This window comes from Stenella coeruleoalba (genome assembly GCF_951394435.1).
Source record: "Stenella coeruleoalba genome assembly, chromosome: 1".
In the NCBI taxonomy this organism is placed as follows: Eukaryota; Metazoa; Chordata; class Mammalia; order Artiodactyla; family Delphinidae; genus Stenella; species Stenella coeruleoalba.
This window is the reverse complement of record NC_137169.1, coordinates 7,307,203-7,443,047: the sequence shown is the minus strand read 5'-3', so window position 1 is coordinate 7,443,047 and position 135,845 is coordinate 7,307,203. Positions and strand designations below refer to the sequence as shown.

General features: G+C 48.7%; 2 protein-coding genes across 8 annotated transcripts; one reads left to right on the top strand and one right to left on the bottom strand.

The window, feature by feature from the left end:
- Positions 1-19,009: 19,009 nt before the first annotated feature.
- CLSTN1 (calsyntenin 1) lies at positions 19,010-95,888 on the top strand. 3 transcript variants are annotated; one of them, XM_079916742.1, is made up of 19 exons: positions 19,010-19,341; positions 58,854-58,976; positions 70,910-70,939; positions 72,110-72,305; positions 73,650-73,858; positions 76,988-77,137; positions 77,252-77,437; positions 80,292-80,540; positions 80,880-81,001; positions 84,168-84,330; positions 87,950-88,006; positions 89,302-89,459; positions 90,523-90,671; positions 90,960-91,186; positions 91,672-91,842; positions 92,182-92,327; positions 93,369-93,504; positions 93,798-93,982; positions 94,315-95,888. In XM_079916742.1, exons 1-19 carry the CDS (start codon positions 19,251-19,253, stop codon positions 94,510-94,512), a joined length of 2,946 nt encoding a protein of 981 aa, XP_079772868.1. In that variant the 5' UTR covers positions 19,010-19,250; the 3' UTR covers positions 94,513-95,888. The 3 variants fall into 3 exon arrangements, with proteins under 3 accessions (XP_079772868.1, XP_079772869.1, XP_079772870.1); XM_079916743.1 differs by lacking the exon at positions 70,910-70,939 and having other exon boundaries at positions 94,315-95,887; XM_079916744.1 differs by lacking the exon at positions 87,950-88,006 and having other exon boundaries at positions 19,011-19,341; positions 94,315-95,886.
- Positions 95,889-96,049: 161 nt separating this feature from the next.
- PIK3CD (phosphatidylinositol-4,5-bisphosphate 3-kinase catalytic subunit delta) lies at positions 96,050-123,777 on the bottom strand. 5 transcript variants are annotated; one of them, XM_079916707.1, is made up of 23 exons: positions 123,588-123,777; positions 110,186-110,358; positions 107,325-107,553; positions 106,995-107,224; positions 106,397-106,576; positions 105,932-106,081; positions 105,380-105,469; positions 104,158-104,379; positions 103,356-103,452; positions 103,122-103,252; positions 102,580-102,630; positions 102,331-102,498; positions 102,118-102,239; positions 101,777-101,920; positions 101,507-101,606; positions 101,182-101,360; positions 100,975-101,087; positions 100,671-100,749; positions 99,959-100,126; positions 99,250-99,373; positions 98,907-99,052; positions 98,603-98,735; positions 96,050-97,952 (listed from the first exon to the last, which is right to left on the bottom strand). In XM_079916707.1, exons 2-23 carry the CDS (start codon positions 110,324-110,326, stop codon positions 97,815-97,817), a joined length of 3,135 nt encoding a protein of 1,044 aa, XP_079772833.1. In that variant the 5' UTR covers positions 110,327-110,358; positions 123,588-123,777; the 3' UTR covers positions 96,050-97,814. The 5 variants fall into 5 exon arrangements, with proteins under 5 accessions (XP_079772833.1, XP_079772836.1, XP_079772832.1 ...); XM_079916710.1 differs by having other exon boundaries at positions 105,932-105,994; XM_079916706.1 differs by having other exon boundaries at positions 102,331-102,630.
- Positions 123,778-135,845: the final 12,068 nt, after the last annotated feature.

Here is a 135,845-nt window from a genome sequence, read left to right as displayed (position 1 = left end):
GGGACTGCTGAGGCCTGAGACAGCTGGGGGCCAGGCTGAGCCTGGGGGAGGCCAGGGTGGGCTGAGGAGGGAGGCAGGGCACCTGCACTTGCTGGTGTTTCCCAGGCCTGGGGGGAGGGTGGTGGAGAATGAATGAAGCCTTCTCCCTGGCCCCGCAGTGAATAGCACCTGTGAGTGCTATCCAGGCTGCTCCTGCCTTTGAACAGGGCCCCTTGTGACGGGGAAAACGATCCCTCCTGGGCACCTGGTTCAGTGGTGGCGGCTTCCGGAGCAGGGGAGCTCGCTGGGCCCCAGGGGACCGCCCCCCCATCACCCACCGGCCCCGCCCTCGCAGTCTCTTTCCCTCCCCCCCTCCTCCTCTCTCTGTCTCTCTGGCTCGCTCGCTCTCTCCTGGCTGCCCACTCCTGTTTTGGAGGATGAGCTACGCCTAGACTATCCTGAGGCCGTGGTTAGAAAACACTCCTGGCAGTTACCCGGTGGCCTAGTGGTTAGGATTTCAGGCTTTCACTGCTGTGGCCCGGGTTCAATCCCTGCTTCGGGACTGAGATCCTGCCAACCACCCCCCCCCAACAACAAAAAAAACAAAACCAAAAACACTTCTCCATCCAATGAAGCGACTTTCTCTTCCGGGGCAATGAGTGGTGTTTACAAGACTTGGGGGCTTGGGGCACCATGACTGCTAGTCCTAATTTAAAGAAAGTCCTCATCAAAGGACAAGGGCAGTAAAATGCCTTTTGAATACAGCCAGTGCATCGCTTTGGCTTGGAACTGAGCCTCACGGACGGTTTCCGAGCGGCGGGGGCGGAGAAGTCAGGGAAGGAGGAGAGTGTGCAGCAGGTGGCCGCCTTGTTGGCACACCTGTGGGAGCCCCGCCGCACCTGCACAGCCCCAGAGCCTCTGAGAGTTTCCTCCTCTGGGCCCTCGGCCTTGGCCATGGAAGGAGGTGGGTTTTCGCAAACATCTTTTATGCAGGTGACACCCGCATAAAGGATTGTTTTTTTTAATCTTTTGGCCGCACGGTGTGTGGGATCCTAGTTCCCCGACCAGGGATCGAACCTGCGCCCCCTGCATTGGCAGCATGGAGGCTTAACCACTGCACCGCCGGGAAGTCCTGGTGTCCCAGTCTTAATAACACAGTGAATGTGTCTTGGGTGGGTGTTATGTGTGTACAGGTGCATAGTACTTTATGTACACCATCTTCAGTCATGTGTGAGCTAAGTATGTTATTATCCCCATTTTACAGATGAGGAAGTGGGGGTTACCTAGTTTGCTAAAGGTCGGCATGGTACAGCCGGAACTTGGACCCAGGTTGTCTGACCCCAGACTCCATGCGTATAGCCACTACTTCCAGGAGGGGGCGGGTTGGGACTGGGGTAAATCCTGTGTCGCCAGGCAGCCCAGTACCTTTTCCCCAGGGCCATTCTGGTGCTTGCCCTTGTTCTCCAAGCCCTGTTGTGTGCGACTCTAGTAGGTTGTTAACAGGTATTTGTCAGGCAGGTTAACCCATTGCTGGGTCCTCGGTTCAGCCCTCATCTCCAGGATGAAGCTGCTGTCCCAACTTGTCCATTCTGACGCGTGCTTCTCGCCTTTCACCCATTCTGAGGCCTCCTCGTGCGGACCTGGCAGTTCTCCAGGCTAAGCTGGTTTCTCTAGCATAAGTTCCTCTTCCACTTTGCCCTAACTCTTCCTGTTCACAGCCCCCCGCCAGCACCTGGCAGTCCAACCTTGAAGCACACCCGTGTCCAAGTGAGGGCAGCGGGAGAGCTCTGAATCTGGGGACAATGGGCCGGGTTTGTGACCCTCTGTACCTTTGGGCAGGTCTCAGCCTGATTTTTCTCATCTATAAAATGGCAATAATAATAGAAACTAGTGGACCTTTGACAAACTACATGAAAATGCTTTGAACCCAATAAAGCCCTGGACAAACATGGTTCTCTCCTGACCTCATTTTATGCTGTTTACTCCCATAGTATAAATCGTTACGTCTTTATGTCTTTGGGGGCTGGGGAGACATTAAGTGTCCACAGCAAGAATTCTGAAGGCCACCTGGTGGGATTGAAGCAGCTGTGTGACTTGGGCCAAATTACCCACCACTGGAAAGACAGAATACAGCAGAGCATCGATTCTATAAGGCTGTTGCTGAGAATGAACGAGATAATGCACGTGACAAGCTTGGCCGCGTGAGCCGCCCACAGTGGGTGGTCAGCATATGCGGTCATCATTCAGTCACCGTGACGGTGTCCTCCACCCCCACATTCCCTGCGTATAAGTCACGCAGAGCAAGGCCTTGTCTGCAGCTCCCGGCCGTGCGTGGGGGGAACAAGCCTCAGGTCCGATCAGGTGCTTGTTGAATGCTTTTCTGATGAGGATGAAAGAGCTGAGAGGCTCCCTTGTTGAGGCCAGAGCTGCCTCCTGCTTCCGCCCCCCAGGGCCTCTCCCTCTGCTAAGCAGCTTTGCACGCAGGAAGAGCTGTAATTGGAGCAGAGTCCCTCAGCCTTCCGGAGCCCACAGAGCTGAGGGGGGTCCCCCAGATGGACCTTGTCGTGGCTGGACAGGCAGGGAGAGGCCTCTCGGAGCCTGGGGGTGGGCCATTCTGCCAGGGTTCCAAGGACCCTCCCGCTCACTGGCTCGTGCTTCAACTCCAAATAGAATCCGAGGCAGCCAGGGAAGGGGATAAAATTAAACCCTTGATCATGATCAAGTGGTTAAAGAAAAGCCTATCCCAGCCGGAGATTCCTTCCCACAGCGGCTGGCTCCGCCTGAGAGCAGACTGAAGATGGAGCCGCTGGCTACTAGCGCCCAGCCCCCTCTGCCCCTCCTCCCTCATCAGAGATCCCCCCACGCCCCACCCCCCAGGCCTGAGGTCCCCCAGCCAGAGCTGTGGAGTGGAGCAAAGCCCCCGTCAGTCCCCGGGGTGGCCGCTGGCAGGGGAGGCCCTCCCGGACGCTGGACTCGGGAGCTGCACAGACCCGGGTTCAAACCCAGGCTCTGCCAGTTACCAGCTGCGTGACCCAGACGAGTCACTGAAGGGCGCCAAGCCTCTGCTTCCTACTCTGGAACGTGCCTCCTGGGCTGTGGTCTGGATGCAGTGCGTGGACACCAGCAGTGGCGGGCCCAGGGTGGGCCACCCGTGGGAGCAGCCTGCCTGGGGTCGGGCACGTGTTTGTTCACTAGAGGGAATTTCAAAACAGTAAAACTGGCTAAAGTTCTGGTCCACTTTTTTTTTTTCTTTTTGTCTCCACGCACCAGCAACTTGACCTCCCCTCAGGCGGCCTCTTCTGAGCAGGCTGCACTCAAGACTCTGGCTGAGATGCCGCCGAGGTGATGGGCCTCCCAGGCCCGGCTCCGGGGCCCTCCGTGCACTTCCCCGGCCTCAGGGCCACCGTGGGCAGCGCAGGGACAGCCTCCTGTCCTCACTGCAGCCCGGCCTGCTGAAGGCAGCTGCAATGGCCTCAGGGCCACCGTGGGCAGCGCAGGGACAGCCTCCTGTCCTCACTGCAGCCCGGCCTGTTGAAGGCAGCGGCAAGCAAGAGGTGATGGCTGAGCCGCTGGCACCTGGCAGCCTAGCCCGTGAGAGGAGGAGGCCTGAGCTGTACCTTGGCCGGGAGCTGGGACGCTGGGAGAGGAAACAGTGAGGCAGTAAAACTAGCCCTTGTTTCCCAAAGCCTGCGCTCCCTCCCGTGTCCTGGCTCACAAGAGAAACACCCACCGCCCCAGGGAGCCAGAGGCCCAGGCCCGGGCATGGGGAAGGGGCCCGGATGAGGGGGCGGCCGACAGTGGCACCAGCCTCACCCTCAGCTGTTTCCACAGACCCTCCCAACGCTCTGACGGTGCCCAAGGCAGCCTCTGCCAGGCCTCCCTGGCCTGGCGTGGCCCCTCCTGGCCAGGCCTGCTGTGCAGTCCCTGCTGTGCGCCCTCAGAAACACTCTGCGCCCCTCACCCCCAGACTCCAGCCCAGAGGAGGCCGGGGGAGGCCGGAGGCGGGGGGCTGGCTGCCCCTGCCCACCCACCCCCTTCTCAGCCAGACTGCCCCTGCCCGCTTGCCCCCCTGGGAAACTGGTCCAGCATCCCAGGGGAAGGTGGTCTGTGGGCTTTCCTCTGGCTGAGTCACCCGCCCATAGCACGTCCGAAACTGCTGAGGCCGCAGGGAGGCCATGCCCTGGGAGTGGCAGCCTGGATTCTGGCCCCTCAAGGTTTCTGTCTAGAACCTTCCTTGGTGGCTCCCACAGGTCCCCCTAGCTCAGGTGGCCAGCTGCAGAGGGGAGCCCTGAGACCTCTGGCTGGCCCCCCCAGACCTCTCCAGACTTCCAGGGAGTTAACCTGGCCCAGCTGCCCCAGCTGGGCCCCTGAAACACCGGCTGAGGACCTCCTGCGCGTGAGCTGGAAGGTGGCGGGTGATGAGAGGGATCCAGCCGTGCGCTGTGGAGACGGAGGAGGCCCCCCGGGCAGACTGATCTGGAGACACGCCACAGTGTCCTGGGAGGGAGCAAAACCCTTGTCACGGAGGAGGTGGACTCAGGCCTGTTGCCAGGAGCCCAGGCAGTCAGAAGGGTCCCTCGGAGCTCCGACACCTGCCCGTGGGGCTGTCCTCCTTGCCTGTTGTGTGGCCCAGGGGGCGGGGCGGGGTATCAGGGCAGGGCAGTGGCAGAAGCCTGCGGGTCCCCTGGGGTCGCTGGTCCCTGGCTTCTCTCCGGCAGCCAGACCCAGAGGGGGCAGCTGGAGGAGCCCGGGAAACTGCTTCTGAAGGAGAAAGCGTCTGGGGGGCGATGCGCCGGGGCAAGCCCGGGAGTTCAGGCTGGAGCCGGGCATTTGCCGGAGAGCTGGCAACACACCCTCACCGCCTGGCCCGCCTGGCGGATTCCTGCTGCCGCTGCTGGATGGGCAGCTGCCAGCACTAGCTCGGGCCTGCTCTGGCCGCCCCCTCTCCAGGCTGTGTGATCTATTCAGGGCCCGAGCATTTGTCCTGGGGGGCTAGGAGGGTGAGAGGGGGTGTCCTAGTGCCCTGTCCCTCCTCTGAGACGTTGGGAGGACGAGCTCATGCTTGTATGTGGAGGGCACCAGCAGCTTATGAGATTAAGCTCTTAAAGGTCATTAGGCAGAAGAGGAGGCTGGGGCAGGGTGGGGAGGGGGTGGGGCATCGCCGAGAGCACTGGACCGTGCCCAGGGTCTGGGCGCTGTACCTCCCTCCGCCACTAACCTGGAGTGATTCCATCCCATGTGTCTGAGCCTCAGTTTCCCACCTGTGAAGCAGGGGCTTGTAGGAGTCATTGGTGCCGCTCCCCAAACACTCCCGAGCGCTCCCTTCCAGGCACACAAAAGGATTGTGTCCCCCTCCCCCTCTTTTTTCAGTTAAGCGTGGCCCTGACTTGCTTTGGCCAATGCAACGTGGGCAGAAGTGCTGGGCCATTTCAGGGGGAGGCTTTAAGAGCTGCTTGGTAATGTTCCAGAGGTGTCTGGCCTATGAGCCTGGGCCCTGGCAGAGCCCTTGTGCCAGTCTACCAACGAGGAAAGAAGTGTGTTGTTGTTTTGTGCCCTGAGGGTCTTGGGCCTGTTTGTTTCGGCAGCATCACCTGGCCTCTCCTGACCGCTAGATAGCACTGGTGATCTCGGGCCTTTGAGGCTCAGTGGCATTCTGACTCTTGCTGTATCAGAGAAGGCTCTGTTCTGCTCACCGCCCAAGGGCTCCCCTGAAACCGTGTGTCTGGGAGCTGCTTGCCTTTCTGGTACCCGAGAAAGCACAAGTAAGGCTGCCTGCATTCCCACCCTGTACCCTGCAAGGCCGTGGCTGCCCTTTGCACGCAGGATAAAAATCTCCCCTCCCTTGGGTAGGCAGCCCAAGGCCCTGGTGACCTGGCTCCTGCTAACCTCTGACCTCATCTCCTGCCACGCTTCCCTGCCCTCCACACCCAGCCCCTTGTCTCCTCTCATCACCCAGACACGCTGAGCCTGCCCCCACCTCAGGGCTCGTGTGCTGGCTCTTCTCTCTACCTGCAGTTCTTCTCCACATGGCTGAATCCTCAGTTTTCAGATGTCAGCTCAAGTGTCACTCCCTGTCTTAGTCTGTTCAGGCTGCTACAACAAAATATCACAGTCTGGGTGGCTTATAAGCACCAGAAATTTATTTCTCACAGTTCTGGAGGCTGCAAGTCCAAGATCAGGGTGCCAGCATGGTCAGGTTCTGGTCTCACCAGCCCTCATGGTGTCCTCACGAGGTGGAAGGGAGGAGGGAGCTCTGTGGGGTCTCTTTTTTTTTTTTTTTTTTTTTTGCTTTTTTTTTGCCTCTCACTGTCGTGGCCTCTCCCGTTGCGGAGCACAGGCTCCGGACGCGCAGGCTCAGCGGCCATGGCTCACGGGCCTAGTTGCTCCGCAGCATGTGGGATCTTCCCGGACTGGGGCACGAACCCATGTCCCCTGCATCGGCAGGTGGACTCTCAACCACTGCGCCACCAGGGAAGCCCTGTGGGGTCTCTTTTATAAAAGCACTAATCCCATTCATGAGGCCTCCACCCTCGTGACCTAATCACCTCCCAAAAGCCCCACCTCCTAACACCATCACATTGGGTGTTAGGATTGCAACATATGAATTTTGGGGGGGGGGGGGGCACAAACATTCAGACCATAGCACCCCCTTGAAGGGGCTTCACTGACCACCCTATATTGCTTTCTCCTCCCTGACATGCTCTATCCCATTTTTCTTTTATTTTCTTTATCTGAAAAAGCCTTATTCATGAATTTCTTCCTTTGCTTGTTTATCTCTCATTCCTCCCACTAGAAGGTAAGCTCGTGGGAACAGGAACCTCATCTGACTTCTGCACTGCTGTGTCTCCAGTACCTGACATATTGCAGCCTCTCAATAAAGATTTGTTAAATGAATGAATAACCTTGACCTTGAAATAGCTTCCTCTGCTGGGCCCTCTGTGACCCACAGATACAGTGACTCTATTTTCTGAACAAAAACAAAGAAACTTGGGACCTACAGAGAGAAGGACATGGTCTGTTTCTCTGGCTGAGGCCTCAGGGCACGTTTCAGGGGGGCTGGGCCCTGACACCTGTGTGGCAACCCATACCCACAGCCCTGTTGGGCCTGTCTTGGCTGGTAAAGCAACCCCAGGTTCAGGGACGTGCAGTGGTCACAACCTTCTGACTTGAAGGCAGCAGAAACCCATCTCCAACTGGATCCCGTCGCTGGGGAGGCTCTGGGGGTAAGTTTGTAGGATGAACGCAGTTGCTGCAGGAACCGGGGCCTCAGGGACTGGAACTGGAGACTCACTGCTTTTGAGGGGATTCTCCTCTTCTAGGTCCATCGCTGCTTGTTTCTGCTTCACCATTTGGTCTTATCATCACCTTTCAGACTGACCTCCTCCTACAGCAGCCTCAGTGCCCCAAACAATCCCAGGGCAGTGTCTGATTGGCCCTGCTTGGGTAATGTGCCACCTTGGGACCAATCACAGTTGCTGGGGCCTTAGCCACATCCCCTTCCTGTGACCGGGGTGGGACAGGCTCTTGAGCGCATCATCGCCACCAGGGCCACATGCAGAACAGCAGTGGTGCCTAAAGGGAATGATGCTGTGTGATCGGGGACAAGCCGTCCACCACTGGGCTCTGGTGCTGGCTGAACCCCAGATGGTGAGAAATCCCACGGTGACATCAATCCTGGGTGCTCAGCTAACCTGCCACGGGGGTAGGAAGAGGACCTGCCCCTTGAGATCAGGGTTTTCTTCTTCCACATGTAGACCTGGTTTTGCCATCCTAGAGCAGCACTGTGGTGTCATGTAGCCCCTACCTAGGATGGCAGGTGTCCCACAAGAGTAAAAGAAGGCCGGAAAATGCTACATGCTGTACACATTCTTTTGGAGAGTCGCAGTATACTAAAGGTTCTGAGAAGTCCTGCAATAAAGACATCCATTTCATTTAGCTTTTCATCTAGCTTTTCCCTCCCCTATTGGAACACAGAACTCAAGTCCTGAGCCCTGCTGCTTATGGGTTGTGTGTGATTTCTCCAAGCTTCAGTTTCCCCACCTGTGAACTGAGTGATAATACCAACCCCCATAGGGTGGTTTCAAGTGTGGAATGGAAACAGGTCTTTGGTAAGTATCTTGTGAGCCTGAAAGCCCTGTGCAGACACCTGACTATTTTCCGGTTTAACCCGGGAAATAACACATACTCTGTTTACCTTACAAGGTAAGTAATCCTGAGTCATTAAGATTAGGGGATGACAAAGGGAAAGGAGGTGACGCATCCAGGATTGGCCAGACAGGTGACTAATCAGAGGTGGGTGCAGAGGAATTCCAACAGCAGTGCTGTGGAGACTAAAGGCTTGGGGGCCAGGAGAACAGAGGCCACAGTGATGGGAAACCCTGGGAAGAGGTGCTGGGCAGGAGGGAGGTGCTGGCTATCACTGCTGAGTCTTTCTCAAGCCTTCTAATCAGACAGCATCACTGGTGTCCACTCCCGAGCCTTCCTTGTCTCCCATGGGGAACTCTGCATAGGATAGAGGTGGGTCTATGAGTTTGCTTGGGCTGCCTTGACAAACACCATAAGTGACTTAAGAGAAATTCATTTTCTAGGGAAGTCCCTGGTGGTCCAGAGGTTAGGACTCCATGCTTCCACTGCAGGGGGCACGGGTTTGATCCTTGGTCGGGAACTAAGATCCTGCAAGCCATGCGGTGCAGCCAAAAAAGAAAGAATGAAATTCATTTTCTCACAGTTCTGGAGGCTGGATGAAGGTGTTGGCAGTGTTGGTCCTGCTGCGGACTGTGAAGGAGAAATTTGCTCCAGGCCTCTCTCCTTGGCTTGTAGATGGCTGTCTTCTCCCATGTCTCTTCACATCATCCATCTTCCCTCTACGCGGCTACATTTCCCCTTTGTATGAGGATAGCAGTCATATTGGATTAGGGCCCACCCACAGTGACATCATTTTAACTTGGTTACTTCTGTCGAGACCCACCCCCTCCACATAAGGTCACATTCTGAGTTACTAAGAGTTAAGACTTAAACATAACGAACTTTGGAGAGACACATTCTACCCATAATGGTGGGCATTCTCCCGAGTGGGAGTCTCCCTCCATCTCACCAGCCCAACTCCTTGGCCAAAAGCATGTGGACTGTGGCCTCCTGGCAGAGAGATGGAGCCCGTAATTGTGTTAATTGCCACAATACCAAATCTGCAATTAATATGCCGTGGGAACACTGAGCAAATGGACTAATAGCACATAATTGGACCTAAACTACACCCTCAGCAGGGCCGTGCGGCTGCGCTCCGCTGTTTATGCTCCTTTTCAAATTAGCAAAGACGAGCAAATTAACATCCGTTTCCCCTTCACCCTGCTCCGAGGGGAGCTGGGGGGGAAACGCGGGGAGGGGGGATGCTTGGCGGGCACCCTAGTTGGAGCCCGTCCAGAGCCGGGCACCAGGCTGGCCTTTGGAGCTGTGGGCAGGATGAGGGTGTTGAAGGAGTGAGGAATCCAGAGCTTTCCACAAGTCCTGACACGGGGGCTTTGGCTGACCCCCCCCCACCCCCACTAGGATGGCAGAGAGTCTGGTGACCAGGGCATGACTCACATGCAAGTGGCAGCTGTTTGGGGCCTGGGGCAGGATGGGTTCGGCTTTGGAAACTTGAGGCCTGGTGCTGGGATCTCTCGTCCTTATTCCTGAGGTGGTGGTCAAGTCCGGGGGCAGATGGCAACCCTCCTCAGAAGGGCAGATACAAGCTCCTCTGCCCTTTCCGCACGCAGGCGGCCTTGTGTTTCCTCAGCCCCAGGGACAGCTTTCTGGAGCCTCCTCTGCCCGTGCTTGCCTCCTTCAGCGGCAAGGTGCCCTGCTCGGGCCTGCTGGCAGCCAGCCGGAGCTTCTATCCTAACACGTGGCACCCCCGGCCCAGCCAGCGCCCCGCAGAGCCTCCACCTCCCCCACCCACTGCCGCGCGTCTGGGGCTCCCTGTGCTCATACTTGGCCACCGGTCTGCTTCTTCCTTCTTTCCAGCTCCCAGGTCTTGCCCCAGGGACACAGGAATGGACTGAGCCTGTGGCCTGCGGTTCAGGTAGTGTTTCCTCGCCCATCTATCTGGGCTCCTAGCTGGGCTTGTGGGGGACCAGGGTGGGAGTCGGATTAACAGACTCCTCAGCTGGCCCCCTTCCCTCCCCTCCAGGCCACTAGGGTGCCCCTGCCCCCCAGGGCCTGGGCGGAGGGCGAGGGAGGCCCTTCTCGCTCCAGCGCCTTCCTGAAATTTGCTTGTCTGCCTTTCCCAGGCTGTGCTGGGCCTCCTGCCTGGCTCCTGCTAAGCCAGCCACAGCAGGGCTCATTGAGAATTCTTGGGTCCTCTCTGCGGTTGGTCCATGCATTGGTGTCGGGGAGACTGTCTGCTTCTGACAGTCAGCTTCCTCATTTGCATCCCCTAAATCAATGCCTTCAGATGCTGGAAGCCCAGCGCAGCAACTGAGGCCAGCAGGGGAGAGGAGAAAGGGCTTCCTGCTGCCCCTTGAGGCCCAGGGGTGACTGGAAACAAGAGCCCCTAAGGGAGGGCACAAAGGGGCGGCAGCAGAAGCCCCTCCCTAGGCCTCCCCTGGTCCCTCCCGCCTGCCGAACAGGGAAGGGGGCAGCACCTGCCCTGTGGCTTTGCTGTGATCTTCTGGGCCCTGAAGATGCCTAGGGCTCTGACCCAGTGCCAATCCTGACCATGCATCCACCATACCAGGAGCTCCCAGAGCTGGAAGAGGTATTGGACAGGATGGAGGTCAGCCAAGCAGTTTTCCCGTCTGGACGCCCCTCTGACTTTTCCCGGTGTTGCAGAAACTTTCACCATCAGAGCAGTTTCTGGGAGCTAGTGATGTCGGTAAGAGCTTAAGCTTTATGGCCAGACAGATACAGGTTTGAATCCTGGCTCTACCACTGAGCTTTGTGACCTTGGGGCAAATTACTTGACTTTTCTCAGCCCCAGCGTCCTACTCTGTAAAAGCATGATAATCATGGTATTCACTGCGTGTGATCGCTGCCAGCGTTGAAATCAGATAATGCACAGAATGCTTCTTGCGCAGCAAACACTCGCCATGTGAGTCATGCTCGTTATTTCTTGATTTCTGGGGGTGATTAATCCCTGCTACACAGATGAGGAAGGAGGGGAAAAAGGTATCCCTGAGCAATTAAACGAACGGGAGGCTTGAAAGAGCCAGAGTTTCTGAAATCTGGCTCTTGATTTTTACTGTCATTTGCTGGTCCAGGAAAAAACACAAAAAGGCCAGAGGAACCTCTGCTAATTCTATGCTGCACGGTCTTGGCAAGTCACTCAACCTCTCTGAACTCCTGCTTCCCATCAGTTAAATAAAAACCCCTATGAGGGAGGTTGTTGTGAGTCCCAAACGCATCAGATGCCCTTGAGAAAGGAAGTATGCTAAACAGATGCAAAATCTAAAGGGCTGCATGAAAGTAGTTATTATAACCATCATCAACTCCTTAGACATCTCAAGTACATTCATATATATCATCAGCACCATCGTCATCATCGTGGGAGCAGTTACCACTAACTGAGCATCTAATATGTGTCTCAGACTGAGCTAAACTCTTTATATGCATTCTCTCACTTGATCCGCACAATAATCTAAAGGAGGTATGGGACTTCCTTGGCGGTCCAGTGGTTAAGACTCCGAGCTTCCATTGCAGGGGGCACAGGTTTGATCCCTGGTCGGGGAACTAAGATCCTGCATGCTGCATGTCGTGGCCAAAAAAAAAAAAAAAATCTGAAGGAGGTTGATGATGAAGACGATGGTGATGATGACCATTTTACAGATGAGGAAACTGAAGCTCAGAGTATCTAGGTTGTCTGGTCTTTTCTGCTAGTAATCGGAACCCAGGTATATCTGAAGTAAGACCGTGTGAGTAAGACAACCTTCCCATTTTTTTTAACCACTTATTCTACAACCTCCCCCGTAATTCTAGGAAATATGATGGAGCTACGGATAGAACCCAAGTTTGGTGCTGTTTCCACTGTGCCCAAACAGTGGCCGTGTTTCCTCTGGGCAGTTTCTGCCCTCGCCTTTCCCTCCTCCCTGGAAACCCAGTCTAGTCCTTTCCATCAGCGTGTTGTATGCAGACAGGGCACATCATATTTGGCTTGTGTGCCCTCAGAGGGACCACGTTTGCCCATATGTGGTGTGTGTGTATAGCGTATTGGGTGTATGATTGGTGCTGCAGAATAAAATAGCCACCCTTCCTCTCGGGCTTCCCTGGTGGCGCAGTGGTTGAGAGTCCGCCTGCCGATGCAGGGGACACGGGTTCGTGCCCCGGTCCGGGAGGATCCCACATGCAGCGGAGAGGCTGGGCCTGTGAGCCGTGGCTGCTGGGTCTGCGCGTCCGGTACCTGTGCTCCGCAACGGGAGAGGCCATGGCGGTGAAAGGCCCTCGTACCGCCAAAAAAAAAAAAAAAAAAAGCCACCCCTCCTCTCCATGGCGCAGAAGTGAGTGGCACGCGTGCATCCCCTGGCAGCCCATCCAAAGAGAGGAGAAAAGGCTGTGTGTTAACTTTGGGAGTGAGGATAAGCAGGAAAGCTCAATCTCTGTCACTTTTGGGGGTGCAAAAGTGAGCTGCGTGGCTTCTGTGTCAAGGTGAGTTTTCCTTTCCTGGAAAATTTCACCAGCCAGAGATAGCCGATGCTTCATGTGTGGGAATTCCTGGTTCCTTTGCAAGTGGAGAGCTATAGAAAGCTTTGGAGAGAGTCTAACCCAAACCCATGCACCCCAAGCCGAGTCTCTGGAGACCACAGGAATGCCCCTTCCTAAGTCAGGGTTTCTGCCACTTCCAGAGAGACGTAAAGCCCCGAGCCATGGACAGAAATGATAATGATAACAGCTGATGTCGTGCGTGGGTTCCTCTATCCCTCACATCCACCCAGGGAGGTGGGCACTGACTTATCTCCATGTTACAGATGGAGATACAGAGATTGGAGAGGTGGAGAACCTTACCCAAGGCCACAGAGGGAGAAACCAGTACAACTGGCAAAAATACAAAAAGGCTCACTGCCTCACTCTTTGTAAAAGCAAAAGACTTGAAACAACACATCATTAGGGAACTGATGAAATAAACTCCAGTGTGTCCGCAGGAAGGAAAACTCTTTCTCTACTCACAACACCTCTTTTTTTAAAAATTTTACTTTTGGCTGCATTGGGTCTTTGCTGCTGTGCGCAGGCTTTCTCTAGTTGCAGCGAGCGGGGGCTACTTTTCGTTGCGGTGCGCGGGCTTCTCATCATGGTGGCTTCTCTTGTTGCAGAGCATGGGCTCTAGGCTTAGTGGGCTTCAGTAGTTGTGGCTCACGGGCTCAGCAGCCATGGCTCACGGGCCTAGCCGCTCTGCGGCACGTGGGATCTTCCCAGACCGGGGCATGAACCCGTGTCCCCTGCATCGGCAGGCGGACTCTCAACCACTGTGCCACCAGGGAAGTCCCCTCTACTCACAACACTTCTGACACCAAATGTGTGGGTCTTCCACACCAAAAATTCTCTGATTCTCTGTGGACATCAACTGGGTGTCCTACAAATGAACTTAATCTACTAATTACCTAGAGTTAGTGCAGACCCCACGAGTTAGGGCTCAGCCCCACCTGCCTCTACTTCTTTTGCAAATCGCAGGTAGTGGGTCCCCAGGTTACCCACACTTGTCTGATCTGGCTGTGACCCCCCCTTCAGTTTCAATAATTTGATATAATGACCCACAGAACTCGAGGAAACACCCGACTTCCCTTTCCCAGTTTATTATAAAGGATATTATAAAGGATCCAAATGAACAGCTAGATGGAAACGTCCCTAGATCAAGATCTGGAAAGGTCCCGAGTACAGGAGCTGCTTTCTGTCCCTGTGCAGTTGGGGTGCATCACTCTCTCAGCAAGTGGGTATGTTCACTGGCCCAGAAGTTCGCCGAATCCTGTAGTTCAGGGATTTTTATGGAGACTCCATTATGTAGGCATGATTGATTATTAACTCAATCTCCAGCCCCCTTCCTCTCCCTGAGGTTGGGGCAGAGTGGGGCTGAAATTTCCAAGCTTCTAATCATGGCTTGGTCTTTCTGGTGACTGGCCCTCATCCTGAAACTATCCAGGAGCCCACCAAGAATCACCTCATTAGAACAAAAGATGCTCCTGTCACCCAGGAAATTCCAAGGGATTTAGGAGCTCTGTGCTAGGATCTGGGGACAAAGGCCAAATATGGATTTCTTATTATATTACAATATTATGCCACACGAGGGAGTACTATGCATCTGTGAAAAGGAATGAAGACTCTGTTTGTATACTGAGATGCAACCATCTCCAGGATATTTTACTAAGTGAAAAAAATCAAGATGCAGAACACCTGGTGCGATATGCTGCTTCCCCCCCCACCCCCCGCCGCACTGCATGGTATGGGGGATATCAGTTCACTGACCAGGGATCGAACCCGTGCCCCCTGCAGTGGAAGTGCAGAGTCTTAATCGCTGGGCTGCCGGGGAAGTCCCGTGATAGGCTGCTTTTTATCTAGGAAAGGGAGAGACATATCTAAATATTCACTTGCATTAAAAAAAATTCCCACAATAGAAGGATAAGCCAAAAAAGACAAAATGGTCATCTTCAAGGGGAGGAGGGGACAGGAAGGAAGAGGCAGGAATGGAACGAGACTTCTCTGAGCATCTTGCTTTCTAGATTTGACTTTGGACCCATGCCAATATTTAATATAATCCTATAAGATTAAATGGAGGGACTTCCCTGGTGGCGCAATGCAGGGGACATGGGTTTGAGCCCTGGTCCGGGAAGATCCCACAGGCCGTGGAGCAACTAAGCCCGTGAGCCACAACTACTGAGCCCACGTGATACAACTACTAGAGTGCCACGCGCCTAGAGCCCGTGCTCCGCGACAAGAGAAGCCACCACACTAAGAAGCCCGCGCAATGCAACGAAGAGTAGCCCCCGCTCGCTGCAACTAGAGAGAGCCCGTGCGCAGCAACGAAGACCCAGGGTAGCCAAAAATAAATAAATTAAAAAAAAAGATTAAATGGAAATATTATAAAAGGGAAGGAAGCGGATAGATATGGGTTTGTCCCACCAGAGTTCCTGCTCTTAAGCACACGTCGTCTCGTCCCTCATTAATTATCCCTTCTAACGGCAATGGAGTGACCTGGCCAGGCGATTAGAAGGCAGCGATGGGGCCAGACCTCCTGGCTTCCAGGGCCTCGGGGAACCCTGGTGGTGGTGCTGGGGCTGTGGTTTTAGTCCTATCTGTCACTCTCATCAAGATTCTCACAACCTTCTCCCACGCAGCCCTGAAGTGGGTTTTCCCCCAAGAACATCATTAGGAGAGCGGCCACAACGATGGCTTGCTTGCCTCCAGCTTCGGTTCCACAAACACTGGCCGAGCAGCACATGCTGTGTTAATAGTAATAACCCGCCCACCAGAGAAGGACTCGGCCTTCTGGCAAAGAGCCTTCCTGCATAAGCCTTCATTTCAGCCGTTTCTACTCTGGACTTGGGAATGAACAATCCAGTGAGGAACCCCAGCCTGGATGAGGAATGCCTCCCAGGACCTCGGACAGCTGGAGGGGCTGACGTGGAGGGGCAGGCTGGCTCCAAGTTGTGGGATCCCGTGCAGGGCTTTTTTTTTTTTGCATCTTGGGCGTAATTTCCTGTAGGGAGAAGGCATCGTTTGGGCTCAGACATGAAATTGAATCCCAGGTGTCCTTCTTTCGAGCAATGAGCTGAGCAAATTTTACATTTGCTCATCTGGAACCATAAAAGTACCTTCTGGAAAGAGTTGCTGGAGGCATAAGTAATATGTCACTTCCAGGTAGAAAGCTTAGGCTATTGTTATTAGCAAAAGCCATTTCAAAAGATGCGGCACCATGGAAATTCTGTGTCCTCTCTACTTACTGCACAGATGGGCTGACTATACGTTCAAAAGATCAAGTCTTCCTTGCCTGGCTGACAAAGCCACCGGCTCAACCTCCCAGTCAGTCGCCGCCTAAGGATGGGCCTGGGTGGTGCCTCATTTCCCCCACTCCAGGGCTCCCAGAGCTGCTGCTGAGTCAGCAGCTGGCTTGGCTCAGGCAAGGACCCTCTCTGCTACCCATAGCCTCAGCTTGGATCGATCCCCATCTCAGGGCCATTTTGAGGCCATCCATCACGTGGAGACCTCTGAAAAGTGCCAATATGGCTGAGGCTATCGTCAGGCCAACCAGAGACTGAGTTCACTGGTTTCCCTGGCTTCCAACACGCTCAAGCTGAGCCTTGCAGCTGGACTAACTGTCCTATGGGCACTATCTCAGCGTGTGCAGGTTGCACTGAGCTCTGGGGCCGCCTGCCTGCCCACCTGCCGCTGGACCTGCTTAGATCTATGTCTCTGTTTCTCTAAGGGACAGAGTGGGTAAGAAGATAAAGGGATCAGGATTGCAGACACCAAAGAGCTTCAGTTTGTGTTGCTTATAGAACTGAATACATTTTCCCTCTTGGCATCAGCCTATTGACTCAAAACATAGTTCTGAGATTATGCCTTTCTGATTTTATGTTTTGTAAATCTCCAAGGTCCCTGGAAACCTACAGGCTATGTTTTTTACTCTCTGAGATGTGATCTGCATGATAATAATAAAAAACTAACTCAGCAATTCATTTCGTTCATCACCGAGTGTTTATTGAGGACCTACTGTATGTTCAGCAGTACGCTAGGAGCTCGAAGGAAAAGAACAAACTACCATAGGTTTAGACCTATTGTATATTAGTCTCTAGGAGGCACTTTAATTGCATCATCTCATTTAATTCTCACAACTCTAGGAAATAGGTATCATTATCCCATTTCACAGGTGAGGAAAGAGATTCAGAAGGTTCTGTAACTTGTCCAAGGTCATTCGTAGTAGCAGAAGCCAGAATTCCTATCCAGTGCTGTCTGACTGTACCATCTGGGTCCTTCCCACTAGAATAGTGTGGAGAAGAAGAGGACACATGTGGAGTAGTCAATCAACAGCACAAAGTAGCAGATTACGAAGCCTGGATTGTTGGGTTAAGAGCATGTGGGTTTGGGGAGCGAGGGCCTGATAGTCCAGAGGACTTCCTGGAGGAGGCAGCCCAGAAAGTGCACTGGTAGGACCTGAGGCTCAGGGCAAAGGTTGGGGATGGTGTACTATGTCATGCTGCCCCTGGGAAGGAATGAACTTGAACTCAGAGAGTGGTGAGACAGTGGGCCCTGAGGTCAGCTGGGTGGGGCCCAGGCATGAGGGGTGGGAAGCCCAGCAGAGCTGTCTGGGCCTGATGAGGTGGCAGCAGGGAGCCACTGGGAACCAGGAAGGCCCGGAAGCAACAGCAACACCCGGAGAGGATGACTCTGCAGTGCTGGAGAGAAGGAGTGGGGGGCATGGCTTGGAGATGGCAAATGGGGGGCCAGGCAGGTGCCTGGGGGAGGGGTCTATCCAAGGGAGTCTAGTCCTCTTGGACTCAGGGGCGGGATGGGCAGGGGGATGAGATGTGGAGTCTTCAGGCTTTGGTGGAGGATGATTTTGAGGGACAAAGGACAGGGAAGAGCATATTCCATCGCAGACTGCTTTGAAACTCCCTCCAAGGTCACATCACACCTCTGTTCACTGCTGTCCAAGGTCTTCCTGTGGCCTGTAGGATTAGGTCCAAATCCCTCATCCTGACATTTAAGGCACCTCACAATGGCTTCGATCTACCTTTCTGGGCTCTTCACCCACTACTCTCCTAAATAAGTCCTCTGCTCTCCACAAACTGAGTGACTCATTCTCCTCCCAGCCTCCCAGGCTGCCCGCCCACCCTCCCTCACCCCATCCCAAGCTGGTCTCGACAAAGCGTCTCCACAAAGCCCACCAGCCGGTTAGACCCTCTCAGCAAACAGGGCCAAGCGCAATCACTGTGCGGTGAATCACCTTTGATAGCTCTTCCAGCAGAGTCTTGAATAATTAACATTTTATCGTTTAACCTTTGCTGTGGGTGTCTCCTTAATGCCAGCCCTGTCCTTGAGGGCTGATCTTTTTACAGTATTTGTTTCAACTAGGGAAGTCATTTCGCCTGAGTTTCCTTCTCTGCAAAATGAAGCCAATAAAGTCGGCTCATAGGGCACAGTGCCTGGCACTCAGGAGACCATCCATGACTGTCCTGGTCCTTTCCTCTAGTGTGAGGCGCCCCCAGGGGTCGGGGGGAGGTAGGGACCCCAGGACAGGAAGAAAAGAGGAGGACCCAAGAGCCCTGAAGGGACCCTTCTTCATCCATTTGGATTTCTGCATTTCTAAGGGACCGTTAGCATCACACTAAGATCTAGAAAGGGTCACCTGCACAACCCGCCTTTAAAAAGCCACAGACGGATTTCTTCAGCAAATGGAGGAATCCTGAGTTACAAATTCAGGACGGACTTGGAACAAGCAAGCTCCCTCCCAGCGCTGGAACCGCTGCAGCACGTGCTGCGCAGCCCTTGATTGTTTACAAAGCGCGTTTCGCTGACCTCGTCTCCTTGAATACCTTTCACGACCCCGCAAGCTCCCTCTCATCACCGCCACTTGGCAGAAGAGGGCACCGACGTTCTGGGAGGCGACGTGACTTGCTCCAAGTGGCGCAGGGTGTTGGCGCTCAGCGGCCCTGGGCTGCACCCTCCAGCGGGGTCCGCACTCCTTGGGGTGGGGTTGGGAAGGGGAGAAAGGGGAGGCACGGGCCCCAGGGTAGCTCTCGCTCGGCTCCGGGGCCTGTGAGCGCGCGTGGGGATGAGGAGTTGATGGCCTCGGCTGCGGCAGCTGACAGGGGGGTGCAGCCCCCGGATCCTCTCCCAGCCTCTCTCTCGGGCCCAAATCCCCGGCGCGGCCCCGCGGGCGCGCGCTCCAGGACCCGCCGGCGGGTTCGTAGGCCCGCGCGCCCCGCCCCCACCCCACGCCCCGCGCGCTCCCCGGGGCGCCGCGCGCGCGCCTCGCCGTCGCTCCCCTCCCCACCCCGCCGTCGCTCCCCTCCCCGCCCCTCCCGCCGCCACCCCGCCCCCGGCCGGGTACCCTCGCCGGACCCGAGGGAGAGCGCCGCCGCCATCTTAGTTGCTGCCTCTGCCTCCAGCGAAGCGCTGCCTGCGCCGAGGGGAGGGCGCCCGCGGCCCGAGCGCGCGGCCCAGCGTCACGGCGGCGGCGCCTCCTCGGACCCCGGTGCTCGCCGCAGCGCCAAGCAGCCGGCCTCGGGCCACGAGAGCCCCGCTCGGCGCCCCGCGCGCGTCCCTGCCGCTCCCGCCTCGGGCGGGCCGCGGCGCCGGGAGCCGGAGCGATGCTGCGCCGCCCTGCTCCCGCGCTGGCCCCGGCCGCCTGGCTGCTGCTGGCCGGGCTGCTGTGCGGCGGCGGGGTCTGGGCCGCGCGAGGTAAGCGTCGGGGCCGGGTAGGGACGCGGGGGCTGAGCGCCGGGAGCCGGGTCGGGACGCGGGGTTCGGGGCCCGGCGCGCGGCTCTGGGTCGCGGTGCAAGAGGCTGTGGACGCGCGCTGCAGGCGCCGGGGGGAAGCTGGCCGCCCCCATCGCACCCGCGCCGGGTTGGTGGCTGCGCGGATCTGGGGGGACGTGCAGAAGGGCCGAAGTGTCGGTCAGTCTTCCTCGGCAGCGCCCGCAGGCTGGGGAGGCATCCCTGGGGTGAGATACTGGGTACGTGTGTTGTGTGCCGAGATGTGCATCAGGCCGGGTTTGCACGCACAATTTTTGGTGTGTGCTTACATAAGAGCCCACTTCTCCGCATCCTTTCCCCAGATCCCGATTATCTGCTGCTGCTCTACCGCGGACGCGGCGTCTGCGCCCTTTTCCGCCTCCTTCCAGGGTCTTTTAAACGTGTTTTCGAACGAGCCGAGGCTGAAACTTCTGGCTCCCCTCCCACCTTTTCACCCAAAGGTGAAATTGTGATGAGGTTTACGACCGTTGTCTCACCCGGTGTCAGAAATCTTCCTCTCCTCCACCCCCGACGCCTTGGTGCAGTTTTTCTGACAGTAATTTAGGTCGTGCAAAAACGAGAAACCGCTCTTTGATTCCTTAGGGCCGAAATTATTTTATGGTTACTTGGCCAAAACATATTACTTAGTGAATCGATTGTTTTGTTGTTGTTTTAACCTTCAACCGCTTAATCTTTTCAGCGTTACACGCTCTCTGATATTGACTGATCTTGCCAACGAAAAGCTTACGCATTGCAGATATATGCTTCCGAGTGGATCTTGGAATCATAAACATTTTCCTCGGCCTCGGAGCAAAGTAATCTAGGTGTAGTCTATAGAGTGCTTGGATCTATCCTTCTGATTTTTTAAATCAGAAATTTTGAGAGAGGGAGGGTTGATGGAAGGCCGAATGAAATGGTCATATTTCAATTTAGCAAAGCTTTTAAAATAATTATCATTTTCTCTTTCTGGGCATGACATATCAAGAGAGTATGGTGTTCCCAAATTAAAGGGCAGGAGAGGCAAGTGCATGTTTTGTTGTATGTTCCTTTCTTCACATCCAGGATGATAAACTTTGAATACTTCTTTCATTTATTTCATTTCTAACATTCTTTTGACTCTGTCAAATTCAGGTCTCAGTCACTAAGTAGCTAATTGTTCTCAGTTTGATTTTACATCAAGGTAAGTTTGAAATGTTCTTTCCAGATGTGGGATGGAGGTCTCTAAGTCTAATAGATCCAAGAAAAAATGTCAAAGTTTGCTTCTCTTGGGGAAAACCCACACAGCTTAAAAATATGTGCTTGGATTGGGTATTTTGGGAACAGTTCAAGTATATTTAGTTTAGTCAGTGATAATATTTCTTGTTAAAATCCACATTTTCTTAAGTTTGTCCATTCACCTGCATTTGGTGTTCATTATTGAATTAGCAAATGGGCTAATTAATTAGTCCATTAGCATTAATGAAGATTTCAGCTATCAAATGTCTTCATTATGGCGGACTAACAGAAATCTTATGTGAAAGACGTGTTGAGGGCTTGAGTCCTTTGTAATTTGCTAACTTTCTCTAAGCTTTTCTTGGTGCATTTATAATGCTTAAGAATCTTAGTCTTCCAAATAAAAACACATTTTAAACATCAGTTATTCTATTGCATTTGTTGTTTTTTTTCCAGCTTGCAGGTTAGAAAAACGTCTCATGAATGTTCCATGAAATGCTAATAAAACGATTTCATTTTGAGATGTTACAAATAAATTTTGTATTTAAATAGGCAGTTTGTGGGGACACTTTCTGTGGGCTAATTGTAAAAGATGATCATTTCAACTAATACCTGAATTTTTAATCCTGCAAAACAGTGTGACATTAGTAACTGCTGTTCATTCATACTGTAGCTACCTCTAAAAATAATGGGGGAAAGATAACGTATAAACAAGGAGAGAATGTGAGGTTTTGTAATATAAATTCCATTGTGACTATTAATTCGTTGTTTTATGGAGAACCCTAAATTTCACTTTAATTGTAGCTGTAGTTCTCAAAAAAACTCAAGTAAACCAAAACATTAGGAGAAATTTCCTTGGCATGCCCTATACTGCCTTCCTTCTCTCCAGTCCATCAGTGATCGGGAAATAGAAAACTGAAATAGAGAAAATAGAAAGCTTATATGAATATTAAATAAAAATAAATGCAATCTTGTAATGCGTTTCAAAACCAATAGATAACATTCACTGTTACTTTTCTGTTTGCGCACAAACTTCTCAGTGGAGCCTCTCCTCACCATCCTGGTTGAAATTTCATCTCTTGGAACCCCTGAGTCCTCCCTCCCCTGCTTCACTTTTTCTTTTCTCCATAGCACTTACCCCATTCTAACACGCTCTGTTATTTACTTATTCTGTTTATTGCCTGTCTCCCCTCACTGGAACATATGCCCCAAAGTGGAAGGGTATTTTGGTCTGTGTTGTTCACATATGTATCCGCACACAGTAGGCACTCAGTGTTTTGTGAATGAATGTATAACTCTGTTCCAGTTTAGGCAGCGTAGTGTCTTTACATCCTAATTTTTACCTGACAGATAAGTGTTACGTACTGAGAAAAGCATTACAGACAGAGTATAAAGGAACTTGAATTCTACAACACGGATATAAGACTTCATTAGTAGGTAATTTTTCAAGGATTCATTATGTTGATTGCAGCATTGGAGTATTAGATCATAAAAGTCTGTATCAGCCTTTGACGGCTATAGCTCTGTGGCTACCACTTCGAGTTCATTTTTCAAAAAAACTGTAATTCTCAGCTTTTTGGGAAAGCTTAATTTTTTACCTTGTTTTTCACAAGCAACTTTGAGGAAAAATAATTTTATTATAGACCTAAATATTACACTTAATTTAACATTTTTATTGCTGAAAGTAAATTTATTTCACGAGACCTATAACGAAAGAAATAATAAAATGTTAATAATAAAATGTTAATAATCCTGAATGTATTCCGATTTAAGAGCCGTGACTCGATTAACTGGAACCCTCAGTTAACTGGAGTCCAGCTTTTGGCTGCATCCTACTCTCAGGGAAAAAACCATAAAACCAAACAGTTTCCTAGAAATTCTTTTTAAAAAGGAAGTTTTAGGCATTCATATCATACATTATCTGGGTCAGTACTATTTGATTTTTGAGCCAAAAAAAGCAGTTAATTAAGTTTTAGGTATGAGGAATATGACCAATAAATGAATTTTTAATGAAATGTGATAACATTTTTTTATTGGAATTAGAAAATGCTATAATTCCATGATACTAGTTTTAGGACTTGGTTAAGCTTACTCAGCCAATTCTTAACATTTAAGATGAGGAACCTGAGGGATATTAAATATTTAAGACATGAAAGAAAAGGATTGAATTTTTTTCGTTACTGCTTTCTAAGATAGGAAAATGTAATTTTTTGGATAGAGTTTTCGCTTATAAGAGTTGAAACAAAATGGGAGATTTGGTTATTCTGAAAATCATTGAGTCTTATTTCTCACCCCTTCTGATTAATTGAGGTTTTAGATCATTACGTTCTTAAAAATATACTTTGGTCATGATTTGGTAAGAGCAGAGGTACTTAAGAAATTTATCTTTTATAATTGAAATTTAAGGTATTGATTTGTGATATTAGATTTTTAGTAGAGCTGTTCTATCTCCAGAATGTAGATTCAAAGTTGGTGGAAATGATTTATGCAGTGTCATGTTCTTGCACTGTTTAAAAAACCCCAAACCCTCACAAGTGACATTTTGACACCAGTAGAGGCTATGCAAAGGCCAGAGTTAGGAACCTTCAGACTATGACAGTCCTGCCCTGCCCGCATGTCAGCCTGATGCAAGGTGCCCGTTTTTCCATAGAGTCACCACCACCTAGGAGTTGGGGCACAGCATCCAGTTGTCCCCTATTTGATAGATCCTTTCTTCCCTATGTTTTAGAGAGATTTTTCTTCATTTTCTCATTCAGCTGTAGGATGATATTAGATTAAAAACTTCCACAAGATATGTTGCTAAGGCTTTTTTATTTTTAAAGTTCTAGGCAAAGATTCAATTACTTCAAAGTCATGGAATTTAGAACTTCTTAAAAACCAATAAGATACATCTGAAAGTTAACTTCCTTCTATTCCAGAACCCCATTGAGAAGTATGCAGTGGCATGGTAGAAGAAGAACCGTGTGTTTCTTTTTTACCTTTGGTCGGGCATGAATTTTTTTTTCCTGGAATTTTTCTTTGCAGCAGTTATGTCTGAATTTTATTTTATTTTTTATTATTTTGGCTGCGTTGGGTCTTCATTGCTGTGCGCGGGCTTTCTCTAGTTGCGGGGGGGGGGCCACTCTTCGTTGTGGTGCGCGGGCTTCTCATTGTGGTGGCTTCTCTTGTTGCAGAGCACGGGCTCTAGGCACGCGGGCTTCAGTAGTTGTGGCTCGCGAGCTCTAGAGCGCAGGCTTAGTAGTTGTGGTGCACAGGCTTGGTTGCTCTGCAGCATGTGGGATCTTCCCGGACCAGGGTTCGAACCTGTGTCCCCTGCATTGGCAGGTGGTTTCTTAATCACTGTGCCACCAGGGAAGCCCATGAATATGTTTTGAACCAGTCTCATTCTCTCGTGACAAGAACTGTTCTATCAAGTCTGCTACTCTTCAAGTCTACCTTGATCTGTACTTTCTGGAACTTATTGTTTTAGGGCAAAAGAAGACTTTCCTGCATCCAGTCTTTTTTAATTTGAAAAACAGGTTTATTGAAATATAATTCACATACCATAAAATTCACCCTTTTAAAGTATGCAGTTCGGTGATTTTAGTATATTCACAGTTGTGCACCCATCACCAATGTCTAACTGCAGCACATTTTCATCACCCCCAAAAGAAACCCCGTATCCCTTAGCAATCACTCCAAATTCCCCTTCTTCCCATTCCCCCCTGGCAACCATTAATCTACTTTCTGTCTCTATGGATTTGCCTGTTTTGGACATTTCATATCAGTGGAATCATTATAATATGTGGCCTTTGTGACTAGCTGCTTTCAATTAGCATGGTGTTTTCAGGATTTATCCATGTTGTAGTGGGTATCAGTGCCTCATTCCGTCTTATAGCTGAATAATATTTGCTATAGACTGAATGTTTGTGTCCCTCCAGAATTCATATGTTGAAACCTAATCCCCAATGTGATGGTATTTTGAGGTGGGGGCTTTGGGGAGGTGATTAGGTCATGAGGGTGGAGCCCTCACGAATGGGATCAGTGCCCCTGTGCAAGAGACCCCAGAGAGCTCCCTTGCCTCTTCTGCCACCGGCGGATACAATGGGAAGATGGCTATGAACCAGGAAAAGGGCACTCACCAGACACTGCATCTGCTGGCACCTTGATCTTGGGTTTCCCAGCCTCCAGGACTGTGAGAAATACATTTCTGTTGTTTATAAGCCACCCAGTCTATGGTATTTTGTTATAGAGCCCAGAGAGACTAAGACAATATTCCATACTATGTGGATAGACCACGTTTTATATATCCATGCATCAGTTGATGGACATTTGGGTTGTTTTCCACTTCGTGGCTACTATGAATAATGCTGCTGTGAACATGCATGTTCAGTTCTCTTGGACATATATTTGTGTGGACATACATTTTCAGTTCTCTTGGGTGTATAACTGGAGTGGAATTGCTGAGTCTTATAACTGTATGTTTAACATTTTGAGGAGGTACCAAACTGTTTTCCAGAGTAGCTGCACCATTCTACATTCACTCTTGACCTCCATAATCACTCCCAGGAGCATCTTTTTAATTAGATACATATATCACAGTTGTCTAAGTGTTTTCTTATGACATTTCTAAGCTGCTGATTTTTTTTCCTGCTCTCGGGATAAATTGGCATTTCATCCAACCAACTCCTTCCTTCACCCCTATCTCCCATATCATTTCTACCCAGGACATTAGACTTTGAGTTGAAAGGAGCTTTGAAAGGTCTGTCCTCTGCACTAAAGTAGCCTTCCCTGTAAAAGAGACGTTTCTTCACACGTCCCTGACAATTGATCATTCAGCCTGGGCACTTGCTAGCTCACAAAGAAACCGTTTTCTTCCAAACATTGTTTGGGACTTCAGTCAGCTTTCCTTAGGACTAAATCTTATCAATCCCTCAAACCTTTGCAGGCACCCAGCCATGCAGCTCTTTGTTTTTGTCACCTCTCACTTGAAGAAAGGCTGAGAGCATCTGTGGCCAAGCGTCCATCCCCCAGGCCCTGATTTCTGCCTGTGGTCTGAGGGATGAGCTAGTACAATGCTGCAGACCCAGTGATTGGGGGACACCCTAGTCACAGCAGAGTAAATATCTAGGGCTTAACTGTATGAAAGGAATTGTAAGAAACACTAGAATTCTTAAACTATGACTAGTTTAGAAAATGACATTTCTTCATTCATTACAGTTTTGTTAATACTAATTGGCTAAAAAGTACTTTGTTAAAGTAAATTGGTTTGTCTGGTCCTTTGATTTATTCTTTAATTAAACCATTTGTTATTTACCCAATCTTCAATTCATAGTATAAAACACTTAGAAATGTCTTTAGATTGAAAGTGAATTTTAAAACAGTAAAAATGAATGTCATCTTTAATACCTGCTTAAAGTATAGTGAAGACATATTTATTCTGAGCGCTTCCTAAATCTTAAAAGTATTAATACAGTACTTCCATTTTAAGGACCACCAAGAAAAAAAAAATTGAAGGTCATAAACTCAAATTGTAGATAGTGTAAAACTTGAGTGATTTGTATGAGGTTGTCTAATAAGTGACTTTTAAGGAGCAAAATTTATTCCATCTGAAATGCAGAATCCAGTCACATTTCATTTTGTGTATCTCAGACGTAGTTAATGATGAATATTGATAGGACCAGCTGCGTAGTCAAAGTGTGGGGCTCCTTTGTTCAAAAATTATTAGGAATTTCAAGATGGCAGCAGAGCATTAAACCAGGCATGGGGCCCGGCACACCCAGGAAACTGGTCCTGAGTCTTGATAGACTTAATGTGGCCAGAGTATTAATAGAATGTGGGCCTGACTCTGAGATTTTAGCCAGAGCCCTGGGTCCTCTGGGCACCTCTCAGATGAAGCAGCTGAGGCCCAGCCCTCCTCAGGGGCACCTCCCCACTGATGCACCCCCCTCCCGCCACTGCAAGACTTATTCACTGGTGGCCTCGGGGTGGAGACTGCACACTCTGCTCTGTCCCCCAGCACCTGGCGAAGGACAGAGCATACTCAGTTCACAATAGACAATGCGAGCACATGGGAGGTAGAGGCTAACTGAGGAACAGGGTAGCTTTTGACTTGGGGGATTAAAGCCTTTCCGTCAAGCAGATTATATTTACCTTTAAAGAGCCTTGACTAATTCATGCCAGTTTCCTATTACTCGTGGAATTAGTAACAAGGATAACAGAAATAATTAAAATTCTTGGGTAATCCCTAATCTTTCTTTTTGCCATGCGTTTCACGTGTTTATCAGAGTAGCTAGTAAGTAGCAAAATGCACTGGCCTGAATTTAATTTTCTCCCCAGGCCGCTCTCACTTTGGGCCACAGTCATGGAGAAAGGTGGGAGGACGGTAAGGTAGGCAGCAGCCGTTCTCAGCCTTTGAGCGCCTCATCTGCTAGTGCTGTGTTAATGGTTGGGTCCCTTGATAATCCCTCAGCCTGAATTATAAAGCCCCAAGTTGGCAACGTTTCTGATCTTGCTTCTGAGTTGTTTGTAAATATCCATAATATCTGCACATGATTCCTGAATACAGCACTTTCATTTGGCAGGGGTTTTAAAAAGTCCATGCCCGGGCTTCCCTGGTGGCAAAGTGGTTGAGAGTCCGCCTGCAGGGGACGCGGGTTCGTGCCCCGGTCCGGGAAGATCCCACATGCCGCAAAGCGGCTGGGCCCGTGAGCCATGGCCGCTGAGCCTGCGCGTCCGGAGCCTGTGCTCCGCAACAGGAGAGGCCACAACAGTGAGAGGCCCGCGTACTGCAAAAAAACAAACAAACAAAAAGTCCATGCCCAAGTGTACGAAGCCTTCTCTTGCTTAATTAAGGGAAGCCATTTGTATCTTAGAAACATTCAAAGCCTAGAATGGAATATGAATTAAATGCTTTTTTATATGAAATCTGACATTTTAAAACCTTTTCTAATCGGAGGAAGATGTAGCAGTGGGATAATTTAGTAACATAGCCTCTCCCCCAATTGTGACTTCAATTAATAATAACTGCAACATTAATACTTGTTTGATGAAGTGTTTAGAAAGGTCATAAGTGCCAGTAATTAATATATTTGCTTATTCAGTTAATAAAGTTTGCTGACCCTATTTTTTTCTAGAATTAGTCCTTTCTGAGTATTGAAAGGTTTGATATATTTATCACTACTTTTAAAAAGTAATGCATAAGGCAAGTATGTCTTCACTGCACTTTTTTCTTTTCTATGAAAATGGTGTATGCTTATGTGGTTTTCAGTACTGATGGACAGAGTGAACCAGGGGCAATGAGAAAGCAAACATGGGCCACTCAGGCCAGGCTTCGGTTGTTTAAGCCTGAAGGGAGAAGGCTAAAAGGGTTTCCTGAAGTTTCTGTTTTATCTAGAAACTCAGGGGTATAGGAGAGCCGGTGGGGATTTGGAGCAGAAGCTTTGCCTTGGAATAGAGCAGTCCTGACTGTACCTGCTTATCTTTTGGAAAACCCAAGTACAGACAGGTAAACTGAGGCAGGCTGGTGCAGTGGGCGGTGGTGGAACCCTGGCGCCTGAGGAAACCCCCAGTGGTGGCTAACAAAAGTCAGTCCGTGTCTAGTTCTGGTCAGATTGAAATCTTGTCTCCTGAAATGCTCAGGCACATTTTATTTCTCTGAGCTCAGGTTGCCTGGGTCAGGGGAACTCAGCCCAGGTGAGACTACCCCAGCTCTGTGCTGTCTTCAGCTGCCGTAACCTGGCTTTGTCTTGATGTATTGTTTCCTGGGACCCATTTCTGATTCCCAGATGACCTGAAAAGGCAATTCATATCACTCTATTAGGAATTCAGATTGGAACTCAAGTTATGTTTTCCCCTGGAAACATTGTTACAAACTGCTTAAAGCTCCAAAAGTGATGGTCAGAAACCAGTTTACCCATTACGAGTTGAAAATCAGGCAAATACGCAGTAAAACACAGCCCACACACAGCATTATAATATTAATCATTATATAAACCAACGAAAGGCTGGTTCCCATTTTGTGGTAAGTAGGTCTTGGAGTAGTAGAGCAGCTTCAAAGAACGTGTGAGGCATGCTGGCTTAGGCGTGGAATGAAGACGAGCCTCCAGGAAGAGAAAGGTCGAGGGACTACGAGCCCGATGACCTGAGTGACCCAGCCTGTGCGAGGAAACCGAGGGAGTGAGGCCTGTTCATGGCGACCCCAAAAACGAAAGAGAGGCAGCGGAAGAGAGGAGACCCGGGCCAGCAAGCCCCCTGGCACCCAGGTGGCAGCACTGCCTGGGGTGGCCGGGGTGGAGGAGAGGCAGGGGTGTAGGAGGCCCTCAGCAGGCAGAGTGTCAGCCACGCCAGGAACTGCCTGTATGTGCAGGTGGCCCCTTCAAGAGAATACTCACTGATGTGCATCGTTTAAACGAATGACTTACGGTCCGATGTACTGAATGTTTTTCATCAAAGAAAATTTTACTTAAGAATTGCTATTTAAAACCTTTCCGGGGCTTCCCTGGTGGCGCAGTGGTTAAGAATCCGCCTGCCAATGCAGGGGACACGGGTTCGAGCCCCGGTCCGGGAAGATCCCACATGCTGCGGAGCAACTAAGCCCCTGCGCCACAACTACTGAGCCTGCGCTGTAGAGCCTGCAAGCCACAACTGCTGAGCCCGCCTGCTACAACTACTGAAGCCCGCATGCCTAGAGCCTGTGCTCTGCAACAAGAGAAGCCACTGCAGTGAGCAGCTAGTGCACTGCAACAAAGAGTAGCCCCTGCTCGTCGCAACTAGAGAAAGCTTGCACGCAGCAGTGAAGACCCAGTGCAGCCATAAATGAATGAATGAATGAATGGAATTGTAATGGTAGGGTTCGTTTGAAAAAATAAAACCTTTCCTTGGGGGACTTCCCTGGTGGTCCAGTGGTTAAGACTCCACACTCCCAGTGCAGGGGGCTCATAGTTCGATCCCTGGTCAGGGAACTAGATCCCACATGCATGCTGCAGCTAAGACCCGCTGCAGCCAAATACATAAGTATTTTTAAAAAGTAAATAAAACCTTTCCTTGGGACTTTCCTGGCAGTCCAGTGGTTAGGACCCCGTGCTTCCACTGCAGGGGGTGCAGGTTCAATCCCTGGTTGGGGAATTAAGATCCCGCGTACTATGCAGTGTGGCCAAAATAAATAAATAAATAATAAAACCTTTCCTTGAATTTTTCAAGTCCCTGAATCTATATGAATTAAATTTATACCTTTGTAGAATTATTTTACTAAAGCAAATGTAAAAAAATGTATTTGACATAACCCCCCAAATTCTCAATTGGATTTGTAGGTGTCATTTACTAGAGGTCATCCTTTCTAGATAATGGTGACATGGTGATTTCTAACAGTAACGATAAAGGATCAGTTGTAGGCTTCCTCTTCAAACTGTTACATAGGATACGTTGATTGCTAAGGCAGTGCTTCCCTAAGGATGTTACATGGATAGGTGTTACTTGGTAAAAGGTGTCTGTTGGTCACCTAAGTTTGGGAAATGCTGTTAAACAGGTTTCGTTACTGTAGGACTTCTCAGGACGTTTAGCGCAGTCGTGCATGTTGAAGAATCGCTGCGCAGGGGTATAATCCGCATTTATCCAGGTGGTTGACCATGGGCCCTTCCTGGAGCGCGTTGTGGCACTCGTGTTCCATAGGACACACTTTGGGAGACGCTGCTCCAGACTGTCCCCCCACCCACCGTAATGCAATTTAGTACAAAAAAGAAAAAGTTAAAATGACCGAAAATACTGCCTTTGAGATCCTTAGTCTTAACACTTTTGTACATATCTCTAGTTTTTTTTCCCCATTGTAAAAATTTACCTACGTAGCCAAAGCTTTAAACAAAATGAGTTTATTTTATTCAGAGTGTTTCCTAACTCTCTCAGTGTCATTCATTAAACATTTGTCCTGGGTATGGTGGGTATAGTAATCCATTAGAGGGATATAGTGCGATCTATTTAGCTAGTCCTTTAGGATTTCCAGACTGTTTAGACTCAGGATCCCCATGCTCTCAGAAATTACTGAGGACCTCAAAGAGCTTGTGTTTATGTGGGTTTTATCTATCAGTATTACTCTATTAGAAATTAAACTGAGAACCTATTAAAATAGTTAATTATTAATTTAAAGTAGCAGTAATAACTCATTAGATGGTAACAACATATTTTTGATTAAAAATAACAACATATTCCAAAACAAAAAACAATTTAGTAAGAAGATTGGCATTGCTTTACATTTTTGTTATCTCTTAATGTGGGCTTAAGAGAAGGCAGTGGGATTCTTTTTATTTTTTTTTGGTGGGGGCTGTGTTGGGTCTGCGTTGCTGCGCACGGGCTTTTCTGTAACTGTGGCGAGCGGGGGCTACTCTTCATTGTGGTGCACGGGCTTCTCATTGCGGTGGCTTCTCTTGTTGCAGAGCACCTGATCTAGGCGCCCGGGCTTCAGTAGTTGCAGCACGTGGGCTCAGTAGTTGTGGCTCGCGGGCTCTAGAGCGCAGGCTCAGTAGTTGTGGCGCACGGGCTTAGTTGTTCCGCGGCATGTGGGATCTTCTTGGACCAGGGATTGAACCCGTGTCCCCTGCATTGGCAGGCGGATTCTTAACCACAGGCAGTGGGATTGTGCATTCAACCTGTTGCTGCCTGATGATTGGTTGAAGTAGGTGAAGAAAATCTGGCCTCACAAAGACATGTAGCTGGAAAAGGGAGGCTTGGGGACCGCCCCCCCCCCACCTCCCCGCAAGAGTCTTCAGACCACATTCTGATAACTGCTGCTCTAGGGCAGTGGTTGATGGCAATGTCAAAATACAGTTGGGGGATATGTCAACAGTATTTTCCTTCTAAATCATACTTGAAGCAGCAAAGCAAAGCTTGCAAATGATGTACTTAAAAAAAGAGAGTAATGAGAGTTAATTCACTTATTCCTATAATCCTGTCTCTTATTTACGTTGTCACTTGCTTTCTTGAGTGTGGAAGATGGGATTGGAGTTACAGCCGTCATTATAGACCTGGATTTGCCTATTGTGTGCAGCACATTCCACAGCCAGTGAGGGACTCTTATAAGTGGGCAGTCGGTATTGAATCAGCATCTTGTGTGCCTGTGGATTATTATGTTGGTTTTCTTTTTAATTTCACTGTAGGACACGTTTTTAATGAGGGAGGAGGCAAGAATAGGTGACAAAGTATAAGTAGATGTTAAAATCAGATTCATTTGGGCTTTTTCTTTGGTAGTGTACAATTACTCATTAGTATTTTCTGTAGGATGAGATCTGGGGAAAAATTGTCTTTTAAAAGAAAATTCAATACTTAAAAAAAGAGATTGCTATCTTTGCTTTTCCTCACATTATGGCCCTTTTGAGACCTTTAAGTGGCTGATTTTATGGTAAAAATGTTTTTTATAACTACCACAATAGAAGAAGTCTGATTTATTTTCCTGAAAAATCTTTTGGTGTTTTCTCAGAATCTGGAGTAAGTTGTGCATGGGCACGTACGTGTCCTGTTTGTCTTGGTGGGGAATGGTTGGTTGTTTTTGCATTTCCCTTGGTGACCAGGGAGCTAGTTCTCAGCTAGACTACATTCCATAAATTCGGTTTCCTCTCGAGAGGTCGCCTCCCCTTTTATGATAAAGTCCTTTACTTTGAATATCTGGCAGTTTGCCTTCCCACTTAAATAATGTCTGGTTACTTGAATATCATTGCATTAGAACGTTCAGTACTTTTAAACCACTAAATTTAAAAAAAAATCTCCTAATCTATCTTAAAAAATCAGTTTCTGCATTAATATGGCTAGAATTCTAGAAAGGAAGGTATTTTAGAAATCTAATTTCATTTCGTTTAATCAGCCCATTTTACCATAGAGGAAACAAGTGAAGTTGTTATTGTTATTGTCAGTATGATATTTTTATAGCTCAGAATGTGAAAAGTAGGAAACATAGTGGAGACCAGCCAAGAGTATCTTTAACCCTGTTTCTTTCTATAATAAATAATATTCAGAAAGCATAAATTTGGGTGATTTGTTATGAACCTTTCATGTGCAGTTGAGTCAGGGTAGATGATAAAGTTGGAGTAGAGTTTTAAAAATTCTGAAGAAAGGGTACATTGTATTGACAAAATTACATTTTTAAATTTTGTATCACTTTTTTATGCAAATGTCTCAGAAATCTGCACACTGTGCTGGAATCAGTTTTGGATTTGACAAGAGCTTTAGAAATGATCTCGTGCAGCTTTGGATGTGATCCTCTCTGTCTGAGCACTGACATCAGTTGACCAGTCCCCGCTGGAACTCGTCTAATCGGGGAACTCCTTCCATTTTGGAGGGCAGCCTTCATTGTCAGAAAGACCTTGGTGTTCTGTCTCTGGATCCCCACAGAATAAGCGCTGGCACCCTAGGAGTGTCGTGGAATGGCGAAGAACGTGGATTCTCTAGCCAACTCTGGTTCACATCCCAGCTCTGCTATTCCCTTATTTGCCTTTTACAGAGAAAGAAACTCAGGCACACAGAGATTAAGGAGCCTGTTGGTGTTTATATGTTTAACCCTTATATGTTTAACCCTATAAGATTAAACAGATTTTGTCAGTGTTTAGAACACTAGAGTATACCTTATGCGTTTGCTGTTTTATTAACTCAAATCCATAGAACTCTCCCCTCCCTTTTTAAAACTTGAGGTGAAATTCCCATAGGATAAAATGAACATAGCATTTTTAAAAATGAATAAACATTTTTGGTTATATTTTAATGGACGCAAAGAGAATGTATAACAAGTGTGCCATGTGGAGAGTTAACAGTGGCCTTGCAGATAAGCCTAGAGGTTTCTGTCACCCTGAACTCCAACCTGAATAGCATTTGATATAAAATAAATGAAGTCGGGCTTCCCTGGTGGCGCAGTGGTTGAGAGTCCACCTGCTGATGCAGGGGACACGGGTTCGTGCCCTGGTCCAGGAAGATCCCACATGCCTCAGAGCGGCTAGGCCCATAAGCCATGGCCGCTGAGCCAGCATGTCCGGAGCCTGTGCTCCGCAACGAGAGAGGCCACGACAGTGAGAGGCCCACATAACGCAAAAAAAAAAAAAAAAAAAAAAAAAAAAAATGAAGTCAGCCTTCTTCAGTATTGACCCAACCTAAGTGATTATTATTACTGCATCTCATTAGCCTTCAGTTGAGCCAGAAAGTCTCTTCTGCCTGAATGTTTGAGTCTGGAACCCTTCCCTTGTAGCCTTAACTCACAACCTGAATATCTCTATTCATTGTCTGCTCCAGAGCTTCTTGAGCTTTCTTTGTTCACAGTACCTTGGGTACATCAGTAACCTTTTCACAGAGCCTTCAAGCTAAAAAGAAATGCCAAGCAATTCTGTTTAATTAACTCCTTAGGTCCAAACAGCTTAATATTTATATCCTAACATCTTAAGATTTATATCCTAATAACTTAGTAGCTGTTTAAAAAACACAAAGAAATTGAAAGAAAAAATAATATAATAATACTTTTAATTCATCTTAAAATAATCACAGGAACTTACTCATGGGATATGAGCTCCTGTTGAGCACAGCAACGACTTCTCAAAGCTTGAAGTCAGGTCGGACATGGATGCCCTCTTTTCTATTCCGTGTTGATTTTCACAGGCCACTTCCTTGGGTCCCAGCAACTGCTAAAAACTCAGCCTTGCAAAGCTGTGACACCATAAAAAGGAATGCATTGCAGTCTAATGTTGAGCTGTGAACTACCTCGAACTAGCAGTTTGTCTGGTACCTGACAGACTCAAAGTATCACTTGTTGCCTTCAAATTTAAAATAACCTATGTCTCCCCTGTACGTTTGCAGGGACGCCTTGGTGCGTAAGTTTAGGGAACATGGATCTACTTAGAAGCACAGAATTAATTAAATTCTAAGATGCTTCGAGAATCCACTGTGTTCAAAAAAATAATAAAAATTAATAAACTGTATATTTTAGAACAGTTTTAGGTTCATAGAAAAATTGAATGGAAAGTACAGAGAGTTTCCTTATACCCCAGTCGCCATACATGTACAGCCTCCCCCATTATTAATATCCTGCACCATAGGGTATGTTTATTTTAATTGAGGAACATTGACACAGTGTCAGTGTCCATAGTTTAAGGTTCACTGTTAGTGTTGTGCATTCTGTGATTTTTGACAAATGTATAATGACGTGTATCTACCATTGTAGTATCACACAAAGTAATTTCAGAGGTGGCCGGTTGGTGTGGCTCATGAACAACCTCTTCAGTACAACTTGATTGAAGGTCAAGTTGGTTCGTCTGGCCAGAAACCTGTACAGCTTGAACAGCAGCTTTAAGTAGGTGTCCTGGCTCTTGGGCTCCTTGCGTCGAACGTTTCGGTCCTTGTGGCGGATCAACTCCCGTGATGGCGCCTCCTCCTTAGCCAGGTCCGGAAAGCATCCCTTTACTTTTAATCTATATGTGTCTTTATATGTAAAGTGGGTTTCTTGTAGAAAACACATAGTTGGGTCTTATTTTTTTTTTTTCCCCCCTAATCTGACAATCTCTTTTAATTGGTCTATTTAGACCTTTGATGTTTAAGGCGATTGTTGATACAGTTGGTTTAATATCTATCATACTTGTTACTGTTTGCTGTTTGTTGCGCTTGCTCTTTGTTCCTCTTTATGTTTTCCATGTTTTTTTGCCTTTTTTGTGGTGGTAATGAGTATTTTATATGACTCCATTTTCTCTCTCTTCTTAGCATATCAATTATACTTCTTTTTCGTACTTTTTTTCATGGTTGCCCTAGAGTTTCCACTGGATATTTACAACTAATCCAAGTCCACTTTCAGATAACACTATTACTGCTTCACAGGTACGGCAAGTACGTTTTAATGACAAAATATTCCTGATTCTTCCCTCCTATCCCTTGTATCATTGTTGTCATTGAGTCAGTTATATACATAAGCCTTCAAGAACATATATATGCACATAAGTATACAGTATCAAGTACATTGTTGCTGTTATTATCTTTAACAAACTTATCTGTTAGATCAATTAAGAATAAGAAAAAATAAAAATGAGAAAAATATTTTATCCTCACTTATTCATATTCCAGTGCTCTTCTTTATGTAGATCTGAGTTTCTGACATGATTTTCCTTCTTACTCGCAACGGATTCCCTCAATTTTTGTTTGTCTGAGAAAGTCTTTAATTCTTCCTCAATTTTGAAGGATAATTTTGCAGGGTACAGAATTCTAGGCTGGCTTTTTTTTTTTTCCTCAACACTTTAAATATTTCACTTTGTTCTCTTCTTGCTTGTATGGGTTCTGAGAAGTCAGATGTAATTCTTATATTTGCTTCTTGGTAGGTAAGGTATTTTTCCCCACTCTGGCTTCTTTCAAGATTTTTTCTTTAACTTTGATATTCTGCAGTTTGAATATGATATGCCTAGGTGTAGTTTTTGTTTGTTTGTTTTGCATTTATACTGGTAGGTGTTCTCTGAGCTTCTTAGATCTGTGGTTTGGTGTCTGACATTCCTTTGAGGGCATTTCTTTCATTGTTGCTTCACTCTGTTCCTTCCTTCTTCACGTATTCCCATTTATGCATATGTTATACCTCTTGTAGTTGTACAAGTTCCCACAGTTCTTGGATTTTCTGTTCTGGGTTTTTTGTTTTGTTTTGTTTTTCAGTCTCTTCTCTCTTTGCTTTTCAGTTTTGGTAGTTTCTGTTGTCATATCCTCAGGCTCAAAGAGCGTTTCCTCAGCTGTGTTCAGTCTCCTAATGAGCCCATCAGAGGCATTCTTCATTTCTGTTAGAGTTCTTGATCTCTAGCGTTTCTTTTTTATTTTTTCTTAGAACTTTCATCTGTTTACATTATCCCTCTGTTCTTGCATGTTTTTCCATTAAAGCTCTTACCATATTAATCATAGTTTTGTTTTGTTTTTTAATTCCTGGTCTGATAATTCCTGCTTTCCTACCATATGTGATTCTGGTTCTGATGCTTGTTCAGTCTCTTAAAAGTGTGTTTTTGCTTTTTGGTATGCCTTGTAATTTTTTTGTTTGTTTGTTTTTCCTTGTGGCTTGTGGGATATTAGTTCCCCAACCAGGGCTTGAACCCAGGCCATGGCAATGAAAGCACTGAGTCCTAACCACTGGACTGCCAGGGATCCCCTGCCTTGTAATTTTTTGTTGCAAAGGTGGACATGATGTACTGGGTGGAAGGAACTGTGGTAAAGCAGCCTTCAGTGATACAGCAGTAAAGCTGTGGGAGAGTCAGTGTTCTAGAGTCCTGTGATTAGGTTCTGGTCTTTCAGTGAACCTGTGCCCTTGGGTTCTGTGAACTTCACCAGGGCTTCTCAGGCCCCCTCCCATCCTTAAGTGGGACAGGATAGCTAGAGTGGGCTGGATTTGTGTATTTCCCTTCCCCCAAGTAGGTTAGGCTCTGATACAACCCCAGCAGGTTAGTTAGGCTCTGGTTAAATAGCTAACCTGTTGAGAAGAACAGAATGCTCTGGCTTATTTCAGAATGGTTTCTTTTCCCCTCCCCCTGCTGGAGGCACAAGGGGACTTTTCCCCTGATATTCACTGTAAGGACCTGGCAGGGCTCCTGGAGGTAAAACAAAAGTGTGGGGGACCCGGGATGACTGGGTCCCCCTGGAGGTTTTAGCCCTCAGAGTTGTCCATGGTAGCCTCCAGCAATTCATCAGTTTACAGTTTGCATTTTCCTCCCCTGGCACTGGTTTCCTGGAGGATTCTGACCATGGGTTTCTGCTCTGGTAAGTTGTGATTCTCTGTGTAGTTCTGCTCTCTGTCTCTGCCATTTTGGCGGCAGCAGTTTGCCCTGGGACCTCACTTCTCTGATGGATCTAAGAAGAGTTGTTGATGTTTCAGTTCAGCTTTTCCCTCGTTAGCATGGAGTGATAACTTTTTTTTCTTAATATATTAAACATTTTAAAATTGTTATTTATTTTTGGCTGCATTGGGTCTTTGTTGCTGCGCATGGGCTTTCTCTAGTTGCGGCGAGCGGGGGCTACTCTTTGTTGCGGTGCGTGGGCTTCTCGTTGCGGTGCCTTCTCTTGTTGCAGAGCACGGGCTCTAGGTGCGTGGGCTTCAGTAGTTGTGGCACATGGGCTCAGTAGTTGTGGCACATGGGCTCTAGAGCACAGGCTCAGTAGTTGTGGCGTACGGGCTTAGTTGCTCCGCGGCATGTGGGATCTTCCCGGACCAGGGATCGAACCCGTGTCCCCTGCATTGGCAGGCAGATTCTTAACCACTGCGCCACCAGGGAAGCCCCAGAGTGGTGACTTCTAAGCTCCTTACATGCTGGACCAGAAACTGCGAATTCTCAACATAACATTTTAAAGTGTGTAGGTAATTCAGTGGCATATAGTATATTCACAGTGTTGTGTAGCCACCACCTCTGGGTAGTTCCAAAACATTTCATCACCCCAAAGAAAACCTTATATCCTTTAAACAGTCACTCCCCATTCACCTCTCCCCACAGTCCCTGGCAGGCACTCCTCTGCTTTCTGTCTCTATGGATTTAATTATTGTGAATATTTCATGTAAGTGGATTTAATTATTCTGAATATTTCATGAGACCTTTTATGTATGACTTCTTACACTTAACGTAATGTTTTTGAGGTTCATCCCCATTGCAGCATGTATCAGTACTTCATTCCTTTTTATGGGTGAATAATATTCCATCATATGTATGTACCACATTTTGTTTATCCATTCATCTGCTGATGGACATTTTGGATTGTTTCCACCTATTAGCTGTCATGAATAGCACTGTTATGAATATGCACACGTGGGTAATTGTTTGAGTACCTGTTTTAAATTCTTAGGGGTTTATACCTAGCAGTGGGATTATTGGGTCATATGGTAATTTTGTTTAATTTATTGAGGGACCACCAAACAGTGGCTGAACCGTTTTGCATCCCCGCCCACAAGGGGAGTTACCATCCCCTCCCCTCCCGACACCAACTTTTTATATACCAACTTGTTCTTCATGTGATGTATTTCCAAAATCTCTCTGCCAGCCTGCCTGGTTTCTTTGCCCTTGGGTGCTCCATGGTGTAGACACCACCTTTCAGACAGGGCAGAAGGCTTAATAGAGTTCCACACACAGGAGCAGAGTTGGGGTGGCATGTAGCTAGTACCCCTTGTCCAAGCTTCTCAGCTGCCCCCTCACACCGATTTTATTAACCTGACCCCCAGGACCCCCCACTTTGGTGCTGAACCCTAACCGGATGCTCTGCACTGGTGCAGGTGTTCACATTCGTCTTCATTACACTTCTTCTTGCTGCATGTGACCCGCCTCTCCATGCTGTCAGGTAATTTTGAATCCTGACTCCACAGTTTCTATCTGTCCATTCTAGCTTGTGATTTTCAACTTTGATATAAAGGATGAAGAGCACCACCCAAGAATGGGCCTTTGAAAGATGACCAGAGTCTGGTCCAGGTTTCCTGGGTGCATTATTCAGTGACCGTTTGGGATGGCCATTGTAAATCCACCCACTTTTATTTCCATTCAGTTTCCATCTTGCCACTCAAAAGGAAATGAAGAGAGGCCTCCTCAAATGCCTTTTCAAGGTTTAATACACTATTGCTAGAGTTTCAAATGGGTCTTGGTAAGGAAAGTTTTTATCAAGGCACTTTGGAAATAGAAGCCGATGTTATTTCTCCAGCTTTCCTGTGACTTTCCTAATAACCCTCTCAAAAGAGAAAATGTTTAATAATACCTTGTTCTTGTGAATAAGGTCACCAGCTCTTTGTGATTTTTCTTTCCTTCTCTAAAGGCACAGAAACCAGTCTAGAATTTTTTCCATGGTCAATGCCAAACTCATTGAAGTATAGCTAAAAATGTCCATCTTCTTCCCATTCTTGAACCAGGTTATCATCTTTCACAGACTCCTTAAATATCAACCATAGTATGGGAATTCCCTGGCGGCCCAGTGGTTAGGACTCTGTGTTTCCACTGCAGGGGGCCTGGGTTTGATCCCTGGTTGGGGAACTAGGATCCCACAGGCCGTGTGGCACGGCCAAAAATTTAAAAAAAAAAAAAAAGGTCAGCCACAGTGTAGGTTTGACATTCTTCCCCGCCCCCGCCACCCCTGCAATTCTATCTATAAGTTTTCTCAATGTCCTGGGGTTTGAAACACCCAGAATAACTTAGGGGAATTATGTCCTTGTCGTCTTCCTTCATGTCTCATCATTATATTGATTCTGCTCTTCTTTTTTAAAAAAATATTTATTTATTTTATTTATTCATTACGCTGCGCCAGGTCTTAGCCGTGGCACTCGGGATCTTTTAGTTGTGGCACGTGGGATCTAGTTCCCTGACCAGGGCTCAAACCTGGGCCCCCTGCGCTGGGAGCGCAGGGTCTAAACCGCTGGACCTCCAGGGAAGTCCCGATTCTGCTCTTCTTCGTGTAAATGTGCTACTTGAGAGACTCGGTGGAAAAATAAGATTGAGCTGTTTCATTTTCTGTGTTGATCACAAAACCTTTACATTTATTTTAAATAGGGTAAGAATTCTATGGAAAAGCATTTATCTTGTTATCGTTGGTATTGTAGGAACGTAAGTTAATAAAGGAGCAAAAAATCGGGGAGCAAGGACAGGATTTTTATATTTTTGCGGTCAGCTGTTGTGTTTTTTAGGCAATTGTAGTCAACTTATGACAGTACTTTGGGTAACAGCTGTTAAGAATGTTGTATTGATAGTGAATGTCAGAAGGTCTTGAACACTGTGTGGCCTTTTCTGAACTATATATGATAAAGTTTTCCATTGTATATGAAGGTCAAGAGACTAAAAAAACACAACAGAACTTGGAAATTGCCACCGGACTATTATGTTACGATTCAGGACAGCGCCCTGTCCTATTTTAATTCAAGACAAATGTGATAACGATAAGAAGAAAGAAAAGGGCAAACCCGGCCTGTATTTTCTGGTAACATAGCAAAAAAAGGAAATTTAAGGAAATCATGACAGGTACTTTTTTGCATAACTAGATTTCTGATTGACTTGCGTTGTAAGCGTTAATTGAAAAATGGATGTGTACAAATCACCGACTTGAAATGCTCTAACAGTGGTTTGGCAGTAGATTTGTTCCTGTCATGCTGTATATTTAATTCTGTAGGAAACTGCATAAAAATATATGTCCTCTGAATAACTTCCATGCACTTAAGATATGAACTGAGAGGTGTTAAAGGGCTCTGTTCCAAAAATATTTTCCTCCACCAGCTGGCAGGGTGCCTGCGTTTCTTACCTTAGTTTCTACTTTTGTATTAAATCATTGAAATCCTTGGCACAGTGCAAGTGTGGCTATCTTGTCATTATCCTTCATTTGCACCCAACTCAAATTAGTTTCTCAGACTAGCAGGCCAGTCCTAGCAGGATTGTGAGGAAGTGGAAAGTTGGAGCAGGTGAGTTTAGATTTGGTACAAATGAAGAGGTCAGGAAAATCTGGAAGCACACACTGACGGGGGTGGCTGCGGGGTGGGGAGCGAGGCAGGTGTGTACGTTGGTAACCCTGCGTGTGCAGAAAGGCAGTGGAGTGACCTGAAGATAAAGTTCACAATTTTGCATGGCATTGCCTGTGAAAAGTGCTGTATATTACGTCTCAGCGAATTAAGTCATGCACGAGATGCTTTTGCTTAAGGAGGACTCTTGCGCTAAGACAAAACCAGTGGCCATAGGTGGTACCAGTTGTAAGTATCCTAGAAGAGCGAATCCAAAGACAGCTGCCTCCCAAAATAGCTCTCTGGGGGTGGGGATCAGGTGGGGTAGGGGTGCGTACAGAGGGCAGGAAAGCATTTAAGAGAGCAAAAGTGGAAATTGCCCAGTTTCTCTTAAAGAGAACTCTCCGAATGCCTCTATTCATGAGCTCACATGATTCGTTCGTTCATTGTTGGGGAGTGCCGCAGAATCTCCTGGAGAACGTCCCGTTCCAAACCTGCCCAGCCCCAGGTCAGTCTGACTGGCTCAGATTCCAGGGTGCAGCCCAGGAGACAAGGTCTGGAAGATGCGGCCCGCACCCTGGTTATGGAGCACTGCTGTGGTGCATGAAGTCAGTGTATTCCTTGCCCTCTGTGGTTTGAGCTCCCCTCATCTGTTAGGATACAAATTTTAAGAAGTCCCTCCAGTTTCCCACCTCTTCTTCCTGTCACAAAGCCACATTCTGAGATATCTCAATAAACATGCACGAATAGTCACCACCAGAGGGAGCAGAGCATGAGAAAAGCTCATAGGGGGTCCCCTGGTGGCACAGTGGTTGAGAGTCCGCCTGCCTGCCGATGCAGGGGACATGGGTTCGTGCCCCGGTCCGGGAAGATCCCACATGCCGTGGAGCGGCTGGGCCCGTGAGCCATGGCCGCTGAGCCTGCGCGTCCAGAGCCCGTGCTCCGCAACGGGAGAGGCCACGACAGTGAGAGGCCTGCGTACCGCGAAAAAAAAAAAAAAAAAAAGAAAAGCTCATAGGGCCCCCTGAACCTAACCCGAGCACCCACCACGCTGGTCAGAGAAGATCCCCAGGTTCCCTGGGGATGTCACCCTGCAGACTGCCCACCTGTGGGGTATTGTGGGACTCGGGCCAGGTGCCTCCTCCGTTCCCAGGGATGCTGCAGCTGAAGGCAGGGCTCCCCGCACAAGGGGCTGCAGAGTATTCATGACCAGGACCCTGGAGGAATCCTGTGAGCCCAGAGCACTTCCGCCTGGACCCCTCCCAGTGCAAACACTGAGGGAGATCCCTGACCTCCCAGAAGTTTGAGGACTGTCTGCCCTGTGCATCTCGCCCATCACCTGGAACTTCTGGAGGAGTCGGGCAAGAGCTTTTGCTGTTGGAAATTGTGTTGCAGCTGAACACAAGGCTCCCACGCTGGAGTGGCTGTTGCGTCACGTTTGTGACATTCAAGAGAGGCTCTCAGCATGTGGGATAGTTGTCCATGAAGCTCAGGAGACAGCAATGGAATACAGGCATTATTATAGTTAGACCTGCGGGTTATGTTTTAGGTTGGTACCTGGCCTGTTCATGTGATGGGGTAAATCTCAATATTGAGTAAAACAGAATTTGGTTAGAAAAGTAATTGATTTCACTTCTTGTTACGGAAGTGTTTCCATTTGCTTACTAGAAAATCTGTGAATGTGATATTGTTACTTTGGAGAGTTAAATCCAACTTACTTTGAAAATCAGAGTGCTAGAAAAATGAGATAATGGGCAGCTGAAGGGTAGGTAGCCTCATATTTATTTATTTATTTATTCATTCATTCATTTATTTATTTGGCCATGCTGTGCGGCATGTGGGATCTTATTAGCTCCCTGACCAGGGATCGAACCTGTGCTCCCTGCATTGGAAGCGCGGAGTCTTAACCACTGGACCACCAGGGAAGTCCCTAGGTAGCCTATTTAAATGTTAAAAAAATATTTGTTGGAGGCTGCTTTAAAATATTCACATTTTCCTGATAATTGTGAGTAAAATATGCTAAATACCTCCCTTAATGGCTTCGGATCGGTTATTATACCGTGTTGTGGATGGTACATGTAGATCTTCATGGACCCATCTAGAGAGCAGACCTGGAACTTGTTTAAAGAAGGATATCCTTATTCTATTGCCTATCCATCCATCTGCCCATCTGCCCACCCACCCACCCAGTTTCCTTTTCATCTTTCTCATAACAGTGAAGTAAGAATGTTTAATTATGTAACCTCCTGACTAGTGTAACAAAGATGCTTCTCTGTAAAATTAATTAGGGGAACAAGATGGAAGCAGCCCTCTTGGAAGTTATTTTTTTTTATTATTCTCAATAAAAGCGTAAGGCTTCTGTCTTTATCACTTGGGCTTTTCACCATTATTCAAAGCATACTCTATCATTTCAGCTTCAGATTAACTTCTTTAGTACTTTCAGCCTCTCTGTGTCACTAGCCTTTACTTTCTTTAAAAATGCGGCAAGTGTCTTTCCTAATTTGTATTTCTTCCTTGGCTCTCTCCTGGGGTCATGTGGGGAAGTCTCCATGAACTCCCCCCCCCCGCCCCCGGACGCGCAGGCTCAGCGGCCATGGCTCACGGGCCCAGCTGCCCCGCGACATGTGGGATCTTCCCGGACCGGGGCACGACCCCGTGTCCCCTGCATCGGCAGGCGGACTCACAAAGTTCGTTTTTTTTTTTTTTTTTGCGGTTCGCGGGCCTCTCACAGCCGCGGCCCCTCCCGTTGCGGAGCACAGGCTCTGGACGCGCAGGCTCAGCGGCCATGGCTCACGGGCCCAGCCGCTCCGCGGCATGTGGGATCCTCCCGGACCGGGGCACGAACCCGCGTCCCCTGCATCGGCAGGCGGACTCTCAACCACTGCGCCACCAGGGAAGCCCTCCATGAACTATTAAGATATTGCTGCTGAAGACTGTGAAATACAAGTACAATTTGAGAACCACAAGCATAAAAGAAATGTAGTTTTACACTTTGATTTCCAGTTACATCAAGGTGCTAGGTGAAGACGCCAGGTTTCTGAGGGTCAGCTGATAGAGATTTCACTGTGTTTGGGAACAGTGATTCTTACCTGGACTGGTGTCAGCAGTCGTATGAAGCCCCTAAAACCTCCCGCCATGTGCCACATGTGTTTTCGCATTTTTACCTTGGGAGGAGGTTCGTGGCTTTCATTAGATTCTCAAAAGAGTCCATGATGTGAAAAGGTCCTGAACGTTGTTTTAGGAGGACCTGCCTCTTTACTAACAGACCTTCAGTTATTTGTCTCTTAGGTGTGTGGGGATGCTATGTTTAAGCCAGATTTAATATCAGAAATTCCACTTGGCTTTTTTTTAATCCTAATTTTTTAAAAGCACATTTGAGATCATCACACCCTGATTGCTCAAAACCAGCATCGTGACTGTTGCTGTCTCCTGCCCCATTGTGTAGCTACATCTTTTAGGAAATCAGTCTCAGTGGAGAGTAAAATTGAGCATATACAGTGCCTGGCACATAGTCAGTGCTCAGGAAATAAGTGTTGTATTTGCTGTTGAATCTACAGAACTAGATATATTCAAGCCAGTAGAATTTTCAGGTCAGAACAGAAGCAAATTGAAATATATTGAGGAAAAAATTTTTAATGACAGTCTCAATAAACAAATACAAAGTAAAATTCCTCTGTACAACATCAGGAAATCAAATCCAACAGTATATCAATACAAAAAAAAATTATACACCATGACCAAATGGGATTTATTCTATGTGCACAAGGCTGTTTCAGCATTAAAAAATCAGTAATCCACCATATCAACAGGTTAAAAAAAATCATGATCATATAAATCAATGCAGAAATAGCATTTGACAAAATCCAACACTCGTTCATGGTAAAAACTCCAGCAAGTTAGGAATAGAGGGGAACTCTCTCAACCTGATAACATCTACAAAAAAACCTACTTAAATGAACATACTTAATGGTGAAACAAAAATTGGGAGGTTGTGGAAACCATGAAAGCTTTATTGTTTAAGGGTGATCAATGGTTTAAAGTTTTTTTCTTTCATAGCAGTCAAATTCATGATGAAACATCACAGACAGAGAGATGTATTGAGTTAAATTATTTGATATACCAAAACAGATTAGTATGAATCCTGACTGGGTATTTGATGATATTAAGTAATTACTGTGAATTTTTAGGTGATAGTCCCATTATGGTTGGTTTCCAAAAGAGTCATCTTTTAGAGATGTATGTTGAAGTATTGAGGGGTGAAGTTATATGATGTCTGGGATATGTGTCAAAATATTTGAAATTGGTGATAGGAATGGGGGTGTATAAATCAAACAAGATTGGCCCTTTGTTGATAATTGTAGTGGTTGAATCATGGTTCCATGGGGTTCGTTATTCTAGTCTGTACTTTTATATCTTACATAATATAAAAAGATAAAATTACATGATATAGAACTTGTTTCGTCTCACCCATTAGGATGGCTGCTATCAAAACCCAGAAAGTAACAAGTGTTGGTGAGTATGCGGAGAAATTGGAACCTGTGCACTGCTGGTGGGAATGTAAAATGATGCAGCCACTATGGAAAACAGGATGGCAGTTCCTCAAAAAATTAAAAATAGAATTACTGTATGATCCGTCAATCCCACTTCCGTGTATGTAGCCAAAAGAATTGAAAGCAGGGTCTCGATACATGTACACACATGTTCATGACAGCATTATTCATAGTAGCCAAAAGATGGCAGCAACCCAAGTGCCCATTGATGGATGAATGGATAAACAAAATGTGGTATATACATACAGTGGAATATTATTCAGCCTTAAAAAGGAAGGGAATTCTGACACATGCTATAACATCAGTGAACCTCAAGGACATTATGCTGATTGAAACAAATCAGTCATAAAAGGACAAATATCCGATTATGTGAGATCCCTAGAGTAGTCAAATTCATAAGAGACAGAAAGTAGACTGGTATTTGCTGGGGGCTGGAATGACGAGGGTGCAGAATCATTGTTCAATGGGGACAGAGTTCCAGTTTTGCAGGATGAAAACAGTTCTGGAGATGAATGTACTTAATGCCATCGAGCGGTACACTTAAAAAGGTTAAGATGGTAAATTTTAAGTTGTGTATTTTACAACAATTTAAAAAATTTGGAATTTGGAGGAATAAATAGAAGGCTTCCTTTAAGCTTGGAAAAGTTGGAATTGTAGAAAATGTAATTTTGCTCCCTATGAATGAATTCTTCTGCAGCATGTACTTAAAACTTGTCAACCATCACATAAGATGTACGGGGGGCAGGGAGTGTTCTCTTCGCGATTATTTCCTCAGCACTTAGAATCCTACCTGGGGCTCAATAAAGATGGGTGGATGGGATGATGGATGGATGGATGGACGGTGCATAGCTGGATGATGGATGGATGGACGGTGGATGGATGGATGTTGGATGGACTGTGGATGGATGGATGATGGATGGGTGGACAGTGGACAGATGGGTGATGGATAGATGGACGGTGGATGGGTGGGTGATGGATGGATGGACGATGGATGGATGGATGGTGAATGGATGGACGATGGATGGATGATGGATGGATGGACGGTGGATGGATGGACTATGGATGGATGGACAGTGGATGGATGGATGATGGATGGGTGGACAGTGGACAGATGGGTGATGGATGGATGGATGGTGGATGGGTGGGTGATGGATGGATGGACGATGGTTGATGGATGGATGGACTGTGGATAGAAGGAAGGGAAAAGAAAGAAGCGCCTTTTGCTGGATTCTCCCCATGCTGTCGTCTCCTTAACTGTCAGTCCAGGATGGGAACAGCTGTCCCATCAGCCATGTGCTATGGAAGCCTAGACACCAAACCACAGTCTTGGGTCAGCCCCTTCAGCCATTTACTGTTTCTTATCTTGTCCTGACGTCTTTTACTGATTTCTCTGATTCCATTCTTGCCCCTTCCTGTCACCTCCAGCCTGAGGCAGGCGGTCTTCCCTCAGGCGCCCCATCAGGTCTCTCCTTTGCTTCCATCTGCATTGGCTCCCCCCCATTCACATTGATGTAACACACATAAATTATAGAATTATAAAATACACAAACTATAAAAAATAATTCAGATTATTTTTGAAGTCCTCAAATGATTTTAATGTGGAAGACCTTGGTTTTCCTTAAGGTGGTGGATCTAAGTCAGTGGCTCTAGGGCAGCTGGGGAGGGCGGTTGCATTTTGAACGTGGGAGAAGGGCACCCAGGCTCCTCCCTGTTCCGCTCTTCCTTACTCTTTGGTCTCACCCAGTGACACGCATCCTGTTCCCTGACACATGGAACTACGGGTAGCACGGGCAGGCCACCAGCCTCCTCTCGTAAAGTGGCACGGCTTAACGTGTAGGGCTGCATGTTCACGGCAGGTGAAATGTGAATAAACACAAGCAACGTTTCACTGTACCATTAAAAAGGTTGTTCGTTTGCTTAATTTAAGGATTTATTTTATTTTAATTTAAGGATTTATTTTACACTGAAATGTGATTTTATTTTAAAAACGAACTTCATATTGATGTAATACACAAATTATAAAAAATAATTCAAATTCTTTTTGAAGTCCTCAAATGATTTTAATGTGGAAAAGCCTTGGTTTTCCTTAAGGTGGTGGATCTAAGTCAATGGCTCTAGGGCAGCTGGGGAGGGTGTTTGCCCCCAGTGGAGTCTTGGCAGAGTCTGGAGACATTTTTGGTTGTCAGAGCTGGGGAGGTGCTACTGGCATCTAATGGATCGAGGCCAGGGATTCTGCTAACCATCCTGCAGTGCACAGAATGGGCCACACCTGAAAAGTATCTGGTTCAGAATATGAGCGGTGCTGCAGTTGAGAAACCCTGATCTAAACAATATCTAATGCATATAGATTTTTCCAACACTTTGACATTAAATTTATTTGGGATTGCGATGAAGAGGCCCTTAGGCCTGCTTACAGAATTTGTCTAGAGATTCTTTGGACATGTTCAGTTTTAATTATTTATTTATTTAAAAAATATTTTATTGGAGTGTAGTTGATTTACACTGTTGTGTATCTGTTGTACAGCAAAGTAAATCAGTTATACATATATCCACTCTTTTTAAAATTCTTTTCCCACATAGGTCATTACAGAATATTGAGTAGAGTTCCCTGTGCTATACAGTAGGTCCTTATTAGTTATCTATTTTATATATAGTAGTATGCATATGTCAATCCCAATCTTCCAATTTATTCCCCTCCCCCATTTTACCCTGGTAACCATGTTTGTTTTTACATCTGTGACTCTATTTCTGTTTTGTAAATAAGTTCATTTGTACCATTTTTTTAGATTCCACATATAAGTACATGTCAAAGACATGTCAAATATCATGTCAAAGACATGGCAAATATCATGTCAAAGACATGATATTTCATGTCAAAGACATGATATTTGTCTTTGACTTACTTCACTCAGTATGACAGTCTCTGGGTCCATCCATGTTGCTGTAAATGGCATTATTTCGTTCTTTTTTTTATGGCTGAGTAATATTGCATTGTATATATACACTGCATCTTCTTTATTCATTCTTCTGTCAGTGGACATTTAGGTTGCTTCCATGTCCTGGCTATTGTAAATAGTGCTGCAGTGAACATTGGGGTGCATGTATCTTTTCAAATTATGGTTTTCTCCAGGAAAGTATTCAGTTTTAGAAAAAAATTAAGAGTAATACAAAATATATTTTACAAAGTCAGAGGAAACTAATGCTGTATTAGCTAAGACCATTACCAGGAATAACCTCAGCTGAAAAGGAGAGCTGTGTATAAATTTCATGCAGTGTAACTTTGGTTGATTAAAAAGTTTCCTTTTTTGGTTAAAAAAAAAAGTGCCAGGTGTTTTTGGTTTGCTTTTTGTTTTATACTTAACAGTATCACTCTGTATAATGCTACTTCTCTCTTTTCTTTTGCCAAATAAAGAGGATAAAATGAGGCCAATGCAGGGTCTGAGGCTGTAGGGAATCTCCTTTTGCTGTGGGTTATATTCAGAAAGATGATGATAGGGAGGTTGTCATGGAAACACCGCCTGAATCTCCTAAACTCTGGTCTTTCTGCCCTCGCAGTTATTTCTAAAACATAGCTATTGCTTTTGATTAACTTATCAGCAAGTATTTGTTGAACGCCCGTGTGTCAGGCATAGAGTGGGCCCTTCAATTACCTCATTTATAATCCTCCAAACAAGGTTATGGAAGGTGGTCTCATCCCCCACTTAGGATGAAGAAGTAGGCACAGGATGGTTAAATAATCTGCCCCTAGTTACAGCGGGAGCGAGAAACAGAATTTATTCGTTAACTAAGTTCTGTCTGATCCCAAAGTTCTTGCCTTTTCTACCAGACCACATTGTTTATAGCTTTTAACAGCTTCTTACTGTCTAAAGAATTGAGAGAGCTCATTGGTGTAGCACAGAAGAGGGATGCTCCCCACGTTACCCTAAAATCACAGACCAAGCCCCCGTCCAGCTGTACCTCCTTATACGCTTAGAGCCATGCGTTCATCACAGTCTTGCTAGTCCCAGAATGAGCCACATCTTTCTCTACCTTTCTACCTTGTATGTATTTTTTATAACTATTTTTAAATCGAAGTATAATTTACAATGTTGTGTTAGTTTCAGGTATACAGCAAAGTGATTCAGTTATATATATGTGTGTGTATATATATATATATATATATGTTCTTTTTCAGATTCTTTTCCATTATAAGTCATTACAAGATATTGAATATAGTTCCCTGTGCTATATAGTAGGCCCTTGTTGTTTATCTATTTTATATATAGTAGTGTGTATCTGTTAATCCCAAGCTCCTGATTTATCCCTCCCCTCTTTCCCCTTTGGTGTAACCATAAGTTTGTTTTCTATGTCTGTGAATCTATTTCTGTTTTATAAATAAGTTCATTTGTATAATTTTTTAAGATTCCACATATAAGCGATAGCATATGATACTTGTCTTTGTCTGACTTACTTCACTTAATATGATAATCTCTAGGTTCATCTATGTTGCTGCAAATGGCATGATTTCATTCTTTTTTATGGCCGAGTAATATTCCATTGTATGTATACACCACATCTTCTTAATCCATTCACGTATCCATGGACATGTAGGTTGCTTCCATGTCTTGGCTATTGTAAATAGTGGCCCTGTGAACATTGATATGCCTGTATCTTTTCGAATTAGAGTTTTCTCCGGATATATGCCCAGGAGTGGGATTGCCGGATCATACGGCAACTCTCTTTTTAGCTTTTTAAGAAACGCTTATATGTATTCGTATTCTGTTTAAAATGCTCCCTCGCAGCTGAGAAACCTCGCTTACCCTTTTAGGGGTGTCCCTGGGGCTGTCTCCACTTGTGCTTCTGGCAGTCCCTAGAGTTGACCTCAGATATTTCCAGCTCTCTTTCCAGACACGTAGAATGGCACTCCCCCACCCTGGGGAATTTGGGTGAGGCTGTGTGACTAGTTCTGGCCATGAATTAGGAGCAAAAGTGACTTGGGTCCCTTTTGGGTGGAAGGTTCGGCTCCCACCGGGAGACCCTCCAGAGCTCTCTCTTTCCCTCTGGCAAGGGGCGTGGCCACATTTGGGATGGTGGCTCCTTGGTCATCTTGGTCCCTGCTGATTGATGAAGTTCCTGGCACACCTCATAACCCCTTAGTTGTAGCCACATCATTTAGAATGTAGATGGTCTTTGACATGTTTGTGTTCTCCAGAGATTGTGCCACGATTCCCCGAGAGCCCAGCACCTTGCCGTGTGCTTACGCATAGCAGGTGTTCAGGGAAGATCTCTTGGAACAAACTCCAGGTCAGTGGTGATGTGAAGCTGAAAGGACCTCTGATGTTAAGCTGCTTTGAAGAATCAGGGATGGTCAGCTCTAAATAAGAGTATTCAACCGGGACAGTACTGAGAGAGTCCCAGAGAATGTATGCCTTTTTATATTTTGCTTTGGGCCCTGTGAATATTTTATTATAGTTTTCGAGAAAAAAATCGGCTGGAGATTTTATACGCATATAATTTAAGACACTTTTCTATACATATCATCTTTAACAAAGGGCCTGCTGACTCAGATTACATTCTGCTCCTTTGGTAAGTAAAGAGCTAGATTTTTAATCGAAACCCGGTGATTTGCAGCATGGAATCGGAGGCACCTGTCGCCACCTAGTGTCAGTGTTCCTTAATTGCAGATTGAGGTTAAACACTGAATCTGCAAACAAAACATGGAACAGCATCTAAGATATACCAGCAAAATGCCTATAATCCCTTAAAACTAAGTCACCTGTCATTATTTATTATGATATCAATATTGGCCCGATATGACCAAGCTAAGTGTTCTGGAATGCGGAGGGGCAAACTGGATTGATGTCAAGGCCACTGCACACAGGCTTTGGATCCACCCTGCCTGAGTCTGTGATTTGTGTGTCCTGGGTAAGGGGCCGTCCTCTCTTTAGTCCAGAGAGTTGGGATTTACTTAGGGAGATGAAAGTTTTATGTTTCAAGTTAATCCTGAAATTGACTCTTATATTCTTTTCATTTTGATTTTTAAATTGGTGGCCGTTTCTAATGATTAAAGTCTACCACAGCCACCGAAACTAGCCGTGTCCTAAAATGATAGGTGTGTTCCCCAGGTATAGCCTACATTTATAGGGTTGATTGCTAGCTTTGTTAATTTGATAGGGATGCATTGAATCTGTAGACTGCCTTGGATAGTAGAGTCATTTTGTCAATATTGAATCCTCCAATCCAAGAACATGGTATGTCTCTCCATCTTGTTTGTGTCATCTTCAATTTCTTTCATCAGTGTCTTTTAGTTTTCTGAGTACAGGTCTTTTGCCTCCTTAGGTAGGTTTATTCCTAGGTATTTTATTCTTTTTGATGCAATGGTAGATGGGAGTGTTTCCTTAATTTCTCTTTCTGTTCTTTTGTTGTTAGTGTATAGAAATGCAACAGATTTCTGTGTATTAATTTTGTATCCAGCAACTTTACCAAATTCATTGATGAGCTCTAGTAGTTTTCTGGTAGCATCTTCAGGATTTTCTATGTATAGTATCATGTCATCTGCAAACAGTGACAGTGTTACTTCTTTTCCAATTTGGATTCCTTTTATTTATTTTTCTTCTCTGATTGCCGTGGCTAGGACTTCCAATACAATAAGAGTGATGAGAGTGGACATCCTTGTCTTGTTCCTGATCTTAGTGGAAATGCTTTCAGTTTTTCACCATTGAGTATGATGTTTGCTGTGGGTTTGTCATATATGGCCTTTATTATGTGGCGGTAGGTTCCCTCTGTGCCCACTTTCTGGAGAGGTGTTTTTTTTTAAATTTATTTTTATTTTTATTTATTTTTGGCTGTGTTGGGTCTTCACTGCTGTGCGTGGGCTTTCTCTAGTTGTGGCGAGTGGGGGCTACTCTTTGTTGCGGTGCACAGGCTTCATTGTGGTGGCTTCTTTTGTTGCAGAGCACGGGCTCTAGGCGTGCGGGCTTCAGTAGTTGTGGCACGCAGGATCAGTAGTTGTGGCTCACAGGCTCTAGAGCGCAGGCTCAGTAGTTGTGGCACATGGGCTTCGTTGCTCCGCGGCATATGGGATCTTCCCGGACCAGGGCTTGAACCCGTGTCCCGTGCATTGGCAGGCGGATTCTTAACCACTGCACCACCAGGGAAGCCCTCTGGAGAGTTTTTATCATAAATGGGTGTTGAATTTTATCAAAAGCTTTGTCTGCATCTACTGAGATGATCATATGGTTTAGCCTTGCTATTCTGTGATTTTGGTTAATGCTATGCCATTCAAAATTTCGTTGGCTTTTTTATGATCTAGAATGTAATGAAATGAATTGGGTAAAGACTCTGAACATGGGTGACCTGCTCCTAGACTTATGGCCTGTAGTCTCATGTCTTGATGACTTTTTTTGGATGATTACAGGAACGTCAGTCATTTGTTTCCATAAATGTTTTATAATGCCAATTGAATGTGATGAAAAATATCATTTATTAAATATTTAAAAGCTCAGTCAATGGAACTGGCCACATCTCTTCATTCTACTGTCAGCTCAAGGAGCAATTTAGAAATTTTGAGTTATAAAATTAGAATAGTGGGGAAAAATAAAAGAACGGGGACCAGCTATTCAATTATTATTCACCTTGAACCATTAGCCATTTTCAGCTGCAGGCCTTTCCATTAGGGTAGGCAGAAATGCATCACAGGTTTTCTGCAATTCGCTTTGCCTAGTATTTTTACTTTCCTACTAGGCTAAATAAATCCACTTAGTTTAAGTCTCAGGGGTTTTATGGACTCACATATTGGAATAGTCTTCTTCAGTTTTATTTGATGTGCTTATAATTTTATTAATAAAATCTTAAACATGAAAATAAATTGGAATTGAATATTGCTGTTAATAGTACATTATCAATAGTGAATTGAACTAATAGCCTCTCTGTTTCAAAATTAGTGACAAACAATGGAGGTTTTGGAGTTTTCTTTGATGGTCTCTTTTTTTTTCACAACTCACACACACACACTGTATTTTATTTTTACGAGAGATAAATAAACTGACACCAAGCATTGTAAATGGATGACCGCAACAGAATCAACAATGATTGCAATTACCAAACACGAAACACGCTCATACTATGTCATAATATTGACCTTCAGTCCAGGAATCCTCCACTGTAACAGCTCCTTTACTTTTGGAGTACTTTCTTTAAAATGGCCTGTTTATCTGTATTAGGTCTGTAACTCCAGGCAGTGTTCCAGCCTCTCTCGTAGGATAGTTTAACAAGGCCTGGAGAGGACGGGACTTTCAGCAGTTAGGGAAAACATTCAACCTGATTGCAAAGCGAGGCTCTTTTCTGTGCTCACTGGAGCCCTCTCAGCTCAAAGGCTGCAGCCAGCTGTGCGGCCCGTGCAGAGCACTGTGCCAGTTAACTTACCACTGTCCTGGGCGGTATTTCAGAAGGAGAAGGGCAGGTGTACCACAACCAGCTGAACTCTCTCCACCAAACCTCTTGTCCCGGGAGCAGCTCTTGTGAGGGGAGATGTTTTCCAGAGGCACTCTAAACGTTTGGCCCTTGTGACCTGGATTTGGGCTCAGCTTACTTTCCGGGCAGACCCTCGGTATTTTGATGTATGCGATGCCTCCGGATTCTTGTCTCCTTTGCTTAGAACATCCACCTTCCAGAAACAAAAAATAAAAAAAATCTTCCCAATGTCTAAAACACCAAATCGTACTTTTTTTTTTTTTTTTTAAATCCTCAGCACCAAAACTTTCTTCTCTGTGAGAGAATTTATAAACCAGGGCACTGATTGTATTTGTACTCTACATGGGGTTCCTTATATGCTCACTTACCAGCTAGTTCCTGAGGAGTGAGATGCTACTGTGGCCCGAGGTACTGGGAATTAGCAGAGAACAAAGGTCACACCCTCCTGGAATCTCTGGTTTTGTACCGGTATGTGTGCAGGAGAAGTAACAACACAACCCCTTTGTGGCATCTACTGAGCACCCGACACTGTCCTGAGCATTTTACACATGACTGGTTTGATCACACAGGAACCTACCAGGTGGGTACTGTTGCTGTCCCCAGTTTACGGGTGAGGAAACTGAGGCCAAGGGAAGCCACGTAATCTGTCCCACGTCCCAGGCTGACTGCCTGTGGTCGGGAGGAGTAGCAGAGAAAAGAAGAAGGAAGTGGGGGGCTCGAGAGCAGAGCAGCAGATGCAGTTATAATTGGAGGAGGAAACATTTGAAGAGGCCTGAAGCGAGGGACCTTGTCAGGGCATTTGAGAGGTCAAAGCTATTTTATTTTATTATTATTATTTTTTTGCGGTACGCGGGCCTCTCACTGTTGTGGCCTCTCCCGCCGTGGAGCGCAGGCTCAGCGGCCACGGCTCACGGGCCTAGCCGCTCCGTGGCATGTGGGATCTTCCCGGACTGGGGCACGAACCCGTGTCCCCTGCATCGGCAGGCGGACTCCCAACCACTGCGCCACCAGGGGAGCCCTCAAAGCTACTTTAATTATTTTAAGATATGACTTGCCTTTTCCTCATTTTCTCATGAGTGTGCAGCGGAGTTCTCTAGAGGCTGCATGACGTGTCATAAGCAGCATATTGGCTGCAGGAGTGGCGGTGAGAACCCAGCTGTCTTCTACTAAGCCAGAAGGTGAAAGGGTTTGCAAAAGTGTAAAACATTGCCAGTCTTCTTAGTAAACTCTGTTTTAAAAAATATAGTTATTTTCATTAAAATATTATGATAACTTACAATGGGTTTTTTTTAATGACTTAATAAATACTAACATTTTTCTTAGTTTTAACTTCCAGCACAGTAAATACTGATAGATAGATGGGCCCCACCTAAGCCAAAGCTGTGTGGGGTCCTCAGTACCTTTGGTGTAGACAGGTTCTGAGAGCACAGGCCTTGAGCCACCCCTGTGTGAGAAGCGGTCCCCCAGCCACCGTGGGAAGGAAGAGTCAGTGCAGGAGGCAAGGATGAAGCGGTTACTTGGCTTTTGTAGTAGATCTAAGTGGGCAGCAGAGAGGTTGAGAAATGGCTGCGTCTGGGTTTATTTTGTGGGTGTGGATTTTTAAAGAATGTGGAAAAATACCCGTAACATAAAATTTCCCATTGTAACCATTTTTTTTTTTTTTTTTTGTGGTACGTGGGCCTCTCACTGTTGGGGCCTCTCACTGTTGGGGCCTCTCCCGTTGCAGAGCACAGGCTCCGGACGCGCAGGCTCAGCGACCATGGCTCACGGGCCCAGCCGCTCCGCGGCATGTGGGATCTTTCCGGACCGGGGCACGAACCCGTGTCCCCTGCATCGGCAGGCGGACCCTCAACCACTGCACCACCAGGGAGGCCCTGTAACCATTGTTAAGTGTGCAAGTCAGTAGTTTTGAGTTTGTTCTTTCATACTGTTGTGCAAGCAACTCCTGGAACTCTTTTCGTCTTGCAAAACCGAAACTCTCTACCCTTTCACCAACTCCCTGTGGGTCTGGGTTTACTTTGAAAACAAAGGCGGAAGGATTTGCTCTTGGCTTGGATGCAGCGTGTGTAAAATGTCTGGTGGATGCGTCATTAAGCAGAGAGATGGTAGCTTTTTTTTCCGCCTTGCAGACATAGGCCTACACACGTCTGCCCGTTCGGGATTTCACATGTGAGCGCACTGCTCCTCCAGTAGGTCACGAGGGAGTTAAGTGCAGGTGAGGCTCAGGTGCTTCTGACCCATACCTTCTCCCATCATCACATAACAGCAAAAAAAGTAGTATCACATCATGGTCACATTGTATTAAAGATGGTTAGACATTTAAATTTATTTTCAGTTACTTCTGGGTTGACTTAAACTTACGGAAGAGAATCTGGGTAGTTAATTCAAGAAATAGGCACCAACTATGTGGAAATAAAGTTTCGTAACATGCTTTTTAATCAGATCAGCTTCAGGAGTGGTTCCCGTGGGTAACTACATAGCCTGAGGTTATAATGTGAACATTCAGAAGGTGAAAGGAAAAGGAAAATGGAAAGGTTCCAACTGTGAGATGAGCCCAAAACAAGCTGGTGGAGATAGGAACCCGGGGAGGGGCTTGGTGGCCACAACCAGGGAAAGTCGCAGCACAGACCCCCACCGGGGGCAAAGCCCGGGGCAGAACGAAATGGACAGGAACTACAAATTCATTTTCTCAGGTAAGCAGACTGCCAGAGCAGATGTTCTTACCTTAAAAACAAAAGTAACAGTGCTAGTGCCTAACTGAGTAGGAAAAACACTTCTCCAATTATCTACCCCAGCCCTGTGGGTTGTGGGGTGTCCCTGGTTCATAAAAGAGGAAATTGAGATCAGGAGAGGTCAGTTATATGCTCCAGGTCACGCAGCAAATAACAGAGGAGAGCTGGACTCTGAGTGCAGGCTGGCCCAATCCCAAAGGGGTGGTTGTGTTTTTTTTTTTTTTTTTTTGGCTGCGCTGGGTCTTCGTTGCTGCGCGCGGGCTTTCTCTACTTGTGGCGAGTGGGGGCTACTCTTCGTTGCGGTGCACGGGCTTTAGGCGCGGGGGCTTCAGTAGTTGTAGCACGCGGGCTCGGTAGTTGTGGCTCGCGGGCTCTGGAGCGCAGGCTCAGTAGTTGTGGCGCACGGGCTTAGTTGCTCCGCGCAGCATGTGGGATCTTCCCGGAGCAGGGCTCGAACCGGTGTTTCCTGCATTGGCACGTGGATTCTTAACCACTGTGCCACCAGGGAACTCCCGAAAGGGGTTTTTTCTTGAACACTGCGTTTTCAGTCAAGTTTTTCAGAAATTTTGCGTTTTCATTTCTTTTTTTTCTTTTTTTTTTTTTGCGGTACGCGGGCCTCTCACTGTTGTGGCCTCTCCCGTTGCGGAGCAGAGGCTCCGGTCGCGCAGGCTCAGCGGCCATGGCTCATGGCCCCAGCCGCTCCACGGCATGTGGGATCTTCCCGGACCGGGGCACGAACCCGTGTCCCCTGCATCGTCAGGCGGACTCTCAACCACTGCGCCACCAGGGAAGCCCTCATTTTCTTTTAATACCTCATATTTGTAATTTTATATTCATAAGTCTTGTTTCACCTCTTTTATGTTTTTGTTTGTAATGCTAATTTTAAATAAATAATGTATTATTATTGTTATAAAGAAATAACATTTTTAAATTGAAATATAGTTGATTTACAATATTAGTTTCAGGTGTACAACATAGTGGTTCAGTATTTTTTAGATCAAACTCCTTTAAAGATTACACTCCTAGGGACTTCCCTGATGGTGTAGTAGTTAAGAATCCGTCTGCCAATGCAGGGGACACAGGTTTGAGCCCTGGTGGGGGAAGATCCCACATGCTGCGGAGCAACTAAGCCCGTGTGCCGCAACTGCTGAGCCTGTGCTCTAGAGCCCGCGAGCCACAACTGCGGAGCCCGTGCTCCACAATGAGAAGCCACCGCAGTGAGAAGCCTATGCACCGCAATGAAGAATAGCCCCTGCTTGCCACAACTAGAGAGAGCCTGCACACAGCAACGAAGACCCCAAAGCAGCCAAAAATAAATAAATAAATTAAAAAAAAATAAAGTTTTACCTAATAATGGCTATATTTCTCTGTGCCGTACAATATATTCTTGTTGCGTATCTATTTTATACATAGTAGTTTGTACGTCTTTAAAAAGATTTTTTTTTTGAAGTATGGTTGATTTACAATGTGTTAGTTTCTGGTTTACAGCAAAGTGATTCTGTCTTTTTATATATATATATAAAATGTGTATATATATATATTCTTTTATATATATGTTCTTTATATATTAGGTTGGCCAAGAAGTTCATTCGCGGTTTTCCATAACATCTTACAGAAAAATCCATACAAACTTTTTGTCCAACCAAATATATTATTCTTTCTCAGATTCTTTTCCATTATAGTTTATTAGAAGATACTGAATATAGTTCCCTGTGCTATGCAGTAGGACCTTGTTTAGTTTGTATCTCTTAATCCAAGAAACAACATATTTTATTTGTAACTTTTCTAAGAGAGGCAGAAAACAGAGATAGTAAGATATGATACCGTCCATAACCATCAGTCTTTTTTCTTTCTTTCAATTTCTAGAGCAATTAATTTCTTATTTTTGGTTGCTTCATGGCCTCAGATAATTTCTACATCACTTTAGAATTTCATCCCATTTGGGCGTTGATATCAAACTTGGCCACAAAAAATAGCAGCGTGGCCTTCCGAACTCATGAGAGTTTTATTGTTTTAATAATGGATGTGTGTCTTCAAAAGCAGTCGAGTTGAAAATAATAATTCTAACCTGGCCTATGTCCTTTCTCCTTTTTCTGTTTTTGAACACAGTCAACAAGCACAAGCCGTGGCTGGAGCCCACGTATCACGGCTTAGTTACGGAGAGTGACAGCACCGTGCTCCTTGACCCGCCACTGATCGCCCTGGACAAAGATGCACCTCTGCGCTTTGCAGGTACCAGCGTGTCTTTGTTCACTCCCCATGAGCTTGGGCTTGTGGGAAGCATTTCACACATCCCCTTTGGGTTGTTTCTGAGCCTTTCTGAGAATGTCTTGATAGCGAAGGGTTGTGTGTGGCCCCCACGTACCATTTTTTTTTCCTTTTAATTTTAAGAGTTGGGGTACCTGACCCCCCCCAAAAGCCGGTACTTGTTGAAAAGCAAAATATTTAATTGCATCACTGCGTTGCTTGTCTGGATGTAACCAGAGAGAGAGCATCTAGACCAGTGCATCTCAAACTTTAGCATTCATGCAGAGCACAGGGATCGTGTTAAAATGCAACCTTAAAAAAAAAAATGCAAGTTTAGATACAGTGGGTCTGGGAGGACCTGGGATTCTGCCTTTCTAACCTGTTCCCTGGTGCTACTGGTCCATGCACGGCGAGGATCTAGGTAATTACGGCTCAAGATTTTCCTTGCACTGCCTAGGTTTCAGTTACCTGAAAAGACTTATTTAAAGACATTGAGCAATCTTTTATAAATGAATTCTTTGGGCTTAGATTTTACTTTCAGTAAATTTTTAACGTGAGTTACTTCATAAGATTGTCAGTGAAGTGTTTATAGGGACAAATCTCTAGGGTTGCTTTGGAGATTTGCTGCTTTGCTAGCATTCAGTAGCACTTTGCAAATCAGAACTGTCCTTGCTTTACGTCGGGGCCATAGTAACTTCCTTAACTGGTGGAGGAACGGGCTGCTTCACCCTTTCTTTGTCAGAATTGACTGTCAATTCTGATAGTCAGAATTGACGTCGCGAAGTTAATTTTTAAAGAGCAGTTTCTGCACGATGTTTCTCCAGAACAAAATTTCTGTTTGTTCTGTTTGCCTCGGGACAAATGAGAAAAATTCAGTAGCTCTTGTAGATCATTCCGTACGTTAAATTTCGTATGGTAGATGGCGGCAGTGATGTGAGGCTGCCTCTGAAGAGCTATTTAAAAAATGAATTTGTTCTTCTTTCCGTTCAAGTGCCACATCCCATTTCCAGGAAAGTCACCCGAGAAGCAGCTTATGGTATTGGAGTCAGTTCCAGTTAGTTTTACTTGTTTATTGGTTTTTAGACAGAAATCCAGTTAGATGGACGGTAGAGGAAGCGCTCTGTGCTAGGCGTACAGTGTCTGTCTGGTAGCCAAGGGGATTTTTTTGTTTGTTTGTTCCCCCCCACCCCCGATTTAAAATCATTTTTAGCATTACCTAGTGGTTTCCTCTGTGAATAGCTAGATTTTTGAGTGTTTGCATATACATATATACACACACTTTGCATGCGACACCTTTGGTTATTGTATGCGGTTCCTCCTTATGGGTGTGATGTTTCAGTGCCTTGTAAATAACCTTGATGGGCTTATCTAGCTCATGTTTCTGAGGGGACTTGTACATCTGTGACATCTCACACATTCTGAGACGTGACTGCTGTCAGGAGTTTTGTACTTACTCCCCCAGGCCTCTCTTTATGACTTCTCATCTGTGTCCAGTCCTGTTGCTGGTGGAGCTCTGTCCCATTACATCACTCGTGATATATAACACTTATAAAGCGTTTTGTGTCCCAGGCGCTGTTGTAAGTGCTTTACAAATACGCATTTGTGTTTAATCCACAGCAACCTTTTGAGGTAAGTATGCTTCCTGCCACCCCTGTTTTAAAAAAAGAGGAAGCCGAGGCACAGAGCTGCTAACTTTGCTCCGGGTCACACAGCTAGTGTGTGGCAGAGGCCAGATTCCAGCCCAGGCAGGATGGCTCTTCGCTGTGGTGCTGTATGTGACACCACAGGAAGGTACAAAGGAAGGGAAGTAGGAAATGAAATGTACAGTGAGTGCTAACTTTGAAGTCATATTAATAAAGTTACTTAGTTTTTCTTTCTCGTTGGATTTAATTTTTTTGGGTCATTTATCAAAACTTAATGTATTACTGTGAATGAAATAATACTTATAAAGTTTTATGTTTTTAGAGATTCTCAGGTATTTTTTTATGGGTGTGCCAAAGTTACATATTGGGATTTTAAAAAACGATATAGAGAAGCACTTTAGAGCCAAGTATAGTGGTAACTTGATTGTATTTGCCATAGTGGACAGAAAAAGTAAGTATTTTCCTTCTGGAGATTTTCACAGGGGAGCACAGTTGCTCTTATATTCTTTTTTTAAAAATACAATTCATGTACCGTAATGTATACAGTTTTTAAAGTGTACAGTTCACTGGTTTTTAGTATATTCATAAGATTGTCCAGCCGTCAGCCACTGTCTAGTTCCACAACATTTCATCTCCCCCAGAAGAAACCCTTGCACCTGCTAGCAGTCACTCCCCTTGGCCGCCACTAGTCTACTACTTGTTTATGGTTTGCCTTTTCTGGGTGTTTCATATAAATACAACATGTGGCTTTTTGTGACTAGCGTCTTTCACTTCGCACGATGATTTGAAGGTTCACCCATGTTGTGGCATGCCCTTCATTCCTTTTTTTTGCCAAATAATATTTCGATGTACGGACGGACCACGTTTCATTCATTCGTCCATCAGTAATGGGCATCAGAATTGTTTCCACTTTGTGGTGATTGTGAATAATGCTGCTGTGAACATTTGTGTACGAGTTTCTGTGTGGACATCAGTTTTCAGTTCTCTTGGTTATACACCCAGGGGTGGAATTCATGCTCATCTACTCTTCCTGAAGCATGGTCCTCATCCTACCAAAGTGAGTAGCTGCACAGTCCAGGGAAGGGAACACCTGTCTCCTTCCCTCTTCTGTTGCCATGGTACCCATCCAACTACCCATCCAGCTGCTATACAGAACACTGCCCCCACGAGGCTGTAGCAGACGGGTACGTAGGAAAACAGACCCTAGAGCCAGCAGCCTGTGCTTGATTCCTGGCTCTGAAACTTACTGGCTGTTTGGCTTTGGGCAAATTACATAAAATCTCTGTGCCTCACTTTTCATCTCTTGTAAAATGAGGATAATATCACATACCTTACAGGGTTTGGGGAATATTAACTTATTTATGTATAAATATGAAGAGCTTAAAACAATGCCTGCTGTGTAGTAGGTACTGTGTACAGTGTTTGCTGCTGCTGTTATGAACCTTTTAAAAATATTTCTTTACTTAATGTTCTGTGAGAATTGTTTTTCCATCTTTCTCTAATAGTCTTCATAGTGTTCCATTTTCTCACTGATTTCTTAAATAACTTTTGTGTAAAGCAGAGGCTAGGTCTGGAGCCTTATTTTGATCTTAGGTTGGTTTTGGTGGCAACGTTGAGTTTATTTTAACACCATGATGATGGTGGTGGTGGAGGCAGCGGGCACATCTGACATTTATTGAGCTCTTCAGCGTGGCCAAGGGTGTTCTCAGGGCTCTGCACAGTTACTCTGTCTGATTCCTTCCAGCAATCTCACGCGGTGGGTACTCTCATGCCCCCATTTTCCATACGAAGAAACGGAGACTCAGAGCATGCCCGTCAGCAGCATGGCTACTGTATTCTCCATTTAATCCCTGGTCCCTAGACCAGCACCTGGGACTAGTTGACGCTTCCATAGATATTTGTAGAAGGAACGAGTGAGTTTGCCCAAGATTGCACAGCTCACAAACAGCCGCGCTGCCTTCGAGCCAGGCGGTCAGACTGCAGCGTGATTCTTAGTTTCACCGGGTCAGCTCTCGTGATATTGACTTCACCACGTTGTAAACATTCTGGTCCACAGTCTCATCCCATCACAGGACCTGTGTGTGGGTCACCACCGGAGATTCCTCGTGCAGCCTCCGAAATAAATACCTGTGTAATGTGGGAAGCCTGGTCACCAAAGTGTGTTGTAAGTTGTCACTCATCAGACATTCATGTGAAGCCCACAGGGTCTGGCCCACATTGTTTTCTTGGGGGTAAAACTAAGAGAATAAAGTCTTGCTCTTTGTCATGTATTTTAGGAAATCGAAACGACTCAATTCCTTATTCAGCCCCTTTTCTTAATCTGCTGAAAGCCTGAGTAGAGGTGAGGGTAAGAACATGTATTGTACGTTTTATATATTTAATGGGGAGTTAAAAGCTGGGACCACTTCACAGGCCACGTTGTTGCTGTTTTGACGGTTACCCCTTCTTCACTGCCTGTATCGGAAGCTGAACACCCTGCACTCCCCACCCCCCTCCCCCCCCCCTTTTTTTTTTTGCGGTACACGGGCCTCTCACTGTTGTGGAGCACAGGCTCCGGACGTGCAGGCCCAGCGGCCATGGCTCACGGGCCCAGCTGCTCCGCGGCATGTGGGATCTTCCCGGACTGGGGCACGAACCCGCGTTCCCCGCCTCGGCAGGCGGACTCTCAACCACTGCACCACCAGGGAAGCCCCCCGTCCCCCTTTCTGAAGCTCGTCCCTTTAGTAGGTGGTTCCAGAAGCATTCTTTTTCCTGCCTTCCTAGACCGAGTACAGACATTCTACAAGATTAGTTAAAACAATTACGATACGAATGGAATCCAAAAGAAATTTCAGGGTGAGAACGGGAAGTTTACTTTTGTTGATGTTAGAACCAGCTCAGGTCTGTGCTGCTTCTCTCCACAGGGCTTCACGACCACACACGTCTGCCCAGTTTGGCTTTTTCAGCGTGTGCAGCTGGGCTGGCATTGTGTTTGCAGCAACGAGTTGGATGTGTTAGGTTAAGCCACATGAAGATGCCATTTTTGTATGTTGAAAATGTCAAAATATTTGAAAAAATGGAATGTCAGAAGTTTTATGTGATTCAGCCTGGTATAAGGCAATAATCAGTTGAGTAGCAGTTTTAACTAGGTAAGGATCCGGATGTCAGGACAGAAACTTCTTATTAACAGTTACTGACTAGAGTGAACTCCTGTTGGATGCATTTGCCTCCAGGAAAGGTTTGAGATCAATAATCATTAGATATGAGGTAGCTTTGCTAAGTCTTCCAGAGAATGCAAAAAAGCATTTCTTAAAACACTGATCATCTAGGTGGGAAGGCAAAACCAGCATTGTCAGAGAGTTAAGCAGGGTTGCCAGGATGTTTATAGTTCAGTGTCAGGTGAGAGAGGCAGAGCGGTGTGGACTGGAGTTCATGAAAAGGCAAGGTGATGGGGATTAAAAAAGGAAAGGGGGGCTTCCCCGGTGGCGCAGTGGTTGAGAATCTGCCTGCCAATGCAGGGGACATGGACTCGAGCCCTGGTCTGGGAGGATCCCAAATGCCACAGAGCGACTGGGCCCATGAGCCACAACTACTGAGCCTGCGCGTCTGGAGCCTGTGCTCCGCAACAAGAGAGGCCGCGATAGTGAGAGGCCCGCGCACCGCGATGAAGCGTGGCCCCCGCTTGCCGCAACTAGAGAAGGCCCTCGCACGGAAATGAAAGACTCAACACAGCCAAAAATAAATAAATAAATTTAAAAAAAAAAAAGGAAAGGAGGTGATTTCCAAAGGTAGGCTTGAGCTCCTGTCAAGGATGGGAAGGAGGTCCAAGGGCAGTGAAGGGCGGAGGGGAGGCTGGGGCAGAGGTGGGAGCTGGCAGGGCTTCCAAAGAGGTGGGTGAATAGTTAGCTCGTGTGGCTTGTGGAGGAGCAGAGGGTTGGAAGTGAGCTCAGGGCTGCACGGTTTCTGTTAAGTTGAATGGATGGGGTGTTACCTTGCATGTGGTTTTCTAATCAAGTTTGTGTCCTGACATCGGATCCATACTTATTTAAAACGGCTACTCAGCTGATTACTGCCTTATACCAGGCTGCATCACATAAAATTCCTGACATTCCATTTTCTCAAATATTTTGACATTTTCAACATACAAAAATGGCGTATTCATGGGGCTTAACCTAATACATTCATCTAGATGGTCCTGGGGCCCATCCGTTGAGTGCAGGTTCCCCTGTTCGACTCTTGCCTGTGTGAGTCTGTACTTGCAGGAGCACAGTTTAGAAATCTGTAACCAGCCCGTGAGGTTTGGAAACCACTGATGGGCCAGTCTCTCAAGTACGCTCTGCAGCCCATCTGCATTGGAGCCACCTGGCAGTGCTTATTGGATTACTGAGCTCTGCCTCAGAGCTGCTGAGTCAGAAGTTCTGGGAATGGGACTTGGCAGACTACATTTTCAGCGAGCTTCTGAGGCAGTTCTTGGCACACTGAAATTTGAGAACCATTGCGGTAGTCTGAGGAGCTTGGAGGACGTAACCCTTGGGTGTATGCTTTTTGTACTTTTAAGGTATCTTGAAAACCTGTTCTGATTAGAGCCACGCGTGAGCTTGTTCTAGAAACAAGCCTGGACCAGTAAACAAGTCAAAAGTCGCCATAAAATAAGAGTCAGCCTAGATGTCCAGCTGGTGGGTGTGGAGAGACGCCAAGGAGAGAGAAGTGGGTTAGGGAGGAGAGTTGGATTAGCGGGGACGTTGTAGTGGACACTTGCTGCTCAGGAAATGTCCCTTTTCCCTTAACAGCCCCTGGTCTCTTTCCTGTCGGGTCCAGGTAGGTGGCTTTACAGCCCATCACCCTGCTTTCCCCAGCCAGGCACACGCATGAGCCTAGCAGGGCCGACCGGATGCTCCCTCTTGGGATGTGAATATTGAGCAGAGGGACAAAGGCGCTGATACCAGGTGTGGTCACATTCATTCCTGTCCAGACCATTTTGCTCTGGGACTGTTGTGGCTCCTCTTTGCTGGTCTCTCAAGCTGCCTTGGTTTCTGACAGTTTCCTAAGTCCCTTTCTCTGGCCTGCAGTCAATTCCATGAGTTCCCAGTGGCTCTTCAGTGAAGGCCCTTTCGCTGAGTTAGCTGGAATGGATATCTGTTGTCACCAGAGGACCCTAAGTGGGTTTTTTTTTTTTCTTTTTCCCCCGCGTCACGGCTTGTGGGATCTCAATTCCCTGACCAGGGACCAAACCTGCTTTCCCCTGCAGTGAAAGCGTGGAGTCCTAACCACTGGACCTCCAGGGGCTTCCCCGAGCCCTAAGCGTTGGAGTGGCGCCCATGATCTCCATTAGCAGTGTGGTGTGAGGGCAGGACGGCACCAGAGCTGGTGAGGCTGCAGGAGAGGCTCTAGAGACACCCCTCTCGTTTGGGGAAGAGTTTGAGACCAAATTCAGATTTGGAAGAATATGGAGAAAGAATGCCAGGCCAGCCAGAAACCAAAGGGACAGAAGAGAAAACACTGTCGGCCAAGAACCTGGATGCAGCTGGATGGCGAGAAGTCCTATCTCTACTTTGCTGCGTTCACCCATTGTTATATTTTTATGTTTTGCTTTTTAAAAATTCTTTTGACTATTTTAGATGATCTAAAGGGAATGAAGAGTGGAGAGAGACAGGGGAGGGTTTGGTGCATTCTGAGGCCATCACAGCTAGAGGGGTCGTCCAGGAAACCTGGTGGGGCATTTCAGATATGACGGGATTCATCTAGCGGAGCAACGGTACGTGGTCTGGATTGAGTGGGAAGGAACAGGACAGAAAACAATACGAGAGGTGATTTTGAGGGGTCCTTCTTTGCTGAGGTTGGGAGAAGGCTGAGCCTGGGAGAGCAGCCTGAGGATGCAGAGGGCAGAGGTGCACTTCCTGTGTCATCACCATGGTGCAGCTCCACCTGATACATGCGGCTCCCACGTAACCACACTTATGTAACGGTCATACGTGTGTCACTAGGAGAACTGTACGCACAAGTGTGAAGGAGAGGGGAGAAGAATGAATCAACGACCACTTGAAAGTTTAGAAAGATCAGCTCTCAGGAGAATTATTGACAGAAATTGGTCCCTGGTTAGGAGGAGGAAAATCATAAACTGAACGAGAAGCAGTAGGATACTCCCTATGAAAATATCCAAGGGGGCTTCCCTGGTGGCGCAGTGGTTGGGAGTCTGCCTGCCGATGCAGGGGACACGGGTTCGTGCCCCGCTCCGGGAAGATCCCACATGCCGCGGAGCGGCGAGGCCTGTGAGCCATGGCTGCTGAGCCTGCGCGTCCGAAGCCTGTGCTCTGCAACCGGAGAGGCCACAACAGTGAGAGGCCCGCGTACCGCAAAAAAAAAAAAAAAAAAAAAAAAAAAAGAAAATATCCAAGGGATTATTGTTCATTTTGTTGCCTGTGTAATGTGATTGTAGTTATGTTAAAGAGAAAGGTCTTTACCTGCATCCAGTGAATGTTGTATGGATGAAAGAGATTAATGTGGGGCTTTAAAATCCTCCAACAAACAAACCAGCGAGAAGTTTGCTTGGGATAAACAGGCCAAACACCTTTTTCGTGAATCTTCTCCTCTTTTCTCTGCACCTCAGTTCCCTAAAGGGCACCATCAGCTGAAAACCCGGGCGTTCCTCCCAACCCTCTCACTCTCTCTGCCCAGTGGGCTGCAAAGTCCTGTCCATCCTCCTGAAATCCCTTAAATATTTCCTGCTGACACCGCCTTAGTCTAGCCCTCGTCAGATCTCATCTGAAATACTGCAGTCGCTTTCACTCATTCACTCGCCCCTTGCCTGTTCCAGTCGGATCCGTCTTCCTCATTAGAATCGGGGTCCCCGGTTGGACGAGTAGATGGACCCCGAGAAATGCGTGTACTGGCCAGTGTGCAGACGATGGCTTAGAAGACCCAGCAGAGACACGAAGGCCACGCAGGTGGTACGGAAAGCCCAGGTCTGCCCGGGGTGAACTTCATGCTGCTCCTGTTGCGTCAAGCTGCCAGCCGGCGAGATGGTTTTAAATCATTCCAGGCAAAAGGACCCAGTTGACCTAGCTGTGTAATGAGCATCGTGGATCTGAGGCACCAGGTCCTAATGAGGTAGCCCATTTGAGTAGTGACTTAGGTACAATCGGTGGGGTATGTGACGAAGGTAACACATGTATGTTTTTGCTGTTCTCGTAAATAGTTCCTGTCTTCTAGAGAGCAGCCGGGAAATACATGAGTTTCAGAATAACATCTGTTCTTAGATTTGATAATCATCCGTTTGAGGTGTTATTCCGTAACAAATCGTGGTAGAGGCACGTGTTCAAAGCGGAAGTACAACCCCCCATTCCTCCCTCCGGACCTTCCTTCCATGGTTTCTCCCCGTGTCGGCTGAAGGCAACTTCATCCTTTGCAGTTTCTCACTCAGAATCCCTCAGCCTTGGCCTTACTTTCAAAACCCATCTGACCACTTCCCAGCGTCCCATGTCCTCCCTGCTCTGTCCTTCAGCATCTCTGCCTGGGTCACTCCAGTGTCCACCTTTGCCCTCTGACAGACGTATTTTCGGCACAGCAGTCAGATGGATTCTTTCAGACTATGAGCCATATTTATTTATTTCTCTGCTCAGAACTCTCCAGTCATGCCCTCCTCACTTGGGGGAGAAGCAGCAATTGTGTAGTAGCTGCCGTAGCTTCAGGTTGCTTGTCTGTATCTCACCTCATCTTTTGTCCTCCCCTGTGCTCAGCCACTGAGCAGCACACGCCTCCTTGTTCCTGAGCCGGGCCAGGCCCAGGTCTGCCTCAGGACCTTTGCACTCACTGTTCCCTCTCTGTGGAACTCTTCCCCAGATGAGCATGTGGTTTGCTCCCTTAATTTCCTCTGGTTTCTACTCTGACGTTACCTTATCAATGCAGCCTTCCCCGGACACCTGCAGTATCGACTGGAAAGACTGGAAACACCCCGGTGCTTTCCTACCCTCGGAGTCCTCCCTCCCCCTCCTCCTAGCCTGATAGCCTGAAGGAGTGACTGAGGGAGTTTCAGCTTTTGGCAAACAGTTCCACTCTCCTCATAATCTCAGAAACAGTCTCAAGGACATTGCCTGAATGATGAGTGTCTTTAAACTCTTACTCAGCAATGCACCAAGTAGGCAGCATCACCCAGGTCAGACGCTTCGTCCCAGGGTCTTAAATCTCACTTCCCTACACAGCCGCCTTGTCGGCAAAGCACGTGCCGTCGCGGTGAGCGACGTGGGGCGGCCTCACAGTTTCCTCTTCGGAACAGCAAACTCCAAGTCAAAAACCGAGACGTCACCTGTGAATTCAAGCAGGGCAACCTGATTTACCTTAACGTGTACTATGCCGTGTTAGTACCTTAACGTGTACTATGCCGTGTTGGTACCTTAACGTGTACTATGCCGTGTTAGTACCTTAACGTGTACTATGCCGTGTTGGTACCTTAACGTGTACTATGCTGTGTTGGTACCTTAACGTGTACTATGCTGTGTTAGTATACACCCGAAAAGTGTGAATGCAAGCTAGTGGCTTAGCGTTCTGGAAAACAGTTGGACGCAGCTGGTACCCAGCAGTTGTGCTCATGGTGGATTCCAGAGCAGTGATCAGCCAGCCTTTCTGTCAAAAGCTGGTAGTGAGATTTCGAGGCTTTGCAGCCCACAGGGTCTCTTTGGCAGTGACCCAGCTGTGCCACTATCGGGGGAGGGGAAAGCAGCCCTAGACAAGACATTAGTAGGTCTGTGTCCTGATAAAACATTACTTATGGACACTGAAGTTTGAATTCCATGTAATTTTCTCGTGTCCTGAAGGGATACACAGGAGCCATTTTCAGCTCGCAGGCTGTTCAAAATCACGCCCTGGCTGGACTTAACCTGCGGGTTTGCCCCCACCACTCTGAGCAGTGCTGTCCCGTAGAGCTTGTGATGGTGGTGGGATTCCCTGTCCACGTCTCCATTCAGTAGTTACTAGTCACGTGTGCCCGTTGAGCCCTTGAAATGCAGCCACTGCGACCGAGGAACTGAGTTTTTAATATCACGCACTAAAATACGAATTTTAGTTCAATTTTTAGCAGCCCCACGTGGCTAGTGGCTCCGGTACCGGGCAGCACAGATCTGGAGAGAGCCTGTGTATGTGCCCAGGAAGCAGGACAGAAGGACCCACCGTAGCCTTGTTCATACACAGCAAAACACTGGAGTTACGGTGTGTTCACACAATGGGAAATAATTACAGTGACAGCAGACGTTCGCGGAGCGCTTTCTTTGTACCGGGCAGTGTTTTAAGCGCTTATGTTTTAACTCACTGGGTTCTCCCTGTGCGTGCTGGTGAGAGTGAGTGAACTATGTGACTGCATACGCCAACGAGGACGAAGGCATCTCAGACACGCACGGTTGGAAAAGGTCGAGTGAAAAAGCAAGTCACAAAAATCGCACACCATATGATGGCCATTTTTTGAAACTCAAAAATAAACAAAATGAAACAACACTGTTGACGGATATGCAAATATGTGGTAAAACCATTAAAAAAAAAAACAAAAAACAGGGAATTGAGGCTGTGTAACCTCTGGTGGGAGGGATGGTTTCCCCGGCGAGGCCACGCTGCGTCCCGGGAGAGGGACTCCTGATCTTCTCGTTTCTGCTCTGTAGGGGTCGCAGGGTGAGGTGAGCAGGATTTATATTGACTTGGAAAAAGAGCTGTTTTCACAAAATAAAAGCCATGATCGTTGTAGTATGGCTACAGTTAGTACCGAGTCTGCTTTCAGTTCGCATTTAAGTATATGTTCCATTAGAAGAGGGCTTTGTGTTTGTTGCCTTGGTTGGGTACTTTAGGTGAGAACACATTGTTATTCAGCTCAAGAACAAAGGGTTAAAGTCAAACCCTTTCCTCCAACTGTTCTGTTAAATCTAAGACCAGTTGAAAGTTACCAGAATCTAGCCAGTGAGAACTTAGCTTGAAAATGAAAATCCGAAAACTGTAAAATAACAACTAGACTCACTTAGAAACTGTTATCATCAAAGCAGTCATGAAGAGAAAAATCCTCATGACACCTGAGGGTGTGAGGAGACTTTATAGCGGTATTTCATCACTAGGCTAGAGTAATCTGTGGTAAGTTGGATTCATAGAGATGTTTTGTTACTGAAGATGCAGTTCTGCTAAAGCTGGCTACCGAATTTGTTGTTAAATTATGTCAAGCTTTTCTGTGTAATATGTGCATCTTTGACTTTTTTTTTTTTCCTTATTGTTTCGGCTTCCTTCTTTCCTGTATTACTGACATGGGTTTATCTTTTCTCCCTTTAGAGAGTTTTGAGGTGACAGTCACCAAAGAAGGTGATAAAGGGTTCTTTCTATGCCTCTTATGAACATTAACCCACTAACTTTGTTTATAAAATTGGGAATCAGCCCTTAAACAGAAGAAACTGTCATGTTCTCTCACCCCTATTTATTCTCCTACTTTATTTCTATTTTTAAGTATATTGATGGAAATTGTATGTAACCAGACCCTTGGTTAGAAATATCTGGAAATCAGACATCCATTTGAACTACATGGATAATCCTGTTCCTTTTTTTAAAATTGGATTTAAGAGATTCACTTTGTGACCATTTTCTACTAGTTGTAATTTTGGAAGAGTTCAGTTTTATTTTTATGTGAAATATACTCTGTGAAGTTTTATACATACATCAAAGTATTTATATGTATTCTCCCATGGGCCAGAATGGAAACCTAGGTTTTAACTCCTAAATAAGCTTGTAGACCAACTTGGATGTGCTCACGTTCCCAGGCAGGCTTCTTTTTCAGGTCTGATAGGATAAAGTCCGAAACAAGGCAAGTCTAGCAAATCCCTCCCGAGAATGGAAACTGTATCTTAATTGTAGCTGATAGCTGTTGAAATGGATGCCTGAAAAGTTGGTATTTCTACCGTTTTCTCATTCAGTAGTTTGTTTTGATTCCCTAATTTTAGCCAGGCTCATTGCACAGGAAGACTTGTTTCTTCGATATATATTTTTTTTTTTGACAGACTTTCTGTAATAATGGTGCTGAACCTATGCCTCACTGCTTCTTCCTCTCTCAACACTTAACTGTGCTTTCTAGCCTCCTCTCTGGTCCAAATCAAAATAGCTGCGCAGCCCTCCCAGGTAGCTGGGCAGTTTCTCCGTGTTTTCAGGCCTTGGCTGTTTGCTAATGAAACTACTTAGCCCTGGAGCTCTCTTAAGTACTCCTGTGAAATGCCTGTCTATATTCTTTCTCTTTCTCTTTTGTATTCCTGCATGAATGGATGCAAAGTTTAAACAAGTTGCTTGGAAAGCCAGAACATGCTTCTTTTTACTAAAGCCCCAGAACTTACCCCCTGTCCAAGCACAAGTGCCCTTGCTTTGTTCACAGACCCCCTAAACCCCTGGCTGCCAAATTGTTGTTGTTTATTTTCTTTGGGGGAGGAGGGGAGTGTGCCCTTTGTTTGTGTGGCAGAAACTCTAACCTATGCTGTTTTGACTCCCTAGGTGAGATTTGTGGATTTAAAATTCATGGGCAGAATGTCCCCTTTGATGCAGTAGTGGTGGATAAATCCACTGGCGAGGGAATCATTCGCTCAAAAGAGAAACTGGACTGTGAACTCCAGAAGGACTACACATTCACCATCCAGGCCTACGACTGCGGGAAGGGGCCTGACGGGGCCAACGTGAAAAAGTCTCATAAGTAAGTGAGCTGGACAGAGAGCGTGTGTGTGTAAGGAGAGTGGTGACAGTTGCCGCTGCCCCAAGACTTCTGGTTTTTGAAACATGAGGCAGAGGCTAGTTCCCAATTGTCCCCAGTGAGATTGTAAGCTCTTTGAGGGCAGGTATCCTGTTTACCCTTGTGTATGGCTCCCAGCCAGTGCCTGGCACATAGTAGGTGTTGAATAAATGAGTAATTTTATCCCACCAGATACTCTAGTAAAGAAACTAGGGCCTTACATTGAAAATTCAAAAAGCCTACTTTTACCCAGAGGAAGGTATTTTGTTGTTACGCTTATCTTTTTTTTTTCTGTAAATTTAAAGGGCATGAAACGCTTTTGAGCTGGTGGAAGAGAGCTGGCTTCTGCACCCCATCCTGGGTGTGTTCACGTCGTTCCTGCCAGTTGAGAACTACTGGTGTAACGGAGAAGATTGAACAAGACTTGGATTTAGCCTTTTTCTAGTCTTTTCTCCGCCACTTACTAGCCCTTCGACATTAGGCAAATTTAATTTTGTCGTGTCTCCGTTTCTCCTTAGTGTATTGGCTAAGGAAGGAGGACACATAGGTGAGGTGAGGTCGTGTAACCCATTGTGAGGGTCAGGATGGACGGGTAGCACTGGGGTGTGGAGGGTCTTGGTGAACAGTGGGAGTGCTGCATGCCAGTGAATCCTGCCTCTTCCTTTTTACAAAATGTGATATTATCATTTTCCCTGAAAAAGACCTCATTTCAGTCAGGGACCTTGTCTGATTCAGAAACATACCCTGGTCAGTAGCACGTGAGACTGACCATTTTCTGTTTGTAGCCTGGTCTGATGATGCCCTAGTTTTCTTGTGCCCGGGCTGGGGAGATGGGACACGGAACCAGGAAGGGCAAGTAGAGGTCCTTCATTTGTTGGGTCAGCAGTGGATGCTATCCCAGCAGTGGGTTCCTGATGGTCTCTATTCCTTAGAAGCAGGGCAGAACTTGTTTTAATGCTCATAATTTCCCATCTTCTATCTGTACTTCTTAACCCTTCTTCCTAATTTTTTTCCAGATTTTGCAACAAAACATTTTTAACTTTTTGATTGGAGAGCAAACAGATGTCTAATATAGTTTATATCTCCCTTCTGCCAGCCCTGCCACACATTGTCAAGAAAATCCCAAGTCTCTTATTTCATATTACTGCCTTTGTACCAGCTCTCTTACTCGCTAGGACTTGGAAGAATCAACCAGATTCCTATTTTAACTTTAAAAGTTAAAGGAAATTTAAGAATAGGGCGGAATTTTATTCTTGGGGTAAAAAAACAAGCAAAACACACAGCCTTTCTCCTTCCCCCTTCTTCCAGAGCCACTGTCCATATTCAGGTGAACGACGTGAACGAGTATGCCCCTGTATTCAAGGAGAAGTCCTACAAAGCCACGGTGGTGGAGGGGAAGCAGTACGACAGCATCCTGAGGGTGGAGGCAGTGGACGCAGACTGCTCCCCCCAGTTCAGCCAGATTTGCAGCTATGAGATTGTCACCCCGGATGTGCCATTTGCTGTCGACAAAGATGGTGAGCACCCAGGAGCGTTCTTTCCTCACTGCGGGGGAGATGGGGTAGGCAGCCCCTCTGTGCCAGTTGGCTTCTAACCCAAACTTTGTCTGCACTTCGGTGAAACTCACAGTTAGTCCGTTCAGGCTGCTCTAACAAAATACCATAGACCTGGGGGGCCGAAACAGCAGACACTTAACCTTTCACAGTTCTGGAGGCTGAGAAGTCCAAGATCAAGGTGCCGAACGTCAGTGAGGACCTGCTTCTTGCTGTGTCCTCTCGTGGCAGGGAGAAAGCTCTAGTCTCTTTCTCTTGTAAGGACACTAGTCCCGTCATGAGGGCTCCACCCTCATGACCTCGTCTAAACCTCATCACCTCCCAGAGGCCCCACCTCCTACTGCCATCACATTGAGAGTCAACAGTTCAACATAAGAATTTGGGGGGACACACACATTCAGTCCATAGCAAGACCTAACTTGGTGTGTCTGTCTCACATTTAAGTTGTTTTGTTTTTTAGTTAAAGTGTAGTTGATTTACAGTGTTGTGTTAGTTTCAGGCATACTGCAAAGTGATTCAGTTTTATATATATATATATTTTTTCAGATTCTTTTCCCTTATGTGTTATTACAAAATATTGACTATAGTTCCCTGTGCTATACAGTAGGTCCTTGTTGGTTATCTTTTTTTTTTTAACTTTTTTTTTTTAATTAATTAATTTATTTTTGGCTGCTCTGGGACTTTGTTGCTGTGTGTGGGCTTTCTCTAGTTGTGGTGAGCAGGGGCTACTCTTCATTGCAGTGCGCAGGCTTCTCATTGCGGTGGCTTCTCTTGTTGTGGAGCACGGGCTCTAGGCACGCAGGCTTCAGTAGTTGTGGCACGTGGGCTCAGTAGTTGTGGCTCATGGGCTCTAGAGCGCAGGCTCAGTAGTTGTGGCACATGGGCTTAGTTGCTTCGTGGCACGTGGGATCTTCCCGGACCAGGGCTTAAACCCTTGCCCCCTGCACTGGCAGGCTGATTCTTAATCACTGGGCCACGAGGGAAGCCCTATTTTATATATAGTAGTGTGTATATGTTTATCCCAATCTCCTAATTTATTTCCCCCCCTTCCCCTTTGGTAACCATAAGTTTGTTTTCTATGTCTATGGGTCTATTTCTGTTTTGTATGTAAGTTCATTTGTATAATTTTTTTTAAACATTCCACATTTAAGGCATATCATGATGTTTGTCTTTCTCTGTCTGGCTTACTTCACTTAGTATGATAACTGGTAGGTCCATCCATGTTGCTGCAAATGGCATTATTTCATTCTTTTTTATGGCTGAGTAATATTCCTTTGTATACATATACCACATATTTATCCATTCATCTGTCGATGGACATTTAGGTTGCTTCCATGTCCTGGCTATTGTAAACAGTGTTGCAATCAACATTGGGGTGCACTGTATCTTTTTGAATTGTGGTTTTCTCCAGATATATGCCCAGGAGTGGGATTGCTGGATCATATGGTAGCTCTATTTTTAGTTTTTTAAGGACCCTCCATACTGTTCTCCACAGTGGCTGCACCAATTTACATTCCCAGCAACAGTGTAGGAGGATTCCCTTTTCTCCACACCCTCTCCAGCATTTATTATTTGTAGACTTTTTGATGATGGCCATTCTGACTGGTGTGGGGTGATACCTCATTGTAGTTTTGATTTGCATTTCTCTAATAAATAGCAATGTTGAGCATCTTTTCATGCATGTACCTTTTGGCCATCTGTGTCTTTGGAGAAGTGTCTATTTAGGTCATGTTTAAGTTTTTACTCTGTCCCCTGAAAGCCTCTTTTCTGGCACCAAATCTTGTGTTCTCTTATAGGGTGATCCTCTATTTCCTTTCCCACCAAAATCTAATAAAAATCCCCCGCCTAAGGTGTTTTTATTTTTTTATCTCCCTACCTTTCAGTCAGCGTGCATCCAAATGAGACTGCCTCTTAGTAAGTTTCGTTTTCTGTTCTCCATCAGATTTGGCTTTTCTGCCTCGTCTTGAAGATGAAGGTTGATACCTCGCTGCCAGACACCCCGCCATCCTTAGTAACTGACTAGAATTAACTTATTCTGGAGCGCAGCTTCTTTATTAGGTTATGGCTTCTTGATGATGCTATGGTGTCTCCATTGTTAATGCATAGTCCAGAATCTTCGATGAAATGATGGACATTGCAAACACTTTGCAGACATTTGCACTCACGTTCAAAAAGCAGGCTTCTGTTCTACTGGCTGAGGGTAGGAAATCTCTCTCTAACAAAGTAAATCTTTTAGCAAGAAGTATTTAATGCAGCTCCATCTTGTATTTTTATAAATTTATTTATTTATTTGTTTTTGTTTCTGGCTGTGTTGGGTCTTGGTTGCTGCGTGCCAGCTTTCTCTGGTTGCGGCAAGCAGGGGCTACTCTTCATTGTGGTGCGCGGGCTTCTCATTGCGGTGGCTTCTCTTGTTGCGGAGCACGGGCTCTAGGTGCACAGGCTTCGGTAGTTGTGGCACGTGAGCTTTTAGAGTGCAGGCTCAGTAGTTGTGGCGCACGGGCTTAGTTGCTCCGCGGCACGTGGGATCTTCCTGGACCAGGGCTCGAACCTGTGTCCCCTGCATCGGCAGGCGGATTCTTAACCACTGTGCCACCAGGGAAGCCCTCCATCTTGTATTTAATATTTGAAATACTTGAATTATTTTGTCTCTTTTATTCTCTTACATGTTAACTATTAAATCTTAAATATAAAACCAAATACAACTATAAGAATAAATGGAGGCTGAATTCTATAGGCTCATTCCTCTGCTTAAATAATCCTTCAAGGTGGATTTAGTGTGCGTTCAAGCTCAGGAAAGCATGAATGTTAATTACCTCAAGCATCAGTTTATTTCTGTGTCAGTGTTTCCAGGGCTGAAACACATGCATTTTGTGTTTCAGCATAGGACGACAGAAGTCAAAAACAGTGGGTTTGAAATTAATCGGGGAAAAAAAAAAAAATATATATATATATATATATATATATATATATATGAATCACTTTGCTGTACACCTGAAACTGACATAATCAACTCTACATTAATTTAAAAAAAAAAAGTCAGAAGAGAGAAGCAGAATGGGTTTGGGTTCTCACTGTTGTTTTTCCTCTTGGAAGGTTATATTAAAAACACAGAGAAGCTGAACTCCAGGAAAGAGCAACAGTACAAGCTGACAGTCACGGCCTACGACTGCGGGAAGAAGAGGGCAACAGAGGATGCTTTGGTGAAGATCAGCATCAAGCCCACCTGCACCCCTGGGTGGCAAGGTGAGCCTCACTGTCTCTCTGCTGCTGTCACACCTGCTCTGAAAATCTGTTCACCACGGAGACCTAACGGGAGTTTTCTTCCCCCCCCCGCCGTCCGTGTGTTGGCCCACACAGGATGGAACAAGAGGGTCGAGTACGAGCCTGGCACTGGTGCTTTGGCGCTTTTCCCAAACGTCCACCTGGAGACATGTGGTGAATCGGTGGCCTCAGTGCAGGTGACGGTGGAGCTGGAGACCAGCCACATAGGGAAGGGCTGTGACCGCGACACCTACTCTGAGAAGTCCCTCCACCGGCTCTGTGGTAAGGAGGCGAGAGAGGGACCCTGAACCCCTAAAAGTCTGTTCAGAAGAGTGTGTGTGTGTGTGTGTGTGTGTGTGTGTGTGTCTGTGTCTGTGCATTTTAAGAACCACTGATTTGAAGCAAGTATTTCTCTAACATGCATTGAGAATCATCAAAATAGGCATTCTATAAGTGGAGTGAGCTTTTTTTTTGCTCACTTTTAAATCCCAAACTTTTTTTTTTTTTTTTTGCGGTACGCGGGCCTCTCACTGTTGTGGCCTCTCCCATTGTGGAGCACAGGCTCCGGACGCGCAGGCTCAGCGGCCATGGCTCACGGGCCCAGCCGCTCCCCGGCATGTGGGATCCTCCTGGACCGGGGCACGAATCTGTGTCCCCTTCATCGGTAGGCGGATGGAGTGAGATTTAAATGAAATGAGACGTTTATGTAAGGACTGAAGAAAAAAAAAGCTATAGGTGATGCAATAGCTTTTGGCAAACGTGAAGTAGAAAATGGAAACTAAGGAAACCTGCATCGAATTTATAGTCTTTATGTCCCACAAACGAGGTGTGGAGCAGCTGAGAGACAGAATGATCGCAGATCTGACCCAAGGCTAGTTCTCCATCTTCACCGTCAGTTTGGATATTTTCCTGGTCTGTCTGAATGAGGTAAAGGTGAGGTATGGATGCCTCTTGGGGAAGATGCTGAGGAGGAATGTTCCGCTTGGCCGGTGGTAAAACACCAGTAACTTCAGTGGCCTCTTGATGCTCGGAAGGGCCTTTCGTAGGGAGCATTTTCCAGTACTCGTCTGTCTTTTCACTAAGTGATAATGACAGTTAGATTCAGGCAACCAGTTTTCTTTCATAATTGGAAATTGTCATATGAAGAATAAGCAAAAGGGAAAAAGTATATTCTCTGTGGCTCATCCTGATTCTGAATCCAAATATTCATAATCATGTACCTAAATGTATGTAAGTAAAGAGGTCTGGAATATTTTCTATTTTATACTATGTAAGTATAGTGTAAAAGTACTTTCTCGTAATGCCATTATTTTTTATGGTATTAAATGAACATTCTCTCAGCAGAACAGTTTAAAGGTAGAAAGAATTTTCTATTTGAGTGCTTACTGTACGCTAGGTCCTTCCACATGTGTTATTTCATTTAATCTTCCCATCAGGCCTACAAAGGTGGTAGCATTGGCCTCGTCTTTACAGAAGAATTAGTTGAGACCGAGGGAGGCTGAGTCGCTTGCCCAAGGTCACACTTTTAGGAAGTGGCCGAGCTGGGATTTGGACCAAGATCGTATGATACTCAAAAGACCAGGCTGTCCCAGCCAAGTCATGCTGCCCCTAGGAATAGAGAAGTCAAGGGCCCGGTGGCTGTGAAAGGTTGCAAGATCTTCTGTGGATGAATTTAAAAGAAAATCGAGCCTGGCAACGTGTAACAAAAGTTGTGAAAATGTTTCATGTTCTTTGGCTTAGTATCCCATTTCTAGGAGTTTATCCTAAGGGAATAATCATGGAGACACACAAAAGTCCTCGTCAAGGCAAGGTTTGTCACAGAGAAAAAATAGGGACAACTCCGTGTGCACAGGACAGATCAGTTAAATATATCACAGCACAAATTCTATACAGTGAAATGCTATTCAGACATTTTAAATTATGCTGTAAAGAATATTACTGGGAATATATGTAGGTGTTACATAGCAGGACTCCACTTTTATAATATATTCATATTATACATATTTTATGACATATATTCATACGTATTATACATATTTTAATAATATGTGTACATTCATAAAGAAAGGACTGGAAGTGTTTATACCCAAATGTTAATAGTGGGTATATTGGGGTGGGATCACAAGTAATGCTTCTTTTTTTTTCTCTTTTCTTTATTTTTTTATTGAAGTATAGTTGCTGTACAACATAGTGATTCACAGTTTTTAAAGGTTATACTCCTCTTTTTTTCTTCCTTTAAAAAAAAATCTATGGTTATTATTTATGAATCTTTTTAATAATAAAAACCCTTATTTTTGAGGAAAAGTAAACTGGAACTAGCAAACTGTATAACCATTAAGATAAAAGTGGTACCTTAATACATGCACCCCAGTGTTCATAGCAGCACTGTTTATAATAACCAAGACATGGAACTCACCTGACTGTCCATTGACAGATGAATGGGTAAAGAAGATATGTGTGTGTATATATATATATATATATATATATATATATATATATGTGTGTGTGTGTGTGTGTGTGTGTGTGTGTGTGTATATGTATACACACACGCGTGCGCGCACACACACACACAGTGGAATATTACTCAGCCATAAGAAAGAATGAAATATTGCCATTTGCAGCAACATGGGTGGACCTAGAGATTGTCATATTAAGTGAAGTAAGTCAGACAAAGACAGATATCATATGCTATCACCTATATGTGGAATCTAAAAAAAATTATACAAATGAACTTATTTATAAAACAGAAATAGACTCACAGACATAGGAAACAAACTATGGTTACCAAAGGTGGGGAGAGGAGGGATAAATTAGGACTTTGGGATAAATATATACACACTACCATATATAAAATAGGTAAACAAGGACCTACGGTATAGCACAGAGAGCTATACTCAATATCTTGTACTAACCTATAACAGAAGAGAATGTAAAAAAAACAATATATATATTTATATATGTATGTATAACTGAATCACTTTGCTCTACACCTGAAACTAACACAACATTGTAAATCAACTCTAGTTCAATTTAAGAAAAACAAAAAAACAAAAACAGTACCTTAGTGTGGCTTTGAAATGCTTGTCCCTTTTGAGTTCGTCGCATGATGCATAGTGAGTGTCTCCATGTTGCTTAGGCGCTGCGTCTGGCACAGCTGAGCTGCTCCCTTCCCCGGGCGGCTCCTTGAACTGGACCATCGGCCTCCCCACTGACAATGGCCACGACAGCGACCAGGTCTTCGAGTTCAATGGCACTCAAGGGGTGAGGGTCCCAGATGGCGTCGTTTCCGTCAACCCCAAGGAGCCTTTTACGATCTCTGTGTGGATGAGGCATGGGCCGTTTGGCAGGAAGAAGGAGACGGTCCTTTGCAGCTCAGACAAAACAGGTGGGTGAGCTTCGCTGTAAGGGGCGTCCGCTGTAGTGGTGCCTGGAGGTGGGCACCTTATTCTAACCCTAAAGGCTCCCACACGCTCTTGGTGACACACGTTGCTCTGTGCTCAAGACACTGCACTGGTCTCTGGGCGTTTGCTAGCTTTACTCAGTGGATTGGGCCCCTCGTCTCAGTAAAGCCCAAGCGTAGTTTTTCCTAAACCCTGCCTTGGCCCACCGTGGAGAGTTCACCCGTGCTGATAAAACTGTGTCTTCAAGATCCATTCAAGAAACAGCTTTTAGTTCTCCTTTGGGTCTTAAGTCGGCAGTTTACTAGTAGAATTACTCTTCGCAGATATGAACCGACACCATTATTCACTCTATGTCCACGGCTGCCGGCTTATTTTCCTCCTCCGTCAGGATCCTTCAGAAGAGAAGAAATACAAACCTGCAGAATTCCACTGGAAGTTGAATCAGGTGAGTGCATGGAAAACTCACTGCTCTGGGTGTTCTTCAGAGAGGTTAAACGGGCACTGCGACCGTGAACAGGACCGGCTGTTGATGGGCAGGGTTTATTTACGATTTTATGATTTCTGTGTCTGTGGCTAATAGGACAGCAAATTAAATCCACTGAACTCCTTTTTACTGAAAGCCTAAGTTTGTTTTTTTACCTGTACGTGTTTTATACATAAAATATTAATACAGGCGTTCCTCATTTTATTGCGCTCCACAGATAATTGCAGTTTTTATAAATTGAAGGCTTGTGGCAACCCTGCCTTGTCAGATAATGTTAGCATTTTTTAGCAGTATTTTTTAATGAAGGTATGTACACTGTTATTTTTTAGACATAATGCAGTTGCACACTTAATAGACCACAGTATAGTGTAAACATAAATTTATATGCACTGGGAAACGAAAATAAATTCGTAAGACTCGCTTTATTGTGGTACTCGATTTATTGGTGTGGTCTGGAACCAAACCTGTGATATCTCCAAGGTGTGCCTGTATAAAGAAATGATATGTTTCAAATCCCAAATATCGTGTTATAATTTATTGAGATAAGCAGCACTTGCTTCAAAATTGGGATTGGGGTCCTTGTATTTGTTTATTATTTAAGGCCTTGCCTCCCAAGTTGTGCCAAGGACCCTGGGTGCCTCAGCAGATTCGGGGGTGTGATGGGATGTTTTAAATATTCAAGGAACCAGCAATCTTGACATCTTTCAGGCACCACATGAACTATTAGCTCGTGGGAATTTATAGTTTCAACATTAGAGCACATTATACTTCTTGTGATGATGTCATGTCTTTGCAAAGCTGATTTCCTAACGGTTGCTGTGATAAAAATCAAGCGTCATGTGCAAAGAATCAATGTGTTACAGGAAATGAGGAGATGCTGTAAACTGAGAAAGCCTTTTCATTAAAATCACAGCAGGTCATTTCCTCTTGTGAGTTAGAGTTGGGGCAAGAAGGAAACCTGAGCTTAATTTATTTGCCTCGTGGAGTTTGTGGATAAGAGCTGACAGTGTTATATGTGCCTGTAGTTGGTAAAATATAACATTGTCTGACACAGTTACAAGATAGATACATGAGAGCACATATGAGAAAGGAAAAAAGTATGTGATGGTGGAAAGATGAAGTGACTGTCAAGTTGGCAGTGTTCATCTCTTACTGGTGTAATTTTTATTTACATAGATCATTTCTTTCTCGGAAACTTTTGTCATCAGTTTTTTCAAGAAACTAAGAAAGGTATCATACAGAAAAAAATGTTGCAATGTAGGTAGACATTTTAGGTATAGTTCTGTTTTAGTAACCACAGTCTACACTTAGATATTCAGTTTCTTCTGATGACATGTTTTAGAAACTTTATCATGGAAAATTTCACACATAGGTAAAGGTGGACAGATTAGTGTAAGGAACAACTCCACACACCCTGGCTTCAATAATTATCAGCTCTTGGTCAACCTTGTTTCATTGTTACCTCCACTATTAAGAGTTTTTTGTTCAAATTGTCTCATAGATGTTTTCGTGTTTACAAATTTGTCTGTTTGAATCAGGATCCAAATAAGGGGCCATACACTGGGATTGGCTGATAGACCTTTTGAGTTTATTTTAATCTGTAGATTTTATAAGAAACATATATACGATATTAGAGATCTGAATTTTTTCCTCAGACTTACCAAGAGCAGCTGCTTTTCTTTGGGGATAATCTTTGGTCATTTCTTCATTTATCTTGATGTTTCTGGTCTGTTTTAGCTCTTGATTTCTCCTTGGTTCAGTTTCTTAGAATTTAAAGGTAAATTGGGCAAGCTTTTTATTTATTTATTATTTCTAAATATTTAGCTTTGGCTGCGTCGGGTCTTAGTTGCGGCACGTGGGCTTCTCTCTAGTTGTGATGCAGGGGCTTCTCTCTAGTTGCGGTGTGTGGGCTCAGTAGTTGTGGCGTGCGGGCTTAGTTGCCCTGCTGCGTGTGGGATCTTAGTTCCCCAATCAGGGATCAAACTCACGTCCCCTGCATTGGAAGGCAGATTTCTTAACCACTGGACCATACAGGGAAGTCCCTGGGCAGGCTTTTTAAAAATACAGTTTTAGAAATTTCATCCCATAGCATCTCCTTCTCTGCCTGTCCCTGTTCTTGCATGTCTGTCTCTTCCTCTAAAGCCAGAAATCAGGGAATGCCAGACCAGCCAGGCCTTGGAGACTGCAGACCAGCACCCCACGTGACAACAGGGGAGATATTGGGGAGCTGCTCCTTCATGATAGGAGAGGAGCTCAGTTGAATTTGGCCATCTGAGCTGTATGTTCGTATTTATTTAGACCATCACCTTTGAACCGAAAAAGAAAGCACATGTGCTGTAGTGGGCCTCGGTCAGAAACTGGAGGCATTTTTCATTTAAAAAAAAAATATTTATTTATTTATTTTTGGCTGTGTTGGGTCTTCGTTGCTGCACACGGGCTTTCTCTAGTTGCGGCGAGCAGGGGCTACTCTTCGTTGTGGTGCGTGGGCTTCTCATTGCGGTGGCTTCTCTTGTTGCAGAGCATGGGCTCTAGGTGCGCGGGCTTCAGTAGTTGCAGCACGTGGGCTCAGTAGTTGTGGCTCGCGGGCTCTAGAGCTCAGGCTCAGTAGCTGTGGTGCGTGGGCTTAGTTGCTCCGTGGCATGTGGGATCTTTCCGGACCAGGGCTCGAACCCGTGGCCCCTGCATTGGCAGGCGGATTCTTAACCACTGCACCACAGTGGTTAATGTGGAAGTGCCACGTTTTTCATTTTGATCCAGAAAAGGAACGACCAGCCCCCTGGGTGGTGTCCATCCTGCTGATACTAGAATTTCCTGGTGTCATGCTCTTGGCAGAAGGGAATCGGGCAGCTCCCTGTCTGGGGTCCTGTCACATGATGAATGAGTAGCGCCCCCAAGTCTGAAGCGTCCTAGAGATGGTAATGTCACCTTGACCTTTTGGGGTGAGATGCGGTGGGATGAGACGTATTTTGTTGTTGTCATTTTAAGTCTTTTCCTTTTTAGGAAGACAGAGGTTCATTCTGGGTGACTTGTTCTCGTTGTCCAGTTATGTCGCTCTCATGGCTGCGTCTTTGGGTGAGAGGGAAGGTGGACGTTTCACACTTAACCACCCACCCCCTTGGCCTTGTAGGTCTGTGACGAGGAATGGCATCACTATGTCCTCAACGTGGAAATCCCAAACGTGACTCTTTATGTGGACGGCGTCTCTCATAAGCCCTTCTCTGTGACTGAAGACTACCCGCTTCACGCGTCCAAGATCGAAACCCAGCTCATGGTTGGAGCTTGCTGGCAAGGTAACAGTCGTCAGCACCCTGTCCCCTCCAGGCTTCGAGAATTCAGTACTTCTTCTCTGCTCTGTTGGTGGAAACAGGCTCCTCTCAGAGTCTCACATCCTTTACTGTCCTCTCCTTTCTCTTTTCATTCCTTTGCCTGGTGTAGCCTTTCTGGGGGGCACGGCTGCTGCCAGGCTCCAGGAGGGCTCTATTTACGATGCTTGATGAAGGCGTTAAAGGATGGGAACTCCTTTCCCGGGGGTCCAGGAGGAGATATGCAGAGGGAGAGTGTCATTGAGGACCTTGTTTATAAATTATTTATAAATTAACCTGTTCGTTGGAAAGTTTACAAAAACAGAGAGGCAACCGTCAGGCACAGACACGTGAGTTGCTCCGGCCCGGAGGTCAGAGTGATTAGCACTTGATAACCTGGCGGGAGCACCTTCAGTGAGGATTGGGGGAGAGTCCGTGGCCGTCTCTGCTGGAAGACCAGGACGGGATGTGATGACAGCCACCAGCGAGACGATACCTTTTATTCTTGTTTTCTGAGTGGCAGGCTGTGCGCCAGTGGCTTCACATACATTATCTCATTCATCCTAATAATATGTTTGCGGGGCAGCAGCTCTTTTTATCCCTATTTCATAGCTGAGAAGCCGGGGCTCAGAGAAGTAGTGAGCTGTGTTACCAGCTGGTTACGTGGTGCTAGGATTTGAACCCCTGGAGCCAGTGCACTCAGGCCCAGTGTTCTGACCCACCAAACCAGGGGTGCTACCCTTTTCTGTGCCACGGAGTCCTTTGGTGGTCTGTGAAGCCTATGGACCTTGCTCAGGATAATTTCTTACTAGTCTATGAAACAAAATAAAATACATAGGATTTCAAAGGCGACCAATTAAACTGAAATACAGTTGTCAAAGTACTAAAAGGATAAATTTGTAAAGTAGTAACACCTGTGCTGCTTTACTAACTCATGAAGATCAGGCGCCTCCATTAACTTCCGGGAGGCAGAGCAGGAGGGGCTTGGTAACCATGCTGTGTACCTACAGCAGAGCAGCTGGCAGGACGTGATACCTGGCGGCACAGTCATAGTTTCTTCTAATATCCCTGTGATTTGTAGCTGACATTTATAACCAAAGGGAAAACTAAATTTTAGAAGTTAGTAAAAATTAAGCATGTGATTTTTCCCAGACCCCTTGGTCTGCTCTCAAGGTTCATGGGCCCCCCCCCCTCCAACTTTGCCCATGACTGTGTGTTGTGTCACTTCAGGGTGTCATCATCACTACATGTACCTGCTAAATAGGCCTTCTTTTTCCTTCCCTTTGGAAACATTATACCTTGAGTTAGGTTAGAAATTTGTGAAAGAGCCTAAATGCCAAGACAGTTTTGCTGCTTTTAGGAGAATTTGAATTTCATAATTTTCCTGCAGATCCTTCCATATGAAAAAGAATAAGACAGTGTTTCACAGTGAACTTCTTCAGCAAATTCCCAGATTTGTTACTGGTGACAGTCCATCTGTGAGAAAGTAGAACGTGAGACCAAGGAATGAGGAATAAATTATTAGAAAGTTTTTAGTTGTTACGCTTAAAATTTCAGGAAGCTTATAGTTGTTACTCTTAAAATTTTAGTTCAAACTTCCTTCCCAAATTAAACAATAATTTCTGAGTAATGATTTTAAAAATAAGAATAAGAATACAAGGGACTGCCCTGGATGTCCAGTGGTTAAGACGCTGCACTTCCACTGATCCCTGGTCAGGGAACTAAGTAAGATCCCACATGCTGCATGGCGCGGCCAAAAAAAACAAAGAATAAGAACACAAGTGTGGGGACTTCCCTGGTGGCGCAGCGGTTAAGAATCCTCCTGCCAGTGTAGGGGACACAGGTTCGAGCCCTGGTCTGGGAAGATCCCACATGCCGCGGAGCAGCTAAGCCCGTGCGCCACAACTTGCGCTCTAGAGCCTGCGCTCTAGAGCCTGCAAGCCACAACTCCTGAGCCTGCGTGCTGCAACTACCGAAGTCTGCGCGCCTAGAGCCCGTGCTCTGCAGCAAGAGAAGCCACCGCAGTGAGAAGCCTGCGCACTGCAACCAAGAGTAGCCCCCGCTCCCTGCAACTAGAGAAAGCCTGTGAGCAGCAGCAAAAACCCAACGCAGCCATAATAAATAAATAAAAAGTTTAAAAAAGGCATGATATTTACATATTTAAAAAAAGAATACAAGTGTGAACCTAAATGTTATTTTGTATTCTGGAAACTTTGTTATGTGGGTTAAAATACCCCACCCCCACCCCCACCCCCCCGTCCCACCCTGCCTTCCTCTTCATGTCACAGTGTCTCTGCCATCAGATGGCAATCAGTTTTCATCCTTTCTCACCTCTTTCTACCTCAGCCCTCTCAGCATCCTCAGCCAGAAGAATCTGCCTGTAAATTTCCAAACCAAACACAAGTTTAAAAAATTTTAGTTAATGGGGGAAGAAGATCTCCTCTCTTCCTTTCAGGGGATTTGAAGTCCCTTCCCCTTCAAGTTCACTGTGGGGAGCCTGGGCTGGAGGCCCGCTTCATGGGATCAACGGAAACGTCAGTTGTAACTGTGTGTTAGGGGGACGTGGGAGCCGTGTGGGCTCCAGGGCTCAACTGTGCACACCTGGCCTCGTCCCCATGAGGCCGCAGCAGGAAAGGTGGTGAGGCCTGCGCCGTGGGGTGGGGCGGGGAGAGGGAAGCAGTGCACCCACCGCGCGGTCTGGAGGGTGGAAATTCTGTCCCCCGTCGCTGGGCGGGTGCCTCGACCCAGAACGCTGGGCGGGAACCACAGCTGCTGTCCCCAGGCCCATCACCGATTATGTTTCTCTGGGTGAGTTCCTTAACCTCCGACTCTCCCTTTCTGTTCAGAAAAACTGGTTAAAAATGCCTTCTTTCGTCTGTCACTTGGATGTGAGTGACATCTAAGTGTGAACCGATGTGAACTCCTTTTGAGCTTTCAAAAAAGACATACATGTTCACTACACACCAGGCTTTGGACGCTGACATGTGTCTTCCCCATTAAAAAGACCGGCGCTGTGGTCCAGGGTGGGTGCCTTTTGCACCAGGTACGTCTCTGCCATCAGCGCCAGCTGCCACCTCCCAGTGTCCTGCCTGGACAGGTTGAGGAGATCAGTGAATTCAGTGCACAGCTGTTACTCATCTCATTTTGAATCTGACCTGTGTTTTGGCAAGGAGGCTGCCGGAAGGTGGAATAAAAGAATGGAAAGAGATAAACAATAAGGTCCTACTGTGTAGCTCAGGGAACTACAATATATTCAATATCATGTGATAAACCATAATGGAAAAGAATATGAAAAAGAATATATATATGTATAATTGAATCGCTTTGCTGTAAAATTAACACAGTATTGTAAATCAACTGTACTTAAATAAAATAAATTTAAAAAAAAAAGAATGGAAAGAAGCACGGGAGTGGTAACTATCCCTTTGGGAAAAGGTGATCAAGTACAGTTTTCATCCAGGTGTGGAGTGTGTCCCCAGGAGGGATGGGAGGGCAATTTTTCTCTTTGTGTTTGTGTTTGGTAGCTTTTCAAAACTAATTTTCAAGGTCCAGTTTGAAGAGCCTAACCTCTTGGTCCTTTTCTATTGTCTGTCTTGCTTTTCTACAGAGTATTCAGGAGTTGAAAATGACAATGAAACTGAGCCTGTGCCTGTGGCCTCTGCAGGTTGCTGGACTTCCTTGCCTACGGTTCACTATTGTGTTTCATTTAAAGACGAGACATCCATTCATTGTGCCTTTCGCATGAGACACCCGAGTTGCATTTTGGTCCCAGACACTATTTGAGCTGCTGCTTTGCCTCATGCTACCCCACTGCATCATGGGATTTCCCTTTTCTGCCCATTCTGATCCCAGTTGAAGTGAGAACAAATGACTCATTAATGCAATGTACTAATGGGAAGTTTTTCTTTTCCTCATCAAATGTTACCCCATCCCACTGCGTGAGGCGCCCCGCTGAAGTCTCACAGGCTAAGTTTGGTTGGGAGGCCACCTCCTGCTTCTCGTGTGTCTGAACCAGGAGACAGGAAAAGACTCGTGGCTAGATATTCTGTCCTGACTGATAATAAGTTTTAAATAATGTTTCTTAGAAATCTTGGTCCCTAGTGATGATTTAGTATCTAACGTCCCTCATCCGGAGTGCGGCATGCTGCTGACAATTGGTCTCTCCTCCTCCTCCAGTGTAAGAACAGGGTTTAGTACCTCCTGGTTTTGGCTCTTCGTTACAGTCTGTCAAGGGCCACCTTCTGGCTTTTTCTTGTAACATCTTCACTCTTCCCAGTTATCCTCAGTAGGAGGAGACAGGCACACTGGGACTCAACAAAATAGCCTGTGTAGGCGGCCTTGATACTAGGCTTTGTGCAGGGTAGGATTTTAGCATTCCTTTTATCTTTCTACCCCTGCCTGTGTACGTTCATCCCCAAGTTTGTGTGTATTCCCCGAGTGTGCTCAGTTAGAAAAAGCAGCCCAGGGGAATTACCTGGCGGTCCAATGGTTAGGACTTGGCGCTTTCAGTGCAGGGACCGGGGTTTGATCCCTGGTCGCGGTGCAGCCAAAAAAAAAGAAAAGAAAAAAAAAAGAAACCCAGCGCCGGATCCAGGCAGTGGTTGAAGAGGCTGGCGCTGGTAGGACATCACTTGTGTACCATGATGACGGGTGCAGTGAGGGCCACCCTTACCAGGAAGTGGCCGCATGTGTGGGGACACTCACGGGACCTCTTGGCTTCTGGGCTTCTGGGGAGGGACCCCCAGCTCCTCTCTTCTCCGGGCCACGTGCATGACCATAAGCCATTTAATTTCCTCGTTGTGCTTCCATGTCGATTGCTAGGCTAACAGGATCTGGTAGGAACTAACCCGCATGTCCACCCATCAGGCTGCCACCACCGGTAACATCACCTTGAAAAGTGAAGCAGGAGGCCCTGGGCTGCACTCACAACTTCTGCTTTTCTACCCCCGTGTTCTGCAGGTGGTGACCTGCACATGACTCAGTTTTTCCGAGGTAATCTGGCTGGCCTGACGATCCGTTCCGGGAAGCTCACGGATAAAAAAGTGATTGACTGTCTGTATACCTGTAAAGAGGGGCTAGACCTGCACATCCCCGAAGGCAGCGGCAGCGGTGTCAAGGTAACACCAGCACCCACGACTTCCTCAAGCACAGGTGCGGAGGCTGTTGGCGTAAGGACTGATCGGTGATTGGTCCTGAGCTGCCTTTACGCACAGCATCTCCGACACTACACGTGTGGGGTGTCTTTCTCACACCAGTTCTCCAGCTCCTGGACCCCGACTCCCCAGGCGTCCTGTAATCCAGTTCAGTCCTGACACTAAGTGGGCACCAGGCCCCACTGCCCCCCACATGCCTGCTCCTCTGGTACCAGCTGCAAGGATCTGGGCCTCTGGTACCCACACTTGGCTGAAAAAAGTCGAGGGTTCCCACAATCCCTCGCCCTTTTCAGGTTCACTAATTTGCTAGAACTGCTCAGAAAACAGTTCACTTACTATTACTGGCTTATCATGAAGGATACAACTCAGGAACAAGCAGGTGGAAGGGAGGCCCAGGGCCAGGAGTGGAGGAGGGTGCACGGGCCTTCCACACCCCCTCCAGGTGCACCACCCTCCCGGCACCTCGCTGTGTCCACCAGCCCAGAAGCGCTCCAGACCCTGTCGTTGAGAAGTTTTTGTGGAGGGTCTGTTATGTAGGTATGATTGACCAAATCATTGACCACTGTTGATTGATTAACTCAATCTCCAGTCCCTGTCCCCTCCCCGGAGTTTAGAGGTGAGGCTGAAGGTCCAGTGTAATCACGTGGTTGGTTTCTTTGGCAACCAGTCCGCATCCAAGAGTCACCTCGTTAAGGTAGATTCTGGGGGCGGCTGAAAGGGGCTTATTAGGAATGAAAAAAGATGCCCCTGTCCGTCAGGAAATGCCAGAAGTTTTAGGAGCTCTGTGCCAGAAACCAGGGACAAAGACCAAATATATATTTATTATGTCACAGATCTGTCTGTGCCTTAGATATTTACCATCATGTAATAGGGTCACAGTCACTGGAATTATGTGAGCTTTTCTTCTCCAAGTCACCAATTCGAATCAGTCCCAAGCTAATCCTCTTGGTCAAAGTGTTTGTGGTTTCAGCGTCTTGCCGTTAGAACCTTATTCTGTGCCTGTCTCTCTGTTTTGGTGCCATTTCAGATCCAAGCCAACCCCAGTCAGTCAGTGTTGACCTTGGAGGGAGAGGATGTCGCGGAGTTGGATAAGGCCATGCAGCACATTTCCTACCTGAATTCACGACAGTTCCCCACACCCGGGATCCGAAGACTCAAAATCACCAGCGTGGTCAAGTATGTGCTGACTTTTAACAATAAACCTGTCTTTGCTCCGTGACCCTTGAGAAGGAAATGTGTGTGTTTAGGTTTTTACGTCAACCCAGCCTCCCTTCTGTAAGGAAAGGTGATCTGTCCCTCGTTCCCAGCAAGTTTAAGTGACGTTTGGAAGCACATTCTGGGAGCGGCCGGCGTCTTGTCCGCCAGGTGGTCGTGGAATCCTGGGGTCCGCCTCCGAGCGCCTTTGTCCGTGTGGCTTGAGAAGCCGCCCTTAAAGCCCTGACCCTCCGTCCCCTTCCTTGGCAGGTGTTTCAACGAGGCCGCCTGCCTCTCCGTCCCCGCGTTGGATGGCTACGTGATGGTTCTGCAGCCGGAAGAGCCCAAGATCAGTCTGAGTGGCATCCACCACTTCGCTCGAGCGGCTTCCGAATTTGAAAGCGCGGAGGGGGTTTTCCTCTTCCCCGAGCTTCGGATCATCAGCACCATCACGAGAGAGGTGGAGCCCGAAGGAGAAGGGGACGAGGACCCCACAGGTGACGGCCTAGACCCGTCGCCCAGAAGTGGGCGGCTGAAACCCCCCTGCTGCTGCTTATTCCTTGGCCCTTTTCCTCTGTGATTTTGTAGACTTGAATGTTCTAATGCTGTTCTTGGGTCTGCTTCTGGAATCGGACCCGTGGGCCAGAGCTCATTATGATCTTTGGAAACCCACCTAGAGGGTCCTTTCATCTTTTTTCCAGCTTGACCTCAGTATCTGGGATGGCTCTCGTGGGTTGAGAGGGCAGGGGTTGCTGCTGTAGGGGTGCTCCTGCTGGCTGGCCCCCCATTCTCGGGCCTTCCTGGTGGCCAGTCCTCCTAGACACATAAAGCACCCCCAATTCTTGAAAATGACTGTCCCGTACCTCCATCCGTGGTCCCTAAAAGGCCTCTGTGAGTTGGAGGATGAGCAGACAGGCTGTCGCTGTGAGCACCTCCCTGGGCTCCACAGCCTCTGCTATTTCCGGTTGGGCCATTTTTGCAGTTCAAGAGTCACTGGTGTCAGAGGAGATTGTCCACGACCTAGACACCTGCGAGGTCACGGTGGAGGGAGAGGAACTGAACCGAGAGCAGGAGAGCCTAGAAGTGGACACGGCCCGCCTGCAGCAGAAGGGCATCGAAGTGAGCAGCTCTGACCTGGGTGTGGTCTTCACAGGTGAGAGGCCAGACCCCAGACTGGGAGAGTGAAGGCTCAGAGCTCAGCGCCCACCTCCTCCCAGCTCAGCAGCTGGAGAGAGTCCTGGAGGAGGTGGGAAAGGAGGAGTGGTGGCCACGCACCTTCTCCCAGACGGGAAGGGGAGCACAGCTCTGCCTGGTGTCCAGTCCTCATAACGGGTGGAAGCTTGGGCGTGTGTGGTACCTGCCCCTCAGCAGGGGACGACGCCCCCGCAGTTGGCAGGCCAGACGCGCGGCCGGGCGGCTCCGGGGCCCGCCTGCAGCCCGCCTTCGCCCTCGGCCCGTGTCCCTAAGCTCAGCCCTGCTGTCTCCCCTGCAGGTGTCGACACCATGGCTAGCTACGAGGAGGTCTTGCACCTCCTGCGCTATCGGAACTGGCACACCAGGTCCTTGCTTGACCGGAAGTTCAAGCTCGTCTGCTCCGAGCTGAATGGCCGCTACGTCAGCAACGAGTTCCAGGTGGAGGTGGGTGCCGGGCTGTGCTGAGCAGGGCAGCAGCGTGGTGACCGGGTGCCTCGCTCACGGCCCTGATGTTTGCCAATGCCGATTTTTAGAGCATTCGTGGTGGCAACTGTTTAGGTTCATCCTGGGGTGGGTTGCCTTTCCCAGCCGGGGGGCTGCTCCCCATTAGACCTGCAGAGGTTTGGGGGGACAGGTTATACACGGGCTGGGCTGGGGCCCAGCACGGTGCCCCCCCTTCACAGGCTGCCTTAGCCTGAGAGTCAGAGGGGCCTCTGGAGGGAGGCGGTCAGGACCGAGTGGCGGTCCATGCCTCGGGCTGAGGGGCGAGGTTGTTTCTTGAGATTTGACACTGCTTTCACCGGGGGAGCCGGGGCTTCGTTGCAGATGGCTGGCCCTGCCGTGAATAGATCCTTGGCGCAGGGCGAGGGTTGCCGCCAGCACCGGCAGGGCTGCTCTCCACTGAACGTGGTTGTGGGGACTTAGGCCGCAATGGCCAGAGGGCACTCGTCCTGCTGGGACACCTTTCGTATCACTCGGAGCTTCTGTGCCCTGGAGAAATGGACCCAAAGTTACTCTCAGCAATTGAACGCTTCCGTTGTGACCCCGTAGCAGCAGAATTAAACTCACAGGGCTGAAGAGCCCACGAGTGTTTTCTTTGAGCCGAAGGGTAGCAGATTTGAAAGGAAATAAAGGCTCTGATTTGTGCTCTCTTTCACGTGGCTGTAGCTTTGGGAAAAGAGGGGCAATGTGGTGTGCCCGGGCTTCTCGAACCACCCGTGGTGAAGGGCCAGTGGTGGTGCTGTGTCTTCTCCAGTCTGTGGTGGATGAATTATTTTATTAGATACAATAGAAGTGAGCTATTCCAACAGCAGAATGTTCTTGGCTGTGTGACAGCATCACGTGGTCACAGCAGCCTCCCTGGCCGCTTCTGTTCTTCTCTCTGCCCGCCAGCACCGGTCCAGGGCCCACTTCGGTGGTGCTGGTCAAGTGCATGTCCACTCCCTCCGCGGACACATTCAGGCTGCCCTTGTGTCTCCGCTGCAGGTGAACGTCATCCACACGGCCAACCCCGTGGAGCACGCCAGCCACATGGCCGCGCAGCCACAGTTCGTCCACCCCGAGCACCGCTCCTTCATTGACCTCTCAGGTCACAACCTGGCCAACCCCCACCCGTTCGCAGGTAGGCCTGGGACGCCCCTCCCCGACTCCTGCCGTGAGCTCAGCCCCCCTCTTCCCCCACCGCCGCTCAGAACAGCCACCAGCGGCCTGGCTGTTATTCCACGTCACACGAGGAAACCGGAGCACAGACGGGGCGGTGGGGCCCGAACCCAGACTTGAACCCGTGCTGAGCCTTTTCTCGGAGCTCCTCCTGTTCTCTGGGGGGTGGACGGAGCAAGCAGTGGAGGCCGAGGGCACACGGCGGGTCGGGTCGGGTCTCGTCATCACAGCCGTCCTGTGTCCTCTCCCCCGCAGTCGTCCCCAGCACCGCAACCGTCGTCATCGTGGTGTGCGTCAGCTTCCTGGTTTTCATGATCATCCTGGGAGTGTTCCGGATCCGGGCTGCTCACCAGAGGACCATGCGGGACCAGGACAGCGGCAAAGAGAACGAGATGGATTGGGACGACTCTGCCCTGACCATCACCGTGAACCCCATGGAGGTAGGCGAGGGCGGTGACGCCCCGACTGAGAACCCCTGCAGGCCAGGGCCCCAGGGAGGCTCAGCTAACCTTCAAGCTCACATGCTCTGCGTGGTCCGCACCGTGACCCCGCGTGGGCAAACTGAGGCCTGGGGGGGCCTGCTTTAGGGTCACGGTCCGGCTGTGGCTGGTGCCCGGAGCTGTGCTTCCCTTCGTCTTTGGTGAGGAGCCTAGTCCAGCCCCTCTTGCTGGGTCGTGGGATGTGGCTTCCAGCCGGTGGACAAACCCTGGGTCACCAGCTGGGGCGGGGGAGGGGCTGGATTCATCGCCTGGTCGCCGTGTCTCTCTGTCAGACATACGAGGACCAGCACAGCAGCGAGGAGGAGGAGGAGGAGGAAGAGGAGGAGGAGAGCGACGCCGGGGACGAGGAGGATGACATCACCAGCGCCGAGTCGGAGAGCAGCGAGGAGGAGGGGGTGGAGCCCGGCGACCGGCAGACTGCGAGCCGGCAGCAGCAGCTGGAGTGGGACGACTCCACCCTCAGCTACTGAGCCGCGGCCGTGCCCGCCCGCCGTCGCCTTCTTTCCTGCTTCAGGAGGCTTTGCTGTCATCCCTGTGCCCACCCCAAGGGTCCACGATGTACAGAGTCATCCTGGCCAGTAGGTCTGCAGAGCCTCCCCGTCGCCGATCTCCGCCCACGCTTGGTGTATAGGGCCATAGGCTCCCCCTTGCTCCCTCCCTTCGTCCGCCCTGCTCGCTCTTAAGTTAATGTGAGGAGCTGACGCTCGCTCTGTGGCTGATGTCAACTCCAGAAAAGCTGCAGTGACTGGACTCCTTGACAAAGGGTTAGAGTTGCTCACTCCTACCTGGTAGTCCTCTTCTTTTTTTTTTTTAAAAAAAAGTTTTTATTTTTTCCAAACTAGTGCATGTATAAAATGGCAGAATGGGGTTAATATGTAGATGATGAACTGACTTTTTAATATTTTGTAAATAAATTGGGATTCCTCGTGTCGTTTGTGCTAGCCTAATCCGGGGCTGGATGCAAAGTGGAGCGGAGACACTGAGCGTGGGAGGGGAGGGACCGGAGACACTGCCCATCCCACCCCGCCCCCCACCCCGCCCCAAGATGAGGAGAAAGGAGCACAGACATTGATCTGCTGCCCGGCAGGAGGGGACCGGATGAGGGACCCCTCTTTGGAGGCTGGAAACGGCCAGGTCTTTTCTTTGGGATTCTACCCATTGAGGGCTGCGGGGAGCTGGGGTCCCTGGCCATGTTTGCTCCCTTCTCCAAGGACTGGCATTTCCTCATGCAGGAACCTGGACTCAGGTGCAGCCTTGGGGTCCATACTGAATAGATGCAGGTTTCCTTGCCGGTGAGAGTATGTTTCGATCATGTGGATGGTGCAGACCCTCTGACCACTTGGTCTGGAGACAGCGACAGGCCTGGGGGATCCGTACTCAGAACATGGCGGAAATGACGCCCAATGGCCTGAAGGCAGTGCTCGATTCCCCGAGCACCTGCGCCCCTCCTCCCCAGAGCCCCCGGGGGGTGAAACCATGCCCAGTAGGTGGTGAAAGGAGAGAACCGCAGTCAGGAGCAAAAACCCCTATAGCACGTGGTTTTTAATTTACGTGTAAATTTTTAGATTTCTAAAACGGGGGGAAAATAATTTTGAACACTGTTCTGTGATCATAACTGCTAGTTTCGAGGACACTGCCAGCTGTCCTGTGTCGTGTGTGGCCACCCCTCCATGTACTGTCACCGTCGCTGCTCTGTTTAGACCGTGGATAGACGCTAATGCGTAGACGGGACCCTCCGCGCTGTCTGTAGCCGCCGTGGTATCACTTTTCAGATGTGTATATTGATGATAGGTCAGAAAGCGTATACATACAATAAAGTCTGTTCTAACTCCAGTGGGAGAGCGGTTTGTGTTGGGTCTTGTTTTCATCTTAATCCTGCATCCTCTTGTTTCTTTCTGAGCCAAGAACATAACATACCAAGGATTTTATTTCTTTTAATCTGTTTTTACCTCTCATTTCAAGGTTTCAGACTGTTGAACCTACATCAGTTACGCTGAACTCACCTTTCCCATACAGAAACATCAAATGATTTAAAAAAAATAGAAAATACTCTTCTCGTCAGGCACACAGGCCATGCACCCAACCGGCTATTGCTGTGTATATGCAGTGTGCTGCCCACACCACGAAGCACAGACTCGTCCAAATAAATAACAAGTAGACATACACTCGGCTTTTCCTATTTCCAAACAGGTGGATGGGTCTGATGAATTCAGCACTTAGTTGGGAACCAGAGTCTGGTCAGTGGGGCTCTGTGGGTGGCATGGATTGCTATGGGCAGTGCCTCTCGGCCACCTCTCGTGAACCAAGAAACAGAGTTGGCACCTGGACTCTTCTGGAAGCCGTGCACCAGGGCTGCTGACAGGGCAGCTACTTCTGGCTCTGCTGAGCCGTGCAAAGCCTTTTGAGAGGTAAGTGGTGTCGCCCCTGTGGGTCCCGAGTCGGCTGCTAATACATGAAGCTCACCTGTGGGCTTCCAGAAGCCCGGGTTCTTAGCCCCATCTCCAGAGTTGGCTCCAGAAGGCTGAGGGAGGCCCGGGAACCTGCATTTCTCGAGCTCCTCAGACACACCTAAGGCTGAGCCTAAATCATTTCAAGCTAAGTACCGTCAGAGGAAAAGATGCCACCACACCCCTAACTCTCACGCTTCTGCTGCCTGGGTACTGGGAGCAGGTTCTCAAAGGTGAGCGTTGTGGAGAGGAGATCAGGTCTTTCATGACCTAAAACCTGCTTTAGGAGGAGGGAGGTTACATACAATTGCACAAAGTACTCGCACCTGCTTGTGTCTTGATCCATGACCAGGATGAGCTAAATCAAGCTCAGACCTTTTTAATGTGTCTCGAGGACCAGCGTGCGCTATATGTGATGGGCGCTGGCGCCTCTCTCCCGAGCCGTAGAGGTTCAGTAAAGTAGTTTGGCTATTTTTTTTCTCACCCGCAAACAAAATCACTTTACAGCAGAGATGAATTCCCGTACCCAGGAGTCGCTTTAAAAGTGGAAAGCAGGGCTTCCCTAGTGGTGCAGTGGTTGGGAGTCCGCCTGCCAATGCAGGGGACACGGGTTCGTGCCCCGGTCCGGGAGGATCCCACATGCCGCGGAGCGGCTGGGCCCGTGAGCCATGGCCGCTGAGCCTGCGCGTCCGGAGCCTGTGCTCCGCAACGGGAGAGGCCATAACAGTAAGAGGCCCACGTACCGCAAAAAAAAAAAAAAAACGTGGAAAGCAATCATCCCTGAATCTAGAGGGTACCCAGGCCTCCTCTGAGGGCTGCCCAGAACTCAGTCAGTGGAGGGCACGCAGGTGGAGGGGGTGAACAGGCGTGGGTGCCCTGTCTGGACAGCAGGTACCGGGTCACTGCCAGGCACCAGGACCGGTGTAGCACGGCAGGAGCCTGGGGAGGAGGCAGCTCCCGGACGGGAGAATCATCTCTGCCGGCTCCAGACCCACCAGCTGGAAGACTTGAGGTCACAGATCCTCGGCGAGATGCGGCCTCGAGATGCCGGGTTCACAGTGTCTTCCCATCAAAGCCCAGGGCTTGGATGGGGAAGTGGGAGGACGGTGCCCCTCCCCACATTAGGGTACATTTCCATGTATGGCTGTTTAGTTCCCGAAACATTTCAAGTCATAAATAAATAACCAGTGTAAACAAAAGGCAGTTGTGTAGGTTCTTTCCCAAGGATGCCGTCCAGCCTTTCAGGTCCCGGAGGGTGGCCGAGGGTGCCCGGCTCCCAAGACTGACAGCTCGGTTGTCTCCAGGCCCAGGGCTTGGACGGGCTGCTATTGCCTGTTATCTTTGGACACGTTGTGGGCCAGCCAGTTCACTTTGGTTTTCCAGCTCTCCCGGAGGGCTTCGTTAAACTTCACCCGGAAGTGCTTTAGAGCCTCCTCCTCCGTCTTCCCCAATGCCAGAGAATCCTGAGGCAAGATGGAAGCAATGGGCGTCCCATGGAGGGGCCTGGGCCCTGCTCAGCAGGGAGCCCCGTCTCCCTGCACCTCCACCCACTCTGGGCAGGTAACGCTCCCTCCTAAGAGAACTGCACCAAGGGAGCCAGGAGGGCGCCACCCAACACCTCCCCCGGGAAGAGCTCTTCGTTCCGACCCCAACCAAGGCGGCCCCTGCCCCACCCCATCCTCAAAATAAGATGCCAACTTGAGCCCGGAGGTCTTGGCCCCAAAGGCAGGCGGCTTGGCCTTCTCCACTGGAAGCTGGCAAGAGGAAGAAGGGAGGGAGCAGCTTCTTCCCAGGAACTCGGGGGCCATGGCCCCCCCACCTCAGTCCCCGCCCCAGCGTCTCATAAACTGAAAAGACGCAGGAAGGAAAGACAGTTTTTAACCATGGAGGGAACCCTCTTGTACAAGTGGAAACGCCCGCAGCCTGCGGAGGACGGGAGGGTGGGCCAGAGCCGGTGGCTTCCTGCCAGACCCGGGTCCCAGGCCGGTGTGAACACACACGAGTCAGCAGGGCCCTGTGGGTCCACCACGCTCGGGGGTTGGGGGGGGTGGTGCCTCGAGGAGTCTGGGGCTCCCTGGTCTCCTGCCTGGCGGGGCCCTGCCCTGGCGTTTACCTTGAGGTACTGGATGTCTTTGGAGCAGCTGAGCTCAGGCAGGCCTGCCGCCCGCATGAGGGCAAAGAGGTGGAGAAAGAGCAGCCCGTGGCGCCGCAGGATGGTGTAGGCCCTTTCACAGTAGCCCCGGAACCTGTAGTGGGAGGTCAGGGAGCGGGCCCTGGGTCCTCCCGTCCCCCCGCACCCCAGCCAGCCGGCCAGCCCGCCCTCACCCTGGAAGGAGCCGCGCCCACAAAGCCCCAGCGTCCTCTGACTGACCGCCCCCGGCACCAAGGGGCATCTCGGGGGTCTGAGGCACCCTCACCTTTCAAATTTCTCACTATTATTCGTCTTCCCCTGCTGGATCACGTGCACAAAGTCATAGGTGAGGATGAATGGGACTCGCTCACGGTTGATTCCAAACTTGGTCTTGAAATTCCCCAGAAAGTGGCCGAAATCAATGTGGAACAGCTGAGGGGAGGGAAGAGCAAAGACCCAAAAGGAGTCAAAAAGGAGGGTGCCTCACCCAGAGGAGCCTGGGGAGGGAGAGGGAGCTGGAAGGGCTTGGATAGGGGGCTCTGCCAGCAGCCGTGTGCAGAGCAGAACGGCCAGCGGGCCAGCGCCGGGCGGCAGGCACCATGCTCACGGCAGCCCCACACCACCCCTACCTGCCCGTTCTCCCGGATCATGATGTTGTCGCTGTGCCGATCGCCGATGCCCAGCACGTATGTGGCCACACAGTAGCCAGCGCAGGAGAGGGTGAACTCCTCAATGGCGCGATCCAGGGCCTCCCTGGGGGGCAGGGATGGAAACCACGGCCACACCGTTTTGCAGCTTCTTCTACCAAGAGGTGGTGTCTATGTCCCCTGCCCTTGAATCTGGCCTTGTGACTTGCTTGGACCAACAGAACATGGAGGAAGTGATGCTGGGCACCTTCCAGAGCCTGGGCCTTAAGACACCTTGCAGTTCCTGAACCTCCCCTACTGTCATGGAAGGAAACTGAGGCTAGAATGAGAGGCCACATGGAGAGAAGCCCCAGACGTGCAATCCTCCAGGCCCAGTCAAACTACCAGATGAGAGCAGTTGTGTGAGTGATTAAAGCAGAAGAACCACTCAGCTGAGCCAGCTCAAGTTGCAGATTTGTGGTTTAGGCCCCTAAGTTCGGGCTGGTTGTTATGCGGCAATAACTAACTGATACATGTGGGAACAGAGACCTGACCCACTCCCCCACCCCCCCACCCCACAGCATCTATGGGATGGCCCTCAGCTGAGCCAAGAAGCCACAGAGACAGTCAAAGTCCCTCCTCCTTGCCTTTGATTCCCGAGGTCTGCCTCTTGGGAAGGAGAGGGCATCTGTCCCTTGGGCCTGAAACCTACCCAGGGTTCTTGGACTTGAGCCAGTTGAGCAGAGCATCCTTGTTGAAGGCAGCCGTGGCCGCCATGTTGCTCTTGTTCAGCTGGATGTTGGCGATGGTGTCTGAGTGAAGCACCACCTCGATGAGGCCTGTGTGGTCCCCGGTGGAGAGGCAGCCGTAAGGGGTCATCCTAGCCAGGTGGGAGGAGGGGCAGGTGGACACAGTGGTCAAGGGCTGTCCCAGGGGCTTCTTGACCCCGAGGAGCTTAACCCAAAAAGGCTGCAGGAGATGCTACTCAAGTTGCTGAAAAGAGGAGGCAGGTACTAGGGGCGAGCCCTTGACTCCCAGGGCTCCAGGGAAGGTTCCTTGGAGAGGCCACACCAGCACCCAAGATGCAGAGAGGAAGAGTCGGCACCGTGGCTGAACTCATGTTTGCTCAGAAAGAAAAATCCAGGTGGCTTGGAAGATGATGGGGCAGGAAGCCAGGGATGCTGGAGGCCAAGGGACCAATGGAGGGAGACAGTGCAAAGGGCCAGGGCTGGCCTTCTCCACCCTCATCCTGCGGCCCTATCGCCTCCCTGACCCCGAGTTTCAAACTGGCCCCTGCTCTTCTTAGAAGAGCCAGTCTTTTTTCCAGCTGAGGTGGTAATGTCAGCTTTGACAGGGGACCCCTCCGACGGGGCATGGTCCTAAGCCTGGTGCAGGCACAAGTGGATGACGGGAGGGCCTCTCACCTCAGGTCCAAGCCCTCCTGCTTCCACAGAACGTCCATCAGCTGGATCATCTGCAGGGTCAGCATGTCCTGGCGGAGGTCTGTGCAGCCACCCCCGGGGAGGAAAGGCATGAGTTTCTGGTGGGTTCTCCAATCCCAGCCATGCCCAGGCCCCGGAGTCCCAAGACTCTGTGTTTTCGTCAGCTCGCCCTCCAGGAGATCTGCCCCTGGCCCCCACTGCAAGGTGCCCCCGCCGAGGGTAGCATGGCAGGGCGAGGGGAAGCCAAGGCCTCAGCGGGTCCCTGGCCGGGGCCCGGCCTGCTCACCGTCCCCGTTCTTAAAGATGATGCCCACGGTGCCATCGCTGCCCGCCTCCTCATTGCTGTACAGGACCCACAGGGGCTTCATCTTGGAGTCCATGAAGGTGCACTGCTCCACGCTGCCGGACGAGACCGCAGTCAGCAGCGGGCCCTCCTCAGGGCCTGGGGGGAGGGGAGGAGGTGGGGAGGCCCCGGCTGGGGCCTGGGGCTCACCAGACTTCAGCCAGCAGGGTGCTGGGGTCGAGCGGGGACTGCAGGTGGGAGAGGGCCTCCAGGTAGGTCTCCTGGCGCATGCACAGGTGCATCAGCTCCTTGGTCTGGGGCTTGGTGGTCTTCTGGGAGCTCACTTTGACGACGTCGTTCAGGGCTTTCAGCTTGCTCAGCGCTTCCCCCTGGCCAGGAGGATGGGAGGGCAGCGTGGGCCGGCTGGGAGAGGCAGGCTCCGAGCCTCGGCCTGGCCCACGCGGCTCTACAGGGGTCGGGGCAACTCTGCCCCAAAGCAGAGCCCAGGCAGGGGTGCGGGGGCCCCGAGCCTCACCTGCTTCATCAGCACCTTCATGTGATGGGTGCTGCCCCTGCAGTAGGCCTCCATGATGAGGCCGAAGCGCAGGGCCACCGAGGGCACGTGCATCTCGGAGCTGGAGGGAGGAAGAAGGGGCTGAGCCTCGCCTCGCCAGGCGGGGCCACACAGCCCCTCCCAGCCCGGCAGGACCCAGCCACCGAGGACACCCGGGCTGGCCGGCGGAGATGCGAGGCCCGCAGGCAAGAGGCCCCTCCTCCCCGTGGCCTTCCAGGTGAGTGCAGCTACCGCAGGTGCCAGAAGAGGAAGTGGCCGATCTTGCGATTGGCCAGGGCCCGGTCCAGCAGGAATTTGGTCAGCTCGCAGTCGAGGTAGGACTCGTACTTGAGCACCTGCACCAGCTGCAGCAGGTACTGGAAAAGCTCGTCGTCCCTGCAGAGAAGGGAGGCTGGCTGGGGCCCGGAGCTTCACGGCTCGGGAGAGGGTCTGCAGCTGGCGAGGGGGCAGGGTAGGGGCGGGAGGCCAGCCTCACCTGAGCAGGCCCCCAGGAGAGGTCCCCAGCCAGTGGCTAGACCCGGGCCATTGGGGCAAAGCCGCCCTCTGAAGATGAGGAAGCCCGCGGGACTCACGTCAGTTTCCGCAGGGACTTGATGGCAAAGGAGCCCACGTGGCGGTCAGGGAAGCTGAAGTCCAGCAGCTCCAGGGCGCTCAGGACGGGCAGCTCGGGCCAGGAGCACAGCAGGTAGAGCATCTGGGGGGTGCCGGTGGTCAGGGCAGGGGGCGCAGGCTGCGGTCTGGCTCCAGACTCTGCCCCCTCCCCCGGCCCCGGCCCCGCCGCCCACCTGGGCCACGTCCTCGTGCTTGTTCCACTTGGTGACCAGCAGCAACCGGGCCAGCGCCTCGGGGAAGTGCTCCTGGATCTCGTGCCGCATCTTCCACACCAGGTCCTTCTCGTGCTCGTATAGCTCCCCGGACCCCCGGCGCTCCAGGATCTCCCGCAGCTGCAGCTGCTGAGGGGCACAGGTGGAGGTGGGGGGGCGGTGAGGGCTGCAGCCAGGTCCACGCCCCACCGCCCACGGCCCCCAGCTCACCTCCTCCTCCGTGAAGCGCCCGTGCTCCCCATGCCGCCCCAGCTCTAGGATCTGCAAGAGCGACCCTGCTGTCAGCGGCAACCCCGGGGCCTGGGCCAGCCTGGCCTGCGGGGCCCCCGGGGCGGGCGTCAACACCTCGGCACTGCTGACTTTGCGTGCCAGTGACTCTCAGTGGTGGGGACTCTCCCGCGCGCTGCAGGGCGTTTAGCAGCAGCCCTGACCTCCGCCCATGAGATGCCAGGCGCATCTCTCCCACTAGTTGTGACAACCAAAAATGCCTTTGGACATTGCCCAAAGTCCCCTGGGGGGCAAAGCGGCCCCCGGTTGAGAATCACTGCTCTAGGACACATGAGGATTCCAGAGAGCCAAGGAAGCCCCCAAGCGTGTGTGGGCACCCAGCTCCCAGCCCGGGCAACTCACGGGGTGCAGGGACCATGTCCTGGGGAGCCCCAGAGGCAGGGTCAGGACAGTTAACCTTTAGCTTCGAGGTTTCTGGGCAGGGTGGGTCCTGGACCCCAAATGGCGAGGGCCCCCTCACTGACCTTGTCCAGGGCAGGGTAGTATACAGGGTGGGGGGCCACCTCAGGGAGAAAGATGACCAGGGCGGCTGCGCTCTCAGTGTTGGGGTTACTCCGCACGGTCCCACAGGGGTTCAGTAGCTCCCCTTTCTCGTCTGGATACAAGGACAGATGGAGTTGCAAGGGGAATGTCATCACGTGTGGGACCCACCTCCCCAATCCCCTGGCCTCTGCCTCTCCCTCCTGGCCTGGGCCAACCTGGGACGGAGGGCCACATGTAGAGGCAGCGCTCGCCGGTCTTGAGCTGGTTCTTGTAATCAAACAGCATGAGGTTGGCCCAGGCGATGGGGCAGTCCTGGGAGAGAAACCGGGCAGGTCACAGCCAGCCGCCAGAAAGCCTCCGTTTGCTCACCTGCAGGATGGGCCCAGCCAGACCATGCTTCCCACCCTTGCCCAGACTCCCTGTGAAGCAGCTGGCAGAGTCAGTCACCCCTCGACTCCCTTCTGCTCAGGGATGCATCCCACTCTCGGCTTCTTGAGAAAGCTTCAAACAAACCACATAGGCCCTAGGGAGCTGGCCCAGCTCAGCTACGAGTGAGTCAGGGTGGCTCGGTGGTCAGTCACATCCTGGGCCCAGTGACTCAGTGCTCGACCACCACTCTGTCTCCAACTGGCTGCTGACTCAGGCCACCCCGCCCCCTGCAAGGACACTGCATTTGTCCTTCCAGGGCAGGGAGCTCCCTCCAGGTTCCCACAAGGACCAAAGGCCCAGGCCCAGATATTCCGAGTCACTGTGCTCATAAGCCCAGGAACCCAGCACCATCACATGGCAGGCAGGGGTGGTGGCTAGCATGCGTGCGCGCGCGCGCGTGTGTGTGTGTGTGTGTTGTGTGTGCGCATGCACGGTGTGGAGAGGCTGGGGTTCACAGGCCCTCCTGGACCCCATCCCCAGGCTGCGTGCCAGCTGAGATGCTGGGAACAGGATGAGCAGTGGCCCCGGGGCGGGCTGCGGGACTGGACTGGGCCCATCACGGAGCGCCTCCCGACCGGCCCCACCCACCGCCTTCTTGGACTTCTTCTTGGTGGAGCGAGCCTTCTTGGCCTTCTCGATCACGGCGTAGAGCGCAAAGCAGAGGCGGGCCATGCGCGGTAGGTCGCAGATGTTGATGTCGAACTCCAGCCGCTGCTTCCACACAGGCTCTGAGCACACGCTCACCTCCGAGCTGGACACCGTCTTGCACAGCGTCTCGTTGCCGTGGAAGAGGCCGGCCTGCACCACCAGCTGGGGAAGGCATGGTGCGGGTGGCAGGCTGCAGAGGCCCAGACTCCCTCTCCCGCCGGGGTGTCCCTCCCACCTAAGGCTCGAATCTCCTCCTGAAAGGTCCTCATTTCACATGGGTCTGAACCCTCCCCCGCCAGGTGCTTGAAGGTGGTCCGGAAAAGGGAGGGCTGGCTGCCTGAGGGGGAGGTGTGGTCCTGGGGGGAAGGGGAGGGCTGCGTGGGCTGTGCTCCCCACTGACTGCGGGACCCTGGGGTGTGTTGGCTCCCTGCTCTGGGCCTCAGTTTCCCCATCAGGGCTCGGGAACTCCAGGGGCCCTTCTAGCTTAAGCACCCAAGGGTGCCCCTGCTGCTCAGAAGGGGCAGGAGCCCCCGTAGGCAGGGAAGGACTTAATGCCGCCTGCACATCTCGCCCTGCCTCCTCATGGCCCGGCCGCCCATGCAGCCCTCCAGGATTCACCCATGGGAGCCCACGCCTGCCCTGCTTGTGAAACTACCCCAACCAAAAAGTGCTCCCCAAAGAGCCCCGACCTCCTTGGACCCGGGTTTCCCGTCCTGCAAATGGGATGAGAAAACCTGCACCTCACAGGGCCGTCCTGAGGCCAGAGGAGGTGGGCGTGTGAACGACCCAGAGGTGGCCGTGGCCTTGGCCCCGGCCCAGCTGGAGCGGCTCCCCTTCTGCGCCTGTCACCTCCCAGGCTCTGCGGTTCCTCTAACCCTGGGCTGGGCCTGGCCCCACTACCTCCACCAAAGTCAATACCCAGAACTCGCTGGGCCCGGTTTCTCCGAATTGTCCTCTCTGGCCGGCTGGCCTGCTCCCCTCCCCCCTTCCTGTTTTGAAGCAGCTCATCACCACCCCCGGCAGGGATGCTGGGTAATGTGGTCAGGTGGCTTTCGTGTGACACCCCCCTCCTTCTTCCTCCGCCACCTCTCCAGGCCACAGCCACCGTGTTTGTGCAAAAAACACGCACTCCCCAGGCCCTTCCCGGCCCAGGAGCCCCTACCTTCATCCGCTCATCGGCATTCACTTTGCTGCCCTGGATCAGCTCGATGCAGAAAGGCTGTTCCAGGGACCACAGGGACACCGAGGCGGGCTGGGCGGGGTGGAGGGGAGAAGCGGGGGCGTTAAAGCAGGGGAATTCAGGGGAGGCTTGCGCTCCCGGCCGCTGCCAGGGCGCGTGGCCACCGCGGCGGCAAGGCTGTTGCAGATTCCTGTCCGCAACGCCATCCTTTACCAGAAAACCTGCCGTGCAGGCGCCCCAGGGGGCCCAAACCACCCCCCCACGCAGCGCTGCAGGGCATGGAGTTCTGCCTACAGCACGGGAGACAGGAGGGGCAGGCAGCCAAGCGCCAGGCCTGGAGGTTGCCCCAGGAGTCCAGACAGGAGTCCACCCCAGCCCAGAGGCCCAACTCTCAATCCCGAGCAACCAGAAGGCATGAGACAAGGGACCCCTGGACCTATGGCTGGTCCAGGGCGATGCCCAATAGGCACCAGGGCTGGACCTCAGGTGGGAAGGAGGGCTGCAGGGGAGGGTAAGTGCAGGGCGCCAGCTCACCTTCTTCAGAGGAATGGGGGGCGGTTTGGCGCGTGGCTTTTGGACTTGGGGGGCGGGGTTGCTCTGCTCATCCCGCATGGCGAGGATGGAAGAGGAGTGCACCATGGTCAGGTGGGGGGTCAGCCCGCTGTGCAGGCAGCTGCAGATGTACTGAGATGGGGGGCGGGGTGAGTGGCTCCACTGTTCCCTGGACGACCGGCTACCCAGGGATGCCCCACGCTGGCCCCTGCCCACGCCAGGCCTTCTGGGGCCTCTCCTGCTGGCCCTTCCTGCCCCCGCCCACCTCCCTGTGCTCACGGGGAGAGCCAGCCCAGCAAGGGCGCACGCTCACCGTGACCCCCAAGGTCTGGCTTGTCGGGCTCGAGAGGGGCCGAGGACCAGCTCCCGCCCCCCCGCCGCCCCAACCCAGGCCCCAGGCCAGGACTGCAGGGAACCCAGGAACCCCTCCCGGACCCCAGGCCTCACCTGGAACTGGCAGAGGGGGTGGCTGCCGTACAGGTACTCGTGCTTCCCGTTCACCTGCAGTGTGTAGTCCTCGGGCTGCTCTACCAGCGGCTGCCGGAACACCGTGGCCTTCTTCCGGAGCGCGCAGGCCATCAGTGCCAGGGGCACATCCTTGGTGGACACCTGGAAGGTGAAGCTCTCCTAGGGGGAGGAGGGAGGGTCAGTCCTCCACGCCTGCGAAGAGCCCACGGGGTTCTGGGGCACAGGGGGTGGGCTGGTCCGTCTGCAAGTATTAGGCGCCCCTTGCCCCCTGAATGTGAGCTCCACGACGGCAGGCTCTGAGGATGGCACGTGGCCGACACCAGGAAATACCTGTTGGATGCGTGAGTGGACCGAGGACCAAAGCCTCTTGGTCACTCTGCCTTGTGGAACTCGCCGGGTGGGACGTTTGGCCAAGCCCCTCGTATGCAATGGATACCCTACAAATACCACCCGATGGTGCTGGGAGGAGGATGAACTGGGGAGGCTGGTGGGTGACTGGGAGTCTCACAGGGGAAGTGTCCCCCGTGGACACGGCAGCCTGCATGCAGCACACGGGCCGGCGTGAGCCACCGCTCACCTCGCTGCCCTCGAACTTGACGTTGACGAGCAGGGCCCGGTTGGGGACGCGCAGGGTGCCCGGCCCCCAGCTCCGCGCCGAGGGCTCCAGCTGCAGGGGGAAGCTGTACTGCAGCCAGGCCTCCCAGCCCAGCTGCTGCCGGTGCGCGGCCACCTCCTCGCAGAACTGGCGCATCTTGGCTCGGAAGTCATTCACCTCCGGGTCTTGCAAGGAGTCAAACTCGTGGAGGCCTGAGGGGCAGGGGAGCCGGGTCAGCGTGGGGCTCGGGGGCGGGGCGGGGGCGGGGGGCAGGCCCGGCGGAGGTGGGACGGCCTGGCCTCGGCAGGGCACCTTTGCCGATGAGCAAGCTGATCTGCGAGTTGATGAGCTTCTTCACCCGGTCACCCTCGCGGGCCACCAGGCGCAGGACGGGCAGGAAGGGCTGGATGTCGCACAGCCGCCGCTGCTCGTCCTCCAGCTCCTGCTGCTCCGCGGTCTGGTTGACGCAGGTGAACACGTAGGCCTCGGGGTCACTGAGCATGTGGAACAGCGGCTCATACTGGGCTCGGTGCCACAACACCTGGAAGGGAAGTGGCCGGTCAGCTCCTCCCCTACGGTGGGCGGGGCCCCAGGGAGCCGGGAGGCGGGTGGAGGCTGGTCTCACGACCCTGATAAGGGGGCAAAGGCAAGATCCCAGGACCACTACTCTCTCCGTCCCTTGAGCATTGACCACAGGGTCACTGGGAGTCGCCGTCCCTGCCCTTCTACGAACGGGGCCAGGTAGGCGCTAAACCTGGAGCAGAGCGGTGAGCCCTACGGTCTCCCCTGTAGGCTACCCTGAGAGATGGCCATCCAGACTTGACCTCCAGGGACCCAGCGAATCGTTCCTGGTTCATCACCCTGGTCTTTAAATGATGGCAAGTAATTCAGAAAAGTTTCACACACCGAGGGGGCCATAAACGCCTCCGCGGGCTGTGTCCAGTATGTGGCCTCGGGGTGAGGAGTCCCCAGGGATCACAGGAGCGCCACTGGAGCACCAAGTGTTAGTGCAAAGGTGCTCACCGCTGAGTCACAGAGAAGATGGAAAAGGAGAACAGCTCTATTTTTCTTCCACGGGGGATGGATAATTACGTTCCATCAATGCAAACGGATAGCACAGGCATGTGACCCAGAATCTAAGGATACCTGTACCAATGCACACAGGGCTCCCACATACAGCATTAAGTGGGAAAAGACCCCAAGCTATAGAACAGCAGTTGTAATTCAAGCTCATTCCCATAAAAACGATGATAAACATATTAACTACTGCAAGCTACAGTCTGCCAAGTTACTGGAAGACAGACGCACCCATTCACTTACACACCGTCTATGGCTGCTTCAGGCCTACAACGGCAGAGTTGAGTAGTTGTGACAAACACCATATGGCCAGCAAAGCCTAGAATATTAACTGTCTGGTCCCTGGTATAAATTAAAATATTAAGAAATTGAAACTGGGGACTTCCCTGACGGTCCAGTGGCTAACACTTTGCCTTCCGATGCAGGGGGTGAGTTCGATCCCTGGTCGGGGAACTAAGATCCCACATGCCTCTCGACCAAAAAATATAAAAACATAAAAACAGAAGCAGTACTGTAACAAATTCAACAAAGACTTTAAAAATGGTCCACATCAAAAAAAAAATCTTAAAAAAAAAAGAAATTGAAATTGAACTGGGATATGAGGTGAGACTGCTAAGACCGATGTGTTTTATATTTCTGTGGTATTTGGAAGTTTAATAATATGCATGTAGAGCCCTGTGAGGAAAAAGATTAAAATGATATTTACACAAGATTAATAACATGAAAAGGATGTTACAATGTTAACTCAGAAAAAAGACATAAAAATTCATAATCACCAAAAAACACTACATAGAAAAGAAAATAGGAAACAGCCAAAGTGTTAATTGTGCTTGTCTCATATGGCTGGATCATGGGTAATTTTTTCCTTCTACTTTTTCTTATTCTCCTAAATTTCAATGTGTCCATAGTACTTTTGAAATGGAAAAAAAGAAATTTCATTTTTAAAGAAACACCCAGGAAGGGAAGATTAAAACACAAAACAAAACAAAACAAAACTCAAGTATGGTCCATTGCTTCTCTCCTTTTTTTTCTGCTCCCAAGTATAGCTTTTCAAATTCCGGGCTAAGGCCTTGTCCTCTGCCATGACCCATTAAATCCCACACTTTGCAAGTGGGATAAGCCCTTTGAAAGGTCACAAGACAAGATGTACCAAATACCATCCAGATATTTCATCCTTTGACTCAGTAATCCACGATGAAAATTGTTCAACAAAGCCAAAAACCATTTGCAAAGATGATGTTGACTATGATGACAGCTCTGAAGACAAAAGACCGGGAGAACTCAAGCGGCCATGCATGGGGTGTGGTTTCAAACGTGATGGCACAGTCATGGAGAGGATGAAAGTTCACCCTGGGAACCAGCACCCTGAAGCTTTCACAGGAATCTAGGAAGGGTAAACGTGCCATGATAAAGGCGGGAGCTGAATTTGGAAAGCTAGGTGGATTTCAACTGTGAGTTTTTAAACAATTCTTGGACATTATTTTTATCTTTTAATTTTTTTTTTTTTTTTGGCCGCGCCACACTGCTTGCGGGATCTTAGTTCCCTGACCCAGGGCTTGAACCTGGGCCCCGGGCAGTGAAAGCGTGGAGTCCTAACCACTGAACTTCCAGGGAATTCCCATATCTTTTTTTTTTTTTAATTTACTTGTTTTATAATTTATTTTATTTTTTAAGATTTTTGGCTGTGTTGGGTCTTCGTTGCTGTGTGCGGGCTTTCTCTAGGTGCCACGAGTGGGGGCTACTCTTCGTTGCGATGCGCGTGCTTCTCATTGTGGTGGCTTCTCTTGTTACAGAGCACGGGCTCTAGGTGCGCGGGCTTCAGCTGTGACTCGCGGGCTCTAGAGCTCAGGCTCAGTAGTCGTGGCGCACGGGCTTAGTTGCTCCGTGGCATGTGGGATCTTCCTGGACCAGGGCTCGAACCAATGTCCCCTGCATTGGCAGGCGGATTCTTAACAACTGTGCCACTAGGGAAGCCCCCCCCCCCATATCTTTTAAAATTCATAGCTGAGCATCTCAAATCTGAGAGTTGCAGAGTCCATCTGTCTGCTTCTCTGAGTTCCAAGCTCTGAGAACTAGTTTTAAGGTCAAGATCGTACCTTCTTGATGGTGCTGAGGTTGGCATTTCGGGACACAGAGAAGTTCAGATAGACCCCCGTGGGCAGCAAGAAATCAACAGCCACGCTCTGATTCTCCTCCTTGGTCCAGAATTCCATGGGGCAGTCAACCCCGGGGGGCATCCTGCTCTTTTAATTCTCGGATACCAATCGTCCTGCAAAGGAAGCAAAGGCAAAGTGAGGCCCTAAGGTGTGCTGGCTGAGTCCTTTAGTAGGACCCTTTGGAAAACAGGATTTCAGCACTTTTGTCAGCAGGAAGCTTGGGATGGAGTCCCAGCCGGGAGGTGGCTTGTGCCTCCCGCTGCCCCAGGCCACTGTCTAGGCTGAGCTGCAGGCACTCCGTCTGCATCCTTCACGGCGGTGCCCCCCGTTTAAACCACCAACAAACCCATGCCAAGTCATTTTTTCTCAGGAACACACACACGTGGGAGACCTCACCATGGCCACCAGCCGGCAAAGATGGAAAATGGCAGGATCGCTGGGCAGACAACCCCAGACTTGAGAGGGAGCGAAGGACGACGTTCTTTGAAACTTTTTGACCAGAAACCTAATGGCTTGAAAATGGCTTTAGCCATCAGACAAGCTGTTGAACTATCTCAGCCACACCAAACCCACTGCCCGGTAAGTAACAAAATGTCACAGACACAATAAGAGGTCTTTGAGTCTCTCTCCCACTCAGGGTTACCACCACCTGGATTCTGGTTGTTTATAGTTTCCATGCATGTTTTTATCCTTTTATTATACTAAAATGTGTCCACAAACAATTCCTAATATTTTTCCATGCTTTAAAGCATTGTATGATTACTGAGTCTTCTGCCCTTGTTTTTGCCACTCAACGCTGCAATCTAGATTTCTCCATGCTGATACACGTAGCTCCAGTTCATTCATTTTAACTCTTGGGAGATATTTCACTGTGTAAGTACACCACAATTTATTTACCCCCCTCTCTTGCTAAGGGACCTCAAGGTTTGTGTCTACTCATGTTGGTTATTACAAATGATGCTGCAACGTATATTCTTGCACACATCTCCTTGTGTACAAGTGAGAGTCTTGGTGAACACTGTCTAAGAGAAATATGATGTGAGCCACACGTGGAATGTCAAAGGTACCAGCAGCCACATTTTTAAAAAGTAAAAAGACACAGATAAAATTCAGTTAGTAATCTATTTTATTTAACTCAATATATCCAAACTACGGTCATTTCAATGTTATCAGTACAGAAAAATTACAAGATAGTTTACATTTTTTTGGTGCTAAGTCTTTGAAATCTGGTGTGTATTTTACACTTACAGGACAATTCGGACGCTAGGTTTTCATCAGAAGTATTTCATCTTATGTAGATTTCATACAATTAACAGGTTAAAAAAGTAGGTTCACAGACTCAAGTTGTTCCAAATATACTAAAAAGTTTCCCAATAACCAAATCGAGTATGAATTCTTATGTTTAAATGAATTAAAATTAAATAAAATGTTTAAAAATTCCATTCCTCAGTCATACTGTCCACATTTCAAGTGCTCAAGAAATACATGTGGCTGGTGGCTGCCATACTGGGCAGTGCAGGTAGAGGGTATATGCCTAGGAGTGGAATTGTCAGATCATACGTATAACCTACGACAGGTATAACCATATCCTTAACTTTTTAATCTCCGTATCTTTGCCAGTACTTGGTACTCATTTCTGCCAATCTGGTGGGCGTGAAATGCTCTCTTGTTTTAATTTGCATTTCTCTGATTATCCATAAAATGTTTACCTTCTGCAAATATCCAGCTTATAAACTTTGCCCATTTTTTCTGTGGGGTTGTCTTTTTCTTACTGCTTTGCAGGGTTTCTTACATTCTCTAGATTCAGTTCTTTTGTTGCTTGAGTGAGTTGGCAATATCTGATTTGAGTCATCTTTTCACTTTGTTTATGTGTCTTGTTAAGGAGCAGAAGTTTTGAATGTTGATGTAGGCAAATCTTTTTCCTTCATGTTTTATCATTTTTATTCTTTAGACAAATACTTCCTTACCCTAGGGTCACATCCTCCGAGATTTAAGTGACTTTTTAAAATAGTTGAAAGGAAGTGTTTAGTTTGAGAGAGCTGTTCTTCTGGTGGCTCTGTCAGCTGGCTCCAGGCCTCACCCTCAGTTAGATGCAGAAGCTGCTCTGAGCAGCAGGGCAGCATGTCACCCTGTGCTACCATGTTACCACTGTTGGGATCCACTTCCTCTGGTTGTAAAACCACATCCTACTTTGGGTTCCTCTTTCTGAGAACGGCCAGGACAAAGGCTTTTTTTTTTGACTCAAAATGTGGAGGACAGTCAGGAATTCTGGAAAATCCATTTACAGTGCTTTGGCCAAGCTCAGGAAGGCATCTTTGGCCACTCAGTCCTGAGGCTAAGATGAGCGCATGCAGCAGGAACTCCCCAGGACTCTAGCCAAAGGGGTGGATGGGGTACCTCAGTGCTGTGGAAACGAAGCCTTCGACTACACTCGTCCATCTGGGATGCAGGGAAACACGTTGATATTAAAAACTCATTCCTAAAAGAGGAAGGCTCAGGATAGTGCGGGCAGGACAGCATCAAATACCAGAGAGGGGACAGGAGAAGGATGGGAATTCTTTCCCTCTTTGTGGGCCCAGGACCCAGGATGCAGCTGCTAACAAGCCCCAGCTCTCCATGAAGCCCAGACCTGTCGCTCTCAGTATGTATGGGACACAGATGTCAGCTAATCCCGAGGCTTTAGAACTGCTCCAAGAATGCGGATTGGTACAACCACTTTGGAAAACTGTTTAGCAGTATCTACTAAAGGTGAACACATATGCCCTACGACCCAGCAATTAATTCCAGAAATGCCAGCACAGGTGCACCAGAAGAAGCATACAAGAGTCTAGCACCACTATTCATAGTAGCCCCCAAACAGAAACTTCCCAAGTGCTCATCAGCAGTAGAACGGAAAAATAAACTGGTTTCCTCTCCCGATGGAATGGTATGTTTGTTAGCAGTGAGAGTGGATGATCTATCAATTCAACAATATAAATGAATCTCACACATACAAGCCTGAGAGAGAGACGTCAGGCACAAAAGAGTATGTGCTCAAGATCCCATTTATATGGAGAACAAGCGCTGGCAGAACTAGTCTATGTTGGCAGAAGAAGAGATAGGGGTTACCTCGGGTGGAAGGCAGTTTACCCTGGGGGAGAGCGGCACAGGGGTGCTGGGAACTTTCGGTTTCTTGATCTGGGAGCTGGGGACCTTCCACAAACTCAGTCCAAGTGGCTCAGATGGGTTGACTTCTCTCCTGGCTCCCGGAGTGGCCTGAGACCCAGGCCCAGCCTTTCAGAGCCCTGCATTTCCCCTGGCCACAGGGACTGCGTTGGAAGCAGGAACGGGACGTAGCCCCAGCCAACTGTCATACCTCTCTGGCTACAGTGATTCTAGGACGGACATGTGACTGTGAAGTCAATCCCATGGGTTTTGACATCTGGACTTCTTTGGGGACTTTCTCCTGGGAGAACAGAAAAGACAGAATATCTACCAGGAGCTGCTGGTGACCACCCGCTGCTCTGAGGGGTGGAACCCGAGAAAGGACCAACGTGGAGGAAAGCAGAGCTCAGTATGGAAAGTGAAGCAGGGTCCCGAGGACAGCCTTTGATTCCCTGGATCCAGCCATGCCTGAAGCTACACTCTACCTCTAGAATTTTCAGTTCTATCAGCCAAAAAACCCACCCCAGCCCCGCCTTTTTGTTGTTAACTTAGAGCAGTTTGAGTTGGATTTTCTATCACTTGCAGCTGAAAGTATTTATTTCCATTAATAGAGCAGCACATTCCATTTTTGGAAGCTTCCAGTGTTAGAAATTTCTTCCCTTGGACACTGGCCCACCTCTAAGAGCCAGCCCTGTCCTTTGTGCTGCCACCTAGAGGCACGTGGAGTCGTTATCTGACGGCTCTTCTGCTGCATGGTGGCCCCAGCACCTCTGTTCTCCCTACAGAGCAGATGTAGACTCTTTTGCCGAAGTTGGCTCTCCAAGAAAGCAAGATGCTCCAGATGGGGCCCGGCAGGCCAATGGTAGCAGAATGTTCTAGTCACCAAACTCCCATTTGTTTGGCCTAAAAGAGTATCAGGCTCCCCTCCCCCGCCTCCCCTTCCCACCGAGAGTGCTTTGGTGGCCACATCACCAAGTTTGCTGGCTGCCAACCCTCCAGATACTTCTCACAGTAAGCCAGGATCCCCCAGTCTGTACAGGAACACTAACTTCCTGAATCTAGACGCAGGAACTCACAATTATTCTTGGTAATTTCATCTCATGGAAATAATCCGCACTCACGTATTATTGGATTTGACATTTTGTATATATCACTTAACCTGAGATATTTTAGTTTATTCGACTAGTATTTATTGTCAGGAATCGTGCGAGGTGCTGGGAACACAGTGGTGAATGAGACAAAGGGTCCCTCCCCAGAAGGCGCTTACACACCAGTAGGGGAGACACAGTAGACAAGAAGGATGTTCCCGCGTTGTATCAATGCGGTGAAGGACAGAGTGTCTAGTGACGACGTGATGGAGGACAGCAGGAGGGGCTGCTGCATATAGGGAGGCCGAGAAAGGCCCCTCTGAGGGGAGGACACTGGGGCAGAGGGCCAGGGTGAGCCATCACGTCCTGAGCCGACAGAAGGCGGGCCCTTGCCGCTGGAGCGTAGGGGAGGGTGGGGGATGAGATGGGCTGAGGAGGTCAGCAGGGACCAGTCCTGCAGAGCCTTTACAGGGAAAGCACCTGGCTTTCACTCTAGGAGCGATGCAGTGAGTGCACAGCCCTAGAGGGTTTTAGGAAAGGGAGCCACCAGATCCTATTTTCATCTGAAATGATGCTGGAGGGCTGCAAGGACGCAGGCGAGACTGTAGGGCAGCTCGTGCCACAGATGACTGTGGCTTGACCCAGGAGGAGGAGATGGAACTGGAGAGGGAGGGAATCAAGGTGGCGGGGTACGCGGTGCGGGGGCGTCAGATGGGGGACAGTGAGAGAAGGAGCAAGGATGACAGGCAGGTTTGGGCTTGGGAGACTGCATGGCTGGTGGATATTTACAGAGATGTCAAAGTGTAAGGGAGAAACAGATTTGCAGGGAACTGAAACAGCAAGAGCTCCATTTCAGACATACTGGATCTGAGCTGCTTACTGAACATCCCAATGGAGACAGCCAAGGGGCAACGTCCCAGTTTGCAGCTCAGGGGAGAGGTCTTAGGGGTCACAGAGATATCATTTGGGATCAGTAGACCGCACACACATGTGGAGCCATGGGGCCAGGAAGGTAAGTAAGGGTCACGACCACCCTCAAGGCACTAAAGTGGGATGGACCAAAGAAGAACCAGGAACAATCCTTCTCACTCTGTCATGCAGAATCTTGAGAGAGGCTTCCTCTGTCCGTCCACATCCGAATCGTTAATAAAATAGTAAAGAAAACTGGGCAAGAAGGAGCTCGCTTCCTTTCACCTTCCCACTTCTGGCCCACACGATCCACAGAACAGCTGCGCGGCAGCAGAGTCATCCTGGCCGGGGTGGGGCGCCGGGGGTCTCTGTCACCAGCCCTCTGCGAGCTGTTCCTAGACATTCCCAGGTAGATGCACCTTCTCTGGCCTGAGGTTGAAGAACAGTTTCTCAGCTGTGAAGGTCTGAGGGGTCTGACCTCCTGAGTCCTGAGCGGCTGGCAGAGGAGTTTCTCTAAAGATTTCGATACAAGGACATCTGCCACCACCATCCTTCCCCACTGGCAGCAGGGAACGCCTCAGGGGGCCCTAAGTTATTTCTAAGGGAAAAGGGCAAGCAAGGGATGTAGAATCCCACAAACGCTTCTTCGGGACTAGGAGTGACCTTGCAGCCCACAGAGTCCCCCTGGGCTGGCAGACCAGCTGGCTGATGGCTTGTCCCAAGCTCAGGACTGCAGAAGGATCCCTTTCATTCCTGTTGAAACGCCACCATTTTGGGGCTCTGAGCTGGCGTCTCCCGAGTCTGTTAGACTTCTGCCTCTTTCCAGTAGCCGTCACAAATGTGGTTGACACACTGACCGGGAGATGCTGCCCAGCCTTTGTCAATGTAAAGACAGGCTGTTTGGTGCCTGGGGAACAATCACATACCCTGGGGAACAGCTTCCCAAGGGAACACATGAGTCACTCTCAGCAGGGGACAGGCAGTGGGAAAAGAAGGGAAGTTGTGTCTTGCTTGTCTGAGCGATAAACATCCTCCTCCCTGAGGGGATGCCCTGGGCAAAACATGCCCTGTACCTTCCGATGTTATCCTAAAGCAAGAGTCTAGAGGTCCCCCTGGACGGCTCCTATGAACCTGTATAGAGAGAGATGTTCGTGTCCTTAACCTGAGGACAAAACATCTGTCCAATGCCTGGATTTCAGAGCCCAAAGTTACAACCTAGTTAGCCCAAGGGAAGGAGCCTCAGTCGCAGAAAGTTGTAGAAGGTAGTTACGCACACAGTCTAAGTATCTACCATCCACCCAGGCTGGGAGGATGCGAGACCAGCAGCCATGTGACAAGGGGCAGGGGGCCACAGGGGCTGGCCTTCCACATCACGCTGAACAGAGCAGAGTTCACATTGGGCCTCTTGACCCGGGTTTATTTCCAGGACTTCTCGGCCTCAAAAAGTCCTTCTAATCAAGTGCTGTTTCCGGTCAGTCTCCCACGGAGAATGAAATGAACACTTTTCCTGTTGCCCAACTTAGATGGAAAGTGAGAGCAAGTGAGCGCTTCAGAAGCAGAGCAGAAGATGCTTTACCTGGAGGGCCACCACCTGCTGAATCTCCTGGATGTTTACCCCGAAGGAGCTTTCCAGAAACCACCACCCTGCTCTGGCGGCCAGGAGATCCTTCAACCACCACATCCTCCTGGAGACCCTCAGGAAAAACAATGAGGGGCCCCTCCTTGACCCAGAAGGCTGAAGGTCCCAAGTCCTATTCCTTCATTCACTCGCTCATTCATTCATTCAGCAAATATTGATTTGATCGCCTTCTATGTGTCCATCAGGGAATGGGACAGGCACCATCCCTGCTCTTACAGAGTTTTTAGTCTAACGGGAAAAGACAAAAAAAAAAAAAGAAAGAAACAACTGAATAAACAAGATGATTTCAGAGAGTGTAGGATTAGAATGTGATAAAACAGGTTTGCAGGGAGCATCTTCTTTGGATGGCAGGTCAGGTAAGGGTCCTCAGGTGAGGTATTGCAGATGAGGCCCAAATGACGAGAAGGATCCAGGAAAGATCTATGAGGTAGGGTTCCAGGCAGCTGGAACGGGAAGTGCAAAGGCCCTGAGGCAGAAGACCAGGTAATGGGAGTCACAGCAGAAGGGGAGACTGGGGAGAGACAATGTGGCTGATCCTGCAGGGCCTTGGAGCCTCCGGGAGGAGCCAGGCTTTGTCACCACTGCAGCGGGAAGTCACTGGGGGATTTTAAGCAGGGGACGGAGATGGCCTGATTTTATGCTTTACAAAGAAGACTGCTTTGGCTGCTGTGAGGAAAATGGAAGGAAGGGAGGCAAGAATGGAGCGGGGAAAGTAATGAGGCCAGGGCCCCAGGTCAGAGCTGGCAGAGCAGATGAATGAGGGAAGGCGTTGGGCCCTACAGGCCACGAAACACCCCAATCCTCTGCTCTTAAGGAGCTGAGGAACAGGCATCCCAGCAGCCCAGCCTTGAAGCCTGCAGCCTTCACCTTCTTGAAGAGAATGAAGCCATAGGCCAGAGGGAAATGCATGACCCAGGGCCCTCAACAGGTACAGTTTTAGGATAGATGTGCTATTCTTCCAAGATACAAATGCTTTCTTTTTTTTGTTTGTTTTTGTTTTGGTCCAGGCAAGTAGGACATCCTGGAGACCACCCCAGGAAGAGAAAGGACGGGCTTGTTTGGAGGGCTGTCTGACACCCCAGCTCCTGCCACCTGGAGAAAAAGAGGTCAGAGGGGTGAAGGATGGGATTGGACAAAATAACAAAGTCACGTGACACCGTGCAGAAGAAGGCGTCCCAGTGTCTGCTTGGAAGGTAAGCTGAGGACATGAACTACCTTATTCCCTGGTTTCCTATTCTACCCACTTCTGCCTCCCTCACTTCTTTTCTTTTTCCTTCTTTATCTTCCTTTTTTTTTTTTCATTCTCTCCCATTTTAAATGTGTCTCCTTTGAGTCCATATTATTCAATAGGACAGTAACTTCTAATTTGAATATTTTAAAAAGGAAAAAAATCCTCAGTGGGGGAAAACCAAGACAGACGTCAGAGAAGGAGATGTGTAGGTCTTTGGAAATTCTGTTCTATATGGGAAAAAAAGAGAGAGAGAGAGACTGACTCCTGCTACTGCCATCAGAAAAAAAAAATGAGCCAACTACCCTACAAAAAGTTCTATCCCTATGATCTCCTATGATGCTCGTTCATGGTGCACCCAGGGGGGCCTTGGGCCTGCAACCATGCAGGGTCCCTCAATACTACACAGCAAAATCAAGAGAAAGATCCATGGTCTCATATCTGGTAATTTGGGGAATCTGGAAACTGTCTTAAGGAAGCATTTCAAAAGTGAAAAAGAAAAAGCTACATGCACAAAGATGTGGATTGTAGTATTATCTGTGAAACTCATAAATCAAAAACAATAAAGAAATGTCTAAGTAAATGATAACACGAACAACAAGAGTGAATGTAGTCATTAGAATGACACGGCACTGCAAATACTCCCCACATTAAATGAAACCAATAATGCACATATATTTACCATGGCAACATGTGTTTGTGGACAAAACATTTCAGAAAGCATAGAGAAAATGAAAACAGCTATATGATGAGTGGATGTGGCCATCATACTAATGACTTTTAAATTTTAATATCTGTGAAAGTTTTGCAAGCACATAATTTTAAAAATTAATGAAAACTAAAATGCTTGCAGCAAAAAATGAGCAGTCCCTTGACATCCACATCCAAACCAACCACCCCCAATTTCAGTTGTACCTTTTGCATTTATCTCTGCATTTCTAAAGAACAGGTTTATACTGATATTTCTTGATCTTCAACTTTTAACTTTTTACCTGAGAAGATGAGTTTGTGCTTTCCTTCACATACACACATGCATGGATCCTCTCCCCCATTTCCTGGATATAGTTACGTGATCACTTTCTGTTAATCAAACTTTAGTTCTTACATTATTATAACCATGTAAATATTGTTCAAAGCTAAGCCACATCCTATACTATGGTTTCCTTTCTTGTTCAACTTTTTGTTACTCCTACCGTTGCCTCGTTTTTAATTTTCTTTGCTTTCTATGTGTGAACATGTAATTCTTCCTCAAACTCTCTAACAGCACTACAAAATCCTTATAATACAGCAAATATGTCAGATAATCCATCAGCTCCATTTTTTTCTTAGAGATTCCTCCTGGGGCCCTCAGCCATCTTGCTCCAAATTGGGCTGGCTGCTCTCTAGACCAGCTGCACAACTGTGATATTGGAACTTCTCTTCACTATCTTTATGGGAATTCCCTTCACCTTCTCTCTACCAGTCAGGGTTCTTGGTTGCAAGTAAAGAAGCTGACTCTCACTGATTAAGCAGGGAAGGAGCTGACAGGTTGTCTGACATATTTGCTGCATTGCGAGGGGTTTAATAGTTCTGTTGGAGAGTTTGAGGAAGAATTAGTGATTAGTCCATTGAAAACAAAGCAAATAAAAATATGAGGCAACAAACAAAGCAATTAAAAACATGAGGCAACTATCAACTCCAGGAAAAACAAAAAGTTGAACAAGAAAGGAAATATAACTGTACTACACCATGTGGACTCCATGATACAGGATCATGTCTGATGGCAAAATTGCTGGTATTGCCACTGAGTACTGGGTGCTACCTTGTACCCCTGCCACTTCTGTGCCAAGAACTCAACCTTGAAGCCCATCCCCGCTATCACCACCATAACCATGGAAACAACACACGTTTCATCCCTCTCTTCTCTGTCAAAATATAACATAGGTACATTTCATCAGTGGAGCCCACATCACAGGTGCTGGCTGCAGGGGAGGCTTGGAAGAGAGTACTTTTCAGTTTCCATGGTGGGGTAGGTGTTTTTTTCCCTCCCCACTCCCAAGGCTCAAAGTAAGACAACAGCTGAAATACAGAAAGTCATCTGGTGGCTGAGCCAAGTGAGAAACAAGAGACAACTGCATATTGTACCACTCGTTCCTCTTTCTTGGTTTACCCTCTCATTTTAGTAAAGCACATCCTCTAGTAGCTTCCTTGAAAAGGGATACAAAGAGTGTGTGTGTGTGTGTGAAGTTTTTGAAAAATTACATGTCTGAAAAAGGTCTTCATCCTATTATTTTGCTTGACTGATGATTACAGAATTCTGGGTTGGGAATTAATTTCCCTCAGAAATTTGAAAGAGTTGCTCCACTGTCTTGTAGCTCCTGGTGTTGATTTTGTAAAGTCCAATGCCATTCCGTGCTCTGATCTTCTGTATGTGGCCCCTTTTCCCTGCGCTGGCTTTTAGTAACTTCTATCTCTGGACTTTTGGAAGTTCATGTTGATGTCCCATAGAACATCTTTTACTTTGATGTAGTGTATCTTTTTAAAAATATATATTTATTTATTTTTATTTTTGGCTGCATTGGGTCTTCATTGAGGCACGCAGAATCTTTTTGTTGCGGTGCGCGGGCTCTTCGTTGTGGTGCATGGGCTTCTCTCTAGTTGTAGCATGTGGGTTTTCTCTCTCTAGTTGTGGCACGTGGGCTCCAGAGCGCGTGGGCTCTGTAGTTGCGGCACGCGGGCACTCTAGTTGAAGTGCACGGGCTCAGTAGTTGTGGTGCGTGTGCTTAGTTGCCCCGCGGCATGTGGGATCTTAGTTCCCTGACCAGGGATTGAACCCGCGTCCCCTGCATTGGAAGGCAGATTCTTTACCACTGGACCAGCGGGTAAGTCCCTGATGTACTGTATCTTATTATTCATTGGGCTGAGTGCTACACAGAGATTCTTAATGCAAACTCTTGAGTTCTAGATTTTTTTTTTCCTGGAGTTTAATAACTTTTCCTTCTCCATTTCTCTCCCTTGAGCTCCTATGAGATGGATACTGGGCCTCCCAAACTGCTCTAATTTTCTTATCTTCTCTTTCTTATTTTCCGTCCCTCAAGTCTTTCTGTCTTACTTTCTAGAAATTCATTGTTCAATCTTCTAACTCTATTCTATTGAAGTTTCTACTTCTACTAGCCTAGTTTTGATATCCAAGAGCTTATTATTGTTTTATAAATATGCCTTTTTTAAAAAACAACCATGTTTATGACTTCTGGGTCTCTGCCTTTCATGTTAGAGGACTCATTCGGCGTGTGACGATCCAGGCTGCCCATTCAAATTTAAGAGAGAGGCACTGAAAGGTGCTTGTGCAGGGCTGGTTGCTTGGTAGGTGTCGCTGAGAGGTAGCGTTTTTTCATGAGGTTGGGTTCCTTAGAGAGAAGTTCAAGGCCCCTGCCTGGAGGATGGGTAGAAGCTAGGCTGCCATGTTCCAGGAACCAGCTTGGAGAGGGTCTGTCTATTCAGCATGCAAACTTTCACTGAATCTTCCTGTTCTCAATATAGAGCCTCCCCTGCCTTCTGCTGCTCTGGTTCAATACTGCCTGCAGGAAACTAGCCATCTTCTGCTGGTGGAGGAGGGAGCTGCCTGGCTACGTGGCCTGGGAGGGGTCTGTGGCTCTAACACACACTTTAAACCAATATTCCTGCTTCCAGCCCCGCTCCCTGCCCCCATTGTTGGGAACACTCTGTGGCCCCCATTCTTTAGCCTTTGGTGGGTCGTGTGTACAAGCCAGCTTGCTTCCCTCACAGCCAGGACATTCAACATTCTAAGCTTTGCTTTTCTTTCACCCACTTGCTTCCCATCTTTCAAAAGTTTTGCTCATATCCCTCCCCCTCTATCATCATTTTCTGTTTTCTTAAGGATTTACACCTTTTTATTCCTCTACTCTCATTTTAGTGGGCTTTTGAAACAGAGCAGAGATAAACACATGCATTCAGTTATGTTTTTGTGGAAGTTCATGATAATATGTACCAAGAAATAAAAATCAAGTTTCCAAAGACACACGCAGAAGACTCCCCAGGGAGGATACTCCAACAAGGAAACAATGGTTCTTTCGGGAGGGGGGTAGGATTATAGAAGAGTGATGCTTGTAATTTTTTTGTATTTTGTAAACTTCCGACAGTAAATAGGTATCCTTTACAAATCAAAAAGTAGGAGGGTTAAAAATCATGATTTAAAGGCATCTTCTGAAACACAAATCAAGATAGTGTAAACAGGTGCGTAGCAGAAAAAGAAACTCTCATTCCTCTACACAGGTCTACATAATCCATGGTTTTCGCCTATGTGCCAGGGAGTCCTGGGGTTCCACAGAAGCACCCCAAGGCCTTCAGAGGGTGGCAGGAGTAGGACAGCTGCTCAGTGGGAGGAGTTCTGGGCCAGTCTCTACTTGTACCACAGTGGCACTCTTTTAATCTGCTTTAGAGGTTAAAATTCTGCTTAATACTTTGATCTTTTTAAAGAGGTCCACACTAACAAAGAAGTTTGGAAAGTACCAATGAAGACCTAGAAAAAATGAGGTGGGGTGGGGGAAAGCCTCCAAGGATGACATCATGTAACCTCGTGCCCTACCTGAACCATCAGAAATGACAGTAGCTGCTCGAGCAACTGTATAAGGAAGATGGTGCTGGGCACCCACAGAATACATATGTACCCACACAGCTTGCAAACGGGACAAATCTGCACACTTGCTAATCACACCCAGCTGCCCCCAGATACCAAAGGCAGGTGTTCAGCGAAGGCTCAGTCAGTGTCAGTCTCTGACCTCAATTTCTTCATCTGCACAATGAAGGGACTACATTCAGCTTGCAAGCTAATGTCCCAGAAGTTCCAGGGAGCATCCTCTTACTGATCCAGTGACTGCCAACTCTCTAGAGAAACAGAATGTCCCCACCTAAGGACTCCTTGAGAAGCAATATCAAGTTATGAAAATCCAATCCACTTCCTTCGGAAGAAGGTTTTAATTTTTCTCGCACCAAATAGGTCAGCCCAGCTCTATCATGAACGCAGCAAGTCAAATACCAAATGCTGCAGTTTAATAATGGGCTCCAGGGCTCCTCGGAGCACAGCCATCCCTTCCTTCCCAGGTAGCAGCATCCCTCTCTTGGGAAGCTGGCTGGGGTCTAGTTCACATCCCCCTGCATAGGCTCTGAGCACAAATTTGGGTCACGCTCTTCCTTTTAGCATTCTAGTCCTAAAGAGAAGTTCTCCTCTGGCTAGACAGTCAGGGAGGGTGGATTCCATTCAAATTCTTAACCTATCTACAAAATAACATCTCCTCTTCCCCCCCGCCCCACACTTGTTTCCTTTGCCCAACCTACCTCTCTGGAATGGTCCAAGAAAGACCAGCAGCAAAGGTCCCTCTGCCTGGCAGATTAAAGATGCTTTGGGATCAATGAGCGTCATTCCGCCCTTGCCTGACTCTGAGCTCCTTATCTGTCTGAAAAAAAAGAAAAGAAAAGAAAAAGAAAGAGAAAGAAAGAAATCTTTAAAAAGAGAAAGTCTCAGAAAACTTCTGTGCATTCTCTTAGAGGACTTTAGCTCAAAAGCAACTGTCTCACCAAGGTTTCCTTTTTGCAAACCAGTCACATTGTACTTAATGGGCCTTTTTCACCATCTGTGTCAATGCCATCCCCAGCTCCCTTTGGTGGTACTGAAGCAAACCACAGGAACATTTCCAGTGCCTGAAGCAGGAATTCATATACATACAGATGACTCAGATCATTTTTAGAGTTGTTTGTTGTTTTGTTTGGTGTTTGAAAGCAAAGTAAGTGATCTGAGTCAAGCCTGGGTTCAAGTTCCATTCAATGGCTGCAAAAAGCAGGTCTGTGAACTTGAGGGTCCCCATTCAAGACCCAAATTGCATCATAAAGGAAGATTCATCCCTGCTTGCTGGAGATGAAAAGGAAGGGTGTGTGGGGAGGGGTCGGCCCACTCACTGCCGCTGTGGTGCTTCTTTCCCTACTGTGGGCGGCTCCTGGAAATAATCTGACCCCAGAGACAGAAAGACACCTGAGTTCTGGGAGCCCAGGCGGCTGGGTTCCAGCAGCAGGACCTGCCACCCCCTCAACTTCCCCCCAGCTACCTGCACAGCAGGATTCTCCTGCCTGGAACCCACTGGGCTCCTGAAGAGCAGGAAACCTAAACCACTGGTTTCTCCATGAGACAAAAAGCCCAGTCCTAGGAAGCCGTTGGAAAAGGTGTCATTCCAAGAAGACATTTCCCAAGGTCCAAGCTGGAATTCACCCGGCTGCCAGCCTAATCCCTGGAAGGATACCCCACGGACCCTGCTGCAGGAGCCCAGGAACATGGGCTTGGATGGTCTCTCCATTTAGCATCCAGGTGAGAGGATGGCAAGGCACTTCCCAAAGCACTGTCACCAGAGAAACGGGAGGTCAGCGACAAGAGCTAAGAAAGAAATAACTTCCATTCTGACCAAGGGAGTTAATTAACAAGAGGACAAAAAACAACAGCTCAGTCACAGGGAAATGAGACAGGATCGTAGAGAAAGCACTTTCGAAACGACGAAAGACGAAGCAAAAAAAGTGATGGAGCCGAGAGAATGAAAGATAAGAGAAAAATTAGTCCTTAGGAATTCAGGTCAGGAAATACGGAGCCGGGACAGAATTCACAAGAGGGGGCGAGGGAGGACGTCTTTTGCTCTGGCCCTCACGCTGGCCGGGACCTCAGGAGCTGGGTCTACCGCCCTCTAGCCCTCTGGGTTCAAGGGCAAAGCTTTGGGAGGCAACGCTAGGAATGGCCAGAGCGCAGGATGCTCGGTCCCGAATCGGGGGCAGGGGGAGGGGAGGGCGCGCGCGGCAACTGCTCGGTCCCTGACAAGTAAACAGCTTTCCCCGAACAGGCGCGCGTCCTCGTCCGGAGCCCGGCTGAGGGCCCTGCTCATTCCCATCTAGGGCGGTAGCGGGACACCCCGGATTCCCGGCCCCACGGAGGCATAAAAGGGATGCAATGAGATCAGAAAAGGAGGGTATGAATAAGCCCACACCAGAGAATCACAACGCGAGAGCGGCCCGCTGCCTCGGCCTCCCCAACGGGGTTCGGTCCGCCCCGGGAACGCGCCTCCTCCTCCAGACCCCACGCGCCCCCGGTCCCCGGATCTCCCCTGGCGGACAAAGCCCGGCGCTGGGCGGGGCGTGGCGGGGCGTGGCGGGGCGTGCGCTGTGGGGGGGCACTGGGACCCCGCAGACGCCCGCACAGGTGGGCTCCGTACCGGGTGTCGATGCCGGGGGCGGGGCCCGGTCTCCCTGGAGACGGTTGCCCAGGGGACGCGGCGGGCGGGTCCCGGAGCGACGGGAGGGCGCGAGCCTCTGGGCGGCGGCGCGGAGCCCCGGGGGCCTGAGGGCAGGCCCGCGGTGCGGAGCGGGTGAGCGGGGCATCCGCGGAGGGGCGCGGTCCTGGGCGGGGTCCGGACAACAGGGCGACGCGGGCAGGGCCAGGGGGCGGGGCGTCCCCGGGGCTGGGGCGGGGCCAGCGGCGGCGCGGGCACCGTCGGCAAATTCTCACAGCCCCAGCCAGGCGAAGCTCTGGAGAGCAGGCGTCCGCTGCGCAACTCGTGGACGCCGCTGCAAATCCTCCCGGACCCCCGCTGCTCCCTGCTGGCGGGTGGGGTTGCGCATGGAGTCGGGAACCTCAGCCGCCGCTGGACCCCGGACGGCTTGCGCACGCTGGCCTTGGCCCCCCCTTCGGCCTTGTAACCAGAGGATAGAAAATGCCACCTGCCAAGTGAGCCAGGGCCGGTCGTCCGCCTGCTTTCCTCTCCCGGGTTCCCAGGGAATCACCAGAAAGGGCGGGGCAAGGGACCAGTGTCACTTGTCAGGAGCCGGGGTCACCCGAGTAACTGGCCGGCCCTGGCTCTGTGCTCAAATCCAGTGTGCGGGCTGTTCCCCAGCCGCTGGGCCTCCCTCTCCATCGGAGTTTACCTCACATGTCGGATTTAGAAAATAAATGGGTTAACCCGGGACTTTCACGATACACCTATTCATTACAATGAACTGTGCGTGCTGGCAGAGCGTGCGTGCAATAGCGCGGTCATCCCGCTGCACTTTGCTCCAGTTCTCATCCAGGCATCACACTGTAAAGTGGGTATTGTTCTCCCTTGGGTTGTAAATGAAGCCGAAGCTCAGAGGGCAAGGAACTCACACACACACAGACACACACACGTCCGCACCCAATCCCACAGCCTCTCAGCAGCAGAGCTAGCTTTGGAAGCACTTTGGACTGGTACCGGGCCCACACGCTTCTTGCCCTGCAACGTCCCAGGTCCCCTCGAATGTTCTTTCGGGTCCACAGCCGGACTTCAACCTGTGTCACAGTGGAGCGCAAGAGGAGGAGGGGAGTGCGAGGTTCAGAGTGACCCCAGAAGGACCCCACCCGAGCGGGGCAGACGTGGGGCAGAACAAAGTGGCCTGAGGCACAGCCCTCGGTGGTCCCAACTGCTCCGCATGTCTCCGCCTCCAGCCAGTGTTCCAGGTGAGGCGCCCAAGGCAGGGCCCGCCCATCCGGCCCAAAGAGCCTCCCTCCGCCCCAGCGTCGCCTAGAGCCTGCGAAGAGGGCAGGAGAAAAACTCAGCCAGGAGCTCCCGGGAATGTTGAAAAAGCCTGGGATGCGCAGACCAGGCGGCCCGGCCGTGGGAGGTCGCGGGACCCTCGGTGAGCTCTGCGTCGCCAACCCCAGCACCCCTGTCAGGGCCGGGGTTCCGGGCGCCCCGGCCACCTCGAGGAGAAGAGAGGGGGGGTTCAGGATGGGAGGATCCCCCTCCGTATCCCATCCCCGGATGTCACACACACACAAAAACACACACTAGCATGCACGTTCACACACACACACGCACTCGGGTAAATTGACACACACAATGACGCACGAAGTCACACACTCCCGCACAAGTACTCAGACACAGAGACCGAAGATACACGCACAATTACTCTATGTAAACACACAATGACACAGACGCCGAGACCACAGACACACACGCACTCGTGCGCATTCACACTCAACCTCACTCTCTACCCGCACAGCGCAGCGGGCTGTGCACTTTGCCGACCATCTCTGGAGAAGGCGGAGCCTGGCCACTGGGTGGGAACCGCCCCGCACCCAACCCAGCGCTCCACCGGCTGGCTTCCTCCACCTCCACCTTCACTCCCGGGGACGCTGGCGGCTCGAACCCGGACTCAGCCCGGGTAGGGAGGGGTACCTCGTGGGGGTGGGGGGAGGCAGGACCGCCCTTGACCCACAGGAAGGGGATTTCCCGGGATGAAAAATAAGCCTCAGGGTCACAGCTGGACCTTGGATGGGCAGACAGAGGCTAGGAGGGGTTCTCAGACTGCCATCCTGACTGGGGAGGGGTTGTATCCCTAACAACCCCCAACCAGGAAGGGATAACGACCCCACAGGGCCAAGCCACCAAAGAGATTTTCCAAGGGGCAGACAGGCTTTGGCTGTTCCCATCTCCATAGGCGGCCCCAGGCCCCCCATCCTGCAGACTTCCTTTCTCTCCAGCCTGGGTCTGGTTGAAAGTCAAGCTCAAAGACAAGGTCCCCATTAGCACTGTTCAAATTGGGGTATTATTCTCCTCTGGAGCCAAGAGAAAAAGCCAAGATTCTTTGAAATGGCAAAAGCCACAGAAGTCATCCTGTGTGTATTCACAGATGTACTGGAACTGCACTGACAAATTCCCAAATGATACATAATGTAATCAGTTGTTTGGGAGAGAATTAAGTGAATTAGTACAGACACATGGAAAGTCTCTATAACAGTGCCCGGTGTGTATACTAACCACTCAGAAGTGTTTGCTCTCACAGATGGGAAACAGACACAAAGAGATGCAGCAACCTGGCAGAGAGGGAAGAAAAATCCAAGTCTCCTGATCTCCTCCTTCCAAACTAAGGGATCTTAAGTCCTTTTTGAAATAATAGTGAGGGTATAAAGAAATTAGTTTAGTGGATAAATAAATTAGTTTCACCATTGTTAGAAAGAATAGGGCAATTAGATTCCCAGTCCTCTACTAGCGCCTGCCAGAAGCAGCTCCCGAGCTTGAGGCAAGAAATCCGAAGAGCCTCTGCTCGCACCCGTGAGAACCCTGGGTACATTCAACAGACCTGTAAGAGGGGAGCTGATCTGCTCCAGGAGGCACTCCTTCTCCCCATCCTGACATTTCCACGTGAGCTCGCTGTGATGAAATGTCAGCTTCCCTCTGCTGCCCACTGATATCCCAGCCTCCAACCTTCCTGGAATTCTGCTTGGCTCTTCGAATTCAAACCTGGCACTCAGCATTGCAGGGGGTCAGAATGTGAAAACCCTAAATACGCCACTTTGGCATATTGATTATTTTGAATTAAAAGGAGTTGATAAACAGCCAGTGCACAAAGGACACTCTGAACCTTCTTTATCCCCTAAAAGCAGGAAGTGAATCTCCCATGTGAAAGGGATCTTCCCTGTTCCAGGAGGTAGAAGGCATCCCTAACCACCAGAGACAGGGAGTTTAGGGCCAAGGAGGCTGTGCAAACAAACCCGGTTAACTTTAAAAAAAAAAAAAATTAATTAATTAATTAATTTTTGGCTGCGTTGGGTCTTCATTGCTGCTCTCAGGGCTTTCTCTAGTTGCGGAGAGTAGGGGCTACTCTTCCTTGCAGTGCGCGGGCTTCTCATTGTGGTGGCTTCTCTTGTTGTGGAGCATGGGTTCTAGGCATGTGGGCTTCAGTAGTTGTGGCTCACGGGCTCAATTGCTCAGTTGCTCCGTGGCACGTGGCATCTTTCTGCACCAGGGCTTGAACCCATATCCCCTGCATTGGCAGGCAGATTCTTAACCACTGCGCTACCAGGGAAGTCCCAAACCTTGTTAAGGTCTTCACCGTCTTACTACCCCTAGCCCAAACCCCTTGTCTTGTCAATTCTTCACAAATTAATTGTCTAAAAGAGACAAAAGCTTTCTGCTCTGGTGACTTCTTTGAGTCTCATATCTTTGGGGGGCTTCCATACATATGCATGTGTTTAAATTTGTTATTCTCCTGTTAATCTGTCTTTTTACTACAGGGCAGGTGTGGGGAGACCTCAGTCAAGAACTTAGAAGGGTAGAAGGAAAATCATTTTTCTTTTTCTATAGCATTTTTAGGTGTGGTCAGATAAGATTAAGCTGAGTAGGGACAAGACTAAAAAGGCTACAGTTGAAAAAAAAAAAAAGATGAAACTAACAACAACCAAAAAAACAAACAGTTAAATGTTTGTTTTAAGTTCTATTGGGAAAAACAGGAAGACTCTGAAGAATAATCCTCCTCAAAGGCGGAAGACAGTTATTCACATAATTCCCCTGTCCTTTTGTTCCCTTGATCTTTTTACTCTCAAGGCACAAGGATGAGGAAACCTAATTACAGGAGTGTCTGGCTCCTGCTTGCCTGTCATCTTTACATATTTTCATTAATCTTTGAGACTCTCACCCCCAGGTAACTCAAAAAGTGGCTCATCTGTAGTTAAAAAGCAAAGTTAATTAGAATCTGGGGCTTCCTCCTTTCTTTTGCTAATTCCCCAAGCTTAGACCAAAAAAGGCTGTCGGAACTGAGGCTTCCAGAGTTTGTGATCTGGGGGTGGGGGAGGGGAGGCACAGATTTCAAAAGTGATGCTCATGTCTGCGATGCAACCTGTCAACCCAAAAGCGTGCGTGTTTGCAGGGAATCTCCCCAAGAAAGGTAGGAGCGCCAGCCCTGGAGTTAGATCTGCCTTTGGATGAGTGTCCTAATCTCTCCAGAGCCATATCCTCCCCTGTAAAAGAAGAGCCACCAGACATCACCGACTTGGCCAGTAGAGGTAAGGAGCCACGGGACAGCACAGGTAGGGGGCTACCAGCCGGGCCTCACGGTGGGGCACCTGGTTATATCCTGCGTTCCACCACGGTTTCCTGTGAGTCTTAGGTTTCCAATTCTAGCATGTGATCCTTGTGGGAGGACATGATGTCTTAGACTTTTTTATACATTTTAGAGAAGAAAAGCTATTCCTCTGTTTCTGGAAAAGGTCAATTGTGAATTTTTATTCTGAGAAAATTAGAGTAAGGGGATAAAAAGGGTGCCTGGAACATCAGGGGACCGTGTGAATCACACATCAAAGCTCACGAAAGATACCCTGGGGGACTCGGGAAACTGACCTTCTCGAATCTCCTTGGGAAAACCTCTAGATGTGTTTGAGAAGCCGTTGAGGGTAAGGAGATTCAACTAAGGGCTAGGAAATTTTTAAAAGTTGGGTCCAAACGTGAAGAAGGTAAAAAGAATGAATCTGGCAATATTAGACTAAACATACTTACTAAGCTGCAGCTTAAAGATCATTTAGTTAAGACGGGGGACAGGGGGCTTATGTAAGTCACACAATCACAGCAGTCAGTACCTGGGAGATACCAAAGTGGACAGCACCTAGTGGCAGGGCAGGAATAAAGACGCAGACGTAGAGAATGGACTTGAGGACACGGGGCGGGGCGGGGAAGGGGAAGCTGGGATGAAGTGAGAGAGTAGCGTGGCCATATATATACACTACCAAATGTAAAATGGATGGCTAGTGGGAAGCTGCTGCATAGCACAAGATCAACTCGATGCTTTGTGATGACCTAGAGGGATGGGATAGGGAGGGTGGGAGGGAGGCTCAAGACGGAGGGGATATGGGGATATATGAATACATACAGCTGATTCACTTTGTTGTACAGCAGAAACTAACACAACATTGTAAAGCATTTATACTCCGATAAAGGTGTGAAAAAAAAAGTGGGCAGCAGCAGAGGGAATGGCATCTAACATGGTCTGGCCCATACAACATGGCAGTCATCATGCTAAATGTTTTTACATTTATCATGAAGGCTTTAAAACATGGTGGCCAATTCTCATAGAAAGGCATCTATGTCTTCTCCCCTGAAATCTGGGTGGGCTTTTGACTTCCTTGACTAAGAGAGTATAGCAGGAGTGGTGCTAAGTGACTTGAGAGTTTAGGTCATAAAAGGTCATACAGCTTCCACTTTGGTCTGGAACCAAGCACCCATGCTTGTTGTTGGAGTTCTGGCATCAAGAAAGTGTGACCCAGAGCCGCCATGCTGTGAGGAAGCCCAAAGCCAGAAAGAGAAGCCAGTGTAGGCACTCAGGCTGGCAGTCCCATCTGGGTCCAGCCTTTGAGTCATCCCTGCCCAGGCAACTAGACAAGTGAAGAAACTCCCAGGTGATTCCAGCACCCCCCAACCCCATGTTCAAGTAATCCGCAGCCCTTTGAGAGTCTTCCCTGCTGACCCCAGACACCACAGAACACAGCCAAGCTGTCCTGTCCAGCCCTGTCTGAGTGCCTGGACCACGGAATCCATGCCCATAATAAAAACACTTGTTACTTTATATCTCTAAGTTTGGTGTAGTTTGTGCAGCAGTACATACCTGGGACTTTATCTCATCAAATCATCAAAAGAACCCCACAAAGTAGGTATTATCATCATCTCCTTAAGGAAACTGAGGCCCAAGACTTACCCAAAGTTACACAATAAGTGGCAGAGCAGGGATCAGAACCCACATCTACCAACAACTAAAACTGCTTCTAACGATGAATCATCCACCTCCTGTAGGGCACAAGGGTCGATTTTTTTTTTTTTTTTTTTTTTTTTTGTGGTACATGGGCCTCTCACCGTTGCGGCCTCTCCCGTTGCGGAGCACAGGCTCTGGACGCACAGGCTCAGCGGCCATGGCTCACGGGCCCAGCCGCTCCACGGCATGCGGGATCCTTCCGGACCGGGGCACGAACCCGTGTCCCCTGCATCGGCAGGCGGACTCTCAACCACTGTGCCACCAGGGAAGCCCTAGGGTCGATTTTTTTATGCATGATATATGCCCATTTTATCATGACCCAGTCCTGCCCCTCAAGACAATCTTATGGACCACTTGGAAAAGGAAGGGTCTCCGGAGACTCTGTTAGATGATGTGACCCAGTGCCCTGGTGGGAAGTGGTCAAAACCACCGGGATGAGTCCTGGGCCTGTTCTAGCCAATAATACCCTTCTTGACAACGGGAATGAAAGGAAATGCAAAAACTGGCTCACCCATTCGATAGAAATGCAAACAGAATTCACAGATACCTGGAGAAAGAATCTGTAAAAATTATTCTAACAGAGGTGGGTAAATCTGGTACAACCAAGTTCAAGGCTATATATAATTACATGTCAAGCTCCCTAATTACAAATACAGAGTAGGGGGAGAGGGAAGAGGCCTCAATAGAGCATGGAGCTCAGAGAACTCAGAGGTGACCCAAAGCTCATTCAGAGGCAGCACTGTAAGCCCTTCATGAACGAGCCCGCTGCGTCCTGGATCTCATAAGGACCATTCTCTATATGAGGACCATTCTCTATATGAAACTATATCCAGGTACTTGCCCTTCTTGGTAGTCACACCTTTGTGCAGCTCCCCCACCCACATTATAGCAGGGTTGTGACCAAAAGAATATGGCAGAGTGATGCCAGGTCACCTTTTAGATTAGGTTATAAAAGACCGTAGGGCTTCGGTCTTGGGCAATCTTTGTCTCTTTCTCTCATCTATTTTTTTTTTCTCTTTTCTCTTTCTCTCATCTTTAACTCTGGGCTAAGCCAGCAGCCATGTTGTAAGGGCACTCAAGCTGCTCTATGAAGAAGCCAGCCTACATGGCAAGGAACTGACACATCCAAACCTTGGCAGGTACCTCCAGCCACATAAAACCTGCAGCCCTAGCTGCTCCCAGATTCTGACCCAAAGAAACGGAGATGGTAAGTGTTTGTTGTTTAAGCTAAGTTTTGGGATAACTTGTTACACAGCAGGAGATAACTAATACACTAAAGGCTGCCGTGTTCCTTGCTGTGTGGCCCAGCACCTGCTCCAGGCTTAGTATAGCAGAGGCTCTGTCCGATACCTGTGACTGAATAAACAGTCAGTACAAACAACTCCTCCACTGTAATTATGAGTCAGACACGTTCCTAAAGAATCAGCAACAGGCCGAGTGAAAGAAGCCAGCCACAGAAGACCACGTCCTGTATGATTTGATGTGTATGAAATGTCCAGAACAGGCAAGTCCATAGAAACAGAAAGTAGACCAGTGGTTGTCTAGGGCAGGGGGGGTTGGGAAGAACTGGGGAGTGACTGCTAGTGAGTACAAGGTTTCTTTTTTGAGTGATGAACATATTCTAGAATAGATTACGGTGATGGCTGCACAATTCTGTAAGTATATTAAGAAACCACTGAATTGTGTACCTTAAATGAATTTTATGGCATGTGAATTATATCTCAATAAAGCTTGCTGTGTTAGAAAAGGGGGAGAGGAGGGCTTCCTTGGTGGCGTAGTGGTTAAGAATCCGCCTGCCAACGCAGGGGACCCGGGTTCGAGCCCTGGTCCGGGAAGATCCCACATGCCGCGGAGCAACTAAGCCCGTGTGCCACAACTACTGAGCCTGTGCTCCAGAGCCCGCGAGCCACAACTACTGGAGCCCATGCGCTACAACTACTGAAGCCCCCGCGCCTAGAGCCCGTGCTCCACAACAAGAGAAGCCACCGCAACGAGAAGCCTGCGCCCCGCAAGGAAGAGTAGCCCCCGCTCACCACAACCAAAGAAAGCCCACGCGCAGCAACGAAGACCCAACACAGGCAAAAATAAATAAATAAATACATAAATAATAAATAATTTGAAGAAAAAAAGAAAAGGGGGAGAGGAAACCAGGCGAGGTCACTGTCCAAAATGGGAAGTGGCACCAGGGGAGGCTGGTTCCCCACAGGACTGGGAAAAGCCTTGGGATTCTCAGAAGTGGAGGGGCCCCCCCATGCCTGGAGCAGAGAACATGTTAAGGTCTCAGGGAGGCTAACCAACGCCTCAGGCACCATGGGGTGGGGTGGTCTACGCCAGCCCACCCACTCAGTGAAAGGGGGTCTGTGTGTTCATCATACAGGGTCTCAAGCCGCCTGGAGCCCAACATGCAAGGCCTGGACATGTCCCTGACTCCCCATCCCTCAGAGACCATTCCACCCACCCATGGTCGACACCCAGCTCTCCTGGGCTGGCTTTTCGACCTACCCAAGCCAAGGCCCTTCACGCAGAAGCGGGCGGGGGGAGGCCCACAAACCCACAGGATGCAACTGTCCCAAAAGACAGGCGGGCTCCGCAAATGAACCGATCCTACAGGGGAGTCACCCAATGATGCAGGAAAGCCGGTCCTGGCTGAAAGCCCCCAAAAGGAGCAGTGAATTTAGGGCAAAGAGAAGGACTTAAACGACACAGAGCACACTTGTACATCGTATCTAAGAGGTGGTCAAGACTGGAAGCAGAAACAGCTTCAAAGCAGACTTTGAACAAGTGTGTCTCACAGAGGCCTTGGGGTGGTCAGAATCTTCCATCTCTCTCTGGCCTCTGAGGTTGGTTTCGGAGTCAGAGTCTCACAATGTGAAGAAGCCAGCGGTTGGACCCAAACAGCTCTTCACTGCACCCTCCCAGAGTCTAGGGTGAGCCTGGGGGCCCGGGGAACCTAACGAAAGTATACACACAAATGTTCTCCTAGGAGCATTTTCTGGGGAGAAGGTCTGAGATTTTTCAGTGGATTTTCCTTTCTTTTTTCTTTTTTTAATTTGCGGCATGCGGGATCTTTAGTTGTGGCATGTGAACTCTTTAGTTGCAGCCTGAGAGATCTAGTTCCCTGACCAGGGATCGGACCCGGGCCCCCTGCATTGGGAGCACGGAGCCTTTGCCACTGGACCACCAGGGAAGTCCCAGCAGATTTTCAAAAGGATTTAAAATCTGAAAAAGGTTAGAAACCATTGAGTGGTGGATTTCTGGGGCAGGTGGATGATAGATTTTTTTTTTCTTCCTTTGGCAAATCTGTATTTTTAACAAACTTTTCATAAGTAGCTTGTATTGATTCTGTACAATTAAATCTATACAGTATACACACACACACACACTTATAAAACATATAGCACATATATTAAAAACATGTGCATGCATATTCTAGGAAAATCACAGCCTATGATACCTGGAAGATGTAGACCACCCCAATCTCAAGACCCCCAAGAAATTAATATCCTTTAAAGCTACAAACTCGACTTCCTCTCTTCTCTCCTGATCCCAAACAAGTCACTCACACACACACACACACACACACACACACACTCAGGGTGGCAATGGAGATCGGTGTCCCTCATAAGGGTCCCAGCTACTCGGCAGTTTACTCCATTCTCCTGGGTGCCCCCTCCCCAGGCTCAGCCCCCAGCCTCCTTCTCCACGCAGCCATGGGCTTACGTGTCCTTCTCTCCTGTTGTCATGAAACCCTAGATCTGCAGACAACCTGTAGGCCTTGGGGATGACAGAGAACTCTGAACATCTCATTCCATCAGCCATCACCTGGTCCATCTCTCCTTAGCAGGTGCCCCCGAGCCTCTTCCTTCCACTCCCAGGTCTCCAGGCTGCTCCTGCCCTGGGAGCCTCTGGGATAAGTTCAGAACAGCAGCCTCTTCATCACTTATCAGGCCCATCTTTGGGGCTACAGCAAGCAGCTCCCATCACTGAGCACCTACCACGATGAGGCACTTTAGGTGCCTTATGTCC

What these genes read in the sequence shown, in the direction of transcription:
- PIK3CD (XM_079916706.1), bottom strand. Translation starts at nt 110,326, where the DNA reads ATGCCCCCCGGGGTTGACTGCCCCATGGAATTCTGGACCAAGGAGGAG. An exon ending in TTCCTCTTCTGGCACCTGCG is followed by an intron (nt 101,607 to 101,776) that starts GTAGCTGCACTC and finishes TCCTCCCTCCAG; the next exon opens with CTCCGAGATGCACGTGCCCT. An exon ending in CATCTTTAAGAACGGGGACG is followed by an intron (nt 100,750 to 100,974) that starts GTGAGCAGGCCG and finishes GTGGCTGCACAG; the next exon opens with ACCTCCGCCAGGACATGCTG.
- CLSTN1 (XM_079916742.1), top strand. Translation starts at nt 19,251, where the DNA reads ATGCTGCGCCGCCCTGCTCCCGCGCTGGCCCCGGCCGCCTGGCTGCTG. An exon ending in CGGGGTCTGGGCCGCGCGAG is followed by an intron (nt 19,342 to 58,853) that starts GTAAGCGTCGGG and finishes TTTTGAACACAG; the next exon opens with TCAACAAGCACAAGCCGTGG. An exon ending in GGTGACAGTCACCAAAGAAG is followed by an intron (nt 70,940 to 72,109) that starts GTGATAAAGGGT and finishes TTGACTCCCTAG; the next exon opens with GTGAGATTTGTGGATTTAAA.